Below are 141,108 nucleotides of genomic sequence, written 5' to 3'. Positions count from 1 at the left end.
AAAATACAAACTTCTTATTTCTTGTCCATCTCCCTTCCTAGAATATTTTTAAGCTCCAACAGGTAAGCTCTGTACGAGTATGTTTGCTACCCCAGTACCTAGAACAGTGGTACTAGAACAGGGTAGTTGCTTAAGAAACACTGGTTGAGTTAATAACAATAGCTTGAATTTATTAAGTACTTATTAAGTAGCATACACTGTTTTTTTTTTGTTGTTTTTTTTTTTGAGACAGAGTCTCGCTGTCGCCCAGGCTGGAGTGCAATGGCGCGATCTCGGCTCACTGCAGGCTCTGCCCCCCGGGGTTCACACCATTCTCCTGCCTCAGCCTCCAGAGTAGCTCGGACTACAGGCGCCCACCACCTCGCCCGGCTAATTTTTTTGTATTTTTTTTTGTTTGTTTAGTAGAGACGGGGTTTCACTGTGTTAGCCAGGATGGTCTCGATCTCCTGACCTCGTGATCCTCCCGCCTCGGCCTCCCAAAGTGCTGGGATTACAGGCGTGAGCCACCGCGCCCGGCCCTTTTTTTTTGGTATTTAAGTTTTAGGGTACATGTGCACAACGTGCAGGTTTGTTACATATGTATACATGTGCCATGTTGGTGTCCTGCACCCATTAACCTGTCATTTAGCATTAGGTATATCTCCTAATGCTATCCCTCCCCACTCCCCCACCCCACAACAGTCCCCGGAGTGTGATGTTCCCCTTCCTGTATCCACATGTTCTCATTGTTCAGTTCCCACCTATGAGCGAGAACATGGCTGTGTTTGGTTTTTTGTCCTTGCAATAGTTTGCTGAGAATGATGATTTCCAGTTTCATCCATGTCCCTACAAAGGACATGAACTCATCTTTTTTTTTTTTTTTTTTTTTTGAGACAGTCTGGCTCTGTCGCCCAGGCTGGAGTGCAGTGGCACAATCTCGACTCACTGCAAGCTCCGCCTCCAGGGTTCATGCCATTCTCCTGAGTCAGCCTCTCTGAGTAGCTGGGACTACAGGTGCCCGCCACCACGCCTGGCTAATTTTTTGTATTTTTAGTACAGACGGGGTTTCACCATGGTCTCAATCTCCTGACCTCGTGATCCACCCGCCTCGGCCTCCCAAAGTGCTGGGATTACAAGCGTGAGCCACCGTGCCCAGCCAACATGTAAGTCTTTAATCCACCTTGAATTAATTTTTGTATAAGGTGTAAGGAAGGGATCCAGTTTCAGCTTTCTACATATGGCTAGCCAGTTTTCCCAGCACCATTTATTAAATAGGGACTCCTTTCCCCATTGCTTGTTTTTGTCAGGTTTGTCAAATATCAGATGGTTGTAGATATGCGGCATTATTTCTGAGGCCTCTGTTCTGTTCCGTTGATCTATATCTCTGTTTTGGTACCAGTACCATGCTGTTTTGGTTACTGTAGCCTTGTAGTATAGTTTGAAGTCAGGTAGCGTGATGCCTCCAGCTTTGTTCTTTTGGCTTAGGATTCACTTGGCAACACGGGCTCTTTTTTGGTTCCATATGAACTTTAAAGTAGTTTTTACCAATTCTGTGAAGAAAGTCATTGACAGCTTGATGGGGATGGCATTGAATCTATAAATTACCTTGGGCAGTATGGCCATTTTCACGATATTGATTCTTCCTACCCATGAGCATGGAATGTTCTTCCATTTGTTTGTATCTTCTTTTATTTCATTGAGCAGTGGTTTGTAGTTCTCCTTGAAGAGGTCCTTCACATTCCTTGTAAGTTGGATTCCTAGGTATTTTATTCTCTTGGAAGCAATTATGAATGGGAGTTCACTCATGATTTGGCTCTCTCTTTGTCTGTTATTGGTGTATAAGAATGCTTGTGATTTTTGTACATTGATTTTGTATCCTGAGACTTTGCTGAAGTTGCTTATCAGCTTAAGGAGATTTTGGGCTGAGACAATGGGGTTTTCTAGATATACAATCATGTCATCTGCAAACAGGGACAATTTGACTTCCTCTTTTCCTAATTGAATACCCTTTAGTTCCTTCTTCTGCCTAATTGCCCTGGCCAGAACTTCCAACACTATATTGAATAGGAGTGTTGAGAGAGGGCATCCCTGTCTTGTGCCAGTTTTCAAAGGGAATGCTTCCAGTTTTTGCCCATTCAGTATGATATTGGCTGTGCGTTTGTCATAGGTAGCTCTTATTATTTTGAGATCTGTCCCATCAATACCTAATTTATTGAGAGTTTTTAGCATGAAGGGCTGTTGAATTTTGTCAAAGGCCTTTTCTGCATCTATTGAGATAATCATGTGGTTTTTGTCTTTGGTTCTGTTTATATGCTGGATTACATTCGTTGATTTGCATATGTTGAACCAGCCTTGCATCCCAGGGATGAAGCCCACTTGATCATGGTGGATAAGCTTTTTGATGTGCTGCTGGATTTGGTTTGCCAGTATTTTATTGAGGATTTTTGCATCAATGATCATCAAGGATGTTGGCCTAAAATTCTCTTTTTTGGTTGTGTCTCTGGCAGGCTTTGGTATCAGGATGATGCTGGCCTCATAAAATGAGTTAGGGAGGATTCCCTCTTTTTCTATTGATTGGAATAGTTTCAGAAGGAATGGTACCAGCTCCTCCTTGTACCTCTGGTAGAATTCGGCTGTGAATCCATCTGGTCCTGGACTCTTTTTAGTTGGTAAGCTATTGATTATTGCCACAATTTCAGAGCCTGTTATTGGTCTATTCAGAGATTCAACTTCTTCCTGGTTTAGTCTTGGGAGGGTGTATGTGTCAAGGAATTTATCCATTTCTTCTAGATTTTCTAGTTTATTTGCGTAGAGGTGTTTGTAGTATTCTCTGATGGTAGTTTGTATTTCTGTGGGATCGGTGGTGATATCCCCTTTATCATTTTTTATTGCATCTATTTGATTCTTCTCTCTTTTCTTCTTTATTAGTCTTGCTAGTGGTCTATCAATTTTGTTAATCTTTTCAAAAAACCAGCTCCTGGATTCATTAATTTTTTGAAGGTTTTTTTGTGTCTCTATTTCCTTCAGTTCTGCTCTGATTTTTGTTATTTCTTGCCTTCTGCTAGCTTTCGAATGTGTTTGCTCTTGCTTTTCTAGTTCTTTTAATTGTGATGTTAGGGTATCAATTTTGGATCTTTCCTGCTTTCTCTTGTGGGCATTTAGTGCTATAAATTTTCCTCTACACACTGCTTTGAATGTGTCCCAGAGATTCTGGTATGTTGTGTCTTTGTTCTCGTTGGTTTCAAAGAACATCTTTATTTCTACCTTCATTTTGTTATGTACCCAGTAGTCATTCAGGAGCAGGTTGTTCAGTTTCCATGTAGTTGAGCAGTTTTGAGTGAGTTTCTTAATCCTGAGTTCTAGTTTGATTGCACTGTGGTCTGAGAGACAGTTTGTTATAATTTCTGTTCTCTTACATTTGCTGAGGAGAGCTTTACTTCCAACTATGTGGTCAATTTTGGAATAGGTGTGGTGTGGTGCTGAAAAAAATGTATATTCTGTTGATTTGGGGTGGAGAGTTCTGTAGATGTCTATTAGGTCCACTTGGTGCAGAGCTGAGTTCAATTCCTGGGTATCCTTGTTAACTTTCTGTCTCGTTGATCTGTCTAATGTTGACAGTGGGGTGTTAAAGTCTCCCATTATTATTGTGTGGGAGTCTAAGTCTCTTTGTAGGTCACTAAGGACTTGCTTTATTAATCTGGATGCTCTTGTATTGGGTGCATATATATTTAGGGTAGTTAGCTCTTCTTGTTGAATTGATCCCTTTACCATTATGTAATGGCCTTCTTTGTCTCTTTTGATCTCTGTTGGTTTAAAGTCTGTTTTATCCGAGACTAGGATTGCAACCCCTGCCTTTTTTTGTTTTCCATTTGCTTGGTAGATCTTCCTCCATCCCTTTATTTTGAGCCTATGTGTGTCTCTGCACATGAGATGGGTTTCCTGAATACAGCACACTGATGGGTCTTGACTCTTTATCCAATTCGCCAGTCTGTGTCTTTTAATTGGAGCATTTAGCCCATTTACATTTAAAGTAATATTGTTATATGTGAATTTGGTCCTGTCATTATGATGTTAGCTGTTTATTTTGCTTGTTAGTTGATACAGTTTCTTCCTAGCCTTGAGGGTCTTTACATTTTGGCATGTTTTTGCAGTGGCTGGTACTGGTTGTTCCTTTCCGTGTTTAGTGCTTCCTTCAGGAGCTCTTTTAGGGCAGGCCTGGTGGTGACAAAATCTCTCAGCATTTGCTTGTCTGTAAAGTATTTTATTTCTCCTTCACTTATGAAGCTTAGTTTGGCTGGAAATGAAATTCTGGGTTGAAAATTCTTTTCTCTAAGAATGTTGAATATCGGCCCCCACTCTCTTCTGGCTTGTAGAGTTTCTGCTGAGAGATCCGCTGTTAGTCTGATGGGCTTCCCCTTGTGGGTAACCCGACCTTTCTCTCTGGCTGCCCTTCAACTTTGGTGAATCTGACAATTATGTGTCTTGGAGTTGCTCTTCTCGAGGAGTATCTTTGTGGCATTTTCTGTATTTCCTGAATCTGAATGTTGGCCTGCCTTGCTAGACTGGGGAAGTTCTCCTGGATAATATCCTGCAGAGTGTTTTCCAACTTGGTTCCATTCTCCCCGTCACTTTCAGGTACACCAATCAGACGTAGATTTGGTCTTTTCACATAGTCCCATATTTCTTGGAGGCTTTGTTCATTTCTTTTTATTCTTTTTTCTCTAAACTTCCCTTCTCACTTCATTTCATTCATTTTGTCTTCCATCACTGATACCCTTTCTTCCAGTTGATCACATCGGCTCCTGAGGCTTCTGCATTCTTCACGTAGTTCTCGAGCCTTGGCTTTCAGCTCCATCAGCTCCTTTAAGGACTTCTCTGCATTGGTTATTCTAGTTATCCATTTGTCTAATTTTTTTTTCAAAGTTTTTAACTTCTTTGCCATTGGTTTGAATTTCCTCCTGTAGCTCGGAGTAGTTTGATCATCTGAAGCCGCCTTCTCTCAACTTGTCAAAGTCATTCTCCATCCAGCTTTGTTCCATTGCTGGTGAGGAGCTGCATTCCTTTGGAGGAGGAGAGGTGCTCTGCTTTTTAGAGTTTCCAGTTTTTCTGCTCTGTTTTTCCCCATCTTTGTGGTCTTCGATGATGGTGATGTACAGATGGGTTTTTGGTGTGGATGTCCTTTCTGTTTGTTAGTTTTCCTTCTAATAGACAGGACCCTCAGCTGCAGGCCTGTTGGAGTTTGCTAGAGGTCCACTCCAGACCGTTTGCCTGGGTATCAGCAGTGGTGGCTGCAGAACAGCGGTGGCTGTAGAACAGTGGATATTGGTGAACCACAAATGCTGCTGCCTGATCATTCCTCTGGAAGTTTTGTCTCAGAGGAGTGCCTGGCCGTGTGAGGTGTCAGTCTGCCCCTACTGGGGGGTGCCTCCCAGTTAGGCTGCTCAGGGGTCAGGGATCCACTTGAGGAGGTAGTCTGCCTGTTCTCAGATCTCCAGCTGCATGCTGGGAGAACCACTACTCTCTTCAATGCTGTCAGACAGGGACATTTAAGTCTGCAGAAGTTACTGCTCTCTTTTTGTTTGTCTGTGCCCTGCCCCCAGAGGTGGAGCCTACAGAGGCAGGCAGGCCTCCTTGAGCTGTGGTGGGCTCCACCCAGTTTGAGCTTCCCTGCTGCTTTGTTTACCTAATCAAGCCTGGGCAATGGCAGGCCCCCCTCTCCCAGCCTTGCTGCCGCCTTGCAGTTTGATCTCAGACTGCTGTGCTAGCAATCAGTGAGACTCCGTGGGCGTAGGACCTTCCGAGCCAGGTGTGGGATATAATCTCCTGGTATGCCGTTTTTTAAGCCCATTGGAAAAGCGCAGTATTAGGGTGGGAGTGACCCGATTTTCCAGGTGCCGTCTGTTACCCTTTTCTTTGACTAGGAAAGGGAACTCCCTGACCCCTTGCACTTCCCGAGTGAGGCAATGCTTCACCCTACTTCGGCTCATGCACGGTGCGCTGCACCCACTTTCTGGCACTCCCTAGTGAGATGAACCCGGTACCTCAGATGGAAATGCAGAAATCACCCATCTTCTGCGTCGCTCGCGCTGGGAGCTGTAGACCGGAGCTGTTCCTATTCGGCCATCTTGGCTCCACTCTGCAACTTTCATTGCATACACTGTTCTAAACACTTTTTTTTGAGACGGAGTCTAGCTCTGTCACCCAGACTGGACTGCAGTGGTGCGATCTTGGTTCACTGCAAGCTCTGCCTCCCGGGTTCACGCCATTCTTCTGCCTCAGCCTCGCAAGTAGCTGGGACTACAGCCTCCAGCCACCACGCCTGGCTAATATTTTTGTATTTTTGGTATAGACGAGGTTTCACCGTGTTAGCCAGGATGGTCTCGATCTCCTGACCTAGTGATCCGCCCACCTCGGCCTCCCAAAATGCTGGGATTACAGGCGTGAGCCACCGCTCCTGGCCAAATTTTTTTAAAAAGGATGAAAGAAGAATAATTGATTTGTACCCACACCAGAAACCATGAGATTTGGAATCAGAAAAACCTAGGTTAACATTCCAGCTTTGCTATATACTGGAATATATGATTTGGACAACTTTCTTTCCTTTTTTTTTCTCTCTTTCTCTAATTTTTATTTTTTGACAAAAGGTCTTGCTCTGTTGCCCAGGATGGAGTGGGAGTGCAGTGGCATGATCTCGGCTCACTGCAGCCTCCACCTCCAGGGCTCAAGAGATCCTCCTGCCTCAGCCTCCTGAATAGCTGGGACTACAGGTGTGCACCAGCAGGCCTAGCTAATTTTGTTTATTTTTTTGGAGAGATGGGGTCTCCCTATGTTGCCCAGGCTGGTCTCAAATTTCTGGGCTCAAGCAATCCTCCCACCTCGGCCTCCCAAAGTGCTAAGATTACAGGCATGAGCCACCACACCTGTCCTGGACAAGTTTCTTAGATTCTTTTTTTTTTTTTTTTTGAGACAGTGTCTCACTCTATGGCCCAGGCTGGAGTGCAGTGGTGCAATCTCAGCTCACTGCAACCTCCGTCTTCCAGGTTCACGCCATTCTCCTGCGTTAGCCTCTAGAGTAGCTGGGACTACAGGCGCCTGCCACCACGCCCAGTTAATTTTTTTGTGTGTTTTTAGTAGAGATGGGGTTTCACCGTGTTAGCCAGGATGATCTTGATCTCCTGACCTTATGATCCGCCCACCTCGGCCTCCCAAAGTGCTGGAAATACAGGCGTGCGCCACCGTGCCCGACCAAGTTTCTTAGATTCTTGAAGTCTGAAGTTCCTAAGGACAGAGAAGGGGAGGGAATAAAAAAAGACCTTTTCTTTTCTTTTCTTTTCTTTTTTTTTTTTTTTTCATTTGAGACCGAGTCTTGCTCTGCCACCCAGGCTGGAGTGAAGGGGCGTGATCTTGGCTCACTGCAACCTTTGTCTCCTGGGTTCAAAAGGTTCTTCTGTCTCCGTCTCCCGAGTAGCGGCCCACCACCATGGCTGGGTAATTTTTGTATTTTTAATAGAGACGAGGTTTCGCCATGTTAGCCAGGCTGGTCTCGAACTCCTGAGCTCAGGTGATCTGCCCGCCTTGGCCTCCCAAAGTGCTGGGATTACAGGCATGAGTCACCACGCCCCGGCAAAAAAAAAATCTACCTTTTAATCCATCATAGGTTAGTTTCTTTAAAGCCCTTTTAGTATACTGGATCTGGTTTTATAAGCCATTACTGCCCTCTAGTGGTCAATTGAAATAACGGCATAACTGCTGGGATAAATACAAAATCCCCAAATGGTGTCGCCCAAAGGCTAGTAGTTTCTACAGATAAAACAGCCCATCATTTTTTAGTCTCCTGGATGCTGTTAGTCTTCAAGGACTAAGATCAGGGTTTCTCCAGAGGAGCCAGGGAGGATCATCCCATGTAGGCCCTTGTAGGAAAGAATAGCTCCAGGGGAATTATCCTGATGAAAAATACGTCATCCACACTTCCACACCCAAACAACTGAGCAAAGGATAACAGGCTTGTTGGGACTTACAGCTCAGTTGTCCAGACCTTCAAAGAATATATTCTCACTATGTGATTCATTTTATGTGTCAACCTGACTGAGTCATGGGCTGCCCGGTTTATTTGGTCAAACATTCGGAGTGTATCTGTGAGGCTATTTTTGGATGGGATTAACACTTGACTGAATAAAGCGGACTGCATGCCCCCATGTGGGTGGCCCTCATCCAATCAGACCTGAATAGAACAAAAAGGCCACCCCTCCCTCAAGTAAGAGGCAAGGTCTCCTGCCTGACCATATGAGCTGGGACATGGGTCTTTTCCATTCTATAGACTTGAACTGAAACATTTGCTTTTCTTGAATCTGAAGCCAGTGGACTTTCCGACTGGAACACGCATTGGCTCTCCTGGGTCTCCAGCTTGCTAACTGCAGATCTTGGGACTTCTCAACCTCCATAATGACATAAGCCAGTTTCTCAAAATAAATAAATGGGTCCTGGCCGGGTGCAGTGGCTCACCCCTGTAATCCCAGCACTTTGGGAGGCCGAGGTGGGCGGATGACAAGGTCACGAGTTCAAGACCAGCCTGGCCAATATGATGAAACCCAGTCTCTACTAAAAATACAAAAATTAGCTGGGTGTGGTGGCAGGCGCCTGTAGTCCCAGCTACTCGGGAGGCTGAGGCAGGAGAATTGCTTTAACACAGGAGGCATAGGTTGCAGTGAGCAGATATGAGGCCACTGCACTCCAGCCTAGGTGACAGAGCTAGACTCCATCTCAAAAAAAAAAAAAAAAAAAAAAGGTCCTGTTGGTTCTGTTTCTCTGGAGAGCCCTAATACATTTTTTTTTTTTTTTTTCGAGACAGGGTCTTGCTCTGTCACCCAGGCTGGAGTCCAGAGGCGCTATCTCGGCTCACTGCAACCTCCGCCTCCCGGGATCAAGAGAATTTCGTGCCTCAGCCTCCAAACTAGCTGGGACTACAGGCACATGCCATCACACCTAACTAGTTTTGTATTTTTATTAGTGATGGGGTTTCACCATGTTGGCCAGGCTGGTCTCAAATTCCTGACCTCAAATGATCTGCCCGACTCGGCCTCCCAAAATGCTGAGATTACAGGCATAAGCCACCATGCCCAGCCCTGACTGATACATTCGGTTTTATACAAACTGTTTTTACTGGGTGGAAAAAAAGGGAAAACTGCCTAACTTGTTTTGTAATACTAGTATGTCCTTGTCTCTCAGCCCAGGCCAGGGCAATTAAAGGTAAGAACATTTTAGAACAAGCTTAGTTATGGCTATGGATACAAACATCCTAAATAATAAAACAGAATCCATATGACATCTAAATTAGAAGCAAATATGTAGTAGAGTTTAGCCAAAAATGCAAGGATAGGTTAACAACAGGGAAAGAATTCCTGTTCTGAACCTTAATACATTAAAAGATAAAAAGTAAGGCCGGGCGCGGTGGCTCACGCTTGTAATCCCAGCACTTTGGGAGGCCGAGGCGGGCAGATCACGAGGTCAGGAGATCGAGACCACGGTGAAACCCCGTCTCTACTAAAAATACAAAAAAATTAGCCGGGCGTGGTGGCGGGCGCCTGTAGTCCCAGCTACTCGGAGAGGCTGAGGCAGGAGAATGGCGTGAACCCAGGAGGCGGAGCTTGCAGTGAGCCGAGATTGCGCCACTGCACTCCAGCCTGGGCGACAGAGCGAGACTCCGTCTCAAAAAAAAAAAAAAAAAAAAAAAAAGATGGCTAGATGTTTTCTCAAAAAACTATGAAACATTTTTAAATGTAAAGGAATACAAAACTAAACATACTCTTACCATACAACACAGCAGTCATGCTTTTTAATATTTAACCAAATGAGTTAAAAACATATCCACACAGAAAACCTGTGCATGGATGATTTATAGCAGCTTTATTCATAATTGTCAAAACTTAGAAGCAATTAAGATGTCCTTTAGTAGGTAAATGGAGAAACTGTGGTACATCCATACAATTGAATACTAATTCAACTCTAAAAATAAATGAGCTATCAAGCCACAGAAAGAAATGCAGGAAACAAATGCATGTTACTAAGTCAAAGAAGGCAATCTGAGGCTGGGCACAGTGGCTTATGTCTGTAATCCCAGCACTTTGGGAGGCCAAGGCGGGTGTGTCATCTGAGGTCAAGCGTTCGAGACCAGCCTGGACAAGATGCTGAAACCCTGTCTCTACTAAAAATACAAAAATTAGCTGGGTATGGTGGTGTGCGCCTGCAGCTACTTGGGAGGCTGAGGCGGGAGAATCGCTTGAACCCAGGAGTCAGAGGTCACAGTGAGCTGAGATCGTGCCATTGCTCTCCAGCCTGGGCAACAGAGCAAGACTCCATCTTAAGTAAAAAATAAAAATAAATAAGCCAATCTGAGAAGGCTACGTACTGCATGATTCCAACTAATTGACATTCTGGAAAAGGCAAAACTATGGAGACAGTAAAAAGGACTGTCCTGGTCATGGGTTAAGGGGAAGGGAGGGATGAATAGGCAGAGACAGATGTTTTTGTTGTTGTCCTTTTTTGTTTGTTTTTGCTTTTTTTTTTTTTGCAATGGCACGATCTCCTCTCACTGTAACCTCTGCCTCCCAGGTTCAAGCCATTCTCCTGCCTCACTTCTGAGTAGCTGGGACTACAGGCATGTGCCAGCACGCCTGGCTAATATTTAAATTTTTAGTAGAAACAGGGTTTTGCCATGTAGGCCAGGCTGTTATCAAACTCCTGACTTGAGAGGTGAAGCCAGCTGGACTTCCTGGGTGGAATGGGGACTTGGAGAACTTTTCTGTCTTAAAAGAGGATTGTAAAACTCACCAATCAACACTCGCAGCTAGGATTGTAAAAAGACCAATCAGTACTCTGTAACTAGCAAGGGGATTGTAAAATGCACCAATCAGCGCTCTGTAAAATGCACCAATCAGCAGGATCCTAAAAGTAGCCAATTGCAGGGAGGATTGAAAAAAGGGCATTTTGATAGGACAGAAACAGAACATGGGTGGGGACAAATAAGGGAATAAAAGCTGGCCACCCCAGCTGGCAGCGGCAACCTGCTGGCCTCCACTTCTATGCTGTGGGAGCTTTGTCTTTGTCCTTTTGCTTTTCACAATAAACCTTGCTACAGCTCACTCATTGGGTCAGTGCCATTTTTTTTTTTGAGACCCAGTCTCTCTGTCACCCAAGCTGGAGTGCAGTGGCGCCATCTCTGCAAGCTCCGCCTCCCAGGTTCACAGCATTCTCCTGCCTCTGCCTCCCGAGTAGCTGGGACTGCAGGCACCCGCCACCACGTCCTGCTAATTTTTTTGTATTTTTAGTAGAGATGGGGTTTCACTGTGTTAGCCAGGATGGTCTCGATCTCCTGACCTGGTGATCCACCCGCCTCAGCCTCCCAAAGTGCTGGGATTACAGGTGTGAGCCACTGCACCTGGCCAGGTCTGTGCCATCTTTAAGAGCTGTAATACACCCCGTGAAGGTCTGCAGCTCCATTGTTGAAGTCAGCGAGACCACCAACCCACCATCAGGAACCAACTCTGGACACGTGACCTCAGGTGATCCATCCTCCTCGGCCTCCCAAAGTGCTGGGATTACAGGCATGAGCCACGACGCCTGGCCCAGAGCACAGATTTTGAGGGCAGTGAAATCATTGTGTTATAATGGTGGATACATGTCATTTGCATTTGTCAAAACCCATAAAATGTACAACACAAAGAGTGAAATCTAATGTAAACCATAAACTTTGGATGACGATGTGTCATTGCAGGTCCATCATTTGCAACAAATGCATCACTCTGGTCGGGAATGCACCCCTTTTATGTGGGAAATAGGGGATGTGGATATTGGGGAGGCTCTATGTTGGTTGGCGGGGAGGCAAAGGATGTGTGGAAACTCAGATTTGCTGTGAACCCAAAACTTCTCTAAAAAATTAAGAAAAATCTAAATAAATGGAAATATTTAATTTGTTCATGGATAGAAATATTCAATATAGTAATGTGGCAGTAAACCTATAAGTAAATCTGTAATTCCAAAGCTATTCCAACAAAACAAACTTACCAGCGTTTTTCATGGAACTAGACAAACTGACTCCAGATCCATATGGATATAAAAAGGTCAGGCCAGACGTGGTGGCTCATGCTTGTAATCCCAGCACTTTGGGAGGCTGAGGCAGGCGGATCACGAGGTCAGGAGTTCGAGACCAGCCTGGCTAACGCAGTGAAACCCCGTCTCTACTAAAAATACAAAAATTAGCCGGGCGTGGTGGCAGGTGCCTGTAATTCCAGCTACTCGGGAGGCTGAGGCAGGAGAATTGCTTTAACGCGGGAGGCATAGGTTGCAGTGAGCAGATATGAGGCCACTGCACTCCAGCCTAGGCGACAGAGCTAGACTCCATCTAAAAAATAATAATAATAAAAATAAAGGTCCACGAATAGGCAAGAAAGGACCAAAAGGGAGGGAAGGGAAAGAAGGAAGAAAGGAAGAAGGAAGGGAAAGAAAAGAAAAAAACTAGAAATAAAGGAAAAGCAGTGCCAATTAAAACCACACAACCGGCTGAGCATGGTGGTTCACACCTGTAATCCCAGCACGTTGGGAGACAGAGACGGGCAGATCACCTGAGGTCAGAAGTTCGAGACCAGCCTCGCCAATTTGGCGAAACCCTGTCTCTACTAAAAATACAAAAATTAGCCAGGTGTGGTGGCGGGCGCCTGTAATCTCAGCTACTGGGGAGGCTGAGGCAGGAGAATCGCTTGAACCAGGGAGTCAGAGGTTGCAGTGAGCTGAGATCATGCCACTGCACTCCAGCCTGGGCAACAGAGAGAGACTCCGTCTCAAAAAAACACAAAATAAAATAAAGTAAAATAAATGAACCAGTTCTATATGTAGAAATATAATGTGACAAAACAAGCAGTAATGTATCTACAGAAAAATATTTTTAAATCACAGTTTGTAAAATTATTAAAATGATATAACTTCTTAGCCTTTGGGCTAAGATCAAGTGTAAAAATTATCAAAATAAAATCACTTCGGCCGGGCGCGGTGACTCACGCTTGTAATCCCAGCACTTTGGGAGGCCGAGGCGGGCGGATCACGAGGTCAGGAGATCGAGACCACGGTGAAACCCCGTCTCTACTAAAAATATAAAAAAATTAGCCGGGCGTGGTGGCGGGCGCCTGTAGTCCTAGCTACTCGGAGAGGCTGAGGCAGGAGAATGGCGTGAACCCGAGAGGCAGAGCTTGCAGTGAGCCGAGATCGCGCCACTGCACTCCAGCCTGGGTGACAGAGCGAGACTCCGTCTCAATAAAATAAAATAAAATAAAATAAAATAAAATAAAATCACACCCATTAAAATGGCCAGTATCACAAGAACAGGAAATAAGAAATCTTAATGAAGATGTGGAGCAATTGGAACCCTTATGCCCTGGGTTCCAATTCTCTGAACATTGGGTTGGTGGGAATGGGAAATGGTGCAGCTACTATGGAAAACGGTATGGAGGTTCCTCAAAAAATTAAAAATAGAATAACCATATGATCCAGCAAATATCATTTCTAAGTTTATGTCTGAAATAACTCAAAGCAGGATCTCAAAGAGATAGTTGCACACCCACATTCATTACAACATTATTCACAATAGCCAAGAGATAGAAGCAACCCAAAAACGGCCATTGATGATGCAACAATAAAGAAAATGTGGTTTATTCACACAGTGGAATATTATACGACCTTGAAAAAGAAAGGAAATCCAGTCACATGCTGCAACATGGATGAACCTCAAGAACATTATGCTAAGTAAAATAAGCCAGTCACAAAAGGACAAATACTACACGATTACACTCATGTGAACAAACTAAAGCAGTCAAAATTATAGAAGCAGAAAGTGGAAAGGTGGTTGCTGAGGGTGGAGGTGGGGGAGGGAGAATTCATGTTTAGTAGATACACAGTTTCAGTTTTGCAGCGAGAAAGAGTCCTAGATGTGTGTTTCACAAGCCTTTAAATACACTTAACGCTACTGAACCTGCACTTAAAATGGGTCAGAGGGTAAACAATGTTACGTGTTTGTTTAAGTACATTGAAGTCATCATTTTAACCATTTTAAAGTATACAATTCAGTGTTTTTTAGTATATGCAGATGTTTTGCAACCACCACCACTGCCTAATTCTAGAACATTTTTGTCACCCAAAAAGAAGCCCCACACCCATTAATCAGCCACTTGTATTCTGCTCATCCCCCTTGGCAACCACTAATCTGCTTTCTGTCTCTGGATTTGCCTATTCTGTATAAATGTAGTCACATAATATGTAGCCTTTTGCATCTAGCTTCTGTCACTTAAAATGTGTTCAAGGTTGATCACGCAGGGTGCAGTGGCTCACGCTTGTAATCCCAGCACCTTGGGAGGCCGAAGCAGGCAGATTGCTTGAGCCCAGGAGTTCGAGACCTGCCTGGGTGACATGGCAAAACCTCATCTCTACAAAAAATACAAAAATTAGCCAGGTGTGGTGGTGCGTGCCTGTAGTCCTAGCTACTTGCGGGGCTAAGGTGGGAGGATAGCTTGAGCCCAGGAGGTAGAGGTGGTAATGAGCAGAGATCACACCACTGCACTGCAGCCTGGGTGACAGACCCAGAGCCTGTCTCAAAAAAAAAAAAAAAAAAAAGGCCAATCCATGTTAGCATGGATTGGCACTTGATCTATTTTTATTGCTTAATATTTCATTATATGGATAGGCCACATTTTGTTTATCCATTTATCAGTTGATGGACGTTTGGATTGTTTCCATTTTTTTGGCTATGAAGAATAATGCTTCCATTAACACACATTCTGTTTTGCTCATCAAAATAGATTGGAAGGAAACACATCAGATTAGTAGTAACAACTGCTCCTGGGGAATGAAAGGAAGGGAGGAATTGGACTGGGCAGAGGAACAAAGGGAACTTCAGCTCTGTCTATGATGCTCTATTTGTTTCATATGAAAAAAACTGAAGCAAAAATGTTAACAGTTGCTTATTCTGAGTGGTAAGCACATGGGTGTTAGTTAAGTTCACCTCTGAGCTTTGTATATTTTAAATGTTTAAACTAAAACAATGCATACTCTGGACCTATGCCTTCCTATAGCATCAGGGGGTTGTGGGGCCCAGGATAAGCAAACATTGAAGTGTGAAGAGAGGCCAGGAGAAAGAGGCCAAGCCATGGCTAGGGGGCGAAGGCTAGAGGCCCTTTGAGACCCAAGGCAGAAACTCAGACCCCGCCTGCATGGCTTCCCTGGGACCCCTCCCCCCCAGGAAAAGGGCCTAGATCTAATCTCCATGACTCCTCAAAGAAAAACCAGGACAAGGTCCAAGTTGGGAGAGACTGTCCGTGACCCCATGTCTCCTGCCTTCTCTGCGTGCTCTGAAAGGGGTCATCCACCCCACTGTCCTTACTTTCCACCTTCCTCAATCTTCTGCTCAGGACCAGCTACATCATTTGTGAGGCCAGATGCAAAATGACAGTGTGGAGCCCCTTGTTCAAAGGCTGATGCCGAGGCAATTCCTAACTCCACACGGGCAGCCACAATCTGAGTGGTGTCAACATGCCAGGGACTGAGGCAGGAGCCACCAGGGTGAGTAACTGGGTGCATGCATCTGTTCGCACATGCTCCATTCAGACGAGTGCTTGGCACGTGCCTGGCCCAGCTAGGCCCTGAGCATAGAGGGTGAGCAAGACACAGTCCAGCTTTGAGAAGCTTTCATTCTAGAGGGGGCATAGATGTAATCACAGACACACGAGATCATCACAAATGGCAGTAAGTGCTATGAAGGAAAAGTAGAAGGACCATGAGATAACGACGGCAGGGTCCTCTGATCACGAGACTCCCAGGGAGGGACACTGGAGCCACGATCTGAGGGCTGTTATTTTAGCAAAAGATGGTGATATAGTGCAAGGGTGAGATTGGGAAGAGCATTCCAGAACGTTCCTGGCAGATGAGCATGTGACATCTTCAAGGACCTGCAAGGCCAGTATAGCTACAGCCAGGGAGGGAGGGACAGACAGCCCCCGATGAAACTGAAGAGAGGTCTAATTTCCTTAGCCTTGTTCTAGTACCATCGACGGTGTCTCCTCTTGTACTATCATTTCCTTAATATTTTTCTTTAAATTGGCTCCCTTTGTATCCTCCTAAGCAAGAATATTCATGAAATTAAAGAATGACATAACACTTCTATTTTTCTAATTCACAGGTGAAATTTTAAAATGTCCTTCCACATCCCACCTAAAATTGTCCACCTTATCACCTCAGTTTGGAAAAGACTTTTGCCAGCTCCTTTCTTAAGAGCCGTGGGAAGCCTCTAGCAGGATTTCAGCTGGGTGAGAGGCTGGCGACATGGTCTCATTTACATTTCTGAAAAAGGACTCTGTCTACCATGTGTAGAGTGGATTGCAGGGGAGACGGAGAAGGAGGCTGTTGCAGGTATCCGGGAGGAACCACTGGGGGATCAGATTTGGGTGTTCAGGAGGAGAGGGGAGCTGGCCTTTCCCACCAGTGCCCACACAAGCCCCGCTCTCCAAAACCAAAATCTTCTTTCTTTTGTGTCCTTGTGCTGACTCAAGGCCAGTTCAGTGGGTTCTCCTGTGATCCTCCTGTCTCAGTGTCAGCTCCAGGATTCAGGACGGTGTGTCCAGTGCCCCTGTGAGAGCCCAGATCCCTGGGCCAGTCAGGCTGACCACAGTCAGGACTTTGGGTCACACCCAGTCAGGCCCTGCGGTCTCCAGTACAGCAATGACAGCATCCACAGACAGGCCACTCTATGCGTGTTTCAGGAACTGAGTTAATATGATTTCTTTCTCTCTCTCTCTCTCTTTCTTTTTCTTTCTTTCTTTCTTTTGATATAGGCTGGCTCTGTCACCCAGACTGGGGTACAGTGGTGTGAACAGAGTTCACTGCAGCCTCAAACTCCTGAGCTCAAATGATCCTCCCACCTCAGCCTCCCGAGTAGGTAGGACTACAGGCGTGTGCCAGCATACCTGGCAAATTTTTTTTTTTTTAAGAGATAGGGTCTTACTATGTTGCCCAGGCTAGTGAATTCCTGGTTTCATGTGATCCTCCCAGCTCAGAAGTTATATGATGTCTATCACTCTATCACCTACATATTGATGACCCCTAAGTCTACATGGCCCAAAGTCCACATCCTTAACTACTGGGCCATACTGCTTTTTTTCCCTCATGACCCATCCCTCATAGCCTGCCTCACTCCCAGGCTTTCTACCTTCAGGAAGACTTGAGTCCCTCTGACATTGCTTCCCTGAAGGCTTCTGTCGGCTCTCCCAGCCTCCTCTGGGAAGGGCCCTTCCCCATTGCTGCTTCTAAACCATTGCTCTCCCAGTCTCCTGCAAAACAACAAAATCTCTCCACTTTTAAGACTCCTGCAAAACTGCCCTGTACTCCTCCAGTTCACAAGGTATATGATGAAGGATTTGGGGAAGGGGGTGCGCCAATGTGCCCACCATGAGCTAGATACCAGGGTGCAATGGTGACCAAGAGTGACACAACCTGGCACCCCCCATGCAGTGGAGAAAGGAAGCAATTCCAGGATGTCCACCCAAAGAAGGGGAGGAAGGCTTTCTAGAGCAGGCGATTTCTGAGCTGAAGATTTCAAAAAGACTGGAGCAATGCTGGAAGGTGGTAAGCACAGTCATGGATTGGATAAGGAGGGAGAGGAAAGCAGAGGCAAGGAAAGGACAGTTTTGGAAGATTTTGTTAAGACATTTAAAGTTTACTCTGGGCCTGGCATGATGGCTCACGCCTGCAATCCTAGCACTTTGGGAGGCCAAGGCGGGTGGATCACCTGAGGTCAGGAGTTTGAGACCAGCCTGACCAACATGGTGAAACCCCATCTCTAATAAAAATACAAAAATTACCCAGGTGTGGTGGTGGGCGCCTGTAATCCCAGCTACTTAGGAGCCTGAGGCAGGAGAATCGCTTGAACTCCGTGGGGGGGTGGGGGGGGCGCAGAGGTTGCAGTGAGCCAAGATCACACCACTTCCCTCCAGCCTGGGTGAAAGAATGAAACTCCATCTCAAGGAAAAAAAACCAAAGTTTACTCTGAAGGCAATGGAGAGTTACTGAAGCAATTGAGCAGGACTGGTTTTAGATTTGTTTATGTATGCATACATACATATGTATATAAACATACACACACACACACACACACACACACACACACACATATTAAGAGACGAGGTCTCACTGTGTTGCCCAGACTGGAGTGCAGTGGTGTGATCATAGCTCACTACAGCTTCTAATTCCTGGGCTCAAGCAATCCTCTCATGGGACTATAGGCAGGCGCCGTCATGCTCAGATAATTTTGTGTGTGTGTGTGTGTGTGTGTGTGTGTGTGTGTGTGTGTGTGTGGAGGCAGGGGTCTTGCTATGTTGCCCAGGCTGGTCTCAAACTCCTGGCTGCAAATGATCCTCCTGCCTTCAGCCTCGATTTGCATTTTAGAAAGATGCTGGCTGGGCGCAGTGGCTCACGCCTGTAATTCCAGCACATTGGGAGGCTGAGGCAGGCAGATCACCTGAGGTCACGAGTTTGAGACCACCCTGACCAACGTGGAGAAACCCTGTCTCTACTAAAAATACAAAATTACCTGGGTGTGGTGGTGCATGCCTGTAATTCCAGCTACTCGGGAGGCTGAGGCAGGAGACTTGCTTGAACCCAGGAGGCAGAGGTTGCAGTGAGCCGAGACTGGGCCATTGCACTCCAGCCTGGGCAACAAGAGCGAAACTCCATCTCAAAAAAGAAAAAAGAAAAGAAAGAAGAACAAAAAGAAAGAAAGATGCCTCTGGCTGCTGTGGGAGAATGGAAGGGGGTGGGGAGACCCAGGCTGAGAGACTTTTTGGAGTGGAAGGGAGAATTAGGACAGGTCTAGGGATCCCACGAGGTATGAGCAGGATGTGGCTGGATGGAGGAGTAGAGTGAAAACAGAAACAGGTTTATGCCCAGGCTCTTGTGATGTGGGCAATTGGGTGAATGGGAAGGACCAATTGAGTACCTGCCCTATGCTGGGAACTGAAGATGCTGGGAACTGAAGCACAAACAAGACCTACCAGACCCCTGCCCTCATAGAGCTTACCCTTCAAATAAATGAATATGTGACAGATTTCCATACGTCCTGGGAAGGTAATAAGCAGAGCACCACGATAGAGAAACATAGAGGCACCTACTAAGGAAGGGTGGCTTCCACGAGGAGGAGATGTGTGAGCTGAGACCTGGAGGATGAGAAAGGCTCCAGCCAGAGAAAGTGAGTCCTGGAATAAAGACACAGCTAATGCAAAGACCCAAAGGGCCAGGGTAGCTGGAGGGGATGTCATACACCAGGGAGGAGTGCTTGGAGGAGAGCCTGGAGACTAAAGGCCTGAGTGTCACCATCAGGGCCCAGAGGAAGTGCCTGCAGTGTTCAATATACCAGGCAGGGACAAAAGAAGAGGGGCGGGGAAAGACCCTCAGTTCAGCCTGAGGCTTCATGAATTTCGGGTGGCCCATGGTTCATCCAGGGAGCATGTTGGAGCTCGCTAGAGTGGAGCTGGGCTGTGGATGCACCTGTGGGGGTCACTGGCATGGATAGTAATCAAAGCCAGGCGATTAGAGGAAACCACCCAGGGACAGCAGCATAGAAAGTCAGGTCTAAACTTGAACTTGCAGCAGAGTGACCTGGAGGGATTGCTAAAGCACAGATTGCTGCCAGGCGTAGTAGCACGAGCCTGCAGTCCCAGCTACTCCAGAGGCTGAGGCAGGAGGATCGCTTAAGCCCAGGAGTTCAACACCAGCCTGGGCTACATAGTGAGACTCCCACCATCATGTATCTTAAAACAAACAAACACATATTGCTGAGCTGAGCTCCCACTGCTGAAGTTTCTGATTCAGTAAGTCTTTTTTTTTTTTTTTTTTGAAATGGGGTCTCGATCTGTTGCCCAGGCTGGAGTGCAGTGGCGCCATCTTGGCTCACTGCAAGCTCCACCTCCTGGGTTCACGCCATTCTCCTGCCTCAGCCTCCCAAGTAGCTGGGACTACAGGCGTCTACCACCACACCCGGCTGATTTTTTGTATTTTTAGTAGAGACAGGGTTTCACCGTCTTAGCCAGAATGGTCTCGATCTCCTGACCTCATGATCCACCCACCTCAGCCTCCCACAGTGCTGGGATTACAGGCGTGAGCCACCGTGCCTGGCCCTGATTCAGTAAGTCTTGGGTATTCCCGGGTGATTGTGAGTCTGCTAGCCCAGAGGCCCCACTTTAAGAACCATTGATATTACATGGGGAGAGAGGACCTAACAGTAAGAAACAGGACCATGTAAGGGATGATAGAGAAAGACCAACTTGTAAAGACACTGCTGAGAAGGGGCAACTGGAGAGGTAAAAGGAAGTTGTGTGAGTAATTGAATAATATGTCTCCCCACTAGGCCATCAGCTCTAGGAAGGCAGAAGTCAGGGCTGTTTTGGTCTCTATTGTATCCCGAGCACCTAGCACAGAGCCTGGTCCCAGAAGGCACCAATGTTTGTGAACTGGAATTGGGGAGATGTGAGTCAACTCACAGACGCCAAGGTAGGGAAACATTTCACAGGGGAGGCAGGCAATGGTGTCAAATGCTCCAGAAAGGCAAATAAGATGTGATCTGCACCCTTTGCCCACTTCAGCATCCCTCATTCTCAGCCAATTTTTCCAGAAAACAGGTCATCCACCAGGAGCTGCCTCCCCTTTCCAGAATCCTCCTCCCATCCTTTGTTTCTTTCCTCTCCTCCTTGGGAGGAACAGTGGAGGGCAACACACTCTTCTGTCCTGGCCGAATGCCTCCCCTAGAGCCCCAGGTCCCACCCCCTCCTTATTCCCTGGGGACTTCACCCCATGACTCTTCACTATCTCCGGGATCTTCCATCTTCTCCCTTCAACCAGCTTATCTTCAGCAACAAACACCCTCTAGTCACTGCTATCTTGAAAAGCCTCGCCGGTTGGATTTACAGTTGGAAATCCCACCTAGCTAGCACCACTGCCACCGTTGCCACCCCTCGGGCTACTCCTCAGCCCCCTCACTGGCCCTTCAGTGCAGGCATTCCAAAGGGTTCCAGTGTTTCACCTTCTCCCCTCCGCCGACTTCCGCCATCATGCAAATGCTGATGACTCACTAGCCTATGTGGTCATTTGTTCACTCAGCCAACGGTTCTGAAGCAACTGCTCCATTCCAGACATTGTGTTAGACAGTAGGGACACAATGGTGGAGAAGACATGGTCGCCTGACTCTGTGCGGTTTATAGTCTAGTAAGACAGGTGTGCTAGAATTGCTAGAGAACGACGGGCAGAGAAGGTAAGTAGCAAAGCAAAGTGGAGGCAGTGCTACCTTAGATGGGATTGGCATGAAAGGCCTTCGGTGGGAGGTGATATTGAGGGGGCACCTACAGAGTGAAAATGAGCCAGGCAGTAAAGAATCGGGCAAAGAGCCTTCCACGCAGAGGGAAGAGCAATTTGCAAAGGCCCTGAAATGCAAAGGGTTCAAGAAGCAGAAAAAAGAGCCGTGTGGCTGGAGCATCATAAAGAAGGCATGAAGTGGAATGAAACTGGGGAGGCAAGCATCAGTTAGCACATGCAGGGCCTGCAAGCCACAGTAAAGAGTCTGGATGCTCTTTTTATATTTATTTATTTATTTATTTTTGAGATGGAATCTCACTCTGTCGCCAGGCTAGAGTGCAGTGGCGAGATCTTGGCTTACTGCAGCCTCAGCCTCCTGGGTTCAAGCGATTCTCCTGCCTCAGCCTCCCGAGTAGCTGGGATTACAGGCACGCACCACCACGCATGGCTAATGTTTTGTATTTTAGTAGAGACGGGGTTTCACCGTGTTGGCCAGGATGGTCTTGATCTCCTGACCTTGTGATCTGCCTGCCTCGGCCTCCCAAAGTGCTGGGACTACAGGCATGATCCACCATGCCTGGCCTATTTTTGTTTTTTTTTAATTTTATTTTGTTTTATTTATTTACTTATTTATTTTTCTGAGACGGAGTCTTTTTCTGTCACCCAGGCTGGAGTGCAGTGGCGCCATCTCGGCTCACTGCAACCTCCACCTCCTGGGTTCAAGTGATTCTCTCACCTCAGCCTCCCAAGTAGCTGGGATTACAGGTGTGTGCCACCATGCCTGGCTAATTTTTGTATTTTTTGGTAGAGATGGGGTTTCACCATGTTGGTCAGGCTGGTCTCGAATTCCTGAGCTCAAATGATCCACCCGCCTCGGCTGGGATTACAGATGTGAGCCACTACACCAGGCCATTAATTTTTTTATTTTATTTATTTATTTATTTATTTATTTATTTATTTATTTATTTTGAGATGGAGTCTTGCTCTGTCGCCCAGGCTGGATGGAGTGCAGTGGCGCAATCTCAGCTCACTGCAAGCTCCTCCTCCCGGGCTGACGCTGTTCTCCTGCCTCAGCCTCCCGAGTAGCTGGGACTACAGGCGCCCACCACTATGCCCGGCTAATTGTTTGTATTTTTAGTAGAGACGGGGTTTCACCGTGTTAGCCAGGATGGTCTCGATCTCCTGACCTCGTGATCTGCCCGCCTCGGCCTCTCAAAGTGTAGTCCCAGCTACTCAGGAGTCCAAGGCAGGAGAATGGCGTGAACCTGGCAGGCGGAGCTTGCAGTGAGCCAAGATCGCGCCACTGCACTTCAGCCTGCGAGACAGAGCGAGACTCCGTCTCAAAAAAAAAAAAAAAAAAAAAAAAAAAAAAAAAAAAAAAAAGCAGATTGGAAAGCAACAGGAGCAAATTTAGGAAGCTATTGTATTGGTCCAGGTGAGAAATACAGCATGGGCAACAAGAGCGAAACTCCGTCTCAAAAAACAAACAAACAAAAAAAGGCCAGGCGCGGTGGCTCACGCCTGTAATCCCAGCACTTTGGGAGGCTGAGGGGGGCGGATCATAAGGTCAGGAGATCGAGATCATCCTGGCTAACACGGTGAAACCCCATCTCTACTAAAAAATACAAAAAAAGAGACTTGCAACCTCTCTTCTGAGAGCTGCCTTCAGATACCCAGCTTTTCTCTGGACATCTGCCCTCCCTCCTGAGTCCCCATCTTTAACCCAGTCCACATCTTTTCACTGTCACCTACTCGATGCCCTAAACTAAAAACCTAGGAGTGTCTTTTTCTCCCCCACTCTCTGTTGCATGCAATCACTAACTCCTGTTGACTTTATTCCTAAATTTCTCTGGGATAAATCCTTTTTTGTCTGTCCCTACTGCTATTGTCCTCATTTGAGCTCCATTAAGTAGCCTTCTCATGAGTACCCTCTTACGGGTTGAATTGAGCCTCCCCTCACCCCACCAAAAAACAAAAAGGATTTGCTTAAATCCTAATCCCCAGAACGGGACCTTGTTTGCGTAGGGGAGAAAAAGTAATGTCTTTTCCCCACCATTGCAAGGTTCATGGCTGACACCCCTATAACAAAAGACAGATGAACAAAAAGAGAAAAGCACAAAACATTTACTTCACCAAAGTTTTATATGACATGTGAGCCTTCTGAAGTGAAGACCCAAAGACCCAGGAAAAGGTAGAGTAAATTATATCAGGAAAAAGAGAATGGCCCACGTGTCTTTTCTGGAGAGAAGTTTTCTGGCTTCTTCAGTTAGTTGATTACTCTCCCCTTGGACTTACAGTGATGGAACTTATTTGTGAGATGCCTGCCTCCTGTGCTCTGTTCATCTCAACCTCCCCAGTATCCAGCATACAATCTATGTCAGATAATTGCTAGATGAGTGGGTGGACGGATGGATGGATGGATGGATGAGTGGATAGATGGATGAGTGGGTGGACAGATGGGTGGGTGGGTAAATGGGTAGATGGGTGGGTGGATGAATAAATAGTTAATTCTCCCTTATAACCTGCCCAACATGCTATCTGTACTTCATTCAGAGCTCACTGTTCTTTCATTTTTGGATTTTTTGTGCCTAATGCCTATGCCATTTCTTTCACTAGACTGTGAACTACTTGAGAGAAGGGTCTGTGTTTGCTCCGTGGTAGCTACTCTTTCAGAGCCAACACTTACAAAAGTGGTGTGTGGGGGGGTTGTTTTTTGGAGAGGGGGTCTTGCTCTGTCACTCAGGCTGGAGTGCAGTAGCACTATCACAGCTCACTGCAGCCTCAACCTCCCAGGCTCAAGTGATCTGCCCACCTTATCCTCCCAAGTAGCTGGAACCACAAGCATGAAACATTATGCCAAGCCAATTTTTTTTTTTTTTTGAGACAGATCTCACTATGTTGCTCAGGCTGGTCTCAAACTCCTAGACTCAAATGATCTTCCTACCTTGGCCTCCCAAAGTGCTGGGATTACAGGCATGAATGAACCACCACGCCTAGCTTACAAATGTGGTTTTATTGAGTCCGCACAATAGTTCTTTGAGGCAGACACTCATATATATCATTGAGATGTAATTCACATACAATTCACCTATCTGAAGTGTGCAGTTCAATTGTTTCTAGTATACTTACAGTTGTACAACCATTATCATAACTGATTTTCTCTTTCTTCTTTTTTTCTTTTCTTTTTTTTTTTTTTTTTTAAAGACACAGGGTCTAGCTCTGTGACCCAGGCTGGAGTGTAGTGGCGTAATCATAGCTTGCTGCAGCCTTGAACTCCTGGGCTCAAAGCAATCTTCCTGCCTCAGCCTCCTAAATAGCTGGGACTACAGGCATGTACCACAATGCCTGGCTATCATAATCAATTTCAGAACATTTTAATCATGCCCAAATGAACCCCCCCTATCCATTAGCGGTCATTTCCCATTTCCTTCTGAATCTCCCCAACCCCAGCCCTAGGAACCATCAGTCTCCTTCCTGTCTCTAAGGGTTTGCTTCTTCTAGACATTTCATAGAAATGGAATCATACAATATACAGTCTTTTATGACTGGCTTCTTTCACCTAGCATGGTGTTTTCATGGTTTCTTCATATTGTAGCATGTACCAATACTTTATTATTTATTGCTGAATAATCTTGCATTGTACAGATATCATAATTCCCTGGGGCTAGAGTGGGGCAGAGTGGGTGGTGGCAGGACATAATAGAGTGAAGCTTCTCAAACTATTTGGGATTGTGTGTGTGTGTGTGTGTGTGTGTGTGTGTGTGTGCGTGTGTGATAGAGTCTTGCTCTGTTGCCCAGGCAGGAGTGCAGTGGCGTGATCAGGGTTCACTGCAGCCTGGACCTCCAGGATCAAGTTATCTTCCCACCTCACCACCCCACCTCATCCCCCAGTGGCTGGGACCACAGGCGTGCGCCACCACACCCAAATAATTTTTCATGTTTTTTGTAGAGATGAGGTTTCACCATGTTGCTGGAGCTGGTCTCAAACTGCTGGGCTCAAGTGATCCACACACCTCGGCCTCCTAAAGTGCTGGGATTTAGAGGCCTGAGTCACTCGTGCCTGGCTGTATTTGGGATCTTGATAAAATGCATGTTCGAATTCCGAAAGTCCTGAGATTGTGCATTTCTCTCTCTTTTTTCCCTTCCCTTCCCTTACCTTACCTTACCTTTCGAGGTGGAGTCTCGCTCTGTCGCCAGGCTGGAGTGCAGCGGTGAGATCTCGGCTCACTGCAACCTCTGCCTCCCAGGTTCAACCAATTCTCCTGCCTCAGCTTCTTCAGTAGCTGGGACTACAGGCCAACGCCACCACGCCTAGCTAATTTTTGTATATTTAGTAGAGATGGGGTTTCACCATGTTGGCCAGGATGGTCTCAATCTCTTGACCTCATGATCTGCCCACCTCGGCCTCCCCAAGTGCTGGGATTACAGGCGTGAGCTACTGCGCTCAGCCCGAGATTCTGCATTTCTAAGAAGCTCCCAGGTGATGTTGAAGATGCAGAGGATTTCTACCAGAAGGGCAGGGGATTTGAGGCTCTTTCTTTTTTTGAGACAGAGTCTTGCTCTGTCACCCAGGCTGGAGTGCAGTGGCATGATCTTGACTCATTGCAACCTCTGCCTCCCGGGTTCAAGTGATTTTCCCGCCCCAGCCTCCTGAGTAGCTGGGATTACAGGTGTGCGCCACCATGCCTGGCTAATTTTTTTTTTTTTTTTTTTTTTTTTGAGACGGAGTCTCGCTCTGTCGCCCAGGCTGGAGTGCAGTGGCGGAATCTCGGCTCACTGCAAGCTCCGCCTCCCAGGTTCACGCCATTCTCCTGCCTCAGCCCCTCCGAGTAGCTGGGACTACAGGCGCCCACCACCACGCCCGGCTAATTTTTTTTGTATTTTTAATAGAGACGGGGTTTCACCGTGGTCTCGATCTCCTGACCTCGTGATCCGCCCGCCTCGGCCTCCCAAAGTGCTGGGATTACAAGCGTGAGCCACCGCGCCCAGGCTTTTTTTTTTTTTTTTTTTTTTTTTTTGTATTTTTAGTAGAGATGGGGTTTCACCGTGTTGGCCAGGCTAGTCTTGAACTCCTGACCTCAGGTGATCCACCCGCCTCAGCCTCCCAAAGTGCTGGGATTAGAGGCGTGAGCCACCGTGCCCAGCCAAGGCTCTTTCTTGTAGAAGGCATCCTTATGGTTTTAATCACACTGGTTGCCAAGGTCACTTCCTTCTGGGTGGGTCAGTTCTTTCTGGACATCAAATTGCAAATGAGAAGTCAACATGGTAAGTAGGAATTAGAGCAAGAGTAGCTGGTGATCTTTTTTTTTTTTTTTTTGATACGGAGTCTCGCTCTGTTGCCAGGCTGGAGTGCAGTGGCGCGATCTCTGCTTGCTGCAACCTCCAACTCCCCGGTTCAAGTGATTCTCCTGACTCAGCCTCCCAAGTAGCTGGGATTACAGGAATGCACCACCACGCCCAGCTAATTTTTGTATTTTTAGTAGAGACAGGGTTTCACCATGTTGGCCAGGCTGATCTTGATCTCCTGACCTCGTGATCCACCTACCTCAGCCTCCCAAAGTGCTGGGATTACAGGCGTGAGCCACCGTGCCCGGCCAGCTGGCTACTTTTAAGGGATGATTTGGTACAGCTGTAAATGGAGCCTGCTGAGGCATCCTTCTTTTCTCTAGATCTGTTTCTGGGTCAGAGCTAGATCATGGGTCAGGAAGCTGAGCCGCTTGCCTGCAGAGCTATCCTGGGCAGCATGCACGTCCCCTTCTCTCCTGAGCATCCCTCTTCCTGCTTTTGGTCACCAGACTTTCATGACAGGCTCCTGGTCCCAGGTGCTCAGGGACTGGGTTGCTGAACATGCTTCCTGTTGACATGCAATGAATTTGTGGGTATGAACTGCTTTGCTAGCAGGGCACTGTGGCTTATGCCTGTAATCCCAACATTTTGGGAGGCTGAGGCAGAAGGATTGCTTGAGCCCAGGAGTTCAAGACCAAGCTTGGCAATATAGGCAATATAGTGAGACCACATCTCTAAAAAAAAATAAAAAATTATTATTTTTTTGAGATGGCATGTCATTCTGTCACCCAGGCTGGAATGCAGTGGTGCAATCTTGGCTCACTGCAACCTCTGCCTCCTGGGTTCAAGCAATTTGCCTGCCTCAGCCTCTCAAGTAGCTGTGGCTACAGGTGCATGCCACCATGCCTGGCTAGTTTTTGTATTTTTAGTAGAGATGGGGTTTCACCATGTTGGCCAGGTTGGTCTCGAACTCCTGACTTCAGGTGATCCACCCGCCTCGGCCTCCCAAACTGCTGGGATTACAGTAGTGAGCCACCATACCAGGCCCCCCCAAAATTTTTTTAATTAGCTGGGCATGATGGCACACACCTGTAGTCCCAGCTACTCAAGAGGCTGAGGTGGGAGGGTCGCTTGAGCCCATGAGGTCGAGGCTGCAGTGAGCTGTGATTGTGCCACTGCACTCCAGCCTGGGCAACAGAGTGAGACCCCATAAAAAAAAATGAAGACCTGCGTGGAGGCTCAGGCCTGTAATCCCAGCACTCTGGGAGGCCGAGGCAGGCGGATCACGAGGTCAAGAGATCGAGACCATCCTGGCCAACATGGTGAAACCCCGTCTCTACTAAAAATACAAAAATTAGCTGGGCATGGTGGTGCACGCCTGTAATCCCAGCTACTCAGGAGTTGGAGGTAGGAGAATCACTTGAACCCGGGAGGTGGAGGTTGTAGTGAGCCGAGATCTCACCACTGCACTCCAGTCTGGCAACAGAGCAAGACTCTGTCTCAAAAAAAAAAAAAAAAAAAAAGAAATGCTTTGTCAACCTTAAGGGCCATCCACAAGAGGCACAATCGTTGAGAGTCTGTGTTAGTTTGGGTCCTCAGAAACAGACACCAAAATGGGGTAGGATGTGCAAGAAATTTATTTGGGAAATTCCTGTAAGGAAAAAGGGAGGGGAAGGGAGTAGAAGTAGTTGGGACAAGGCTTCATACCATGATGCAGGTCTGATAGTTGTGTTAAAGAACAAAATTGTTCAAGGATACTTGTTAAAACATGGTAAGGACGCTTGTAATCCCAGCACTTTGGGAGGCCGAGGCGGGCGGATCACGAGGTCAGGAGATGGAGACCACGGTGAAACCCCGTCTCTACTAAAAAATACAAAAAACTAGCCGGGCGCGGTGGCGGGCGCCTGTAGTCCCAGCTACTCGGAGGGGCTGAGGCAGGAGAATGGCGTGAACCCGGGAGGCGGAGCTTGCAGTGAGCCGAGATTGCGCCACCGCACTCCAGCCTGGGCGACAGAGCGAGACTCCGTCTCAAAAAAAAAAAAAAAAAAAAAAAAAAAAACAAACAAACAAAAAAAAACATGGTAAGGAAACTTTACTCAGGACCATCTTGCAGTGGGGGAGATCGGGCTCCAGTCTGAATACAGCATGGACAAGAGAGAATTTACTGCCAAGGAGCAGGGTGGGGGTCAGTGGATGGAAAATTTCTAAGAGGAAGTATCAGAAGTGAGGAGAATTCTGGCTAAACAGACCTAACAGGATTCTTGCTGAACGCAGGCCTGGGTGATCAGACATCACCTCGGGGATGGTGGAAGATGAGGAATCTGATATTACGGATTGGGGTCGGGGTGTCTGGCTAAACTGACTCAGCAGCGTTCTTTTGTTAAAGCTGGATTTTACAAGGAAGTGCACAGATTGGCCTAGGAGAAGTTTCAGAAGTCTGACTAGGCTGGGTGCAGTGGCTCACGCCTGTAATCCTAGCACTTTGGGAGGCCGAGGCGGGCGGATTGCTTGAGGTCAGGAGTTCAAGACCAGCCTGGCCAACATGGCGAAACCCCATCTCTACCAAAAAACACAAAAATTAGCCTGGCATGGTGACATGCACCTGTAATCCCAGCTACCTGGGAGGCTGAGGCACGAGAATTGCTTGAACCCGGGAAGCAGAGGTTGCAGTGAGCCGAGATCACGCCACTGCACTCCAGCCTGGATGACAGAGCGAGACTCCACCTCAAATAAAACAAACAAACAAAAAACCTAACTAAAGTTTGGCCAAGCAAAGAATCTTTGTCAGCTTTGCAAAAAAGTGGAAGAGAAGGTTGGGTACAAAGAGCTTCACACTGTAGCACAGTTTTGAGAAAATCTTGGCTTGGTAGATGAGGAGTTCTCAAGCAATGGATATGTATTAGAAGAGTCCTGTGCCAGGCAGGAACAGGCTGGCATTTATGCTTCCACTATGCTCACCGTTGGCTGGAGTGGCCTGGTGGAAGCATAGCCCCTACGTGAACGTGACAGGGGATCCAAAGGAACAATAGCTATCAATCAAGTACACACCCCACGGCAGCGTCTCTTGAAGGAGTTAATTTTGGCTAATTTTGTTTTTTTGGTAGAGATGGAGTTTCTCCATGTCGGTCAGTCTGGTATCGAACTCCTGATCTCAGGTGATCTGCCTGCCTCGGCCTCCCAAAGTGCTGGGATTACAGGCGTGAGCCACCGCGCCCGGCCTACCCCTCCTTTCTTAGTACAAATGTAGCTTGATAGTAATAGCTATTAACATTCATCCAAGGCTGGGCACATGGTGGCTTACACCTGTAATCCCAACACTTTGGGAGACTGAGGGTGGGCAGATTGCCTGAGCTCAGGAGTTCGCAACCAGCCTGGGCAACATGGTGAAAACCCGTCTCTACTAAAATACAAAAAATTAGCCCAGTGTGGCGGTGTGCGCCTGTAGTCCCAGCTACTAGGGAGGCTGAAGCAGGAGAATCGCTTCAACCTGAGAGGCAGAGGTTGCAGTGAGCTGAGATCGCGCCACTGCATTCCAGCCTGGGCAACAAAGTGAGACATCTCAAAAAAAAAAAAATTAATCCAAACAATTTATGTGTATTTATATGTATTCGTTTATTCTCACAATAACCCTTTTAAGTGTTAATAAGGTTTATTAATATAGTTCAGATGAGAAATTTGAGGGTCAGAGATGTGAACTAGCTTGCCCAAGGTAATATAGGTAATAAGCTCCCCCACTAGACAATAAGCTTCAGGAGGTCAGAGCTTGTGTGGGTTTTGCTCATCTGTGCCTAGTATTCATTTGTTTATTTAACAAATATTTAGGCCAGGTGCAGTGGCTTATGCCTGTAATCCCAACACTTTAAGAGGCCAAAGTGGATCGCTTGAGGTCAGGAGTTTGAGGCTGCAGTGAGCTATGATCATGCCACTGCACTCCAGCCTGGGCAACACGGTGAGACTTTGTTGCTTAAAAAAAATACATGCGGTGGCTCATGCCTGTAATCCCAGCACTTTGGGAGGCCAAGGCGGGTGGATCACGAGATCAGGAGATCAAGACTATCCTGGCTAGCACGGTGAAACCCCATCTCTACTAAAAAATAGAAAAAATTAGCCAGGCGTGGTAGCAGGCACCTGTGGTCCCAGCTACTCAGGAGGCTGAGGCAGGAGAATGGTGTGAACCTGGGAGGCAGAGCTTGCAGCGAGCCAAGATCGCACCACTGCACTCCAGCCTGGGCAACAGAGTGAGACTCCGTCTCAAAAACAAACAAACAAACAAAAAAACAAAAAAAAACCACACAGGCCGGGTGCGTGGCTCACGCCTGTAATCTCAGCACTTGGGGAAGCCGAGATGAATACATCACCTGAGGTCAGCAGTTGGAGACCAGCCTGGGCAACATGGTGAATTCCCATCTCTACTAAAAATACAAAAAGTAGACGGGCATAGTGGTGGGTGCCTGTATTTCCAGCTACCTGGGAGGCTGAGGCAGGAGAATCACTTGAATCCGGGAGGTGGCGGTTGCAGTGAGCCGAGATCACGCCACTGCACTCCAGCCTGGGTGACAGAGCAAGTCTCTGTGTCAAAAAAAAAAAAAAAAAAAAAGGCCAGGCATGGTGGCTCAGCACTTTGGGAGGCCGAGGCGGGCAGATCACGAGGTCAAGAGATCGAGACCATCCTGGCCAACATGGTGAAACCCCATCTCTACTAAAAATACAAAAATTAGCCAGGTGTGGTGGCACGCCTGTAATCCCAGCTACTAGGGAGGCTGAGCCAGGAGAATTGCTTGAATCCAGGAGGCGGAGGTTGCAGTGAGCCGAGATCGCACCACTGCACTCCAGCCTGCCAATAGAGCGAGAGTCCATTTCAAAAAAAAACCAAATAGCCAGGTGTGGTGGTGCATGCCTGCAATCCCAGCTACTTGGGAGGCTGAGGCATGAGAATTGCTTGAACCTGGGAGGCAGAGGGCGCAGTGAGCCGAGATTGCGCCACTGCACTCCAGCCTAGGTGACAGAGGAAGATTTCATCCCCCGCCAAAAAAACAAGAAAACACACACACACACACACACACACACACACACACACAAATATATATTGAATATTTATTTATTTATTTTTTAGTAACAGAGTCTCACTCTCTTGTTCAGGCTGGAGTGCAGCGACATGATCATAGCTCACTACAGCCTTCAACTCCTGGCCTCAAGCCATCCTCCTACCTCAGACTCCCAAGTAGCTGAGACCACAGGCATGTGTCCCCACACCCAGCTAATTAAAAGAAATTGTTTTTGTAGAGATGGGGTCTCACTCTGTTGCCCAGGCTGGTTTCAAATGTCTGGGATCAAGCAATCCTCCTGCCTCAGCCTCCCAAAGCACTGGGAGTATAGGCATGAGCCACTGGCCTGGCCAGTTACTGAACATTTAGTACATGCTATGTTAAGCACTCTTCTAGATCCCTGTTCTCATGAAGCTTATATACCAATGTGGAAAAGATAGATACTAAACAGGTAAACAGATACAGATAGGAACAACATAATTTTGGGTAGGAATAACAGGCTTGAAGACAAGAAGACAAGTTGGTGTGATAGTGATTAACGATGTTGATGGCTAGTTTAGACCACAGGGGGTCTAGGAGGATTTTCCTGAGGAGGGAATCTATAGAAGGAGCACTCCCATAAATGTTCCTTTTTTTTTTTTTTTTTTTTGAGACAGAGTCTCGCTCTGTCACCCAGGCTGGAGTGCAGTGGCATGATCTCAGCTCACTGCAACCGCTGCCTCCTGGGTTCCGGCGATTCTCTTGCCTCAGCCTTCCAAGTAGCTGGGACTATGGGCGTGTGCCACCATGCCCGGCTAATTTTGTATTTTTAGTAGAGATGAGGTTTCACCATGTTGGCTATGCTGGTCTCGAACTCCTGACCTCAGGCGATCTGCTCACCTCAGCCTCCCAAAGTGCTGGGATTACAGGCATGAGCCACCGCGCCCAGCCAGTGTTTCTTGATTTAATATACCTACTAGAATATAAACTCCATGAGAGAGGGAGTGACTTCTGGTCCACCATGGTATCTCCAGCCCCTGTATTGACATTGGCATAGAGTAGGCTCAGATTAACCATTTATTTGAATTAATTAATATGTAAATACACATATTTCTTCAGTCATTTACTTAAATCAGTGCTTTTGAAGGGGGATGTCTGTGTGTCTTTTGGCAATTTCTGTTTTTGGTTTTCACAGTGATGGCAAAGGTGGTTCCTGGCATTTATGGAAGAAGGGATGCTATATATCTTGCAATGCGTGTGGACAGTCCCATGTAACATAGTACCATAAAGTGATATGACTTTTTTTTTTGAGATGGAGTTTCGCTCTTGTTGCCCAAGCTAGAGTGCAATGGCACGATCTCAGGTCACCACAACCTCTGCCTGCTGGGTTCAAGCGATTCTCCTGCCTCAGCCTCCTGAGTAGCTGGGATTACAAGCATGCACCGCCACGCCTGGCTACTTTGTGTATTTTTAGCAGAGACGGGGGTTTCTTCACGTTGGTCAGGCTGGTCTCGAACTCTCAACCTCAGTGATCCGCCCGCCTCGGCCTCCCAAAGTGCTGGGATTACAGGCGTGAGCCACCACGCCTGGCCTGTGATATGGCTTTCAAATGACCTGCCGGACCCTCATGCAGATGAAAAGTCTTTTTATAATTATCCAAGCCTAGAAGAAACTTTAAACATAGGAACAGAAAGTATTTCTGTGCCCTTAAATACAAACTAAATGTCCGGGAATGCCACCAGCATGTCAACAGAGGGGATGCTTGTGTTTGGTTTCATTGAAGCTTTACCAAAATGTGCTCATCTTTTCAGAAAATCCCATCACCCATGGATACTGCTTGCATTTCTAGTTCATGATGATTCTACCTCTAGGTCAAGAGTATCCTGAAAACTTCTCAAATCTTTATTGTATTTGGACCCAGACATTTACCTATTGGACCACCTATTATTTTATTTTAACTTATTTTATGTCACCTTCATTTCACAATTTGGCATACCACTTAATTTTTTTTTTTTTTTGAGAGGGAGTCTCACTCTGTTGCCCAGGCTGGAGTGCAGTGGCGCGATCTTGACACACTGCAACCTCCGCCTCCCGGTTTCAAGCTATTTTCCTGCCTCAGTCTCCCGAGTAGCTGGGACTACAGGCGCATGCCACCACGCCCGGCTAATGTTTTGTATTTTTAGTAGAGACGGGGTTTCACCGTATTAGCCAGGATGGTCTCGATCTCCTGACCTCATGATCCATCCGCCTCGGCCTCCCAAAGTGCTGGGATTACAGGCGTGAGCCACCGCGCCCGGCCCCATACCATTTAATTTTAAACCTCATGCGTGTGCGGGTTAAATGGCTTCTAGGTTCCATTCCCGGGTGATGGGTGGGAGGGTGTTAAGATTTATTTGTTATAGAAAGGGGCCCTGGGGTATCCCGCAGCCGCGAGCTGGGCGGTCCTCCTCGCGCCAGGGGTCGCTGTGGCGCCGCGCGGCCGCGCCGGGTCGCTCTCGCGTGGCCGCCCCGCCTCGGGCCCCCGGGCCGAGTGGGCGGGCACGACTGCGCCCAGGTCGCGAGGCGCCCTTCGACCAGCAGCGCCCGGGGCGGGCGGGTATAAATGGAGCGGTGGCTCCCTCGGCCGCCTCTCTCCGCCCCGGGTCGCTGCCGCCTCCTCCGCTTTCGGGCTTCGCAGCCTGAGGAAAAAAAGAGAAAAAGATAAAAAAAAATCCGAAAACGCTTCAAAATCCTGAAAAAAAAAAAAAAGAAAAAAAGCGAATCCTCCTCGGAGAACCCGCGGGGAAGTCACTTTCGCACGCTTCCGGCCTGCCCCGCGCCCGCCGCCGCCGCGCTTGGCGTCCGTCGGTCTCCGTCCGTCGGCCTGGGGGTGAGCCGCCCGGCCCGCCGTGCCCTCCCCCAGCTCGGGCCCCGAGCCCCGCGCCCCGCGCCTGCCCCGGCGCACCACGTGTCCGCGCTGCCCTTCGCCGCCCGCCCGGGGCTCGCCGAGTCGGCGCCCACAAAGATTTGGTTTCCCTCTGCCCCGGCGGTTGTAATCTTAAACCGCCGGAGCTCGAGGCCTATATTTATAGAGAAACGCGTGTCCCCGAGGCCGCCGTGGGCAGCGTCCGGTCGCCTCTTAAAGGATTTTTACCCTTCGGAAGGGGATTCCCCGTTTAATTTTTTCCTACTTTGATTTTTTGAAATTTGGAGTTTCGCACCAGGACCGCGGAGAAGTGCAAAGTCGCGGGGAGGGCCGTATTGTGCGGAGAGCCTTTTGTCTGCGGTGCTGCGGCCGTGGGAGCCGGCCCCCGCCTCCCGTTTCCGTCCCGTCTCCGAGCCCGCCGACTCCAGCTCGTCCTCGCCGCGCCGGTGCCACCTGTGAGCCGCGGCGCGGGCCCGGGCTCCGAGGGCGCCCCTTTTGTCCTGCGGCGGGCCCGATAAGAAGTCCTCCTGGCGGGGCTCGGGGTGGTGGGGGGCGGGGAGATGAACGCTGCGGCCAGCAGCTACCCCATGGCCTCCCTGTACGTGGGCGATCTGCATTCGGACGTCACCGAGGCCATGCTGTACGAAAAGTTCAGCCCCGCGGGGCCTGTGCTGTCCATCCGGGTCTGCCGCGATATGATCACCCGCCGCTCCCTGGGCTATGCCTACGTCAACTTCCAGCAGCCGGCCGACGGTGAGTAGAAGCTGTGCCCACACGTGCGTGGGAGCCCGGCGGACCCCGGGAGTCGTCTTCTGGCAGGGCCCTCCTGCCGAGGAGGGCGGCATCACGACGGCATGTTGCCACCGAAGCTGGGAGCAGGGTGCAGAGATTGAGAACGTGGACCCGGCATCAGATGACTCGAATTTCAATCTTGTTTCTACCACTTGCTAACTGGGTGACCTTGGGCTACTTACTGGTGTTGCTGGTAGTGGGGTGGAAACCAAGGAGACTGTGAAACAGGATTAGAGTGAAGCCATTGGCATTCCACTGTGTGTGGTCCTTGTCAGTGGGGCTGGGCTGTTAAGAGACCCTTGCTTGTGCCCCTCACAGGCTGGCCAAAAAGGCGGGACGTTTGAAACACAATTCCCCGCAAAAGTTGTATATTGTAAAGCTCCTGCCCGCTCCGCCACCTTTACTAACCTTGACTACCTGATGTGCTGATAAAGGATCGGTCAGGGCAGGCAGGAGGCAGAGGGAAGGTTTCTGTGCGTTAAACTCTCGCAGAGACTTAGGTTAGTGCCACAAAAGCTGCGTGTGCCAGGCCAGCTCCTTGGTCTGTGTGTTTGCCACTGGAGTGGAGAAGTGCTTTACTCTGGACAAATGGTATCCAGGCTGTGTGCTGTAGAGAGTGTCGTGGAGGTAGTTTGGGGAAGCGTCACTTGAAAATCTGGTGGCATTTGTCACCTCAGCTGTAACAGTGCTTTGCACTCGTCAGAGCCCTTTTACTTCATCTAATCTGAAGAAAATGGGACTCCTGAGAAGGAAAAGGAATGCAAAAAGTTGGAAGCCAAGTTGGGACTCCCAGCACAGTGCTCTGCCACCTCAGATTGTGGCCTTAGCATGGAGCATGGAGAGAGGTATGCTGCAGGCGTGGCAGGAGTGAGGCCAGAGGAAACCTGATCAGAGGCTGCACGTGACTCCAGATTAAAAGGGAACAACTGCAGAGATCATTACTGGGAGAAACAAGCCATTCTATGGCAGAGGATCTCCAGGTCCCTAGTTTTGGGGTCCCCACTTTGTTTTCTGTCTGAGGCCCAGAGTTACTACTTGCCCAGGTTGCAGCTGAGACCAGAGAATTGGACATGTTGAGAGGGACTAGGTACTGCTACTGTCAATCCAGTGTGCTCCAAGCTGAGTTCTGTCCATGGCCATAGGAGCGCAAAGGTAGCTGAGTGTGGTCTTTTTAGGGGATAATGTACCACATTAGCTGTTGTCTGCCTTCTTGACTTTTGAACAAAAGTCGTGTCACTTAGAGATAGCAGAAGCCATTGGTCAGTGTGTCTGCCAACACATACTTCTGCAGGACTTCTCCCTGCTATAAATAAGTGCAGCCAGATTTGTCAGACTAAGCCGGCTTGCCTTGTGCAGTGTTGTCTGGAAATGAGGAGCTGTGTTGAAATGGGCTCCTTTACTGCTAATTAATGAAATAGTTTGCGATCCCAGCTATCTATCTCTGATAGCCATCACAAGCAAACTCCTTTCCCTGGCCTGTTCCTGACTTGGATCTGTCTTGTCATCTCCCCTTTTCCCAACTACCTGCCACACAGATGAGCCCACCTTCTGAAGGGGGTGGGGAAAGTTGTTGGAAATAATGAGTGAAAATAAATTCTCCTGGCTAATGAAACAGTTGAGCTTGTGGAGCGGCAGAGTTGGGGAATTTTGTCCCCCCCTTAAGTGAGATGTTGCCTTAAGGCAAGGAGCAGGTTCCGCTGCTCTGATCCTGTGTAAATTCTCTCATGGAGGAGGTTCTGGGTGATGTCACCGTTAGGAGATGCCATCATAGCCTTAAGGAAAAGTGGCCACCAGATCTGGGCATTCTTGTTGCGATTAGTGATGAGAAGTGTTTTGGCTGGCAGGTGGTGTTATATTTTAGCTTTTGGTTCTTTTTGTTGTTGTTTGTTGTGAGACGCTGTTTCACTCTTGTTGCCCAGGCTGGAGTACAATGGCGCGATCTCAGCTCACTGCAACCTCTGACTCCTGGGTTCAAACGATTTTCCGGCTTTAGCCTCCTGAGTAGCTGGGATTACAGGTGCCCGCCAGCACGCCCAGCTAATTTTGTATTTTTAGTAGAGATGGGGTTTCACCGTGTTGGTCAGGCTGGTCTTGAACTCCTGACCTCAGGTGATCCACCTGCCTTGGCCTCCCAAAGTGCTGGGATTACAGGAGTGAGCCACCGTACCGTACCCGGCCCAGCTTTTGGTTCTTTAAATTGTCTCTGGTGTACACATGGACTTGGTTGGGAAGCTAAGGAAGCATTCCAAGGCGCTGGATGGGGAAGTTGGTTGAGCACCCAGGGTAGCTGAAGTCCTAGAATTCTACAGAACTTGCATTAAGGCTTCAAAAGGTGGGTGCAGGGCCTACCATCTGTGCACTGTCTGCTTAGGCAGAAGGTATGGTGGTTTAATCCTTGTGATAGTACAGATAATTTTTCCATGTGTGATCAGTTGTATCCATTTTGATGATTGATGCTTTTTTGTTTAAATCAATGTCTGTTCTCAGAAATTGAAAATAAAAGAAACTGAACTGAATTCTGAATTCAGGGATAGCACGTTTTTTTTTTCCCCAGATCATTTGCTTATAGGTTTTGTCACTTGTCTCCATAGGTGGATTGCAGACTAAATGACTTGATAACTTTGATGCAATACCTCACTGAAAAATAAATCAGATAACCTAGTATTAGTTTCGTAATCACTAGCTAGCTGCACAGCTTAGTTACCCTAAACGTAAGTTTGTTCATTTTGTAAAATGTGTAATTTCAGCTGTCCCACCTGAGTCATGGTGGGTGGTAGTCTGCAAAGTCTCTTCTAAATGGTAAAGCTTAGTCAAATGTGAGGTATTATCATTGGATCTTGGTGTCATTAAAGCCATTTAGATTATCTTTACTTATGGCCTCTTTATCCAACAAGGGCACAGACCCAGAAGGGTGTTTAGACTTCTGTCATGAAGTAGAGTCATTAGCTGGAACTTACACTACCCTAACAGTGCAGGCTGGAGAAATCTGATGCCCTTTTATTTTAATAGAGTTGCCTTTTATCAAGAGTGATTACCTTGAAAAGTCCTGGAGTAATCTGTTCTTAGGCTGTTGGCCTGTGGGAGCTGATGTTTTCTGTCCTTATTGAAATGTGTTTCTCTCTTACAGCTGAGCGGGCTTTGGACACCATGAACTTTGATGTGATTAAGGGAAAGCCAATCCGCATCATGTGGTCTCAGAGGGATCCCTCTTTGAGAAAATCTGGTGTGGGAAACGTCTTCATCAAGAACCTGGACAAATCTATAGATAACAAGGCACTTTATGATACTTTTTCTGCTTTTGGCAACATACTATCCTGCAAGGTAAACATTGATTAAATGATTTCAGCAGAATAATTAATTGATTCTTGAAAACAAGATAAATACCAGACTGAGAACTATCTTGGAATTGGGCATCAGGGTATGGGAATTTTCAAAATGCTGGACATGGAATCCTAAAAGTTGCCATAGGTAATCTCGGGGCCACACCCAGCGTAACCAGCACACGCTTTCATACCCTTGTTCTTTCCTCAGCCTGAAATATTCTTCCTGTTCTTTACCTTTGGAAAGCCCACGTTTTTCTTTTGGGATGGGGGAAAGGAAAGGACCAGAGAAGTGTCTCTAGTCTTCAGGAAACTTAATCACTTTAGAAGCATAAATTCACTCTGTTCCTTCTACGTATCTGTTTTATGCTGAGCACTTTAAAACTTAAACGGTACTGCTTAAAAACATAGGGTAGTATGTTTAATGCCATACTACACTGAAAATCTGTTGTGGCGTTGGAAAATGTTTTGTTTTCTGCAGCACTGTGGTTTGCACCTAGATCTCTTAAAATGTGTTGTTGTGTTTTAAAGAGATAGGTCTTGCTCTGTCTGTCACCCAGGGTGGAGTGCAGTGGTCTAGTAACAGCTCATTGTAGCCTCGACCTCCTGGGCTCAAGCCATCCTCCCACCTCAGCCTCCCAAGTAGCTGGAACTACAGGCACGTGCCACCACACTCAGTTAATTTTTTTCTTTTTTGTAGAGACAGGGTCTCTCTCCATTGTCAGGCTGGTCTCCAGCTTCTGGCTCCAACGATCCTGCTGCTTTGGCCTCCCAAAGCATTGGGATTACAGGCGTGAGTCACAGCACCCAATTTTAAGTATTTTTTGTTTGTTTGTTTGTTTTTGATAAAAATGAAGAAAACATTTGGAATAGAAGCATCTTAGTAGTGGCTACCTTTGTAAATGGAACACTTACTAGGTACCTGGTGCTGTGCTAGGTGTTAGAAAAATTATACTGGTGTACTTGGCCATCTTTGGCCATGGATGGGCTAGAGTCTTCTCAGGCACAAGATGCCCTGAGGTTCTCATGTCTCAGGAGCTGGCCAGTGGTGCTAAAGTGGTCCACCTTGTCTTTGACAGGTGGTGTGTGATGAGAACGGCTCTAAGGGTTATGCCTTTGTCCACTTCGAGACCCAAGAGGCTGCCGACAAGGCCATCGAGAAGATGAATGGCATGCTCCTCAATGACCGCAAAGTGTGAGTGTCCCAGTCCGGAGCAACAACCATCGCATGAGCCAGCCGTGGCCCCACCTCGGTATTAACTGGCACACACAAGGCGGCTACTGGTTCTCGGCCCAAGTGTGGCCTGCTCCTACCTCTCCACTCCAGGGCTGGTGAGTCTCCCTGCCTGAGCCGTGGCAGCCCTTTTGACTCGCCAAGGTGGGCTTCCTGCCCAAGCCATGGCCTGCCTGCCGCCTCTCCCTTAAAGGCATCTGTCTGTGGGTTTTGTGAGCATCAACAACTGGGGCTGCCTGGAAAGCAGCTCTAAGCTCACTCTGAGTCGGGGTCTTGGCCAGCGGCAGAGTGGAGAGGGCCCTGGACTGACCAGGAGCTGTATACTAGCAGTGTGACCTTGGCTTTCCTGTGATGCAGGTCTGTCCATGGGTCCCTCGCTAGTGGTTGATGCCAAATTGTCCCCGCGGTTCTCCATTTTCTAACTTATGACTCAGTGACCTAATACAAGGCTGGCTCCATAGTAATACTTGGTGACAATGAAAAATCCCATCCCTTTGCAGAAAAACTTCATAACAGACCTTGTTGCTTTGGTGTGGTTGTTACTGTAGAATGCAGAGAGGGGGAACTTACCAAAGCCATATGGGGAGAAGAAGGGACAATAAAGTCTTGGCTATTACAAGCCAAAATAATTTTTGTCCTTTGTGTCAGTCAACATACCAGAGGAGGGGTTATGTTTATAATCTCTGTGTGTCCAGTGGTTGATCTACAGATATCACTAAAAAGAAATATAAAAATGCCAGTGTATGGATAAATTTTAAGTATAACAGTACCAAAATAAATAAATTTAAAAAGCAAAGGGTGCCCCTTCACTCCAACAATCTCATACCTAGGATTAACCACTGTTAACAGTTTGGTTTGTATCCTTCCAGACATTTTCTATGCATTTACCTAGTTGCACAGAAATGAACGTTTTTAAAACATGGCCATCAGGTTTCTTCATGAAGGCAGTGTGATGTGGTAGGAGTAGCCCTGGTCTAAGCCAGGAGCCCTGGGGCTGGTCCTCACAGGATAGTCCTGCCTTTTTCTCTTTCTGCTGGGGACTCGGGGTATCTCTGAGACTCCTTGGTGTGGTGGATGGGGATCTCGTGTTTTAACCTCTCCTGTCATTAACCTGTATTCCTGTGGGTCCCTGGACATCATGTTTTATTCCTCTGGGTAATTACTGTTCTTCATGGTTTCATTTTAGATTTGTGGGCAGATTTAAGTCTCGCAAAGAGCGGGAAGCTGAGCTTGGAGCCAAAGCCAAGGAATTCACCAATGTTTATATCAAAAACTTTGGGGAAGAGGTGGATGATGAGAGTCTGAAAGAGCTATTCAGTCAGTTTGGTAAGTTGGGGCTCGTTGTCCCCTTTCACAGTCTACCAGATCCAGCTGTTCTTTCTTAAGAGATGAGGGCACTGCTCCAGAGATTTGCTTCAAGTGAGTTTCCAGAGGGAAGCCTTCTCTCCTTGAGCTGTGCTCAAGATGTTGTTACTAATAGTTCTGTCCTTTGGTAATAGGTAAGACCCTAAGTGTCAAGGTGATGAGAGATCCCAGTGGGAAATCCAAAGGCTTTGGCTTTGTGAGTTACGAAAAACACGAGGATGCCAATAAGGTGAGTGTACCACAAAGATTGGGAAAAGCTTGTAAGAGGTTGCCCCAGAGTATGGGCAGGGTCTTGCTAGCACCTACCTGGACCTGGGATGGTCTGAGTATCTGGTAGTAGATGTAACATTACTATACTCTGGGATCATCTTCCTGGGTTCCACATGTTAACTTCATGTAGGTGTTTACAAAGCACTTGGCACATACCTGTCACCTCGGCTATCAGTTGTTGAAAGAATAGGACAGACGTTTGTTCTGCTGCAAAGGTGAGAGAATTAAAGCCCAGTGAGTGCTGATTTGATAACAGCACAGCAGCTACTTGTGGGCAAAGCATTGTGCCAGACCCTCAATATGTATCACTTAAATACCCACAAAAGCACCTGCAGAATTTACTGGCGCCGGAATATTATATCGCCCTAGGCTCATGTCAGCACACTTGTGTTTATACACCTGTACTATTTCTATATTATCTGGATCAATAACCCATTTAAATATTAACCTCACTTTACAGATGAGGAAGTTTGGATTTGTGTAAGGTGGAATGAATTTAGTTTTTAGTCCCATAGTAGAAAGAATATCTGGGACTTAGACCTCCAGAATAAGACCCCATTGCTGCAACTTTATTTTAAAGACATATTTTTCCTCTCTAGGCTGTGGAAGAGATGAATGGAAAAGAAATAAGTGGTAAAATCATATTTGTAGGCCGTGCACAAAAGAAAGTAGAACGGCAGGCAGAGTTAAAACGGAAATTTGAACAGTTGAAACAGGAGAGAATTAGTCGATATCAGGTAAGGTGGTCTTGGCCCAGCCTAGCAATGGGATTTGCTGTGAAATATTTGCAGAACACCCTTATGTTTAGGGGGCTTTCTTTTTGGGGACTTGGAGTGTGTTCTTCCCATTTTCCCCAAGAAGATCAGGTTTAAAAGGATATATACCTACTACATATGACTGATTATTATAGAACCAGAAACAAGAGATGAGTTTATTCATCAAGATGCTCTCTATTTTGGAAGCCTCAGCCTGTTGCTGAGGTTAGCCATGTAGGTTCCATTTACTTAAATGAGACTCCTTTGTTTGGCATAGCTTCAAGAAGACCCCTGCTGGGGTGGGTGAGTGGTCACCAGAGCAGCTGTGGGGAGAGGTGACAAAAGGTGACTGCACTGATGATCCTGTTTCAGGGCAGTAGTTTCACAACTTTGGGCTTGCATCAGATTCATCAGCAGAGCTTGTTAAAACAGATAGCTGGGCTCCAGCCCCAGAGTTTTTCAGATTCATTGGGTTTGGGGTCTGGCCTGAGAATTTCATTTCTTTTTTTTTTTTTTCTTGAGATGGAGTCTCGCTCTGTCGCCCAGGCTGGAGTGCAGTGGCACAGTCTCAGCTCACTGCAAGCTCTGCCTCCCGGGTTCACACCATTTTCCTGCCTCAGCCTCCTGAGTAGCTGGGACTACAGGTGCCCGCCACCATGCCCGGCTAATTTTTTGTATTTTTAGTAGAGATGGGGTTTCACTGTGTTAGCCAGGATGGTCTCGATCTCCTGACCTTGTGATTCGCCCGTCTTGTCCTCCCAAAGTGCTGGGATTACAGGCGTGAGCCACCGCGTCAGGCTGAGAATCTCATTTCTAACAAGTTCCCAAAGATGCTAGTGCTCCTGGTCTGGGGGCCACCCTTTGGGAACCACTTTCTTAGCGAATATTTGTGGTATAGAAGTGCAGTTAACAGTGATCTTTTTCCTTCAGGGGGTGAATCTCTACATTAAGAACTTGGATGACACTATTGATGATGAGAAATTAAGGAAAGAATTTTCTCCTTTTGGATCAATTACCAGTGCTAAGGTATTATACTGAGATCTGGGGATTGAAAGCAGTAGTATTCCATTATAGGCTTATTGGCATTTGTTCCATTGAAGGAACAGCATTTAAATTACGTTCATTTCTGAAAGTAGTTACTGCGTTTTTCTAGCAAAATTTCTGGATGCATTCTGGAGAATGACATTTCATTAGGTTAACATTACACTGTTTCCCAAGCACTGGAGTCTGGAGAGGAATTTGACCCAGCCCCTTCTTGCCAACCCAGAGCACCTGAATCTTTCCCATTCCTTGCTGCCTCGTGCTGGTGTGGGGACAGATGGTGCTACAGAATGAGCAGAGGAAATCCAGACAGGTTGTTTTCCATTTGTCTTGGGGCCTGTCTCTACAGCTCTGCCACATTTTCTCCTTGAGAATGAAGGTATTTTGAAGATTTTGGAGGTGGGCTTGGGAACTTCCACCCTGGTCTTAAAAAGAGAGGAAAGGGGAGTGGAAGGTTTTTCCATGTTTCGTAGTGTGCATCATTTGCTTGATTTTCTTTAATAATCATATCAACTGAGTTAGGGTAAGTAGGAACCTCATTTTAGAGATAAGGAATTTTAGTCCTTGAACAAGAGAATGCTGCCTACATGGGGATGGTGTCCTGCTTGTCCTTGGCACTTCGGGAGCAGGATGGAAACTGGTGTCATCTGAACATTTTGAGTTATGGCCGGATGCAGACTCCGTTCTTGCTAAACAGAGGTGTACCAGATGCCACAAAGTCCTTTAGTTGATGAGAAGGGAAGCCATGTGGGCTGGTAAGGGCTTAGTGGCCCTGCCCTGGCTCTTAGTGGACTTTGCTCCCAACCTGGGAATGTGGAAAGCAATGTTATCAGTTGTAGTAGGGAGTTGGCCAGAGGCCAACTGTGGGTTTGCCCAGTTCTTAACCCTTTCATTTTTGCTGTGACCCCCTTGACTGGCCCTCATCAGTGTAAGGAGTGATTTTCTATCCTTGCTTATCTGCCTAGTAGTCAAGTTGGCATTTGTTAAGAGAGCAAAAGAGCCATACCTTGAATTGTCACCATTTTCGTGATGATGGTGTGGCATTTTTTTTCACATACCTTACTGGCCCACCTCATTGGTAGAGAGTTATGGGGTGATGCACTTTTTTTTTTTTTTTTTTTTTGAGACGGAGTCTCGCCCTCTCACCCAGGCTGGAGTGCAGCGGCGCGATCTCGGCTCACTGCAAGCTCCGCCTCCCGGGTTCCCGCCATTCTCCTGCCTCAGCCTCTCCGAGTAGCTGGGACTACAGGCGCCCGCCACCACGCCCGGCTAATTTTTTGTATTTTTAGTAGAGACGGGGTTTCACCGTGGTCTCGATCTCCTGACCAAGTGATCCGCCTGCCTCGGCTTCCCAAAGTGCTGGGATTACAGGCGTGAGCCACCGCGCCCGGCCAATGCACTTCTTTACTTCCCTATCCTCCACTTCAGGAGGCTCTCTGGGCCATTAACTAAGACATAAAACAATGACAATCACACCAGAGAAGACAGTGAATAACCTTTTCTATTAGGAAAAATGCCATTTGTGAATGATGAACTTAATGTGGAAAAAGACTGCCTGAACCAGTACACCTGTGGTTTTGTAGCTGTTTGGAGTATTTCATGGAAATTGAGCCTCAAGAAGGCAAGTAAGATTAGAATCTAGGCTGCCTATCTCTGAGCTGGTCATCTCATTGAATTAATGGTGGCAGTCATTGGTTACCTGAACATTTTATGACTCCTGTCCACATGTGGTATTCCAAAAATGTTATCCTGACGTTGCTAAGAGCTTGTTAGAGTTTCGTCCACTGAGGCCTTGAAGCATAAGAGATCTGAAAATAAATTGCTCAATACTACTGTCAGGGTGTTTTGTGGTTACCCGGGGTAGCTATCCACCAGGTATCAGGAAACATCTTTGAGTTCCTGGTTTTATCATTAGCCATTTCATAGTGTTTCAGAACTTTAGCATCACCTGGGGACTCAAAGAAAACGCCTAGATGCCTTAGAGGTTGTGACTTAGTTGGTCTGGGGTAAATCCTATGCCAGAACCCTGACCTAGACTCAGTGACTGCAGCAGAACCCAGGCTTTCTGTTTCTTCTGAATAGTTCTGTGCCCACCCAGGGACATCCTTTTTTTTCCTATTTGTGGGTTTGTTTTGTTTTTTTTTGTTGTTTGGTTGGTTGGTTGGTGTTTTTGTTTTGTTTTGTTTTGGAGATGGAGTCTCACTCTGTCGCCCAGGCTGGAGTGCAGTGGCGCGATCTCGGCTCACTGCAATCTCTGCCTCCCAGGTTCAAGTGGTTCTCCTGCCTCAGCCTCCTGAGTAGCTAGGATTACAGGTGTGTGTCACCACGCCCAGCTAATTTTTGTATTTTTAGTAGAGACGGGGTTTCACCATGTTGGTTAGGATGGTCTTGAACTCCTGACCTCGTGATCCACCCACTTCGGCCTCCCAGAGTGCTGGGATTACAGGCATGAGCCACTGCGCCTGGCCCTTTGTGTTTCTGAGATGAGGTCTCACTACATTGCTCAAGCTGGTCTCAACCTCCTGAGCTCAAGCAGCCCTCCCACCTCAGCCTTCCAAAGTGCTGGGATTACAGGCACGAGCCACTACACCCAGCCAGGGACACCTAATTTCTTAAGTAGCTGGTCTCATTTTGTAGGTAATGCTGGAGGATGGAAGAAGCAAAGGGTTTGGCTTCGTCTGCTTCTCGTCTCCTGAAGAAGCAACCAAAGCAGTCACTGAGATGAATGGACGCATTGTGGGCTCCAAGCCACTATATGTTGCCCTGGCCCAGAGGAAGGAAGAGAGAAAGGCTCACCTGACCAACCAGTATATGCAACGAGTGGCTGGAATGAGAGCACTTCCTGCCAATGCCATCTTAAATCAGTTCCAGCCTGCAGCGGGTGGCTACTTTGTGCCAGCAGTCCCACAGGTGGGTGTGCTGTTTGGTCACAGTTCTTGGGAACCTGCCTGCTGGCAGTATTCTGCAGTGGTTGGGGAGAGGGATTTTTCGTTGTTAGAGTTCTAGAATGTCACAATAAGGACCCTTCAAGTAAAAATGAAGGACTTAGCCATGGTCACACACACACACCCACAGTGGCAGTGGTATCATAAAACAGTCCCCATTAGCTGACCCCTCAGCTTTTGAATAGAAAGAACATTTAAATAATTAGCTTAGGTCCTGGTTAGTGAGATGAGATACTTCTCTAGGATGGGTTCAGTCCTTAAGAGGGCGTTTGGGTATTCTTCTGTCTTACAGGCTCAGGGAAGGCCTCCATATTATACACCTAACCAGTTAGCACAGATGAGGCCTAATCCACGCTGGCAGCAAGGTGGGAGACCTCAAGGTAGGTGGTGGGGAACAGTAATTTGACGGCCCAGGATATACCTGTCCTGGTCTCCCCTGCCTTTCCTGCTTCCCTGCTCTGAGGCACAGCCTAGGTTCTGGTCCACATCACTTCTCAGTGATGTTCAATTTTTCTCTTCACCAGGCTTCCAAGGAATGCCAAGTGCTATACGCCAGTCTGGGCCTCGTCCAACTCTTCGCCATCTGGCTCCAACTGGTAATGCTCCGGCCTCTCGTGGCCTCCCTACTACCACTCAGAGAGTCGGTGAGCAAACTGGCCTTTAGAAGTGTGGCCTGGGGAGGAGGGAGTCAGGATGACTAGGCTCTGCCCTGGGTTGGTCAGTTTGTTGGGCTCGAATTTATCGAGTCCTGGTTCTGTAATCTTAGCTGTGTGCTTAGGTGGCCACTTCAGGAGCAGAGAAACAGTATGAGTTCTAGGTGTGTCAGTTGCTTTTAACATTCTTTGCTCATCGGTGAGTCACGTGAAAAAGGTTAGTTGTAGAAGTTTGCTAACTGGATGACCACAGAGGCAGCCTGTTCATTTGGGTGGGGTGAGGAATACAAGGAAACAGTGTGTACAGAATATGTCCTGTATTCCAAGATGTGGAAAGAGTTGTATGTTATCCTTTGGCTCATCCTCGAAAGTAGTAGTGGCCCCCTGTGCAATGTGTTGTGTAAACGTGCTTTGAAATTTCTCCTTCCGTGGGACGTGGCCAGTTGGACATCTGCTGCCAACACTGATGTGCATTTGCTGGTCTGTTGTAGGGTCTGAGTGCCCGGACCGCTTGGCTATGGACTTTGGTGGGGCTGGTGCCGCCCAGCAAGGGCTGACTGACAGCTGCCAGTCTGGAGGTGGTATTGGATGCACACAGAAGGGGGAAAGATGGGATTTGACGGGTCTTTGCCCAGACTGATGGGCTTTAATCATATTTGTTCTTTCCCTAAGGCGTTCCCACAGCTGTGCAGAACTTAGCGCCACGCGCTGCTGTTGCCGCTGCTGCTCCCCGGGCTGTTGCCCCCTACAAATACGCCTCCAGTGTCCGCAGCCCTCATCCTGCCATACAGCCTCTGCAGGTGAGGTCCACCAGACAGAATGCTTAAAAGGATTTCCCCCATTTCCACTTGATGTAAAAGAAGCTTTACTTTGATTCCTTCAACAGGTATTAAATGCCTGCTCTGTGTTATGATGCTATGTTCTGATTCACTGTCCCTGCCCTTCAGGGGCTCACTAGTGGGAGAGAAGGGGCTTAAAAGTGCTCTGCCTGATGCCAGTTCACTCAGAAATGCCTCAGAGCAGGCAGCCAGTGCTGCTTGCTCTCTTTGTACGAAATAATGTGCTCACTCAGCTCTTTGAGCCTCCAGGTCACTTCCACATCCAGTGACCTAATTGGATCCTTGGCTGCTCTGCAAGATGATTGGTACATTAATGCAGGAAATAACTTCAACTTACAGATCGGATGTTCAGCTTCAAAGATGTAATGTGTGTGTAGGAGGGGAAGGTGTTGAACCTAGAGCTTAGATTTTCTAAGCTGTAACTTGCTGTCTCTAGACCTGTGCTCTAGATGCAACTAGTTTGTTTCAGAGCTTAATAGCAATTTGCTGTGGAGGTGTCACCCTAAGCCTTCAGGCCCATAAGCTGCTTAGTAGATTACTCTTTAACTGCCCTGTCTCATACTCTCTTAAGTTGGGGATTTCTTAGAACTTGATGCTATGTAAAATACCTTTTCTTTGCAAGGCTTTGACTAGCATTGACATTGCATGTTGACAGTTTTTAAGCATTTGATACAAAAACATTTGGTACAATTAAGGTGATGTGGAATGTAATTATAAATGTGTTGATATTTACTCCCTTTGATCCGATCTGCACTGAGATTTACCCTAAAGGAAAACTGTAATTTTCAGAAAAAGGTTGTATACAAGTGTTTACCCTTATTTATATAACAAGGCTTTTCATTCTTGAGTAACTTTGGGTGTATTAAGGAAATGTCAGAAAATGCTTGCCTAGCACTATAGGTTTGTTTTATTATTTATGTTTCACTTCGCTTTCTGATAACATGCCATTTTCATTGTAATTGGTTGTGTTTACGTCCATACCACTCTGTTCCTCACCACACCCCTCAATCCTTCAAGGACTGAAATTAGTTCCTTTAGAGCAAGGACAGCCACCTCCTCTCCTCTTTCACATAGTCAGATGTTCAGATATTGAACAGGTGCTCAACCACCATCAGGTGTTGTCCTTTCCTCGGTGCTAACCCACTGCCTCTCCTGGTTCCCAGGCACCCCAGCCTGCGGTCCATGTGCAGGGGCAGGAGCCACTGACTGCCTCCATGCTGGCTGCAGCACCCCCCCAGGAACAGAAGCAGATGCTGGGTGAGTGACCCACTTGCTTGCAGAAGAATAGGGGCCCAGAGCCTGATGCCAGCTAGGACACCAGTGTCCATTGTTTATTGGGATTTGATTTGTTTTTTTATTAACTACCCTCCCCGTAGGAGAACGCTTGTTCCCACTCATCCAAACAATGCATTCAAACCTGGCTGGGAAGATCACGGGAATGTTGCTGGAGATAGACAACTCTGAGCTGCTGCACATGTTAGAGTCCCCCGAGTCTCTCCGCTCCAAGGTGAGCTGGGGCTCAGACCCTGCAGCTTCAGTTCTCAGCTTGGGAAGATTGGGGGCAAACTTGGATTCCCAGGTGCAGCAGAAAGTGGGATCTGCTGCCCCCAGGACCCCTCTCGTCATGCCTTGACTGTGACTGGAGGCTGCCGTGGGTATTTGGGAAAGTAGTTAGCACCAGAAGCCTAGGGATCATCTGTACAGTTGGCTTTGGTCCACCACTAGGTCTGGGCACTGGGGAGGAGTGGAGTAGCTCTCCTAGATTCACTGACCACCTGAAGATTTCTCACAGGTGGATGAAGCTGTAGCAGTTCTACAGGCTCATCATGCCAAGAAAGAAGCTGCCCAGAAGGTGGGCGCTGTTGCTGCTGCTACCTCTTAGACAAGGAAAAACCGTATGTGTGGCTATTTTCATTTTTGTTCCTATGAGCATTGTCTTCGTGGTTTGACCTGAGGTTGTATATGTGCTCACTGCTTAGCTCTGGGAATACAATAAGTACAGTTAGTTACACGGAGTGTGTTGCAGGTGACTTCTTGTCATGAGGACTGTGGACTTTGTCTGCAGGAGCTTGAGTGAATGATAAAACTAGTACTGGTTGATGGTGGTAGGTGTCTCCAGATAGGGAAAGGAGACAGTAAAATAAGCTAAGGAAAAAGCACGTGGTAAGGACCAGAGCTGGTGTGTTGGGAGGGTTGACTTGGCATAGTCATGACCCTCTTATCAAGGGCCTCAGGAGCCTTGTCATCTAGTGGTAAAGACCAGAGATGCTTCTAAACGTCGTACAGTACACAAGAGGACAGACCCAACAGAATGCCCAAAGTGTCAATAGTGCTGAGGTTGAGAAACCTCTTCTAGAATACCTTCCTTTATCCACTAGATGTTAATGAGTCTAAATTATTTGATTTTGCATTTATTTGTGTTGGTGCTTTTCTTTACAGGATTCAAAAGCCAAATAACCCCTTATGGAATTCAACTCAAGGTTTGAAGACTTCCTAGCTTGTCCTATGGACCTCAACACCAAGGATTACAAATTGCAAATTTAATAGGTCATTTTGTATCAAAAGGTCAATTATGAAGCACCTAGAATTTTTCAATTATACGAATATGTTCTTTGGGTTCTGCTGTGGCCCAGTGTTAACTTTTTTTTTTTTTTATTGTGGGTTTTGATTTTTTCCCCCAGAAATTGGTTTTATTTGATGTACCCAAGTCTTACGTTTCCCAATAAAGAAAAAAAATCTCCATAAAACTGCCTCTGTCTCTGACCACAGTTTTACGAGTTCCAGTTTTCACTGGAAGTAACTTTAGGATGTGAATTGGTTCCAGTGATAGGTTATTCTTTCTTGACTTGAAGCTGACAAAGATTAGCAAGATACACAGAACTGTTAAATATGATCCTGTCCCACAGCGTTCTGTTATAGTATGATTAGCCCCATTTAACTTAGGAACGGAGATCTGATGTGGTCAGAGCAGACCGTGGGTCTGGCCCAGGAAAATCTGGGGCAGAGTGGGGTTGGCACACACCCCGAGGACATAGGGTGAGATCTGCAGATGCCAGCTGGTTAGTTGAGCCCCGTCCTTCCCTTCCTGAACTCTGTTGGTTGGGGTTTGTCCTGTCCCCTCTTACCTCCTGCAGTCAGTTTATGCTGCATTCCAGTCAGCGGATCCAGTTCCCCAGATTCTGCAACCAAGGTTTCCCCCTAGCGGGGAAAATGTTTGGGAGGTCTGTGACTATAGCAAATGGTGCTGAAGTCCTCAGTGCTTGTGGTTTCTTTGATGTTCAAAGTGACAGTAAAGTGACGTCCTAAAGGCCAAGATGACATCCCTTTGCAGCCTACTTTCCCTGCGGCTCCAGCCTTGCTTGCTTTCCTTCCTGGGGCTTGGTTGGTGCTTCCTTAGTGCCCCTTCCAGGCAGTTCTTAGAATGCTCATCCCTCTTGGCAGGCTCTTTTTCCTTAAGATCTGGTGTCACCTTGGTGGGGCACGGTGGCTCACGCCTGTAATCCCAGCACTTTGGGATGCCGAGGCGGGCGGATCACGAGGTCAGGAGATAGAGACCATCCTGGCTAGCACGGTGAAATCCCGTCTCTACTAAAAATACAAAAAAAATTAGCCGGGCGTGGTGGCGGGCGCCTGTAGTTACAGCTACTCGGGAGGCTGAGGCAGGAGAATGGCGTGAACCCGGGAGGCGGAGCTTGCAGTGAGCCAAGATTGCGCCACTGCACTCCAGCCTGGGCGACAGAGCGAGACTCCGTCTCAAAAAAAAAAAAGATCTGGTGTCACCTTAACAGATCTAAAGGAGATGTCCTTGTTTCCTGACGGCCCCTTCTTTCCTTAATCCGGTGCCGGATGGGGCGGGGTATGGTGCGGGCTTCCGGCGGAAGCGCTGGAAGCAAGATGGCGGCCGCCGAGAGGTTCACAAAGGGTACGGTGGTGTGGAGCGAGGCAGGGTCCTCGCGGGCAGTGCCAAGACTGAGCAGAGTGGGCGGGGTACGGACCCATGGCCCTACGCATCCTGGGCCAGGTCTCCTGTGGTGCTTCACGCTCTCGACCTGTGAGTGGTGCCTGCTAGCGCTACCCAGATCCCTTTTCCCTACCCCTTCTGACCCTGGACCCAGAGTGGTGGTTGCGATCTGCTACCGTGACGTCAGCCCTCATTCCATTCGTTCCACAAACCCCACAGCTCTGGCCCGTTAGGGGAAGGAGGTCCCAGAATAGCTGGGAAATTACGAGAACGGCCTCACTGCATGAGTTGGTTGAATGCTGTGATGCGATTGTATGATGGACGGTGATGTTGAAACCAGACTGGGGAATGACCGCCCCATCCGGAGAGGGGAGGGTAAACTTTCGGGATGCTCTGAGTCCAGAGATGGGTTTGAAAGATGCAAAGTTAACCAAGCAGCCAAGGTGGGAGCCAGGCTGTTGCCTGAATGGAGACAAGCAGCAAGAGTCAAAACCCAGAGTTTGGCCATACTTAGTATATGGCATACTAAGAAATGTGGATTTTTCTCCGTTGGCCATTGGACTGCTTTTGAAGAATACCAACCAGAAGAGTAATATAATCGTATTTGTATTTTCTTGGGATAACGGAGGAGAGAAAAAGAAGGCGATCCCATTCAGGAAATTGTCACCATAAACCGGGGCAAAAATGTAGGTCAGAAGAGGGATAGGGAGAGGAGTGTACCTCACAAGTGGTTTTGTTATACCCAGAAGAGTATTGGGACCCCTCCCTTCCTCTCCTCCCTGTGCTCATGTTAACAAGGTGTTGGAGCAACTGCACCAGAAGTGTGGAGACATTGATTCAGAATGCTCTTGGTGTCTGCAGAGGGGGTGGAGGACAGTTCTTTGTGCTACTTTTATTCCTTTTGGAAACATTACAGATATTCTGATTCTGCTGTATTATGAAACAGGTGACACTGAAAAGTCCCTCTTAAGTCAGATTCCTGATGCCAGGAAAATAACTTAGTAAAAAATTTTAAGTCATGAGCATTCTGTGTATGTCTGGTATATAATGAATTTCAGGGGGATGTCTCTCTAGGTCAGCATGGTGGTGATCTTGGAAATGGAAAAGGAAGGTTCTGAGGACAGCAGGGCTAGGATGATGGTGTGGCTATGGGTTGAAATTTACAAAAATTAACAATCTGTTGGATTTGAGGGTAGACTTTAAGTTGGAACCATTTGGGGGCTTTGATTTCTCATCATTTAATATAAAAAGTGTATAGTAAAAAGGCCGGGCGCGGTGGCCCACGCCTGCAATCCCAGCACTTTGGGAGGCCGAGGCGGGCGGATCACGAGGTCAGGAGATCGAGACCATCCCGGCTGAGACGGTGAAACCCCGTCTCTACTAAAAATCCAAAAAATTAGCCGGGCGTGGTGGCAGGCTCCTGTAGTCCCAGCTACTCGGGAGGCTGAGGCAGGAGAATGGCGTGAACCCGGGAGGCGGAGCTTGCAGTGAGCCAAGATAGCGTCACTGCACTCCAGCCTGGGTGACAGAACGAGACTCCGTCTCCAAAAAAAAAAAAAAAACCAACAAAAAAAACCAAAGTGTATATAGTAAGAATCAGGAGGATAATCTTAGAAAAAAAATTTTTTTTTTTTTTTTTTTGAGACGGAGTCTCGTTCTGTCACCCAGGCTGGAGTGCAGTGGCTCGATCTCTGCTCACTGCAAGCTCCGCCTCCCCGGTTCACGCCATTCTCCTGCCTCAGCCTCCCGAGTAGCTGGGACTACAGGAGCCTGCCACCACGCCCGGCTAATTTTTTGGAGTTTTAGTAGAGACGGGGTTTCACCGTCTTAGCCGGGATGGTCTCGATCTCCTGACCTCGTGATCCGCCCGCCTCGGCCTCCCAAAGTGCTGGGATTGCAGGCGTGAGCCACCGCGCCTAGCTCTTAGAAAAAAAATTTTACGTTTGGTTCTTGTTTCACATCACCTGCTGGGTAGGTGTACTCTACCTCATCTGTGCACCTGAACTCCCTTCTTGGCGGCTGTGCTCTTAAGTAGCAGAGTGTAGCAGGGAAGCTCAGCCTCAGCAGTGAAGCCTTGGCCTCTGCTTACCTGGTTAAGTTTTTCTTCAATTGGTATCACAATTACAGTGCAAGTTTCTATTTGATCTTTTGTTTTTATTTTCTAGGTTAAGAATTTTAGACCCAGTTCTGCTACTAACTTTCTGTGTGGACGCAAACTCACTGAGCCTTCAGTTCTTCAAATCATTTTTTCTTTTTCTTTTTTTTTTTGAGATGGAGTCTCACTCTGTCACCCAGGCTGGAGTGCAGTGGAGCGATCTCGGCTCACTGCAACCTCCGCCTCCTGGATTCAAGCGATTCTCCTGCCTCAGCCTCCCAAGTAGCTGGGATTACAGGCGCCTGCCACCACCCCTGACTAGTTTTTTTTGTATTTTTAGTAGAGATGGGTTTCACTATGTTGGCTGGTGAAGCCAGGCTGGTCTTTAGTAGTCACCTGACCCAATGGTAAGGTCAGTGCTCTATACACAGTTAGAGCTTGGTAGGAATTAATGATTGTTAAACAACTTTTTCTATTTCTGTAAGTTTTATAAACAAAGGTCATCAAAATGCTTGGAAAGCAACTTCAGGTTTACATTCTATACTGGTACAACTGTATTTTATTTTAATTAGTTAATTAATTAATTTATTTTTGAGATAGAGTCTTGCTTTGTCACCCAGGCTGGAGTGCAAAGGCGCAATTGAGGCTCACTGCGGCCTCCACCTCCTGGGTTCAAGCGAGTCTCCTGTCTCAGCATTTCAAGTAGCTGGGCTACAGGTGTGTGCCACTGCGCCCAGCTAATTTTTGTATTTCTAGTAGAGACAGGGTCTTACCATGTTGGCCAGGCTGATCTCAAACTCCTGACCTCAGGTGATCTGCCTGCCTCAGCCTCCCAAAGTGCTGGGATTACAGATGTGAGCCACTGCAGTCAGCCTGAATTGTACAAAGTTTAAAGTTAGTTGATTGTTTATGTATATTTATTTACAATGAAATGACTAATATTTCTGGATGCATTGCTGAATAAGCCAAGAAAAATCTAAAAATTTGATTTTCATTTTGTAAATGACATCTGGATATGGCATGTTTCCTCCTATTGCTCACATATTAACAACCCATTTCTGCTTTTGCAGAAAAGCACCAAGGATTCTCTTTTGTTGAGTTTGAGTTGGCAGAGGTAAGTTTTCCTTTTAATGTTTGACTAGTGTCACTCTTGTCATTGATTACCAAAGGTGTCAGTCTGTTTGGATGCATGTGGTAGTTTCCTTGGGCTGTTGTAACAAATTACCATACATTTGGGTGGCTTAAAACAACAGAAATTTATTATCTCACAATTCTAGAGACTAGAAGTCCAAAATCAAGGTGTTGGCAGGGCCATGCTCCCTCTGAAGGCTCTCAGGAAGGCTCTTGACTTGCCTTCCTGGCATCTAGTGGCTCCTCACAATTCCTTGGCTTGTAGTATCACTCTGGTCTCTGCTTGTCTTCACATGGCTTTCTTCCTTGTATGTGTTTCTGTCTTCTCTTATAAAGATACCAGTCATTCAGTCATTGGATTTAGGGTCCATAACAATTCAGTATGACCTTTTCTTAAGTAATTACATCTGCGAAGGCCCTACTTTTTTTTTTTTTTTTTGAGACAAGGTCTCACTCTATCACCCAAGCTGGAGTGCAGTGGTGTGATTATAGCTCACTGCTGCCTGAAACTCCTGGGTTCAAATGATCCTGCTACCTGAGCCTCCCAAGTAGCTAGGACTATAGGTGCACATCACCATGCCTGCCTAATTTTTAAAATTTTTATAGAAATGGGGTCTCACTATATTGCTCAGGCTCATCTTCAACTCCTAGCCTCAAGTCATCCTCCCACCTCAGTTCCCCAAAGCACTGAAATTACGTGTGAGCTACTGCACCCAGCCCACCACCCCAAAGACCCTATTTCTAAATAAGGTCCGATTCTGAGGTTTAGGCAGACATGAATTTTGGGTGACACTATTCAACCCACTATAGTGGCTTGGTAGTGGCTTTTGCAGAGAAACAGGAAGTTCTGGCTGAAGGATGGCCCACCAGTTCCCCTCCTGTATTCAGAGTATAGAAGACAGGTCTTGGAGAGGCCTGAGCCCTCTGGCCTGGCATTGCTCATTCCTGTTTTACTGTGTGTATTCTCTCTCACTATCAACTGGGCACCCAGCTGTACACCACCAGCTCTAACAGGCAGTACACACTCTTAGTAAAATACAGTCTAGGCAAGTAGGAGGGGAGATTGTGTCTTTTTTTGTGTGCTTGTGCTACTGAGTTTTTATTTGAACACTGTAAGAAGAGTTGAACTATGGGCATGAACTTTTTCCTTGTTTACTTTTGGCAGGATGTTGCAGCAGCTGTCAACAACATGGTATGGCTGAGCATCTTTGTTTTTTACTGAAGCTGTTATTTGGTGCTACTTTTTGGTATAGGGAACGCCCATGTACCTATTGTGTTTCCAATTTCCATAGTTTCAAAGTTCTGTAGCAAGCACAGGTCATCATTATTTGAAATAATTCACCATGAACTGGCTACCAATAAAATTAATTTTTTTTTTTTTTTCTGAGACCGAGTCTGCTTTATCACCCAGGCTGGAGTGCAGTGGTGCAATCTCAGCTCACTGCAGCCTCTGCCTCCCCGGTTTGCATGATACTCCTACCTCAGCCTCCTGAATAGCTGGGATTACAGGCATCCGCCACCACACCCAGCTAATTTTTGTATTTTTAGTAGAGATGAGGTTTCACCATGTTGGCCAGTCTGGTCTTGAACTCCTGACCTCAAGTGACCCACCTGCCTTGGCCTCCCAAAGTGCTAGGATTACAAGTGTGAGCCACCACACCCGTCCTAAAATTAATTCTTAACCAGACATCCTTCTCATTTCACATTTGTTTTTTTTTTTTTTTCTTTTTTTTGAGACGGAGTCTCGCTCTGTCGCCCAGGCTGGAGTGCAGTGGCGCGATCTCGGCTCACTGCAAGCTCTGCCTCCCAGGTTCACGCCATTCTGCCTCAGCCTCTCTGAGTAGCTGGGACTACAGGCGCCCACCACCATGCCCGGCTGATTTTTTGTATTTTTAGTAGAGACGGGGTTTCACCATGGTCTCGATCTCCTGACCTCGTGATCTGCCCGCCTCGGCCTCCCAAAGTGCTGGGATTATAAGCTTGAGCCACCGCGCCCGGCCATCACATTTGTTAAATACCAACCACTTTTGTTGGCCAATCTCTTGACCATTTTGCAGGGACCAGCAAACTACAGCCTGTGGGCCAAATCATCCCACAGTCTGGTTTTTGTCTTTTTTTTTTTTTTTTTTTTTTTTTTGAGATACAGTCTCGCTGTATTACCCAAGCTGGAGTGGAATGCACGATCTCGACTCACTACAACCTCCACCTCCTGGGCTCAAGCAATCCTCCCACCTCTGCCTCCCAAGTAGCTGGGACTACAGGTGTGTGCTACCATGCCCAGCTAATTTTAGTATTTTTTTGTAGAGACGAGGTTTTGCCGTGTTGCCCAGGCTGGTCTTGAACTCCTGAGCTCAAGCGATCTACCACCTTAGGCTCCCAAATTGCCACAGTCTGTTTTTTGTGTCCTTTGAGCTAAATAATTGTTATCTTTTAAAGGGTGTGGGGGAAAAAACCCAATATGCAGGAGAGGCTGTATGTGGCCTACAAAACCAAAAATATTTACTATCTAGCCTTTTTCAGAAAATTTGCTAATCCCTAGGCTAGGACAGTGTACCGCAAATAAAATGTAACCTGATTGCAAAGTTTGTTTGTTTATTTATTTTTGACAGTCTCACTCTGTTGCCCAGGCTGGAGTGCATTGGCGCAATCTTGGCTCACTGCAGCCTCTGCCTTCTGGGTTCAAGCGATTTTCCTGCCTCAACCACCCAAGTAGCTTGGATTACAGGCGCACACCACTATGCCCAGCTAATTTTTGTCTTTTTAGTAGAGACAGGGTTTCACCATGTTGGCCAGGCTGGTCTTGAACTCTTGATTTCAAGTGATCTGCCCGCCTCAGCCTCCAAAAGTGCCGAGATTACAGGCATGAGCCACCACGCCCAGCTTGCAGGGTCAATTTGTGAATCTTATGTAAGAGCAGTGTTTCATGTAGTATATGAAAGTGATTATGGAGAACTGCTGTGATTAGCTGTAGTCAAAAACAGCCATTGAAGAGTTAGGCTCTCTTAAACCAATTAACATCTGAAGAAGAGAAAATCAGCAAGGATTATGACAAATTGAGTGCTTCAAAAGGAAATGATTTGAGGCTGAGTGTGGTGGCTCACATTTATAATCCCAGCACTTTGGGAGGTGGAGGCAGGAGGATCACTTGAGGCCAGGAGTTCAAGACCCAACCTGGGCAATAGTGAGGCCCTGTTTCTACAAAATAATAATTTTTTTATTTTTATTTATTTATTTTTTTGAGACAGAGTCTTGCTCTGTCACCCAGGCTGGAGTGCAGTGGCACAATCTCGGCTTGCTGCAGCCTCTGCCTCCTGGGTTCCAGTGATTCCCCTGCCTCAACCTCCTCGGTAGCTGGGATTACAGGCACATGCCACCATACCTGGCTGATTTTTGTATTTTTAGTAGACATGGGGTTTTGCCATGTTGGCCAGGCTGCTCTTGAACTCCTGACCTCAGGTGATCCACCAGCCTCAGCCTCCCAAAGTGCTGGGATTATAGATGTGAGTCACCGCGCCTGGCCAAATAATAATAATTTTTTAAAAAGAAAATGATTTGGCTGGGCGCGGTGGCTCACGCCTGTAATCCCAGCACTTTGGGAGGCCGAGGCGGGTGGATCACGAGGTCAGGAGATCAAGACCATCTTGGCTAACACGGTGAAACCCCGTCTCTACTAAAAAAATACAAAAAATTACCCGGGTGCAGTGGCAGGCGCCTGTAGTCCCAGCTACTTGGGAGGCTGAGGCAGGAGAATGGCGTCAACCCGGGAGGCGGAGCTTGCAGTGAGCCGAGATCGTGCCACTGCAGTCCGGCCTGGGCGACAGAGCAAGACTCCGTCTCAAAAAATAAAAAAGAGAATGATTTTAATTCTTATTGCCACTGTAACAAATTACTACAAATTTAGTGGCTTAAAACAACACAAATTTATCTTACACTTTTAGAGGTCAGAAACCTAAAAGGGGTCTCACTGGACTAAAATCAAGTTGTTGCCAGGGCTCTGTTGCTTCTGGGGGCTCCAAGGAGAATCTGTTTCCTTGCCTTTCCCAGCTTCTAGAGGCTACCCACATTTTTTGGCTCTTGGCCCCTTCCACTTCAAAACCAGCAATGGCCTCTTAAATCTTTCTCACACTGCATCACTTTGAAACTCTCTACTTCTCTTTTCCGTATTTAGATGACTCTTGTGATTACATTGGGTCCATCTGAATAATCCCGGATAATAATTTTATTTTAAGGTTAGCTAGCAACCTTAATTGTATCTGCAACCTTAATTCTTTCCTGTCATATAACATAACATAGTCACAGGTTCTGAGAAATAGGCTGTGGACATATTTGGAGAGCCATTCTGCCTACCACAAAACCCTTAAATGCCCCCGGCCCCCTGCTTTTTATTTTTGTGATTGATATTCATGACTATGAAACAAGGATGTCATTTAATGCTAGCATTCCATTTTTTAAAATTACTGGGAATAAAATTAGTACCTGATCCATCTTTTTTCTAAGAATAAAGGACATATCTGTAATTATAACCTCAGTCTTACTAAATTAGGGAATCTTTTTTTCATGTAACTTTTAGTTCTCATGAAAAGGCCCAAAACAAACTTCTTTTGAAGTATCAGTTGTTCTTGGCTAATGAAATATTCCTACACTTCATTCCATGTTCTTTGTTACGCCTTCATCAAACATGCCCCTCAACAGTCAACAATACCATTTTTCCTCCAGTTCAAAGCTGATCTTGACTTTCTAAGGTGGACTCAAGCACTTGGTAACTGCATTTACCCTTATAGTTTCAGAGTCCTGAGCTCAAATCCAAAGATCTTGCCAGCACAGACCTTCCTGTTTGTTGGTATTAAAGAAAGGAAGTGCATGGTGGCTCAAGGGCATTCTAGTGGTTAGTTTTGTGCTTAGCCTGCTTATGGGCTGCAGGCTCCCAGGCTTGGAATCAAGCAGGTCTCAGCCTCCTGGGAAGTAAATGGAAGACTGTCAGGTATTCTTTTAACCCAGCAGGTTTAAGCAGCTGAGTTGTATTTCAGTCTTTCCAGAATGAATCTGAGCTCATTTGGCCAAACCAATGAGAGTTAAGGAAGGCTCTTCCAGACCAGGTGAGTGGGAGCAACTCACAGATTCCCTGTCATGTCCACAACTCCACAACTTTGGCCTTGTGGCCTTGGCTGCTTTTTTTTGAGATAGTCTCATTCTGTCGCCCAGGCTGGAGTGCAGTGGCGCGATCACAGCTCACTGCCGTCTCTGCCTTCCAGGTTCAAGCGAGTCTTATGCCTCAGCCTACCAAGTAGCTGGGATTACAGGCATGTGCCATCATGCCTAGCTAATTTTTGTATTTTTAGTAGAGATGCGGTTTCACCCTGTTGGCCAGACTGTCTCGAATACTGGCCTCAAATGACCCCACCCACCTTGACCTCCCGAAGTGTTGAGGTTATAGGCGTAAGCCACTGCGCTTGGCCCTTGGCTGCATTTTTATCCCAGCCTTACTTCTCTTGTAGTGATGGTATAAACACAAGTAGAGTGGTTTATAGGGCAGAAGAGAATGTAGCACCTCCATGGAAGTAACCAGTTGGAGATTCTCAGCAAAGCTGGAGGCACTGCCCCGTGTCAAGGTCTAGCTTTTGGACATAGACTTAGACTATGCCATGGCAGCCTTGGCACAGGCTGGGACATTCCTTTTGGCTCGACTTAGTTCTCCCTCCTTATTCTCATTCACTTCTGTTAAGAGCTGGACTTAGGGCCTGACACTTACCAGTGACAACTTTTCTTGTCTTGGAGAGTTCCTAAGAGGGAACTTCTGACTGTGAAACCCTACATATTGAGTCCACTTTGCTGACCAAAGCAGTGAAGAACTGGACATAGCTAATTAGCTATTGGCTCATGGCTTGAATTTCTTAACATTCATTTGATTCCTTCCTTTCAGTCTGGTCAGATGAAGACTGGGTGGAGAAGTTTGCTGGGAAGAGGATAAAGAAGAAGGTGGTTGAGACTTCCCAAAGCAGAAAGCCAGGAGGTGAGAATGAAAGTTCATGCTTCCAGAGGAGAGGCTGCTGCTTTCCACATAGGGAATTTCTGAGGTGAGTGGTGGTGGGTGAATTTAAAGGAGAAGTTTTGGGTTTCTTATCTAGGTGAGAAATATCTTATGTGGGTTCAGGTATTTGTGATTGCTGCTGAGCAAGGCGGATATCTGAGGTGAGAAAGGATGGTGAGTACTCTGCATCACGAGCATCCACTATCCTCCTAGTCTTTGGCAGCAGGCTCACTGTCTTCCTGTTCTTGCCCTGATTCCAAGGGGGCAGAATCATGTAGAGGCCCCTTCCCCTCAGTCAGTACACAGGCACAAGGCTCTCCCTGCCCACTCCACTTGCTCCTGCTTCTCTGTCAGGCCATCCTGAGTGTTGCTTCCCAGGATAATTTAGGGGCTCCTCCTCCTCTGTCCACCCTTTGAGCAGTGATATTTCCCTGAATTCCTTCCTTAGCCCTCAGCTCCTCTCTCCACATTATCCTTATGCCATGTCAGCCACTTCTATCTCCTAAGGTTATAACGATCTTTCATTGTCGGAATGATACTCTGATCTCTGTCCCTAGCCCTGACCTTTCACATATTTCTGTCTGGGTGTCTTGTAGGCACCATAAATAAAGCATATCCCAAATGGGTTTCATCACCTTTCTGGTCTTCTTTTATGCCCAATCTTAGTTCACTTTGCCGTCTTCAACATAGTCACACCCAAACCAGATTCCTTGGTGCCAGTTTAGATCCCTCACTATATTTCATACCTAATGCATTGCCAGACCCTGCTAATTTTATCTTTTAAATCTTGCATTTCTCCTCTCCAGTTTTCTTCTGCCACTGTTGCCTTGGCTGAGGCCTTATCCTCTCTCCTGTGAATAATTGGAGTAGCTTCCTAACTGGTCTCCCTGCCCCAGGCCTGCTTTCCTCCTATCCTTAGCAGCCAGAGGGAGCTTTCTAAAGGGCAGACCTGACAATCTCACTCTCCTCAAACATTCTAGGGACTCCCTTGACTTACAGGATTGAGCCCAGCCTCCATCAAAAGGGACAGAAGGCCTCTCTGTGTTCTGATTCCTGCTTATGTCTCCATATTTTATCCCCATTTTATATTCTAGGAAACAACAGTTTCTAGATACCTGTAAATCTCTATGTTTTGGTGTAAGTCATTCCTCTGCCTGTAGTGTCCTTTCCAACTTATTTTATGTGGCTAATGCCTGCTCATTTCTCATAGTGCAGCCCATTTACTGCCTTCTCCAGGAAGCTTTTCTGAATCCTCCAGTGAGTGAGGCAAGTATCACTCTGGGCTCCCATGGCCTCTGGGTTCCTGTGGCATCCTCTGTCCTGGCATTATATTGAAATGTGATTATGTAGAAATGTGACTGCATTATATTGAAATTACTTATTTAACAAATGTCTAAATATTGCTTACTCTATGCTAGGCACTGTTCTAAGTGCTCTACTAATATTTAACCCTAATAACAATTACTTGAGATAAGTACTGTTATTATCCCCAGTTCTAGGTGAGGAAGCTGGGGCACAGTGAGGTCAGTACCTTGTTCAGTGTTACACAGTTCATAATGGTGGAACTGAGGTCTGAACTAAGGCTGTAGAGCTCCAGGATCTGTGTGCCTCTTACACTGTGGGTATCTCTCCCCTGCTGGCTAGCCAGTTCCTCAAGGGCAGGGGCCATATCTATCTTACTGCCTATCTATTTATTTTTTATTTTTTGAGTCAGGGTCTTGCTCTGTTGCCCAGGCTGGAGTGCAGTGGTACCATCTCAGCTCACTGCAGCCTTGACCTTCCAGGCTCAAGTGGTCTTCCTTCCCCAGCCTCCCAAGTAGCTGGAACTACAGGCACACAACCATACCCAGCTAAATTTTTCATTTTTTATTTTGTAGAGACAGGGTCGTACTGTGTTGCCCAGATTGATCTCAGAACTCCTGGGCTCAAGCAGTCCTCTTGCCTTGGCCTCCCAAAGTGCTGGGATTACAGAGTGAGACACCACATCCAACTATATCTGTTTATTTAGGAATCCCAGTACTTGGCCTGATAGCTCAATACCTGTATGTTGAACTATTAATCCAAAAAAGCAATAGAGTTGGCTGGGTGTAATGGCTCACGCCTGTAATCCCAGCATTTTGTGAGGCCAAGGCGGGCAGATCACGAGGTTAGGAGTTCGAGACCAGCCTGACCAACATGGTGAAACCCGTCTCTACTAAAAATACAAAAATTAGCCGAGCATGGTGGCATGTGCTTTTAATCCCAGCTACTCAGGAAGCCGAGGCAGGAGAATTGCTTGAACCCAGGGGGCGGAGGTTGCAGTGAGCTGAGATCGCGCCACTGCACTCCAGTCTGGGCGACAGAGCAAGACTCCATTTTAAAAAAACAAACAAACGAAAAAATAGAGTTTTCTCTATCACACAAATGGGAAGGTTTGTATTGAATGTTATATTTATCCTCTATCCAGTCTTGTCTTGGAGCACAAAGCAAAAAGGCCCAGCATCCTCCACTGTCTTCTGAAAACTTAGGCCTGAGCAAGAGGGCTGCCCGCTTGCTTCCAGGTAGCCAGCCAGCGTATGTGCAGGGCCAAGTATAGAGGGAGGAGGGGGTGGCACATGGATGGTTTTGTTTAATTGGAAGACAGTAGGTAGATTGGAGCTGGCATTTGAAGGTGTCGAAAGTTGTGGATCATGGGCAAGAAAAGCGCTGTTCTGTGACTGCGGGGCAGGAGAAGGAAACTGATGCTTCTGAGGGTGAGCCTGATGAGGTAACACGCCCGTGTGTGGGCCTCAGGTTAGACAGTGCTAAGGTCTCCTGTCACTGGGCGTCCAGCTGGGTGCTACGGCCGTGGCTCCTGCCTCCTGCAGCCCTGTCAGGGCCCAAGGCCTTCCCCATCAGCACTTGCTCCAGCCTACTCACTGGAGTTGTGTTCTGGGTGGGTGTGTAGAATACTCGCAGTCCTTGGGGCATCAGGGAGTTTTCTAGCAATGTCTTCTGCACCTAGGGAGAGCCCACTGCTAAAAAAGGCCTGGTCAAATCCTCAGGTGTACATGGACATCAAGATTGGGAACAAGCTGGCTGGCTGCATCCAAACCCTCCTGCGTTCCGACGTCGTGCCCATGACAGCAGGTGAGCAGGACGCCATGGTCAGGATGGCGGGACATTGGTGGCTGAACGAGATGGGGAGGAAGCTACCTGGAGTCCTGGGCCCTTAACACTATTTCCATCTGAGGCGTCTCAGATCCCAGCATCTAGTAACAAATGAGGCACAGCAGGCATTTTTAAAGCTCTATAAAGGCTTAGAGCCATTAGAAAGAGTAGGCAACTAAAAGTTCTAAACAGTTTTAATTATCCTCTGGTTTGGTTTTATTGTTGGGTTTTTTTTTTTCGTAATTTTATTTGGATATATTTTCAGACTTACAGATATATAGAATAAGAATTCTGTAAGAATATTTCAAGGGGCCAGGTGCAGTGGCTCACACCTGTAATCTCAGCACTTTGGGAGGCCATGGTGGGAGGATCACTTGAGTCCAGGAGTTTGAGATCAGCCTGGGCAACACAGCAAAAGACTCCATCTCTACAAAAAATACAAAATTAGACGGGTATAGTGCGATGTGCCTATAGTTCCAGCTATTTGGGAGGCTGAGACAGGAGGATTGCTTGAGCCCAGGAGGTTGAGGCTGCAGTGAGCCATAATTGCACCACCACACTCCAGTCTGGGCAACAGAGCAAGGCCTTGTCTTAAAAAAAAAGAAAAAAGAAAAAAAAGCAGTTAGAGGAACTCTCATATATTCTTTACCTTCTCATTAATTTCCTTTTTTTGCCCTGTATGCTTTATCATTTTCTTTACATACATTACACACAGATGCATATGTGTATTTTTCCCATTTCAGTTGAGAAGTTGAAGACCATGCACCTTTACTCCTAAATACTTCAGTATATATTTCCTAAGAACCAGAATATTCCCTTGCATAATCAGAGTACAACTATCAAAATTATAAAATGTAACATTGAGTGATCAGCCATATTCAAATTTTATCACTTGTCCCAATATTATCCTTTATAGTAATTTTTAGCAATTTTTCTTCCCTGACAAGGATTCCCACGTTGATTTAGTTGTCAAGTCTCTTTAGTCTCCTTTTATTTGAAACCATTTCTTAATTTTTCATTGTGTTTTTTGATCTTGACGTCTTTGAAGAGAATAGGCCAGTTGTGTTTAAGGGTGCCTCTCAGTTTGTATTTGCCTAGTACTTCCTCATGATTAGATTTAGGTTTTGTGTTTTGGCATCAATAGCACAGAAGCAGTGTTGTTAGTGCATTGTATGAGGAAGTACATGATGTCAGTTCAGATGTTTGCAATGTTAATTTTGTTGACTTGGTTAAGGAGTTCTTTGCCCAGTGTCTTCACTGGAAAAAATGCTTTTTTTTTTTTTCTTTGAGACAGGATCTAGTTCTGTTGCCCAGGCTGGAGTGCGGTGGTGTGATCATGGCTCACTGCAGCTTCCACCTTCCAGGCTCAAGTGATCCTCCCAGCTCAGCTTCCCAAGTAGCTGGGACCACAGGCATGCACCATCATGCCCAGCCAATTTTTTATTGTTTTTTGTACAGATGGAGATTTCACTATGTTTCCCAGCTAATTTTTTTTTTTTTTTTGAGACGGAGTCTTGCTCTGTTGCCCAGGCTGGAGTGCAGGGACGCAATCTTGGTTCACTGCAAGCACCGCCTCCTGGGTTCACGCCATTCTCCTGCCTCAGCCTCCTGACTAGCTGGGACTACAGGTGCCTACCACCATGCCCAGTTAATTTTTTTGTATTTTTAGTAGAGACAGGGTTTCACCGTGTTAGCCAGGATGGTCTCGATCTCCTGATCTTGTGATCCGCCCGTCTCAGCCTCCCAAAATGCAGGGATTACAGGCATGAGCCACTGCGCCCGGCCCTTTTGTATTTTTTTTGTAGAGATGGTGAGTTTTGCCATGTTGTCTAGTCTGGTCTTGGACTGGACTCAAGTGATCCTCTCACCTTGGCCTCCCAAAATGCTGGGATTACAGACATGAGCGACTGCACCCAGCCAGAAAGTACTATTTTTAAGGGTATTAATCAGAAACTAAAACTTTCTCTCCTTACTATTCAGCCCATCTCCCAGAGGTAGCTACAATTGACAGTTGTGTTTTCCTTTTTTTCTTAAATATTCATGATGACCTTTTTTTACCCATAATCTTTTTTGTCTTAATCTAGCTTTTAAAAATGTTTCTCAAAGTCATAATTGCACATAGTTTAAAGAAAATCAGCCGGGCGCGGTGGCTCACGCTTGTAATCCCAGCACTTTGGGAGGCCGAGGCGGGCGGATCACAAGGTCAGGAGATCAAGACCATGGTGAAACTCCGTCTCTACTAAAAATACAAAAAAAAATTAGCCGGGCGTGGTGGCGGGCGCCTGTAGTCCCAGCTACTCGGAGAGGCTGAGGCAGGAGAATGGCGTGAACCTGGGAGGCGGAGCTTGCAGTGAGCCGAGATCACGCCACTGCACTCCAGCCTGGGTGACAGAGCCAGACTCCGTCTCAAAAAAAAAAAGAAAAAGAAAAAAAAAGAAAATCATTCTATAATAAAATATTCTTCTGCTCCCCCAACATCATTTTTCTGCCCTGCCAGAGGCAACATGCATTTCTTTCTTCTTTTTTTTTTTTTTGAGACGAAGTCTCGCTCTGTCACCCAGGCTGGAGTGCAGTGATGCTATCTCGGCTCACTGCAAGCTCCGCCTCCTGGGTTCACGCCATTCTCCTGCCTCAGCCTCTCCGAGTAGCTGGGACTACAGGCGCCCTCCACCACGCCCGGCTAATTTTTTTTTTTGTATTTTTAGTAGAGACAGGGTTTCACCGTGGTCTCGATCTCCTGACCTCACGATCCGCCCGCCTCAGCCTCCCAAAGTGCTGGGATTACAAGCGTGAGCCACCGCGCCTGGCCTAACATTCATTTCTTTTTTTTTTTTTTTTTTTTTTTTTTTTTTTTTGAGACGGAGTCTCGCTCTGTCGCCCAGGCTGGAGTGCAGTGGCACAATCTCGGCTCACTGCAAGCTCCACCTCCCGGGTTCACGCCATTCTCCTGCCTCAGCCTCTCCGAGTAGCTGGGACTACAGGCGCCCGCCTCCACACTGGGCTAATTTTTTGTATTTTTTAGTAGAGACGGGGTTTCACCGTGGTCTTGATCTCCTGACCTCATGATCCACCCACCTCAGCCTCCCAAAGTGCTGGGATTACAAGTGTGAGCCACCACGCCCAGCCACATTCATTTCTTTTAACTATTTTAATTATTTGGCCTTTTATTGCTATGTCTCTGAAAAATATACTCCTATTACTGTTGGTAATCCTAGGCTGGAGTGCAATGGCATGATCTCGGCTCACTGCAACCTCCGCCTCCCGGGTTCAAGTGATTCTCCTGCTTCAGCCTCCCGAGTAGCTGGGATTACAGGCGCCCGCCACCACGCCCAGCTGGTTTTTGTATTTTTAGTAGAGACAGGGCTTCACCATGTTGGCCAAGCTGGTCTTGAACTCCTGACCTCAGGTGATCCACCCACCTCTGCCTCCCAAAACGCTGGGATTACAGGTGTGAGCCACAGCACCTGGCTTCCCTCCTCTGCTATCCATTTTAGATACCTCTCATCCTCACCTCAGCTGGCTCCTCTGCTAATCTAAATGGCTTATCTGGTGGGGTGACCTAGACCTTTGTCTGTGGGGATTTGAGCTCCTGGTCATTATATACCTTCTCAGGTCATGGCTGCCTAGCATAATTGGGTAGGGGAGTCCAAATGTTTTTTCATTTGTCCTAAGACCAGTTTATAGAAAGTCCATCTTTGCCCCAGTGATTTAAGATGCCAAGCTTTATGAAATACTTAATTCCTTTATATATATATATATATATACACACACACACATATACACATATATATACATATATACACACATATATACATATATACACACACATATATACATACATACACATATATATACATTTTTGTGTATATATGTGTGTGTGTGTGTGTGTGTGTATGTGTGTGTGTATATATATATTTTTCGAGACAGAATTTCACTCTTGTTGCCCAGGCTGGAGTAAAATGGCATGATCTCAGCTTACTGCAACCTTCACCTCCCGGGTTCAAGTGATTCTTCTGCCTCAGCCTCCCGAGTAGCTGGGATTACAGGTGCACGCCACCACGCCGAGCTAATTTTCTGTATTTTTATTAGAGATAGAATTTTACCATGTTGGTCAGGCTGGTCTTGAACTCTGACCTCAGGTGGTCCACGCATCTCGGCCTCCCAAAGTGCTGGGATTACAGACCTGAGCCACCACACCCAGCCTATGTATATATTTTAATAGAGATGAGGTCTTGCCATGTTGCCCAGGCTGGTCTCCAACTCCTCTGCTCAGGCAATCCTCCTGCCTTGGCCTCCCCAAGTACTGAGATTACAGATGTGAGCCACCATGCCCAGCTGAAATCCTGAATTTTCATACGGATCTGGGTCTATTCTGGACTTTCTCTTCTTTTCACCTAGTCTGTTCAATCTATTTGTGTGCCACTTCCACACTTAAGCATTTAGTTTAAATAAAGGTACTATGTACTTTTTTAGATTTGGAGAGCTGGAGTTTGGGGGGGTGTGTGTATTTTATTTTAGAGACAGGGTCTCACTTTGTCACCTAGGAGTGTGCCACCATGCCTAGCTAGTTTCTGTATTTTTAGTAGAGATGGGGTTTTGCCATGTTAGGCTGGTCTCGAACTCCTGATCGCAGGTGATCCACCCACCTCAGCCTCCCAAAGTGCTGGGATTACAGGCATGAGCCACCGTGGCTGGGACCCAACTGATTATTTTTGTAGAGATGGCATGTTACAGAGAGCTGGAGTTTTAATTATCTAGTTAGGTATTCTTACCTCAGCACTTTTCCCTTTCTCAATCCCAGAGAATTTTCGCTACCTGTGCACCCATTTAAAGGACTCGGCTTCAAGGGAAGCAGCTTCCGCCGCATTATCCCCCAGTTCATGTGCCAGGGCAGTGATTTCACAAACCACGGCGGCACCAGGGGCAAGTGCATCTACAAGAAGAAATTTGATGATGAAAACTTTATCTTCAAACACACAGGACCAGGTAGGAACCACTCATCATGTGGTGACAAGGGAGGCTGGGCGAGGGCAGCTGGCCGTGCAGGATGGAAGGATGAGCCGTGGTTCTGGCTGAGAAACAGGGAATCTGGAGGAGACCCAGCCACCAGACATAGGAGGACCGTTGAGCCTTGCTAGGGTGGAGTTAGCTTTGGGCTTTGAAAAGCTTTTTTGTTGTTTATTTTGGCTTATTTCAGTTCCCATTTGCCTCCTTTCATTAAAAGAGGAAGAAGCATAGACGCCTGGGTCTGCTCCTACCGTGGTGTCTTGTTTTTGTAACTTTTTATTTTATGTAATGTCAAGCTCACGGAAGAGTTACAAGAATAGTGCGATGAACCCCATACACCTTTGCTGGCATTTACTCAAGTTCACCAGTTGTTTATATTGGTGAACATCATTTCCTATTTATTTTCCTTCTGTGTATTTTTATAGACAGTGCGTATTTTTTTAGAGCCATTTGAAAGTAAGTTGGAGAGTTCATGTTCCTCTACCACTAAATACTTCAGCATGTATTTCATGAGAAACAGGGTATTTTTAATATTACCAGGACATAGTTCTCAAAATCAGAAAACAAACACTGCTACAATACTATTCTCTCAGCTGCAGTGCATATTGAGATTTCCTCATGTGACAGCACGTCATCCTTTTGGGGGTTTTCATGGTTGGCACGTGTCCTAGACTCATAGATGTGCTGCCCATCCACCCGCGCCACACTGCCCTGTTGCCTCACTCACATCTCACGTGCCATCGCTGGATGCACTCTCCTTCCTCTTGCCAAGGAGCCCGCTGCCTCTCTTGTGCTCCTTCTTACCTAGTGCAGAACTCTGTGTGCTGGAGAAAAGCACAGCCCTGAGCTATCTGGTCCCTCTTGAGTTGAGGAGCTCAGGTCTTAAGGGCACCTTGAGCAATGCCCAGTGGTCCTCCCAGATTGCTGGAGGTATTTGTCATCCATGGTCTGACTGGAAAACACGCCTTTTCTTCACTCCTCAGCCCTCCAGCATTGCTTCATACACTCTCCCTCTCAGCTGATGGTGTCGCTTATTTATAGAAACAATCAGAAGAGAACTATTTAGTCTTCCTGCAGCCAGATCTACTCCCCTGCCTGCATCATTCTCTCCTGCCTGGCCTGCTTGCCTTCCTGTGACAATGGTGGCCTCCCTCTTCTCCTACCTTTCGCCCCATGGTGTCTTCCCTTAGTCTCTTCCCTTGTCTCTTCCTCCTCCTAGTCTCTAAATTTTTGGAGGGACCGAGTACTCACCATGGCTTTTCTTTATCTGTATTCACTCTTTACCTTAATAGTTCTCACCCTTCTACCCTAGCACCTGCCTCTTACAGCTCATGCTCTAGTGTGCTGAGATGGCAGTCACAGCTCTGCACCCTTCCAGTGAATGCCTAATTAAAAACACAGTATTGGCTGGGTGCAGTGGCTCACGCCTATAATCCCAGCACTTTGGGAGGCCAAGGTGGGAGGATTGCTTGAGCCCAGGAGTTTGAGACCAGCCTGGGCAACATGGCGAGACCCCATCTCTGCAAAAAATACAAAAATCAGCCAGGCATCGTGGCGAACACCTGTAGTCCCAGCTTTTCAGGAGGCTGAGGTGGGAGGATGGCTTGAGCTGGGGAGGCAGAGGTTGCAGTGAGCCAAGATTGCACCATTTGGACTCCAGCCTGGGTAACAAAGTGAGACTCTGCCTCAAACAAAAAACAAAACTATTTCATAGTTGTAATATAAAGGGAAATTAAAAGAAAACAGTTTGTAATAACATATTATGCATTTCAGTATTCAAATGCTTGGAAACAACTACGTGTATGAAGTACTCGAACATGTGTACTTCTGCCTAGAGCTGCACTTAGTAGTGTGGACTGATTCAGGTGTGTTGTTTTGGCAGAATCAAAGTTAACGTGATGTTTTGACATAGTAAAAATCTCTTGGTAAAATTCTGAGCAAAAAGAAATGAAATGTGACAGGATGGGTTGATTTCTGGAAAAATTTGATACAAAAAAATAATTCTTTGGATTTATATGGAACATGGAGTTAGGGTGTAGGCTCAGATCATTATAAATAGATTTTTCTTATCTACATGAATGTTATTCAGGGCTTTTGAAAGTCCAGGATTTAGAATAACTCTCCATTACGTAGGAGACTGCAGGACATCTAGAGTCCCTCCCTGATCCCTTCCTTCTAATGCCAGTAGCACCCTATTACCACCAAAAATAGACTGCAGTTTCTGGTAGCCCCTAGGGGGCAGTATGATATCACTGAGAACCCATGCCCTGGGCAGTCAGGCCGCCCAGTCCCAGGACTTTCAGTGAAATCACTGAGTTAAGCTTGTCCACATGGGTCTCCATGCTGATGGCTCCCTGAGCTCCAGACTCCTGTCCAACCACCTACCTGTCACCTTTGCTGGATATCCCACGAGCATCTCACACTTCACATGTCCAAAATATGGCCTTGGCCTTCTCCCCCACACCCTTCCTCCCCCTTTTCCCTGTTTCAGTAAATGGCTCCACCATCCACTTAGCTGCTTGGTCAGAAACATAGGCGTCATCGTGGACTCCTGCGTCCCCTGCAGGTTACATCTATCTGACTTCAGGTCATCTCCTGGCCCAGCCACTCTTCACGCTTCCCCCACGACCACCAAGTCCTGTTTCCAGCCTGGCTTCTTCGCCCTTATAGTCTGATCTTCACCTGGCAGTCAGAGTGATTGTTTTTAATCATAAATCTGATCACATCATCCTCCTGCTGACCCATCCTGCGCTGTGCGTGGGGACCCTGTCCTACAGGGTTAACGCAACTTGAGTCCTGGCACCTCTCTGTGCCCCTAGGATGTGCTGCCCTTCGCCCTCTGCATCCATAGGCAGTCTTGCTGTTCCTCAGATGTGCTGAGCTCAGTCCTGCCTCAGGGCCTTTGCACATGCCCTTTTCTCTCATGGAGTGTTCTTCCTCCACTGTCCAGATGGTTCACACCCACTTCCTTCAGATGCCACACATGTGTCCCCTCGGCTGAGAGGCCTACCCTGACCTCTCCCTAAAATAGGCTTTCCTGCCATCTCACTCTTCTTTTTAATCAGCTTCAGTTTTCTTCTTACGCTTATTACCTGAAATTGTGTTATACATTTATTATTTTACTTATTTATTTTCTGTCTCCCTTTCTCCCGTGTCAGCCTCGTGAGGGCAGGACTTAGGCTTTCTTGTTCACCATTATATTCTGGAACAGTGTCTGGCACACAGCAAGCATGCAATAAATATTTGAATATTTATTTTAAAAAGCTATTGGTTGTGCGTGGTGGCTCATGCCTATTATCCCAGCACTTTGGGAGGCCGAGGCCAGCAGATCACCTGAGGTCAGGAGTTAGAAACCAGCCTGGCCAACATGGTGAAACCCCGTCTCTGCTAAAAATACAAAAAAATTAGCCAGGCGTGGTGGCAGGTGCCTGTAGTCTCAGCTACTTGGGAGGCTGAGGCAGGAGAATTACTTGAACCCAGGAGGCAGAGGTTACAGTGAGCCAAGATTGCGCCACTGCACTCCAGCCTGGGTGACAGAGCAAGACTCCATCTCAAAAAAAAAAAAAGCTATTGACAGGCTGCTTTTTTATGTGCCAGGCTCCCTGAATGACTCTGGGAATCGAGTGGAATGGGGCCAGGTGCGGTGGCTCGTGCCCGCAATCCCAGCACTTTAGGCCTAGGCAGGCAGATTGCTTGAGCCCTGGAGTTTGACACCAGCCTGGGCAACATGGCAAAACCCTGTCTCTACAAAAAATACAAAATTAGCTGGGCATGGTGGTGTGTGCCTGGTCACAGCTACTCGAGAGGCTGAGGTGGGAGAATCGCTTGAGCCTGGGAGGTTGAGGCTGCAGTGAGCTATGATTGGGCCACAGCACTCCAACCTGGATGACAGAGTGAGATCATGTCTCAAAAAACGAACAAAAAGAGTAGAATGGGACATGGTCCCCATATGAAGGGCATACCCAGTCTAGAGGCCCAGCCATGAAGAGGGGGTTTCTTATTGCCACAACGAGATGTAGCTCCTTATCCTACGCCCCCTAGTCCCCTGGCAAACCCAGGCTTTTTGTTTGTTTTGTTGTTGTTGAGGTAGAGTCTTGCTGTGTCTCCCAAGCTGGAGTGCTGTGGCATGATCTTGGCTCACTTGCAGCCTCAACCTCCTGGGCTGAAGCGATCCTCCTGCCTCAGCCTCCCAAGTAGCTGGGACTAATAGGTACATGCCACCACACCTGGCTAGTTTTAAATTTTTTGTAGAGATGGGATTTTTCTCTGTTGCCCAGGCTGGTCTTGTATTCCTGGACTCAAGCGATCCTCCTGCCTTGGCCTGCCAAAGTGGTGGGATTACAGGCGTAAGCCACGGTGCCTGGCCCCAGGCCTTTTAGACTGAACTCAGACATCACCTCCTTCAGAAAACCTTCATGATGAGTGTTTGTGTGAGTATCTCTTTCTCTTTTTCTTTTCTTTTTTTTTTTTTTTGAGACAGAGTCTCGCTGTCGCCCAGGCTGGAGTGCAGTGGCGCGATTTCGGCTCACTGCAGGCTCCGCCCCCCAGGGTTCACGCCATTCTCCTGCCTCAGCCTCCCGAGTAGCTGGGACTACAGGCGCCTGCCACCTCGCCCGGCTAATTTTTTTGTATTCTTAGTAGAGACGGGGTTTCACCGTGTTAGCCAGGATGGTCTCGATCTCCTGACCTCATGATCCGCCCGCCTCGGCCTCCCAAAGTGCTGGGATTACAGGCGTGAGCCACCGCGCCCGGCCCTCTTTCTCTTTTTCACAAACACTTAGGTGACTCTAGTGCTCCCATTCTATGCACACATGTCTCTGTCACTGGGCTTTGCCATTTTGTAGTGTAATTATCTTTTTTTTTTTAACAGCTTTAGTAGGATATTATTTACATACCATCCAGTTTGCCCATTTAAAGTACACATTTTAATGGTTTTTAATGTATTCACAGAGTTGTGCAACCATCACCACAAATAATTTTAGAACATTTTATCCCCCAAAAGGAAACTTCATACCCTTTAGCAGTTGCTACCTATCCTGTTGGTCCCCTGCCCGAATTTACTTTCTGTCTTTATGGATTTTCCCATTCTAGGCATTTAATATAAGTGGAATCATACAATATGTAGGCTTTTGTGAGTGTCTTCTTTCACTTAGCATAATATTTTCAAGGTTCATCCATGATGTAGCATGTATCAGTACATCATTCCTTGTTTTTCTTTTTGTTTTATTTTTTGTTTTTGTTTTTGTTTTTTGAGACGGAGTCTCCCTCTGTCGCCCAGGCTGGAGTGCAGTGGCGCGATCTCGGTTCACTGCAGACTCCGCCCCCTGGGTTCACGCCATTCTCCTGCCTCAGCCTCCCGAGTAGCTGGGAGTACAGGCGCCCACCACCACGCCCGGCTGATTTTTTGTATTTTTTAATAGAGACGGGGTTTCACCATGTTAGCCAGGATGGTCTCGATCTCCTGACCTCATGATCCACCTGCCTTGGCCTCCCAAAGTGCTGGGATTACAGGTGTGAGCCACCGTGCCCAGCCTCTTTTTGTTTTTGTTTTTGTTTTTTTTGAGATGGAGTCTCGCTCTGTCGCCCAGGCTGGAGTGCAGTGGTGCAGTCTTGGCTCACTGCAAGCTCCGCCTCCTGGGTTCACACCATTCCCCTGCCTCAGCCTCCCAGCTGGGACTACAGGTGCCCGCCACCACGCCCGGCTAATTTTTTGTATTTTTAGTAGAGACTGGGTTTCACCGTGTTAGCCAGGATGGTCTCGATCTCCTGACCTCGTGATCTGCCCACCTTGGCCTCCCAAAATGCTGGGATTACAGGTGGGAGCCACCGCGCCCAGCCCCATCATTCCTTTTTATTGCCAATTAATACCCACTGTCGGCACCCCACATTTGTTTATCCATTCATAAGTTGATAGATTGTTTCAACTTTCTGGCTATTACAAATAATGCCACTGTGAACATTCACGTACAAATTTTTGTGTAGACAAATGTTTTCATTTCTCTTAGATATAGCCATAGAATTGGAAATGCTAGGTTATATAAGTATTTAATTTTTTTTGAGACAGAGTTTCACTCTAGAGTGCAGTGGCACAATCTCGGCTCACTGCAACCTCCACCTCCCCGGTTCAAGAGATTCTCCTGCCTCAGCCTCCCCCAGCTAGTATTACAGGCATGCACCTCCATACTTGGCTAATTTTTGCATTTTTAGTAGAGACGGAGCTTTGCCATGATGGCCAGCTGGTCTCAAAGTCCTGGCCTCAAGTGATCTGCCCAAAGTGCTGAGATGACAGGCGTGAGCCACTGTGGCTGGCTGATAACTATTTTTAATGTTTTGAGAAACGACCAGACTGTTCGAAGTGGCTGTACCATTTTGCGTTCTTTTTTTTTTTTTTTTTTTTGAGATGGGGTCTCACTCTTTTGCCCAGGCTGGAGTGCAGTGGCGCAATCTCAGCCCACTGCAAGCTCCACCTCCCGGGTTCATGCCATTCTCCTGCCTCAGCCTCCCGAGTAGCTGGGACTACAGGTGCCCGCCACCACGCCTGGCTAATTTTTTAGTATTTTTAGTAGAGACATGGTTTCACCGTGTTAGCTAGGATGGTCTCGATCTCCTGACCTCGTGATTCGCCCGGCTTGGCCTCCCAAAGTGCTGGGATTACAGGCATGAGCCACCACACCATTTTGCATTCTTAACGGCAGTGTATGATGTTTCTGATTCCTCTGTACCCTCACCAACACTTGTGATTATCCTTCTTTTTTTATTAGACCTATCCTAGTGATGTGAAGTGGTATTTCATTGTGGTTTTGATTGGCATTTCCCTGCTAGTTAATGATGTTGAGCATCTTTTTATGTGTTTATTGGCCTTCTCTATATCTTCTTTGGAAAAATGTCTATTCAGACCCTTTACCAATTTTTAATTGGATTGTCTTTCTATTGTTGAGTAAGAATTCTTTTGTTTTTTGTTTTTTGAGACAGGTTTTCACTCTGTCACCCAGGCTGGAGTGCAGTGATGTGATCACAGCTCACTGCAGCCTTGACCCTCTGGGCCCAAGTGATCCTCCTGTCTCAGCCTTTCGAGTAGCTGGGACTACAGGTGCATGCCAGCAGGCCCAGTGAATTTTATTTTTTGTAGAGACAGGGTCTCCCTGTGTTGCCCAGGCTTGCCTCCAGTGATCCGCCTGCCTTCACTTCTCAAAGTGCTGGGATTACAGGCATGAGTCACCACACCTGACCAAATAAAGTCATGATTCCTTCTTTTTTTATTTTTATAGTGACAGGGTCTTACTCTGTTGACCAGACTGGAGTGCAGTGGCACAGTCACGGCTTGCTGTGGCCTCAAATTCCTGGGCTCAAGTGATCCCTCTGTCTCAGACTCCTAAGTAGCTAGAACTACAGGCATGCACCACAAGGCCCGGCTAATTTTTTCTTAGTTTTTGTAGAGATAGGGCTCTCACTTCGTTCCCCAGGCTGGTCCCAAACTCCTAGCCTCAAGTGATCCACCCGCCTCAGCCTCCCAAAGTGCTGGGATTACAGGCGTGAGCCACTGTGCCCGGCCTTTTCTCTCATTCTGTGGGTTGTCTTTTCACTTTTTTGATGGTGTCGTTTGAAGCACAAAATATTTTAATTTTGATAAAGTCTAATTTATCTTTTTTTGTCACTTGTACTTTTGGTGTAGTGATTATGAAGATTTATTCCTACACTTTCTATTAAGTATTTTATGGTTTTCTCTCTTACACTGAAGTCTTTGCTCCATTTGGAGTTAGTTTTTGTGTATAGTGTGAGGAAAGTGGTCCAGCGTTACTCTTTTACATGTGGATTTTCAGTCGTCCTAGCACCATTTGTTGAAAAGGCTAGTTTTTTTCCTGTTTAATTGTCTCGGTATCCTTGGTGAATATAGTTGACCATAAATGTAAGGGTTTCTTCTGGATTCTAAATTATATTTTGTTGATCTGTATGTCTGTCATTAGGCCATTACTACTGTGTCTTAAATTCCATAGCTTTGTAGTAAATTTTTAATTCTGGAAATGCGAGTCCTCCAACTTTGTTTTTCCTTTCAAGATTGTGTTGGTTATCCTGAGTCTCTTAACATTTCTTAAGAATTTTAGGATAAGCTTGTCAACTTGTATGAAAAAAGCCAGCTAGGATTTTAATACAGATTGCACTGAATGTGAAGAATTTAGGAGTATCATCATCTTAACAATGTTAAGTCTTCTAATCCATGAACACAGGATATCTTTTCATTTGTTTAGGTCTTCTTCAGTGTTTTTCAGTAATGTTCTTTGGTTTTCTTTTTTTTTTTTTTTTTAATTGGGATGGGGTCTTGCTATGTTATCTAGGCTGGTCTCCAACTCCGGGGCTCAAGCAATCCTCCCACCTTGTCCTCCCAAAATGCTGGGATTATAGGTGTAAGCCACCATGCCTAGCGAGTCAGAATTCTTTAAATATTCTAGATACAGGTCTCTTATATGTATAATTTGCAAATAGTTTCTTTCTTTTTTTTTAGACAGGGTCTCGCTGTATTGCCCAGGCTGGAGTTGCAGTGGTGCAGTCACAGCTCACCACAGTCTCGGAACTCCTGTACTCAAGTGGTCCTTACGTTTCAGCTTTACAACTAGCTGGAACTGCCGGGCGCGGTGGCTCACGCTTGTAATCCCAGCACTTTGGGAGGCTGAGGCGGGCGGATCACGAGGTCAGGAGATCGAGACCACGGTGAAACCCTGTCTCTACTAAAAATACAAAAAAAAATTAGCCAGGCGTGGTGGCGGGCGCCTGTAGTCCCAGCTACTCGGAGAGGCTGAGGCAGGAGAATGGCGTGAACCCGGGAGGCGGAGCTTGCAGTGAGCCGAGATCACGCCACTGCACTCCAGCCTGGGCAACAGAGCGAGACTGTCTCAAAAAAAAAAAAAAAAAAAATACTAGCTGGAACTATAGGCACACACCACCACACCTGGCTAATTTTTAAAAATTTTTCTGTAGACAGCTGTGACTGCACCATTGCACTCCAGCCTGGACAACAGAGCAAGACTCTTCTAAAAAAAAAAAATATATATATATATATATATAGCAATTATATTTCTTTTCTTTTTTTTTTTTTTTTTTTTTTTTTTGAGACAGAGTCTCGCCATGTCACCCAGGCTGGAGTGCAGTGGCATCATTGCAGCTCACTGCAAGCTCTGTCTCCCGGGTTCACTCCATTCTCCTGCCTCAGCCTCCTGAGTAGGTGGGACTACAGGTGCCCGCCACCACGCCCAGCTAATTTTTTGTATTTTTAGTAGAGATAGGGTTTCACCATGTTAGCCAGGATGGTCTCGATCTTCTGACCTCATGATTTGCCCACCTCGGCCTCCCAAGGTGTTGGGATTATGGGTGTGAGCCACCGTGCCTGGCTGTAAATACAGCAATTGTATTTCTACACATTAGCAATGAACAACCTGAAAACAGAATAAAAAGAAAAACAATTATACTTACAATAGCATAAAAAAGAATAAAATATTTAGGAATAAGTTTAAAAGATGTATACAGCTTATACTTTGAAAACCATAAAACAGGCCAGGCATGGCAGTTCACACTCATAACCCCAGCATGTTGGGAGACTGAGGTGGGAAAATCACTTGAGTCCAGGAGTCTGAGACCAGTCTGAGGCAACATAATGAGACCTCATCTCTACAAAAATATATATAATCAATTGTATATTGATCTTATATTCTGCAACATTGCTAAATTTATTAGTTGTTTTTTTTTTCCTTGTTTTGAGATGGAGTCTCACTCTGTCGCCCAGGCTGGAGTGTGGTGGCACGATCTCAGCTTACTGCAACCTCTGCCTCCCAGGTTCACGCCATTTTCCTGCCTCAGCCTCCTGAGTAGCTGGGACTATAGGCACCCGCCACCACGCCTGGCTAATTTTTTGTATTTTTAGTAGAGCTGGGGTTTCACCTTGTTAGCCAGGATGGTCTCAATTTCCTGACCTTGTGATCCGCCCACGTTGTCCTCCCAAAGTGCTGGGGTTACAGGCGTGAGCCACCATGCCTGGCCTGTTTATTAGTTCTAATAGTTTTTTTTGTGGATTTTTTAGGATTTTCTATATGCAAGAGCGTGTCATCTGCAAATAGAAATCGCTTTACATTTTCCTTGCCGATTGGATGCCTTTCATTTCATTTTTTTTCACCTAATTACCCTGGCTAGAACCTTCAGTACAATGTTGAATAGAAATGTTGAGGGCAGATATCCTCGTCTTGTTCCTGAACTTAGGGGGAAAGCATCTTGTCTTTCACATGTAGTTTTCTGTTGATACCTTTTATCCGATTGAGAAAGTTCCCCCTTCCACTCTTAGTTTATTGAGTTTTCATTATGAAAAGGTGTTGGATTTTGTCTACTGCTTTTTCTGTATCTGAGATGATTATGTGGTTTTTGTCCTTTATACTATTGATAATTGTCTATTACATTGATTGATTTTTAGATGTTAAACCAACTTTGCATTCCTGAGATGAATCCACATCTTTTTTGGGTGGCTCTATTTCACTAGACTGTGAGCTCCACTACTGTTAGGGCCAGTGTCCCCAGGGGGCAGGTAGGGGTGGATGTCCCTAAAGTCTGTCTTTATTCTGCTTCTTCACTCCCGTGAGTGTCCCCTCTTCTATTCTGTCTGCAAAGGCAAGGATGGGAAGCCAAGGCAGAAGGTGATCATTGGCAACTGTGGGGAGTATGTGTGAGGCGGCACTCTCTCTGCTTTCCACTCTGCTCTTGCCCCTGCACATCCAGGAAGGAGCTGCCGGCCTCAGAGGAGGCAGCACCGAGGGTGCCCTGTTTGAAGCAAGCAGGATTTGTGGCATGAGGCCTGCCTTAGGGTCAGCTTGGAGCACCTTTGTAGGCACAGCCTGGACTGTTCCCAAGTGCAGCTGTGGGCCCACGAACCAGCACAGGTGTTCCTTCACCAACCACCACTTTTCCCGGCATTTGCTGCTGGGTCTGCTGTGGGCCCACCAGTGTGGCTCCTGGATGTTTTGTTCTGTTTGGCTTGCTAAAATAAATCCTAGTTCTTATACTGCTGCCTGCTAGCCAGGTCCTAGGTGTTTTCAGAGGTTGCTGCTGGGACAGGCCATAGCATCTCTGCTGCTGCAGGCTCTTCTCTCTTAGGCCAAGTCCCTTAGGAGATGCCCTCCTCAGCCCATTGTGGGGCAGTAGAAGTCAAAGCCACGTAAAAGTGCCTCTGTCTTCTCTTTTTGGTTGGTTACCATTCCTGCTCTCACACCAGCTGGTCTTGTGCCTGATGGACATTTGTAATCAGTCTCACTGACCTGGCACTCATTATGCACTTCCTAACCAACAGAACTATATTACCGAGGAGCACCCAGGGCGCTTCTTTAGTCAGCGGATGTGCTTGGTGCTGGGGAGAAACAAGCCAGGGGTGGCTCCTACTTCCTCCTCCCCAACCCCAGGCCTACCTGGAAACTGCAGTGTGGTGTCATGGTACGCAGCCTGTGCAGGATGGCCTCTTACCCTGCACCAGTTTTGGGCCAGCCAGGCCACCTCATGGCCTCTTTCAGGTGTTGAAGCTGAGCCCTATCAGTCTCCAGAAACCTCCCCCAGGGCTGCCCACTGGCTCCCATGACCTGTCCTAGGAGCTCTGTCTGAATCAAGTCTTTTTTTTTGTGTGTGTGTGATGGAGTTTCGCTTTTGTCACTCAGGCTGGAATGTAATGGCATGATCTCAGCTCACTACAACCTCTGCCTCCCAGGTTCAAGCAATTCTGCCTCAGCCTCCCAAGTAGCTGGGATTACAGGCACCCGCTACCATGCCCAGCTAATTTTTGTATTTTCAGTAGAGACAGGGGTTTCGCCATATTGGCCAGGCTGGTCTTAAACTCCTGACCTCAGGTGATCCACCTGCCTCAGCCTCCCAGAGTGCTGGCTGAATCAAGTCTTGATGTTGAGTATCCACCAGGGTGAGGGTGGTGGGGAAAGAGGAAGCCTATTGCCCTGGCCCCAGTGACCCCAAGCCAGCTCCACCTCTGGCACCCTGGGTGGGGCTCCTCCCCCCTTGATCAGCTTGGGCCTGCAGCTTTCCCAGCAGGCACTCTCACTCCTCAATGTCGATGTCATTACTGGTGGTCAGTCATGGCCGTCAGGACAGGCAGCATTGAGGCCAGGATAAGGCAGCTACTCAGGGCTGCCATGAAGCCCAGGAGAGAAGAGGATATGTGTGAAGTGCTCAACACTGGGTTCTGGGGGTGACAGGCAGGCTGGCCCAAGGCCCCGGGAGGGAGAACTGGTCCCACAACCCTGTGAAACAAGGGAGGACCTTAGTGCTGTGCTTGCCTGATTACCCTGGGAAGGAGGGACCAAGGGACCAGCCAGAGGCCAGTGGGAGAGGAACCATCAGGGTTTCCTGGGAAGTTATCCCAGTGGGTCCAGCTGTGACCCTTGTACTGTGAGGTCACCTAAGCCTCAGAGGTGAGGCACCTGCCCCTGCTTGGGCCAACTGCTGCACAGAGGAGGAGTGGAGGTTCTTGCCCCGGGTATTCCAGACCCGTGGCCAGCCTCATGGCCATGCGATCTCAGCACTGGGCTGCCTGCCACCCTGGTCACGGGAGCCCCACCCCGGCCTCTGAGGAAGGGAACGCAAGACCAGACATACAAGGGAGAAGCTAAAGCAGAACTGAAGGGATGGAAGGCTGCTAACAAACAGTTATGTTTTCAAAGAACATTTAATCACAGAAACTTTCAAAATGTTTCATACATTGAATAGATCCGATCACCAAGCAGTGCATATAGTAGGATCCTAACTTTGTAAAATATCCATATGTCATATATAAAGACAAATGTGTATGTGCCAAGAAAAAAGACTGGAAGGAATTATGAACAGTGGTTATCTCTGTGATTGATTATGGGTGTTTGTATTCTGGTTTTTGTTATTTTCAAAATTTTCCCCAGCACACAGATAACATTTTCTTTCGTGAGAAAAAAATTTTTTTAAAAAGCAGGGGGTGGAGAGCGGCAACTGTTTGCTCAAGACTTCTCAGTAAGGAAAGGAACCTGGGGTAGAAAGCTCCCCCTTCAGCTGCCCATGAGGGCACAGGTGGGCCCCACACTCACTACAGGGCCAGGGCAGGGCCGCACACCTGCCACTTCCTTAGCAGAGACCCTAGCGTGGGGGTCACTGCTGGCCCAGACTCCTTCCACGAGCAGGCGAGGGTGCAGGGTCACACCTCATCCAAGAGATGATCACGTTTAGGTTTTTGAGGAAAAGTACAGCTCTCAGGTAAATACAGCAGCACCTCCAAGCATATTCTGGGGGGAGTGGGTTTTATGAGGAAGGCACGCAAGGAAGGCCCAAATTTGCAAGTCCCTTTAAAATGAGCCTGCTCAGAATTGCTGTTTATTCCACAGGTCTGCGCAGGCATGGCACTAAGTGTCCCATGGCACATTTGGTCCTCATGGAGGCCTCAAAAGGGCAGGACCAGCACCCTCTTCTACAGAGGAAGGAACAGGCGCAGCAGGTACATGATGTGGTCAAATTAACAAGAGGCAGAGGCCAGGTAAGTGACTCACGCCTGTAATCCTAGCACTTTGGGAGGCTGAGGCAGGAGGATTGCTTGAGCTCAGGAGTTCAAGACTGGCCTGGGCAGAGTTTAAGACCAGCCTGGGCAACATAGTGAGACCTGGTTTCTATAAAAAATATAAAAATTAGCGGGGTATGGTGGCATGTGCCTGTCATCCCAGCAACTCAGGCTGAGGTGGGAGGATTGCTTGAGCCCAGCAGGTTGAGGCTGCAGTGAGCCATGACACTGCCACTGCACTGCAGCCTGGGCGACAAAGCAAGACCATGTCTTAAAAAAAAAAAAAAAAAAAGGCAGCCAGGACCTGATGCCAGGTCGACTTGGCTCCAAAACCTGCCCTCTCCTTTCACAGCCTCCTTTCCTGTGAAATAATAGGGAATTTCTCTAAAGCACATCGCCCGGTCCCTATGCAAAGACAAAGAAACAGGACTTTGCACACTCATCTGGCATTAGGGCCAGCACTGTGCTGCAGTTGTGAAGATGGCCACTGGGTTGGGGGGTTGTTCTGCACCGAATGGCCCCAGACTCCCTGTCAGTGGCTACTTGTTGCAGCCAGTGGGCCTGAATTGACCACCCTTATTTATGCTCCTGATGTGCAGCCTTGAATGCATCCTGGGCTGTGGGAGGCAACCAGGCCAGAATATGACCTTGATAGCTGAGCACTGACCCCTCATCAGCTGTGTGTCCATACGACCTCCTGCCTTTCTGAGGCCTTCTCTATGTGATGTCATTTGGTGGGTGGCTAAAGTTGCTAGAAGTCTGGCCACCAGGAAGGCCACGACTGTCACACTTTGTGCTTTGCTGCATAAAAAGGGAGTCTCATCATGATCCTCAGGCCTGCTGTGCATACCTGATGGGCACAGCAGCGTTTGCATCTTGAAAACATTAATTTCACAAACTCCTAGCACACCCAAACCATGCCAGGTTACACGCTGGGCACTGAAGAGACCACACATTTGTCAGTTTCCAAAACTCTACTGCCCAGTATTGGAAGAAGAGAGCTGTTCAATCAGGTCCTGCAATGGCAGATAGGCCCCAAGTCCTATGGCAGCTGGGGGCTCAGGCCATGTCTCAAGCTCTGGGAGAAGGTCATGGGGGCAGACGGGTTCTCTGGGTTGGAAGAGCCTTTGGAATTAAAAAGTCCTATGTCCTCAAGTCACAGATGAGAAACTGAAGCGTGAATAAGAAAGGGGACTTGTCCTGACACCAAGTCAGTGGCCGAGTTGGAACCAGAATACCTGTCTCCTAACACTCAGGCCATTGCCTCTTCCAGTCCCTGCTAGCTGAGCTTGAAGCCTTAGACTAGTGGGGAACTCACCATCTTCCAGACAGCCTGGGGCCACCCTTTGTGTACATGAGAGGGTCTCTTTCTCTGCGCTTGCACACAGAGGCCCTCCCTGGTCCAGGTGGAGGGGCTGCTGTCCCCCAGCGTGGCCCCAGCCTCCATCCCTGCTGCCAGACCAGCTCTCCCCAGGCCCCTCCCTGGGGGTGCAGCACGTGAACTCCAGAGAGGCGCATCCTCGGGCCCATAGGGAGGTAGAACCACCCTGCCAGGGTGTGCCTGTGGATGGGGCGGGCCCAGGATCTGCTTTTAATGACACGGTTTGGGCAGCTGGATTCTGTCTGTTCCAGCAGGTAAATTACAGGCTTAGCAAGTCAGAAATCAAATAAACACTCCAACTTCCAGTGGCTGCTCCAGGGAGAACAGCGGTTTCCGGGAACAGTGGAGGCTGAGACAAACCTCCCCACCCAACTCAGCCTAATTACTACTTGTCACTCCCTGAAAAGGACCTTTTCTTTGACTCACAGACCCAAGACACAGGACAGCGCTGGTAGGCACCCAGGGTGACGCTGATTTTGGTGGCCAGCTTGTTCATAACTCCTAGACACAAGCAAACACTGGCAGTCCCCACCCTTGCCCCAGGCCTGGCTGGAGACCGCCAGTCACCCTGCTTTAGATGGAATGGATTGCTCCACAGTGGGGCAGGAGGGGGAACTGAGGTCTTATTGACAATGCCTGGTGGTGGCTGTCTGCAGTTCTGTGCTGAGGCCCGGAGGCCCTGTCCCAGTTCAGTGGGAAAGGTACGTAGGTTGATTATTACTGACATAAGCCATGGGCAAGGGGAGTAGGCTGTGGGGGCATTTGCTTTGTGCCAGCCTACACATGTTGGAGCTGCTGGTCTTGCCTCTGTCTCAGTGCTGAGCCCCAAATGGGTCAGCGTGGTAGAAATGGTGGAGGGAACTGGAAGCCCCCAGGATTCTTTGCTCCTCTGGGAGTCATACCTCTTTCCCAGGCAGAAGGGGCAGGCCCAGGGCAAGGGAATACACATGACATAAAATATCCCCAGTGGCCAGGCATGGTGGCTAACGCCTGTAATCCCAACACTTTGGGAGGCCGGGCGGGTGGATCACCTGAGGTCAGGAGTTCGAGACCAGCCTGGCCAATATGGTGAAACCCCATCTCTACTGCAAATACAAAAATGAGCCGAGCGTGGTGGCGGGCCCCTGTAATCCCAGCTACTCAGGAGGCTGAGGCACGAGAATTGCTTGAACCTGGGAGGCGGAGGTTGCAGTGAGCCGGGATTGCACCACTGTACTCTAGCCTGGGCAACAGAGTGAGACTCCGTCTAAAAAAAAAAAAAAATACAAATCCCCAGTGGCTTCATGGGGATGTCCAGCTTATCCTTTTTCTAATATGCTAACTGCACCCCGGACCAAATGAGAAGAATCCCAGAACACACCGTGCTGAGAACATGAGCGTGTCCAATTATGCCCAGAAATGGCCAGTGTTGTACCTGGGAAGAGGCAGAGCCCTTCTCCCCACACCTAAACTGTCTGGTGAATGGAGAAAAGCTCGGGTCAGCCAACCTCAGACCATCCAGGGCCAGCCAGTCTGACAGGTCCCAAGATAGATAGGACTTCTGTGCTGACTCCAGACAGTGCAGTCAGCACAGGCTCTGAGGCTGCTGTGTGCCTTAGGCCACCAAAGTGTCGGGCAGGGTGACAGCTACCAACCCCAGGGGAGGGGCACAGAGGGACCTAGAAAGGACCAGAAGGCTGACAGGAAGTAGGCACAGAGTGAGGGCCCCTGACACTCCTTCTTGAGCTGTGACAGCATTTAAGGCTTTTCTGCCTCTGCGGGGCCCGATCCAGATGAGAAGGGCAGCTGCAGCTGGGCCGGGCGGGCGGACTCAGTGGCAGCCGCAGGCCTTGACCACCATGTTGCGATGCTTGCGCAGGATGACGTTGTTGCTGCTGTCATAGTAGAGCACAGAGGTGGCGCTCAGCTTGGTGGGTGCACAGCATGCCTTGGGGACTGCGTCTGGCTTCATCAGGTGCACCTGGCCAGGAAGGGGGCACAGGCAGGGGCATGAGCCCAGTGGCCTCCTCTGAGGACCCACCCAGCCCCCCCGCCCCCAGCTCCACCTGCTCCCCGCCCTGGCCATCTCCAGGCCACATGGGAGCAGCACACTAATAATAATTATTAACAGGAATAAGAGCAGCCCTGATTGCTCTGGGAGCAGGAGCCATGGTGACCCACAGTGCCCAGGGAGGGACAAATGGCAGCCCCAGGGCAGGTGGGCAGGGCACTAATGAGGGGCCTCCAGTCCCAGGCCAAGGGCTCAGACTTCTTCCTGGGGATAATGGGAAGGAGAACCCCATGGCCAGATTTGTGCCCTTAGTGAGGTCCCCGAGGGGGAGCCTGGAAGGACCACTTTCTTCTTTTGGCCCTTCGGACCCCTAGAGGCCCTGCCTCCCCACACCCTGGCTTCCCTCCCCAGGCTCTGGGAGGCCAGGCCTCGGCCCCTCTCTTGTGCTGCTCCTTCTCCCAGAGGACTGCATCCGCCCTCAGCACTTCAAGGCCCTGCACGTGCCCCTGCCTCTCCACTCCCCAGGCTCAGCTTGGATCTCTCTTCTGAACTCCAGACTTGCAGATCCTGCTCCCCTCCCCACTTCTGCACTTGGGGTCTAATGAGGCCTTAGTGGAACACAGAATTCTTCCCACCCTGACATCATAGCTCCCGCCTGGGAGGCCTCCTGGATGACTCCTCTCGCCTCCTCCCTTCCCTGAGAGCAGCCCCTGGCTCAACCTCCACCTCTGTGCTGCCTCGGACCACCTGCCCAGTCGAGCTGCCGTCACCTGCCAGGTGACCACAGCAGCCCTCTCATCCCCTGCTCCTCTGCCTTCCACTCCCCCCACCATCAGCCTCCCCAAGCCAGAAAGGTCCTTCTGGAGGGTGACGCAGACCAGGACACTGCTTTGCTAAAGACCTCTGACAGCCTCTCGGGTTGCTTGGAATAAAATCCACCCTCCTTCCCAGGGAACCCCAGACCCTAGGGGAGCCAGCCCTGCTCACCCCGGCGTCACCTCCCTCCACTCACCTCCCCTTCACTGCACCCAGCCCCTCCTCCCTGCTGGCCCTGAACTTAGGGCCAGCTTGCTCCTGTCTTAGGGCCTTGCACTTGCTCCTTCTGCTGGAACATTCCTCCTCCAGCTGCTGACGTGCCCCTCCTTCTGTGGAGAGTTCGGGCCCAGTCTCACTCCACTGACTGCGCGGCTGCTCTGCTCTTCCTCACAGGAGGCGTCAGCTCCACGGTTGGTTTGCTTCCGTGCCCACCGACAGCCTCCCCTAGAGCACAGCGCCTGTTTGCTGCCCTGCAGGCTGTGAGTGCTCACTTTAGTTGAGCCCCTGAGGGGCAGGGGCAGAGGGGATGGAGTCCGGGAGCTACAGGTGCAGTCACCTTCCCGTGTGCCTCCCACACATGCAGCCATGAGAACCACACGGCATAAAGGGTGGCTGGGCCGGGCCACCCCACGCGTCCTCATCATCCCTGGGCCTTTCCAAGGAGGCGGTTCCAGGTGTCCAGCAAATGCCACTTGACTGCCCAGAAAGGAAGCATTATCATAGGCTCAGAGCAGCTTTTGGTAATTTCTTTCCTCTCACACCAAGGCATTGCGTGTGCACGTGTGTGTGTGTGTGTGTGTGTGTGTGTTTGTGTTTATTTTAGAGACAGGGTTTTGCTGTGTTGCCCAGGCTTGTCTCGAACTTCTGGGCTCGTGTGCTGCGATTACAGGGTGAGCCACCACGCCTGATCAAGGCATCACCGTTGAACCTCCTAAGAGGAAAACAAGGCTGTGCGATACCAGGAACTGGGATTCTAGGTAAAAAGTTCTAGAAGGAAGCCTCGGTGCCAGAATCCGCAAACACACAGAGCACTCAGCGGTGAGCAGCACCAGTGATCCCATCAGAAGCCTGTTTTCGTCATTTAAGGTTGCCCCAGACACCGAGGCATCAAAAGCCAGGGGATCCAGAGAAAACACAGACGGCCAAGAGAGAAACTGGGGGAAAAGCCAAAAGGTTGAGAGCCACACCATCTAGAAGCTTCCTGCCTGCGGTGCGGCACAGGTGGGTGAGTGCACACGCACATCCCGCACACTGTGCACGCATATCATGGGTGGTCGGACTTGCCAGCGTACTCGGGGGCCCGTGTGTTAAGATCGCACAGCCCCACACAGTGTACACATCTATTTCATGTGCTGTGCCTCTGAGCGCCGCACGCAGGTGCGTAAGTGTCCCACAGGAGTTTGTTCGGTGTATAGAACAGGCACATATACACGACTGTTCACGTGTGTCCGTGTTTTGGGTGGGAGTCTCCGTGTAGTAGTGTGGCTGTATGAGGACCAGCTCCTGCAGAGCTGTGGGAAGTTAGTGACGTTACTGACTCTGTGCAAAGCCCCCTGAGACGCAGAGCAGGTGGCCTCACTGCCCCTCCGGCCGGCTGGACCAGACCCCTCTCCGCAGGGCCCCCCACCCCAGGGGGCTGGGCAGGATGGGCATGGTACTGACCAGGGACTGCAGGATGGCGTGGTTGGTGGCGTTCATGCAGGAGTCCAGCGGGAAGGAGCACTCCCCCTCACAGTAATAGGCCGAGTAGCCTTGGGGGGCGATGACCCAGTCCTGGGGGGCAAGGGAGAAGGTGAGTCCCATCCATGTGCCCGTCCCTGAGCCTCAGGGCCCAAACCCATCCTCCACCCCTGCAGGGCCGTCTCCCCCAGGAGGCTTGAATCCACCCAGGAACCCCCAGCAGACAAGGGTGGGCAGGAGCTCAGGCCCAACATCCCCCATCTTCACTTTGCGTCCCCTCCCCAGCCGGCCCTCCCCTGCCCACGCCTCCCAGAGCTGCAGTCGCAGCCGATGCAGGGAGGTCTCAGTTACCCTGCAGCAATAATGACAGCTTAGTTGGTTGATTCAGTCTTCATTTTCATGGTTTAAAAAAAAACAACAAAACAAAAACAAAAAAAAACCCTTTCCCACCATATTCTCACTTTAGAAAACTTGGAAAACACAAGAAAAAAATACATAAGAAAATTGAAGTCACCCATGATTCTATGTCCTCCCTACAGATTCACTTCTGATCTACAGGTGGTGATTGTCATTTCAGAAACAAGGAGAGTCAGCAATTACCAGCCAGCCGAGGTCCTGGAAGCTGACGTAGAGCTCGTGCCGCCGGCAGACCTGCCGGCCATGGGAGCCGTGGATGTCATCTGCAGGGACAGAAGAGGGGCAAGGTCTTTTCTGGGGTTCCTGCTCTGTGCGGCTACTACAGGGTACCAGGGTGGGGGATGCCCCGATGAGCACATTTGTCAAATAAATGAATGACAGGAAACCATTTGGTCTCATAAAGCCCATCCCTGGAACTCTGCTTGTGCCATGACCCAGCTCAAGAGCCTGCCATGGCTCCCAATGGCTAGAGTGACACTGTGCCCAGTCCTCCCCTGTCCTTCAGCCTATGAGCGTCTTTATGCTCCAGTAAACAGCCCAGCAGGACCCTCAGCCATCCTGTGCCTCCTCCTCTCTGGAGACCCCTGTGACTCCAGCCCACCCTCTCCTGCCACACCCATTCCCAAGGTTCAAGTGGCTCACGACCAGGCCAGTCAAGGGCCGACTCCCTGGGAAGGAGGGTATGGGGTTGGGTCAGGCCTGTCCCTGATCCTGAAGGGCTTGGCCCAGTTGGGGAGAAAACTTTGCATAAGCAACCGAGGATCCTGCAGGGTGCCCAGGCACAACCACAGGTCACGAGGGGCTGCGGCTCCCAGGGAAGGGGCAGCTGATTCTGATGGAGGCTCCTGAGAAAGACCTGGAGGAGCCAGGGGGAGAGAGGGGGCCTTCTGGGCAGCAGGGACAGCCAGAACAGGCCTCTGGAGTGCCGGTCACCAGGGTGCATCAGGGCAAAGATGGTGTCAGGAAAGGTGGCTGGAGAGTGGCCGTCAGCTTGAACCGACCTGAGCCTGAGGGCTCTGGGCCACCACTTGGTTCTCGCCCTGCCTCAGCCAGAAGCCCACAGGGCCTCGGCCCCAGCCTGCCCGACCCTCACCAAAGATCCCTGGGAGTCGGTTGGCCTGCGGCAGCTCGTTGGTTTTCTTCGGCTGCCTCCTCCTCAGTGGCCTCACTGCCCGAGGGGTGCGGATGGGACTCGGACTGGCCCTGAAGAAAGTGACCACAAAAGGCTGTTGGGAACGTGGGGCCCGTTGACCCAGCAGGCCGGCCAGGCCAGGATCCACGCTGTGCCCTGAGACAGAAAGGAAAGAAGGGTCACTCACGGGCAGCGGCCCTGCAGCAGACACAGCAGGGGTCTCTCTGCCGGGGACTGGGCAGGTCCAGGAGCGTGGAGGCTGAGTACCCAAGGGGTCCTGCTGAGACTCAGTTTCCACATCTGAAGCCTGGAGTCCTTGGTCCAGCCCCAGCCAGTCCACATCTCTCCTGGGGGCAGATTTGGAGGAGGTGGGGGGGTGGAGGGCCTCAGTGAGCCGCAGGTGGTGTTATTAGTGACAGCTGTGTCAGGCATTTGTGAAGTGTTTTACAAGTTGGAAGATTTTTCCCACGGATCACCTCATTGGGTCTTTACAGTAACCCTGCAGCTCCTACTTCACAGGAAACCCAGAGTCCTACTGCCAGTGACTCTGAGAACCAGCGCTCCCACCTTGGTCCGAGGACCCCGAGGCCTGTGTTCTGTCTTCTGTCCTGCACTTTCTGGGGTGTGAATGTCAAATTTATCAGCGAGACAGCTCATGGCAGCATCTGCCAGGTTTAGCGAGTGCTTGTTCTGCTGGGCACAGCCCAAGAGCAGGGCACTAACTGTCCCCCTGATGCCCACAAGGGAGATGCCAGGCAGAGCAGAGACATTGGAACCAAGTCCCAGAGCCCAGGTTTCAGCCTGCGGCAGTCTCATTCCAGAGCCCAAGTTCTTATGCACGAGCTGGGTTTATGGACAGGAAAGAAAAAAAGCGCTGGTTCTCAGTCACTGGCAGTAGGACTCTGGGTCTCCTGTGAAGTAGGAGCTGCAGGGTTACTGTAAAGACCCAATGAGGTGATCCGTGGGAAAAATCTTCCAACTTGTAAGACACCTCACAAATGCCTGTGACACAGCTGTCATTAATACCACCTGCGGCTCACCGAGGCCCTCCACCCCCCCCCCACCTCCTCCAGGAAGAGTGACGCCTGTAAACAGGAGATTGTCCCCCACAGCTGCTTCCAGACTGAGGATGCCGCTGAAAACATGATAACTAACCCTGGAGATGCCAAGCCTCACCAATAAAACTGTGTATCCTGTACTTGTTTGGATTTCAATAACCTTTCTATTGTAAAAGCATTTAACCATGATAAAGTTTTGAGAAAAAAATACCATATTAAAGCCTCTCCAACTTCCATACATTTTCATTTTTCTGGGCTATTCTGTCCATTTAAGTTTTACACAGTTGTCAGCTCAGCAAAGAAGTCCTCGTTTTTTTTTTTTTTTTCAACTTTCAAGTAGCCAGGTATGGTGGCTTACACCTGTAATCCCAGCACTTTGGGAAGGTGAGGCTTGAGGATGGCTTTAGCCCTGGAGTTCAAGACTAGCTTGGGAAACATAGTGAGACCCCATCTCTACTAAAAATAAAAAAATTAGCTGGGTGTGGTGGCACATGCCTGTGGTCTCAGCTACTTGGGAGGCTGAGGCAGGAGGATTGTTTGGGCCTGGGAGGCTGAAGTGAGCCATGTTTGTACCACTGCACTCCAGCTTGGGTGACAGAGCATGATCCTGTTTCAAATAAAAAAATAGAAATGTCTGCTGTTTAAAAAAGTCTCGGCACCGTGGCTCACGCCTGTAATCCCAGCACTTTGGGAGCCCGAGGCGGGCAGATCACTTGAGGTCAGGAGTTCAAGCAGGAGTTTGAGACCAGCCTGACCGACATGGTACAGAAATTAGCCAGGCATGGTGGCGTGTGCTTGTAATTCCAGCTACCCGGGAGGCTGAGGCAAGAGAATCGCTTGAACCCAGGAGGCAGAGGTTGCAGTGAGCTGAGATTGCGCTACTGCACTCCAGCCTTGGGGACAAGAGCGAAACTCCATCTCAAAAAAAAAAAAAAAGTCTCTAAAATAAACATTTCAAATGTATAAAATCCCTTGGAGCAGTACACCATAATTTACTTGATATTGGCTCATCATCAGACACGTAGGTTACTTCCTGGTTTTCACGACAAAGATGGGAGTGCAACAGAGCCTCTTCACTCTGTGCATGGGTGAAATTTCCTGATACTGAATTGCAGAAGCATGATTACCAGCTCACTGTCTTGTCTCTTTAAACAGTGCCAGTTGTTCAGTTTACACGAAAGTACATTTCACCTCCACTTTACAAGCACAGACGTACACACGTATGTACACACATGCATATACGTAGGTCTGTATAAACAGATGCACATACGCTTAGACACACATTATACATACAGATGTATTTACTCCTATGCAGTTCTCCAGTACACTCTACAGGTCAAGGACACTGCCTGCCCCACCCGCAGTCCCAATCAAAGGTCAGCCCTTAAGCAGCTGTGCCTCAGTCCCGGTGTCCGCTGGCCACTTGACTGAACAACCAGTGAATCCAGAGACCAAACTTTGACCAGTGACATCACCTGCCACAAAGGAGCATGGACAAGAGCTGCTGAGACAGGGAGGCTGTGAGCTGCAGGCGCTGACAGGAAGGAAGCCCAGAGAGAAGCCACTGGGCAGAGCTTGGTTCACGGTGAGTCAAGGTTATGGGGAAGCAACAGAAATAACAAGGAACAGAGCCGGGGTGTAGAGGAAAAGGCAAGTGAGGTCACAACGGGGAGAGAACAGAGCAGCCTGTGTGGGGTGATGATGGTTACCAACCCGGCACTGGAGTGGCACTCTATGGACTGGCTGACACGTGGGGATGGCCTGGGGTCCAGGGCAGCCCTCCAGGCTGCATGTGTGGCTCTGTCCTGTGATTCTCTGGTGAGCCCCGGAAGCCTTGGGGCCAGAAGGGCCATCAGTCCTGCAGGCTTTGCTCACTATTCTGTGCAGATGTGTTCAAGGGTATTATGGGGGCTCTCCCAGACACAGGATAGAATGTCGCATTAGTTACACCACAGACCCTCACAGAGCCCCTCTGAGCCAGGCCTGCCTTGGGTGCTGGGAACTCCTCAGTAGGTCTCAGAGGCCAGGCGAGCCTGACTGGGGAAAGCAGCTAATCCCGGGTTCCCATTTTACAGAAGCAGAAACTAAGACCCAGAGAGAGCAGCAACTGTCCAGGATCCCAGAGCGAGGTGGGTCAGGGCCAGGATTGTCATATACTTTCCAGCAAATTGCAGGGGCCTGGCTGGGTATGGCTGGGGGAGATGGGGGTGGTGAAAGAGGACTAACAGCCAGTCTGGGTTCAGAGCCCTGCATCTGGCAGGCCTGAAGAAGCTCCCCCACCCTACTCCTCTCCTTCCTTGCAGTGCTCAAGGAACACAGAAAGGAGCTGATCTGTTTTCCTTTTGTTTTTAATTAAAGTCGCAGCTCTCTAGAGGAGCACAGTCCACCTAGTCCACCTAGGGAGGAAAGTCGGAGGCCAGCAGCAAACCCCTCCCAGCGCTGGGGAAATGTATTCCCGCGGTAACCAACGTCCCCTGGGGAACCCGGTGGGATCCCCTAAGGAGCGCACCTCCCCGCCCAGATCCGGGTCCCGCCAGGGTGCTACCTGCTACATGGGCCTGAGGTTCGGGGACACAGCAAAGGCACACCCCGTGCTCTTTCTGACGTCGTCCACCGTCAGGCCCTCCCAGAGCTCCGTCAGCGTCAGCCCTCTCTTCCTGTGCACGTCGAACACGGCCTTCTCGGTGATGATGCGGTCCACGCACCCCTTCCCGGTCAGCGGCATGCTGCATTTCTCCAGGATCTTGGGGGTGTTGTCGTTTGTGCAGTGCTGCATGGTGACCACCACTCTGGTCTTCTGACTGGACACCAAGTCCATGGCACCGCCCATGCCTTTCACCTTCTTGCCAGGGATCATCCAGTTCGCCAGGTCGCCGTATTTGGAAACCTGCATGGCTCCGAGCATGGTTAGTTGGATGTGTCCCCCTCGGATCACGGCGAAGGAGTCGTCGCTGGCGAAGAAGCAGCCCCCGGGAAGCACCGTGACCGTCTGCTTGCCTGCATTGATGAGGTCGGCATCCACCTCGTCTTCCGTGGGAAACGGGCCCAGGCCCAGGATCCCGTTCTCACTGTGAAGATGGACGGTCATGCTGGGGTTGATGAAGTTGCTGGCCAGCAGGGGGATGCCTATGCCCAGATTGGCGTACATGCCGTCCTCAAATTCCAGAGCTGCGCGTCTGACGATGCGCGTCCTGGGGTCCTTTCTTTTCGGCGTTTTCATCTTCCTCTTTCCGGATCCTTAAGCGCTCGATTAGTTTCTCGTATTTCTGCCCCTTTATCACGCGATCTACGTAAATGTTAGGAACGTGGATATCTTCTGGGGGGAAAGCCCCCACGTCCACGATCTCTTCCACCTCCACCGCCGTGACGTCTGCAGCTTTGCACATGGGCACGTTGAAATTGCGGGCGCTTCTCCTGAAGACCACGTTTCCTGCCCGGTCGGCCTTCCACCCTTTCACCAGGGCGAAGTCCGCCCGGATGGCGCGCTCCAAAAGGAAGTGGTCGCCGTTGAACTCCCTCACCTCTCGGGGCTGGCTCATGAGCGCCAGGTGGCCGTCCGGGGTGTAGCGGATGGGGGCACCCCCTTCCTGGACCAGGGTCCCGTAGCCCGTGGGGGTGTAGAAGGCGGGCACCCCGGCGCCCCCCGCGCGGATGCGCTCGGCCAGGGTGCCCTGGGGCGTGAGCTCCAGCTCCAGCTCTCCTGCCAGGTACTGGCTCTCGCACAGCGTGTTCTCGCCCACGTAGGAACAGACGATGCGGCGGACCTGCCTGGCGGCCAGCAGGAGGCCCAGGCCGAAGTCCTCCATGCCCACGTTGCTGCTGACCACCTGCAGGTCTTTCACGCGGGTCCTGAGCAGCGCGGCGATCAGGTTCTCGGGGATCCCGCAGAGCCCGAAGCCCCTGACCATGACGGTCGCCCCGTCAGAGATGTCCTTCACCATCTCCACCGGGTCCGTGTAGAACTTGGCGCGGGGCCAGGGGCTGGTGGCAAAGCAGCAGGCGCAGCCCTGGGACAACGCGAGCCCTGAGCCGCCGGCGGGGACCCCGCGCCCGAGCGCCGATGCCAGGAGCCGCAGCGCCGCCATAGTCGGCCCGGGTCGGAGGCCAGGACAGGCGGTGTGAGCCCCGCGTGCGCCTCGGGCCGCGCGTCACAGAGCAGGGAGGACGCCCGCGCTGACGCACTCCCTCCCAGCAGGTCTCCAGGGCCAGGCGCAGGCTCTAAGCCAAGCCTGCGACCCGCGACAGGGAGGGGCTGTTCCCCTGCTCCGCCCTGGGCTGGGGGCCCCAGAGTCAGTCCTCCGTGTCCAGCGCACAGGCCCAGGCGCAGGACAGAGCTGAGGTCAGGCTCCGCGTGAAGGGCACAGGCCAGATCCCCTCGCCCCAGTGGAGCCTCAGACACAAACTCCAACCGCCCCGCCCAAGCTTCCCCGCAGCTTCCCCAGCTCATTAGAGATACCAAGTGTCTAATGAGCAGGCGCCACTGAGTGACACCGACGCTCATGAACACCTTCACTGGGCATCACTCTGTGCCAAGCACCCTCCTTTAATCCTGTGACAACCCAGACAGTCAGTGCCTGCCCCACTACAGCCCCCCAGAGCTCAGGTTCACCCCTCACTGCGACAGTGGGGACACTATCCCTCACCTCCATCAGGAAGGGTCCCTGCTCTGAAGAGGCCCCTGTCTGGTCCTCTGCATCCCCCCGCCCTCTCCACCTCCCCCACTCCAGCTCCCTGCTCCAACTTGTGTGGAATTTTGCAGTTTTCTTCCCTCTGCACAGAATCACTCCATCACAGCAGTGTGCAGGCGTCTCCTCACCTGTAAAGGACCTGCCTTGTCCCAGGTTCTCTCCAGCCCCAGCCCATGTCTCTGCTCCCCTTCCCCAGCAAAGGTTCTGGAAAGAGCTGTCTCCTGCCTCCACTGCCTGTCTCCCTCCACCTCCTCAGTCAGACCCACACTCCACAGATATCTGGGCCATCAACAACCTCTGTGATGGCAAAACCCTTGGTCACTTCTCTGTTCTTGCCTTCAGCGCCCACAGCAGGACACAAATGACAAACCCTTGCTTCTGGAAACACTTTACTCTGGCGTCTGGGTCACCTCATCCTCCAGGTGTCCTGCTCCCTCTCTGGCTGGTCTCTGTGGGCTCTCTGTGGCCCCTCCTTGTGAGGTCTCTGGATGTTGGAGGTCCCAGGGCTCTGGGCCAGGCCCTCTTTCTTCTCCATCACTACCCTCCTTCCCTAGATGACCTGGTCCCATCCCATGCTTTAAACCCACTTACATGCCAGCACTTCTCTTGCCTGGGTCTTCACGCTCACCTGTCCCTGGAATGGCATTTCCATGAGGACCAGTAATCTCAGTAACATCCCAGGGGCTCAGTAATATTCCAGCCAAAAGAGAACCCTTGGCCACCCACCTCAAACCTGCCCTTCATCTATCTTTCCCCAACTCAGGCCAAAAGAAAGATCTATTGAAAAAAATCCACTGGTTCCATCCACACATCATTCAGGCTTCCTCCCATTCCCTCACCTCCTCACCACCTATAAGCGTGTCCTGACACTGAAATCGACTCATCTTTCTCCATCTCCACTGCTACCAACAAGCCACTCACAGTGCCCACCTGGACCATTGTGGGGCCCCCACACGTCTCTCTGACTTCACTCTTGTCCATCTCAGTCTCCTCTCTCCACTGAAGTCAGGGGGTTCTTTACTTTATGCATATATTAAGTTCGAATTTTACAACAGTTGATAGTTACATAAAACTTTGCAAAGACGGTACAGAGGCTAAGGTGGGAGGATCGCTCGAGCCCAGGAGTTGGAGGTTACCGTGAGCTGTGATTGCTCCACTGTACTCCATCCAGCCTGAGCAACAGAGTGAAACCCTGTCTCAAAGAAAAAAAAACTACACAAGGAGTTCCCATATACCTGGACCCAGTTTCCTCTGGGGAATGTTAACATTTTACACTAGTAGGGTACCTTTCTCATAACTAATGAACCAGTACTGATATCTTATTATTAAGTAAACATCATGATTGATCTGGATTTCATAACTTTTCCCTAATGCTCTTTTGCTGGCCCAGGACTCCACCCAGGACCCCACATGCTCTGAGCTGGTCTCCGTAGGTGCCTCTGGGCTCCTCCAATTTCCCAACCTTCCCTTTTTTTGATGAGCTTGGCGGTTTTGAGAAGCGCTTGTCAGGTATTCTGCGGAAAGCCCTTCTCTTTGGGTTTGACGGTTTTCTCATGGCTGGACTGGGGTTTCGGGTTCACGGAGGGGGCCCTCTGAGGCTCAGTGGCCTTCTCCTTCCCTTACACCCAGGGCACATGCTGGCGCCGTGCCTGTCACTGCAGTGAGCCTTCCTCACCTGGCTGAGGCGCTGCGCGTCAGGTCCCCCACGCCCTGTCCACACCGCACTTTCGGGAAGCAAGTCATTGGGTGCAGCCCACGGAAGGGGTGGGGAGCTCTGCTCCACCCCGAGAAGGGGTATCTCAGAGGGTTCTCTTTTAAAACCTGAATCAGATCCTGTCATCCTCCACTGCTATTAAATAAAATAAACGACGCTAAGAACCCCAGCACTTGGCCCTGGTTTACTCTGACTCAGAATGGCCCCTGGGACCCCCGCCCTCACCACTGCTCCATGGCGCCCCCTTGCAGGGCCTCAAACACACCCATCTCGTGCCCACTTTGGCCTTTGTATTCCTCCTGCCTGGCATAAAAGAGGCTCTCCCCAGTGTCACTTGTGGAATGAACAAGGGCGTGAATCCCCATCCTGCGGAAGAGAAGACGGGGTCTGGAAAGGTAAGTCCCAGCCAAGGTCACTGAGGCAGGGCACTGCCGAGCTGGGCCTCAAACCCAGCCTCCTGGCCTCAGTGCCTGAGGGTACAGCCACTTCCCCTCCTTCCCTTCCCAGGACAGAAACTCCCAAGGTGGAGGCTGCTCCGTGGGAAGAACTGCCTGCTTCCTGGGAAGCAGACGGAGAGGAGGGAGCAACCCCACTGGGCCAGACCTTGTGCCCTGGACCTCAGTGACCCTTGCAGCGGGCACAGCTGGTGAGGCCGGGCACCCAGGGCCACAGGAAGCCACTACCACTGCCTGTGCTGGCACAGAGAAGCCCCAGGGGCTGCTCCCACAGAGCCCCCAGCCTCACCATCCTCAGTCTCCACATAGAGGCGGAGTCCCAGGTCCTTGTGACGCTTCAGCAGCCAGCGGTCACTGGCTGCTGTGACATCCAGCACCAGCCAGCCCTCGTCTCCAGCTCGGATCGTCTGAAGATCCAAAAAGAACAAGTCAGACTCCCTGTGGACATGAAAGAACAATTAACTGGCGGCCGGCACTGCTGCCTCCATGTCTCCAGGGCCCACTGGGGGCTGTCACCGGAGTGTCTCCTACCTGACTCTGGCTGCACCCGTTCTGAGCCTCATCTCATTGCCTCAGCCCACAGAGGTGTACACATGGGGAAACTGAGGCTCAGTGGCTCAGTGACTCATCCAAGTCCCCACAGCCAGGATGGCAGAGCAGGGACTTGAAGGCAGGACTGTCGCTGGGGCTCTTCCCGCAGTGCAGGAGGCTCGGGCCAAGCATCTTTCCCGTCTTTGAGGGTCTCTTTCGGGTCCTCTGGGAAGTGCTCCACCCACCCCCACTCCCTGCTGGGCTGCCTTGACCATGAGACTGTGAGGCGGGCAGGGGCAGGGGGCACCTGGGCCAAGGGGAAGGCACCTGTTGGACTGCTCCTGGACCACCTGGAACATGCTGATGTGGAGGGTCCTGTTGAGCAGGTGGATGCTGGGCACCTTGTAGATCCGGAACTCTGCAGCTGTGACCGCCTCCCCAGCCGGGATCTGGGTCAGGTCAAAGCGGAACTCCTTCCAATGGGGCTCCTGGTGGCCCAGGGCACGGTCTCGCTCCACTAGAAGACACAGCAGAGCTGGGCTGGCACTTGGAATGTCAGAATGGCTCAGGCTCTGGAGTGGGCAGAGCTGGTGTGAGCCACCGCCCCCAGCCACCCACCACTCAAGGTGGAGGGGACCCAGGGAGGCCTGGGTGGGGCCGGCTTCCTTTTGTGCAAACGTTTGTTCCAGGCTTGGTCCCGGGGTGTAGACAGGGCCGAGAGGCCCTGCAGCCAGGCTCACCCTGAGCCCTGCATCTGGCTGGTGCTCAGCAGGCCCCAGGCTCCAAACCTCGAACTCCCGTTGCGCCCCTTCTCAGCCTGGCTGGTCCTGGGACTCATAGATGAGACAGAGGAGGGAGCCTCCTCTGGGAACTTCCAGGCTAAAGGGAAGATGGACATTGGACCCAAGGCAGAAAAGGGCCCCGGCCCTGCAGGGAAACCTGGTAGACAGGGACATAACCGACATAACCGATGGCATCTCAGGGGACACAAGCCATCCAGAGCCTGCCCACTGCCTGGATGGGAGGTGCGGCAGGGGAGGGCTCAGGGCTGACAGCTGAGCTGGGCGGAGGCATGAGTGCAAATCTGCCATGGTGTCAGGAAGATGGGCCCTGCAGGGGCCGGCCAGCCAGGGCAGAGGGCCAGGGCAGAGGGCCAGAGCAGAGGGGCCTGAGGGCAGGGCAGGGAAAGCAAGCACCAGGAAACAGCAGAGGGCAGGACACCCACGTTTCCTTTCTGGAACAAGGTGGAAGAGGAAGGAGAGAAACATGGAAAGGAACAAGAAAAACCAGGGCAGGAGTGACAACTCCTGGAGAGGCCAGTCAGGTGCTGGGGAAGTCAGAGGGTCTCACTGAGGCGAATCCCGGGCCAGGAGCCTGGGCTGCGCCTCTGGCCAGTGGGAAGCACAGGGGACGGGCGCAGCAGGGAGGCGGTGTGGGTGGAGGGGAATTAGAAGACACGGTGGAGGCGAGGGTGGAGGCCGGGCTGGAAGTGAGATGGGCAGCAGGGCCCCGTGGCGGGGGCTGGGCTGCCAATCAAACAAAGGCTGCAGTTGCGGAATAAAGCCCACATCTCCCCAGGTGTCCGGAAATATCCGGAAATACCCAGGACGCTATATTTAGGGCAGTCTCACTTTAGCCTCCCATCCCTTTCAAACTCTAGAAATCTGTGTTTCCGGAAAGCAGGGGTGGGAGCCGCCCAGTGCCTTCCCCAAAACCCAACACTGAGATTTCAATGATATGTTTGAGAGTCTTTTTAAAAATTCTCTCTGGTTACTGGGCTCAGTGACCACAGTCAGGTTTGGAAAAGCACCAGGCTGTGCGGGCCGAGGCGGATGTGGGGAGCACTTCCTGTCCTCGCGGTGGGGACCTGGTCCAGCCACGGGCAGGCGAACAGCTGTGCGGGGCAGGGGACGGGGCCAGACGTGTGTGGGCAGGAGGAGGTGGCCGCTCATCCCAGCCCAGGGCGGAGAAGAAATGAACTTGCCTTGTCCCACAGCACCCGAGGGTGCTGGGCACGCAGCAAAAGCTCGCCTGAGAGCTGGGCTGCTCAGATGCCGTGACGCAGGCGATGATCTCTTCCCATAGGCAGAGATCACTGATGGCAGAGCTCTGGACCTCCTCCCATGAATATCTACACACGTGTGCTCTCTTCCCTAACACACTCACACAACACGACTTGGGTGACGATTTCAGTGGGTTCAGGAACTGCAGACGCCCCTGTGTTACATGGCTGTGTAAGAATCCCCCATTTGCAAGATGAAATCAGTCCATGCTGTTGGCTGTCACAGGGCATGCGACAGTGATGGAGCAGCTCAGTCCCGGCTTCTCCTGTCCGCTTTCAAAGCGTGGCTCTATGTGCTTGTGCCCCAGGGCACAGCAGGGCTGCTGGGTAGGTCCTGGGGCTCAGTGGTATCCCTGTCGGCAGACCACATGCTGACTTCATGTGGGATCCGAGGACTGAGGGAACAGCCCACAAACCCATCAGCTCTGTGGGGACGCCCATGCTCTGTGGCCTCCCTCCCCGCCTGACCTGGGGGTCTACCCAGGCTGACTCAACAGTTTTGCTCAACTGAACCGACCTGAGTTCCAAACTTCCCCGCTGTGGGCTTGTGAAATCGATAAACCACCCAGGAATTCCAGCACAGGAAGCTGCCTCCCCTGGCTGTTCCAGGCAAGCCTGGAAGTTGGGAATTTTTTAGGAAAATGATGATTTTTATCAGAAACTGATAAAACTTCCTGGGGTGTGGCACTGAAATAGGCATTACTGTGACGGGCGAAAGGAGTGCCCTTTGTTTGCTGGAGCCGTGTGGGTCTGGAGCTGGCCAGTGGTTGTGCCTTTGGATAGAAAAGATATTTCTCAAAAGCTGGGGCTGAGGAAGAGCATTTGTTGGGACCCAGATTTTACCCTGTGAAGGTTCGTGGGCAGACAGCCCCTGCTTTAGCCGCTAAGAGAGCATTGAAAAGGGTAGATTCTCTGGCCAGTAGCTGGGCTCCTGGTCCCAGCCCTGACTCTGTGAGCAACCTGTGTGACATCAGTCTCCTTGTCTGCGAAGTGGGGATTCTGTCCTTCCCACCCAGGGCTGTGAAAGGGCAGGGGCCATGGGATAGGAGTGGCAGCCATGGCTCTGGAGGTTAACAGCTGCTTTTCCAACTTAAAGTATCAAAGTGACAATATCCAGCCAGGACCATCAGGAGGCCACGTCTGAAACTCAGCAGCCATGGTGGGGAAAGGGAGATGTTCAGTTTTCTTTTTTTTTTTTTCTTTTTCTTTTCCTTTTTTTTTTTTTTTGAGACGGAGTCTTGCTCTGTCTCCCAGGCTGCAGTGCAGTGTCACAATTTCAGCTCACTGCAAGCTCCGCCTCCCTGGTTCACACCATTCTCCTGCCTCAGCCTCCCCAGGAGCTGGGACTACAGGCGCCAGCAACCACACCTGGCTAATTTTTTGTATTTTTAGTAGAGACGGGGTTTCACCGTGTTAGCCAGGATGATCTCGATCTCCTGATCTTGTGATCTGCCCGCCTCAGCCTCCCAAAGTGCTGGGATTACAGGCGTGAGCCACTGCACCTGGCCAGTTTTCTTTTTTTCTAAATAAAAGTATAGAATGAGAGAAAATACACCATGGAAATCTATCAGTTCAACTTCTGGGTGCCTCCTTTTCACCTGCCTGATCTTTGTCAAGGCACTTAACCTTCTGGGCTCAGTGTCCACGCCTGCAAAATAACATTTTGAAACAGGGTCAAATTAAACCTGTGAAGAGCCAGGTTTGTTGACGGTAATCAGTACTTGGTTACGGTCCAGCGAATGCTTCTCCCACCCTATTCGGGAGCATTTCCTTGTCAGTGAATGCCCAGCCCCCACCTTCCCATAGAACCAAGGTCTGGAATCTCCCAAAGATGCCTGGCTGAGCGGCAGCACCTCAGCAATGCCACTGGGACGGTCCCCCAGTTCTGGCTCAGACAGAAAGTACCAAATACAATCTCCTCCCATGTTCCCACATGTGGAAACAGAACCCTGACTCCTCGCTGGACTTCTTCTGCTACCGTGGACCTCCGTCTGATGCTGGGAAATGGGGCATAAAAACCAGGCTGGAACTGGCCAAAAGCGCTCGAGGCCTCTAGATAGGTCCTCAATACACAGCATGCGATGCCTGCTGCTGCCTCCCAGTGGCTGCTGATTTGAGGGTCCATGGAGGGAATTCATGGGAAAGGCCTAGGTTTGCACAGCGTGATTTCTTGGGTTTTCCCAGTAAAATTCTGCTGCCAGTTGTAAGGTTGGGAAGTTCATTCCAGGGCTCCCTGTCAGATTCAGATAGGCTGGGGGGCCCATGCAGGAGATATTCTCTGTCCGGCCAATGTCCTGATCCCAATCATCTGAGATACATCCTGCCAGGAATCCTCTCTCTATGATGGCCCTGGAAGGAGCCATTGATGTTTGGAGCAAGGTTTCTGGGCAGTACATTTATTTCCCTCATCTGCAAAATCTGGGACAGTGATCCTATTTTTGAGGGTCCCATAATTTCACTTTTGGGCATGAAGGAGGAACTTCCTGACTGTTACCTTCTCATGATCTGAAGGCTTTATAAGAATATTGACTTTTCCTCATTCATTTTTCCTGGTCACAGCCAGGAATATGAATTAATTCATTATTCAGTACATTTTAAAGCAGTACTAATGGTGCACAAGTCATTATTTAGGTGCAGGAGACACTGAGGTAAGCAAGATGGGGCAGCTCCTGCCCCCGTGGGGTTTACAGGCTTGCAGGGAAGTCAGATAACAAACATGAAAGTTAACAAACAAGATTAGCCTATGTGCTAAGTGCTAGGAAGTACACAAAGACAGGGGGACTGGCAATAATGCAGGGAGTGTGGGGGCTGCCTTATTTATGTTTTTAACTTGATTTTGAAATACTTTAGGATTATTTAGATCTAAAGACAGGTGGCATGAACAGTGCAGAGACTTCCCATACATTCTTTCCCTGATAGCTTCCCCTAATGACAGCTACTTACATAACCAATCTGTAGTATAAGAAAACCAGGAAATTGGGGGGGCGTGGTGGCTCACGCCTGTAATCCCAGCACTTTGGGAGGCTGAGGCGGGTGGATCATGAGGTCAGGAGTTCAAGACCAGCCCGGCCAAGATGGTGAAACGCTGTCTCTACTAAAAATACAAAAATTAGCTGGGCGTGGTAGTAGGTGCCTGTAATCCCAGCTACTCGGGAGGCTGAGGCACAGAACTGCTTGAACCTGGGAGGCGGAGGTTGCAGTGAGCCAAGATCGTGCCACTGCACTCTAGCCTCGGTGACAGAGTGAGACTCCGTTTCAAAAAACAAAAACAAAAACAAAAAAACAGGAAATTGATACTGTTAACTAAATCCAGACTTTTCTCTAATTTTACTAACTGTCCTACTAATATCCTTTTTCTGTCAAGGATTCAATCTAGGACCCCATGTTATTAAAACATGAATACATGTAGTGTCATTTCCCTTGGGGCCCCACTGATCTGACTATTCCTCAGTCTTTCCTTCCCTTTCAACCTTGACACTTTTTTTTTTTGAGACAGGGTCTTGCCTTGTCACCCAGGCTGGAGTGCAGTGGCACAGTCACAGCTCACTGCAGCCTCAACCACTTGGGCTCAGGTGATCCTCCCACTTCAGCCTCTGAGGTAGCAGGGACCACAGGTACACCCCACCATGCCCAGCTAATTTTTTAAAAAATTGTTTATTGAACAAGGGCTCATTATGTTTGAGTGGCCGAGGCGAGTGGATCACAAGGTCAGGAGATCAAGACCATCCTGGCCAACATGGTGAAACCTCATCTCTACTAAAAAACAAAAAATTAGTCAGGCATAGTGGTGTGTGCCTGTAGTCTCAGCTACTCGGGAGACTGAGGCAGGGGAATCACTTGAACCTGGGAGGTAGAGGTTGCAGTGACCCAAGATTGCACCACTGCACTCCAGCCTGGGAGAGAGAGCAAGACTCCATCTCAAAAAAAAAAAAAAAAAAAAGACTGTAAGCATAGTGCCACTATGCCTGGCTAATTTATTTTTTGTAGAGATGAAATCTCACTATGTTGGCCATGCTGGTCTTGAACTCTTGGCTCACTTTGCTGGGATCATAGACATGAGCCAATAGTGATTTTCTTTTTCATTTTTTGAGACAGGGTCTCACTTGGTCACCTAGGCTGCAGTGCAGTGACGCAACCTCAACCTCCCAGGGCTCAAGGGATCCTCCCACCTCAGCCTGTCAAGTAGCTGGGACTACAGTCATGTCCCACCACACCTGGCTATTTTTTTTTTTTTTGTATTTTTTGTAGAGATGGGGTCTTGCCATCTTGTCCAGGCTGGAATAGTGATTTTCTATTTCCTTCTTTCTTTCTACATTTATTAACTGGAATTCTTTTGAAAGAAGACTTGTCCTTTCTTCTACAGTTATTTATTTATTTAAATATTTATTTTAAGACAGAGTCTTGCTCTGTTGCCCAGGCTGGAGTGCAATGGCATGATCTTGGCTCACTGCAACCTCTGCTTCCTGGGTTCAAGTTATTCTCCTGCCTCAGCCTCCTGAGTAGTTGGGACTACAGGTGTGTACCACTATGCATGGCTAATTTTGTATTTTTTTTCAATAGACAACAAGGTTTCACCATATTGGTCAGGCTGGTCTCGAACTCCTGACCTCAGATGATCTGCCTGCCTTGGCCTCCCAAAGTGCTGGGATTACAGGTGTGAGCCACTGTGCCCAGCCTAATTATTTATTTATATCATATGGATTCAAGGGTATTTATCTTATTCTATCGGCTATATCCAATACTATTGTTATTTATTTCATTGCTCAAATTGTTCCAGTTTTGGCCACTGGCAGCTCCTTCAGGTTGGCTCCTGTGTCCTTCTGACCATCCCCATCATCCTTTTCTGAGCACTTCTAACTGGCACGGCAAGATGCTCTAGGTGCATCCTGGGAGTTTCCATCCCCATCCCTAGAATCAGCCATTTCTGCAAGGAGTTCTGTTTTGTTTTGTTTTGCTTTTTGGAGAGATATTTAGAAACCAAGATTTGGGCACTGTGTTGCTCACTGTCCTGGAGTGTCAATACTTTTAGGCCCTTTCAGTGGACAGAGCTAGGAAATATATGTGTGTACATTAATGTGTGCAAAAACACACATCTGTATGTATTGGTATATATATATATATTTTTTATTTTAAATATCTGAGGTCATATTGGCACCTCCAATTCCAGTCCAGTGTGGGGTTTTCTTTTCTTTTCTTTTTTTTTTTTTTTTTTTTTTTGAGACAGTCTCACTCTGTCAGCCAGGCTAGAGTGCAGTGGCGTGATCTCAGCTCACTGCAACCTCTGCTGCCTGGGTTCAAGCAATTCTCCTGCCTCAGCCTCCCAAGTAACTGGGATTACAAGTGCCTGCCACTGAGCCCAGCTAACTTTTGTATTTTCAGTAGAGACAGGGTTTCACCACCTTGGCCAGGCTGGTCTTGAACTCCTGACCTCATGATCCACCCGCCTCGGCCTCCCAAAGTGCTGGGATTATAGGCATGAGCCATCGCGCCCGGCCCAGTGTGGGGTTTCTTTAGATGTGATGTTTGAGAAGGCCTCGTGAGTAAGATACTCTAAGATCAGACCTGAACACTTTTGGGCATTGCTGGCAGGAATGCAAAATGGCACAATCCCTAGGGTAGGAAATCTGGCAGTAATCTAGCAAAATGATACATGCTGTGACTCAGAAACTGTACTTCCAAGAAAATGTCCCAGCTGGCTGTGATGGCTCACATCTGTAACCCCATCACTTTGGGAGGCCAAGGCAGGAGGACCACTTGAGGCCATGAGTTCAAGATCAGCCTGGGCAACATAGGGAGGCTCTGTCTCTAGAAAAATTTTTTAAATTAGCCAGGCATCAGAGGTTGTAGTGAGGTGAGATCACATCACTGCACTTTAGCTCTTTGTTTTGAGGCAGAGTGAGACCCTGTCTCAAAACAAAACAAACAAACAAACAAACAAACAAAATTAGCCAGACATGATGGCACTTTGCTTATAGTCTATTCAGGAGGCTGAGGTAGGATGGCTTGAGCCTGGGGGGTAGAGACTGCAGTGAGCTGTCACTGTGCCATGGCACTCCAGGGTGAGACTCTGACTCAAAAAAAGAAAAAGAAAAAAGCAAGGTGAACAGTACAGATAATATACCCCTTGCTACAGTTTGGATGTGTTTTAACCCTGACAAAACTCAGGTTGAAATTTGACCCCCAATGTGGCTGTGATGGGAGGTGGGACCTAGTGGGAGGTGTCTGGGTCATGGGGATGAACCCCTCATAGACTAATGCCATGGAGGAGGGGGCCAGTGGGTGGGTTTCCCTCTCAGGGGAATGGATTAGTTCCCTAGACGGGGGAGGCTGCTAAAAAGTCTGGCTTGCTCTCTTACTTCCTCTCACCACATGCTCTCTTTGCACTGTCCTTCCACTTTCTGCCATGAGTTGAAGTAACCTGAGGCTCTCACCAGATGCAGCTGCCCAGCCTTGAGCCTTTCAGCCACTAGAATTGCATGCCAAATAAACCTGTTTTCGGCTGGGCGCGGTGACTTACGCCTGTAATCTCAGCACTTTGGGAGGCTGAGGTGGGTGGATCAGCTGAGGTCAGGAGGTTGAGACCAGCCTGGCCAACATGGTGAAACCCCATCTCTACTAAAAATACAAAAAATTAGCCAGGTGTGGTGGCGGGTGCCTGTAGTCTCAGCTACTTGGGAGGCTGAGGCAGGAGAATCTCTTGAACCCAGGAGGTAGAGGTTGCAGTGAGCTGAAACTGTACCATTGCACCCCAGCCAGGGTGACAGAGCAAGACTCCATCTCAAAAATAAAATAAAATAAAATAAACCTCTTTTTTTTTTTGGTAAATTACTCAGCCTTAGGGAGTCTGTTACAGCAACACAAGACAGAATAAGACAACCTTGTATCTAATAAAGGGTGAGCCCATCATCATCCTCACCATCAAACACGGGTCACCTTGAACAGGTTTCTCAACTGTGGCACCACTGACATTTTGGCCAGATAATTCTTTGTTGTAGGGGCTGTTCTGTGTACTGCAGGACGTTGAGCAGCATCCCCGGCCTCTGCCCCTTAGCCGACAGCAGCACTCCCTTCCCCTCCCCATTTGCAACAACTAAAAAGGACTCCAGATATTGCCAAATGTTTCCTGGGAGGCAAGATTGTCAGTAGTGGAGAAACACTGCGTTTCAAAAATGCTAGGGATCCATTCATTAGTCTAAAACATGGAAAGTAAGGGGAAAAAATACCCTCGACTGTAGGAGAAGGAACCAGTTGTGTGAAGATGTGGACAGCCTTCTAGGCAGAGGGAACAGTGGATACAAAGGCTCTGCATGTTTGAGAAACATCAAGGAGGCTGGTGTGGTTGGAATCTAGTGGTCAGGGGGCTGAGGTGTATGAGGAGGTTAGAGTGACAGGCAAGGCCAGTTCATCTCCAAGAAATCCTGTTTCTCAGCCTCCAAGAACTCAGCACAGTGATTCAAAGAAGCCCTGTGACTTGGGAAGAACTTTAAAACTTCAATTGTTGCCAACCAATATTGTGACAGTCCATGACCCTGGGAGGTGAGAAGTCACTTGGGCCACAGTGCGCCTGTAGAGCTTTCTGCAGCCAACAGGGACTGGTGACAGCCAGTTCCACTGAGACACACCGGCTGGGGGGCTTGGCTCAGAATCCAGGACAGACAATGCCACCCACGCAGAGCTGCACATGGGAGGCAGAAAAGGTTACTTTCTGAACCACCTCACTGTGGCTCTGGGAAAATAAACAATCAGAGAGCCCTCAGCCTCCTCCTCCAGCCTTGGATAAAGCAATCTCCGGACCCTGCTCTTCCAGGAAAGGCCACTGTGGGCAGGAGGTGGCCTTCACCAGGCATGGCCACCAGCTAGGCCTCCAGATGCCAAACCCTGCGACCCTCAGCCCGACATCAACAAGGGCTCTGGCTATTTTTGTGCCCTGGGCAATTTAGTCTCACCCAGACAACCTAAATCTGTCTTATTTCTGACCAAAAAATGAGACTTCAAAAGACACCCTCATCTTCCAGCTCAGAACAGAATCCTGTGGCCTGTGACCCGTCCCACCTCCCCTCAGACCCTCCCCAGCCCCGAAGGGCCCACAGGAAGAGTGTCCCAGGGCCCTCCCTGCGCTGGCCCTGCCATCTGTCCCTCGGGCCTCTGTGCCGTCTGCCTGCAGACGCCTCCGCCAGAGTCCCTCCTGGAAGCTGCTCTCCCCGGGTGGCCCCGTCCCTCTCAGTCCGGCTGAGAAGCCTCCCAGTCCTCAGACCCCAGGCAGGTCAGGCTTTCAGCCTCTCCCGGCCCCCATGCCAGGGCTTGCTGTCTCTGGTTCGGCTGTTCCTCTGGACAGCGAGCCCTTGGAGGGCCGGGAAGGAGCCACGTGGGTGGACATGGGAGGCTCGCGTGTCAGCTCATCGGCCGCCGTGCTCCAGGGCCCCAGAGCGGGGGTGCCCCGGCCCCTTCTTCCCAAGGGCCTCTTGTCCCCAGGACAGCGGCTCAGTGTCCGGCACTCAGAGCCCTTTGGGCTGCATATCACTGCCAGTCTGGGTGTGGCTACCATGTCCCCGTGTGGCTCCATCAGAAGCCACCGACATTCCCATTGCTGTGGACCTGCCTCCTCTCCCGGCCTGGCCCCTGAGGGTGGACAGCGGCTCCCCCAGAGCCCGGGGCGCATGGGCCGGGCCTGCCTGGCTGGTTCCACAGGCAGCAACGGCAGGGGGCAGGGGCACTTCAGACCCAAAAGAAGGCTTGGGCCCCACAGCCTCTGCAGGCCAAGGGAGGGCGGGACTCATGACCTGTGGGTCCTGAAGGGGCTCCTCCCACCCAGAAATCTCAGCACCGCCTCGAGGCGGGCCCAGGGCTCCATGCTGAGGTATTTCCAGCCGGGTCTCATCACTGGCTTGCTTCGAGGGCTGTTTCCATAAATGGTGCTGCTCTCATAATTACCGGCCCAGGCCTCAGACAGCTCTGGACCCCAAATTAAAAGGGAACACCCACACACGCCACCACATCAAGCCTGCCAAGGCCAAGAATAGATCCCAGGAGATGTGAGCAAGAAAGACGCAATTCCTCCAGTGAAATCCCGGGAAAGAACTGAACTGTGGGAATTTTCCAGAAACAAGTGGTCACGGTGACACATCCTCTCTTGCCTGTGGGAAAGAGGTTCCGGGAGGAGGGGGGCTGGGTGCACCTCCCCACCCTGTGCCTCAGCCTGGAGGAGCCCCCATCAGCAGGCAGGGGGTGGGCACATTCTTTGGTCAGAGCTGGAAAGGCCTTCAGGCAACCCTGCAGAGATGGGGAAACTGAGGCCAAGGAGGGGCAGAGGGTTTCCAGGGTTAGATTAGAGGCCCGTGTCAGATTAGAGGCCTGTGATGTGGATGTTCACATTTGGGGCCAGTGTGAAATGAGTGGCCCTGGAGTTCAATGGGACATATTGGGATGGGGGTCACCCGTCCACAAGGCCCTCCTATCAACAGACGCCCGAGAACGCCAGTGAAGCCACCTTCCTCCAGGCAGGGCTCTGTGGGGACGTGGGGTCCCAGGGGAGGGCCCAGGGAGCTATAGCACCCATTGTCGGCCCCCACACAGACAGGGAGGGCTGGCCCCACTCTGTCCCACCCGACCAGACCCAGGCTCCTCCTGGCTCCCTCTGCCTCCTGCTGGGCTCCTCTTTCCCTCAACTTCCTGCCACAGGGTGGAGGGCAGGGGCGGGGAAGAGTCAGAATTGGTCCTGTTCTCAGGTTGTTCAGGGGTTGCTGGGGAGTAGGAGAAAGAGGCGCTAGGTGAGCCCCTGGGTCACACAGGCAGAAAGCGACTGGAATCCTAAGAGAAGTGCACGCAATGCAGGTGGGGCTTCTGCCTGGAAAGAGCCTGTCCCTGTGGGATTGTCGGGTAGGGGCAGAGAGATTTATGGAAACCCTGACCCACCTTCATTTAAAAGTGGGTGGAGTTTTCACAAGCAAAAATGGAGGTAAGTGTATTCTATGAAGGAGCTACCCAACGAGCAATGGCACAGAAGTGGGGCACAATCGATCAGCCCCCATCTGTAAAGTTCCTACTGTGTGTCGGCCTCCAGCTGGCCACACTGCATGCAACCCCAGGAGGCTGGCTCACTGAACTAGTCTCAAAGGTGTGGAAACTGAGTTTCAGGACTTTCAGCAAGCTGCTCAACATCACACAGCTCCCAAATGGCACACGCAAGATTAAAACCCCTGCTTTAATACATCCACAGAGGGATGTGGATAAAAGTGCTCGGAACAACGCGAATGTCCGTAACGATGGATGGACTGTGGTATGTATATTCATGCAATGGAATACAACTCAGTTACGAAAAAAAGAACTACAGATACAACAACATGGAGGAGAATGGAAAAAGGAGTATGCTGGGCCAAAGACTAGACTCAAGAGTATGCCCTGTAAGATTCCATTTATGTGAAGTTCAAAGAACAGGCCATGGCAATGACAATCAGAAAGTAGTTGCTGGAGGGATTGTCTGGTAGGAAGGGGGCTCCCTAGGGGCACCCAAGTTACATGCTTCTGCAGAATCTGAATTTTGTAGAATGAGCATTTATTATTTTTATAAATCCCCCCCAAATAAAAATACTTTAACAACAGGCTTCTCAGCTTACAATACACATTCACATTTCGTTCAATTCGACAGCACTTACTGCATCTAATGATAGGCGGGGACCTGGCCTGGGGTGGAGGCAGCTGCTGTGTCTGACTTGGAGGCAGGGAGACAACCTGCTATGTGGCCTTGGGAAAACCACCTAACTGCTCTGAGCCTCATTCTCCTCTCTTTTAAACACAGATGTGACAGCAATTGTGAGATACCAATGAAGGAAGAGATGCGGAGGTTCTGGGCACGTGGGCATCGCTGGGTATCATCTCACACAAGCCCGCAACAGCCCCATAAGATGAGTATCTCCATTTTACAGAGGAGGAAACTGAGGCTTGGGGAGGGTGACTGGAAAGCCCAGATCACACTGAGATCAGGTGTCAGTGTCAGGATGCAAATTCCGTGTGTGTGGGTCTCAGGTTAGAAACCCCCAATCTAGCCCTGTCTGTCCTGCCATTGTTCAGCCCCTCCTGTTTCCAGATGGGGCGTTGCTGTCTAGCACACTCGACAGTTACCTTTAGGGCTCATGTATGTATTATGTGCCTCTCACACTAGAAAGCCATCTCCCTGAGGGCAGGGACTTTACTTTTCTCATTGTTGTATCCCCAGCAACTAAAACTGTGCCTGGTCCGTGGTAGGTGCTACAGAACTATTTGCTGAATGAATGAATGGGAAAATGAAAGAGGTCCCTAGAAAAGAACCAAAGGAAGTGGCCCTGGGGCCCACGGAGATGGTGCCACCCTTCCAGGTCACACGGCTGGCAAGGGCAGAGCAGGACCCAGGCCAGGTCCTGAATTCCCACTCAGTCCTGCTTCTCCCAAATCCAGACGGCTCTGTTCATCAACACCCCTGTCCATGGCCACCGGAGACCACAGGAGCAAATCTGTCTGGTTCAGGAAGGGATCAGGACAAAAACGAAGCTGCCTGCATTCTGATCCTGGCTGGACTTCTGCCTGCTAGTCCTGCTTATGCCTCAGTTTCTCAATCTGGAACATGGGCACCTGCCTCTCTGCTGACGTGGGTGGAGAAGGATTCAGAAGGAGTGTGCAGAGGTGGTCCTTCCTGCCATCCTTCCTCCCTCACGAGGGGCCGGGCCGGCCTGAGGCACTGGGGCCAAGGCATGGCGGTGTTGTGGGAAGGCGCCTCTGCCACAGAGCCACAGGGTCAGGGCTGGGAGGCACCTTGCTTTTCTGATGCCATCACCGTAGAATGGACGAGAAAGCAGAGGTCTAGGGAAGGGAAGGGCCGTGGCTCAGGACATGCAGGAGTTAATGGTGGGCCCAGGCAGCACAAGAACCTGGGTCCTGCCTCCCAGCTCAGGGCTCTCCCCTCCCTGAGCACAGAGAGACCAGGGACAGAATCCAGCCGCTCCATCACTGTCCTGCCCAAGAGAGCCCAGGTCTACAGGCTGATATGGATGACAGGCCAGGCAGGGCCCCGGCTCTGACCCCAGCCCTGGCCTCCCAGTGCAGGCTCTGAACATCACGACACAGGCTTGGCTTCCTAAAGCACCTGCTCTGCACAGAGGCCTGAGCCATGGTGGGAGGCCTGTGACAGCCCCGCCCCCTGGGTCCCACAGGCTGCCATCAAGAGTTGGGCCCTAGGGGTACCAGGCCTGGCTATTCAGGAGTCAGATGAAGCTGATAGGAGAGGTGGAGCTGGCGGGAGCAGGTGTGGGAGCCTGGGTGTGGGCGGTGACACCACAGCGACCCTGCTATTAGATCCCTTGGTGGCCTCTGCCTGCATGCCTATAATCTCAGCTACTAGGGAGGTTGAGGCAGGAGAAGGGCCACCAACCTCCAGGGGCCTCCAAACATGCAGAGCATCCTGGTATGTGTCTAATCCATGCCCCCCCGCCGCCCCACCCGGCCTCAGTAATTACCAGTTAAAGCTACTCTGAGAGAGTTCTACTAGTGCAGTTAGCACAGCAGAATAAAGAAGGCCTTTCTGACAGCTGGCTGCGCCCACCCGCAGCCTGGGCTTCCACTAACAACGATCTGCTTGTTAATCCCACAGCGCTGGACGCCCCGAGTCTTCATGAAGTGCTCAGAGCTGGTGCGGGAAGAAGCTGGGATTTGGAATCCACAGCCGTGGATGCACCTTGGATGTGCTGTGTGGCCCTGGGCTGGCCATTTAATCTCTCTGAGCGCATGAAACGGGGCTGGCAAAACAGTCTCACATGAATTAAATGAGGAATTGTAAGGCTGTGAAAGTTCACATGTGGCCAGGCATGGTGGTTCATGCCTGTAATCCCAGCGCCTTGGGAGGCTGAGGTGGGAGGATCGCTTGAGTTCAGGAGTTCAAGACCAGCCTGGGCAATATAGTGAGACTCTCCGTCTCTACAAGAAATATTTAAAAATTCTCTGGGTGTGGTGGTGTGCAACTGTAGCCCTAGCTACTGGGGAGGCTGAGGGAGGAAGATTGCTGGAGGCCGGGAATTAGAGGTTGCAGTGAGCTATAATTGCACCACTACACTCCAGCCTGAGGAATGCAGTGAAATCCTGCCTCTTAAAAAAAAAAAAAAAAAAAAAAAAAAGAAAGAAAAGAAAAAGTTCACACGCTACTTTTCATTTTAAAAATGAGTACAAACACCTTTGATTGGCTTTTAGAATTCATTTCTGGGTTTCATGTGTATAAGACATGTGGAGATGTTCCTGTCACCTCCACACTAAGGCTGGGCCACAGCTGGGAGGCCAACAGTGCCCAGGTCCAGGTTCACCCTCTGAGGGGAGCAGCACAGACTTTCTACTCCTGCCCCTCTACCAATCACACAACAACCCTGAGGACAGATCACCAGGTGCCTCATTTTATAAGGAGCGACCAAGGCTGAGAGGGTGAGGAACTTCCCTAAGGTCACACAGAGGGGTAGGCCCTGCCCAATTCACAGCAACAGCGCTACCAGGCTGTGCATGCCTTGACCCAGGAGATGCCAGGGGAGGTAGGATGTGGGCTGGGTGGTGGTGACTCATTCTGATGGGCGGCTCCCCCAGGGACATTCTTGGACAACTCTTCTTGGTCCTGAGCCCAGTGTCAGCCTGTCCTGATGACAGAGCCCCAGCCCCAGCTTCACAGATGGTCTCCTCTGTCCCACATCCCCACCCTGTCCTCTAACTACAAAAGCAGCATCCAGATCCCACCGGCCAGAGTCCTGTGCCTGACACTGGGCGTTCAGCGATGGTGAACGGCTGCCTCCTGCTGCTCACCCCCACCACCAGCTCTGGGTTGCGGGAGGCAGAGGCTTGGCCATGCCCTCTTCTACCCTAGTGTAGAAAGCAAATGGCTGATGGCCCCACAAAACCTGCTGTGGCTCAGTCCCCTGTGTTCCTCAGCCCAGACTCCTCAGAAAGCTCTCTGCACCCTGAAAGCCTGACCTGACAACAGAAATGTCATCTCATGGAGCCCTGGATGGACAGTCAGGCTTCCTGGGCCTGTCCTGGCTCAGCGGCGTAGAGGCTGCGCTGTCGTAGGCATGGCGCTGCCTCTCTGAGCCTCACTGTCCTCATCTGGGAGATAGGGATGAAGACCGTGGCTGCTATCAGGGTTGTCGGGAGGATGAAGAATTAATGATGCTGTCTGTGGAGGGAGGCTAGCGGCTGGGGAGGTACCCACTCCCTGCTCTCAGCTCCACAGCTCCCCGACTTCGGGCTGAGCTATGGTCCTTGGCTCCCAGACCCCGGCCCGGCACTAGCCACAGACAGGAGGCAAAGCAGATGGGGGACCTGACCAACAGTAACTACACGACCATAGACCAAAGAGTTTAGTACTGGAAAAAAAAAAAAAATCTGAGATCTTAAGGAATAAATAGCTCCAGGGTTTGATACAAGATGTTTGCAGACAGGAAAAGCCGGGCTTTGCCTGGGAGAACACAGTGGGTCCACCTGCCCACTGGGCCATTCCACAGGACCGGACACTCACCCTATACCAAGCCACATGCCAGGTGCAGGGCCCAGGGTGACAAGGCCACAGTCCTTGCCCCACGGAGCTGAGTCTGCTCCTTCCCCAGCCGCTCCCCTGACAGCCGCACCCCACCCAGGCTCCGCACAGGGAAGAGCCTGCTGTGGACTCAGGGCACGCGACTCAGCTCTGGTCACTCTGATGATGACCACAGGTTTCCACGCTGAACTTTGTCCCTCTCCTCAGTACTGCCCTTATCACAGTGACAGCATCCTGGCCTCTGTTTACTCACCTGTCTCCCCAGGACCAGGATGTCTTCCCCGGGCAGCCCAGGTGGGCAAAGACATCACTTGATTCTTACTCCTGGGTGTGTTTGGGGCAGGGTGAAGGCAGCGCCTGGGAGTCCACAGTCTCCCACACCCTGCTCCTGACCACCCCGCAGCCCAGGGGGCCCCATGACCCTTAGACCTTCCCTAACCACGGCGGTCCCACTCCCCTGTGGTTCGCGTCCACCGTCTGTAATTTCCCGTTCGGCCAGGGCCCGGCACCGCCCGCGGAGGCGCGCCCCTCCCCTGCAGCCAGTTTACTCCGAGGGTCTCCGCGCTGGCGGCCGCACTCACCCATGTTGACGAAGCTCATGACCAGGTCGGCGCGGCCCAGGCGCCGCTCCGCGAGCGCGCCGTCCTCGTCGTCGTCGCCGGCCATGGCGTGGTACAGGTCCAGCATGAAGAGCGGCGCGGACGCGGGCAGCCGGGAGGCGGCGGGTGGCGCGCGGGGCCGGGGCCGCCCAGGCAGCCCGAGCACCGCCAGAATCTCGCGCTGCACGTCCCGGCGCTCGCGCGCGCCCAGACGTCGCTGGGGACAGCCGGGCGGGGGTCGCGGGCCGGGGCCGCCCCCGCCCAGCGCGCACAACGCCAGGCCCAGGAGCCAGAGCGGGCCCGGGAGCGCGGCCATGGCGGGCCGGGGGCGCTCAGCGGGCGCGCATCAGCTCCGCGGCCGCCCCTGGGCCCGGGGACGCCCCGACGGCGAACAGGGAGCTGAGTTCGGCGAGCAGGGGGCGGGGCTCGGCGGGCGGCGTCTGCGGCCTCAGCGCTGGCCCTGGGGCGCCCTCCGCGCGGCACCTGCCCAGGCTCCGGGACAAGCGGACGCTGACGCGGACGCGGACGCCAACGCTTCGAGGCTGCTCTGACGCCTGGGACTGTCAGTCAATCCGTCTGTCGCCGCCGTTCCCACCAGTCCGGCTGTGGCTGCGGTCTGCGCAGAGCAGGGGCGACGAGCGAGCTCCCAGCGACCCGGGCGGCGCGATTCCCGCGAGTCCCTGCTCCCGCTCAGCCGTCGGTGCCGCCCGCCCACCCCCAGGACTGACCAATGGGGGCGCGGGGGCGGAGCCTGGGCGCAAGGCCACGAGGCCGCGCCCGCGAGGGGCGCGGGGCGGCGGCAGGTGTTGCGGGTGAGGCGACCCCGAAGTGCGACCTCGGCGTGGCTGGCGGGTGGTCCGGGCGAGGAGCCTGTAGCCTGGGCGTCAGCGTGGTCAGGGCCGTCGTGGCTCCCGCCGCGGGCCTCGGCGCAGAGATCCTAAGGCCGCGGCGCCGTCCCGGTCCCGCCAGTGGTGCCACCCGGCCGCCCCGCCGTGGTATGCCGGGGTCGCCACCGGGCCCGACACGCGGCCGTAGCCCCGTCTGGAGAGCCGGGTGGTACCAGCCAAGCCCCGCGGGTGGGGCACGTTCCTCTGCCCGCAGCAGCCTGCCCGGGTTCTGGCCACCGCGGCCCTTCACCGCCTCCTGGCGCCTTCCCCGTGGCCCCTGCATGCGCTTCTGCGGGCGCCTCCTTCCTGGCACCTGCTCGGCTGCTTCTCCCTGCGTCCCCCACCTGGCTCCCGCGTGAGCCCGGGCAGCGCCCCAGTCGGGCCGCACCCGCCAGCCCTCGCTGTGCGCCCTGCGTCCCCGGTACTGATCCAGCTTGGCGGAGGAGGCTCCGCCTCCTGCCTCCAGCCGGGCCAGAAGCTCTGGGGCCCTTCCCGAGCACTCGGGAGCCACCTGTGCACATCTTCTCAGTCCCCACGGCCCCGGTGCAGGCTTGGCAAGAGAAGGATCCCAGCGGAAACGTCTCGACTGACTCAGTCCCTTTCTGCACACCCTGCTCTTCCCTGGGCGCGCTCTCACCTTACATAATTATTCCTGTGTGGTTCAGGCGCTGCGGAAGGAGAAGGCACATAGACTGCGCTGGGAAGGCTCCTGGAGTTGACCTGGAGCGCCAAGAAAGGTCAGTGGAGGAAAGTGCTCCAGACGGAGGGAATAGCTTGTGCCAAGGCCCTGAGACCCCAGCTGGGGAGCCTAATAATGGTAACAGTCAGCACTTGCCACGCGCAAGGCATGTTCTGAGTGTGTGTCTCGTGTCATTTCTGTGATGCTCGCACATCGTTAGGGGGTACATACCACTGGAACCTCCTCTCTTAATAAATGAGGAAACTGAGGCACACGGCGGTTAAGGGAATTACGCCAGGTCACACAGCAGTGGAGCTGGGCTGGGGCAGGGGGGCAGTGGAACCTGGAGAGCCCAGGGGGCAAATGGCGGAGGCTGGAGGGGCTGGCAAGGGAGGGACCGCAAAGGGCCTCAACAGGGGCTAGACGAGGGCCCTGGGCACCAGAGATTATGGTGCCCCGCCATGTGGATTGAAGATTAAACCTCGAAGCAACTGTATAATGCCCTCAAAATCACATTTTGAAGTCATCACTTAAATAAAATTTTCTACATCAATTTCTTAATCCAAATAGTCATTTGCTGGTGCCTTAAACACGTGCCTAGTTTGTCTTTTACCCAACAGGTATATTTCCACACTGCTCGTAAATTTTCTGCGCGGTCCCCAGAGCGCCCCACATGAGGCACCTGCACCAACTCCGGGCGGAGCAGATGAGGACTGGTAGCCGGGGCTACTCTGTGGACTGGGACTGTCCCGCAAGGATACTGAGCTAAGGATAATGCAGAATAACTGTTGCAAGTACCCAAGACCAGAGCATGGAAGCAGAGCGGAATATGGATCAGAGGGAGACAGGAGTCAGGGCCCTGCAGTTGGAGGCAGGTACAGTAATCAGATGTGGGGGTGGGTACAATGAGTCTCTAATGGTGATGGGGTGGACGGGCAGAGGAGAAAGCTGTTTAGGAGGCTGAATCCACAAGGCTTTGTCCCCATGTCATCTTGGTCAGTCTTGGAATCTCCTGCCCATGCCCCCTTCACTGTCCTCTCTGCACGCCCCTTTTGAATCCACTGCACATCACTTGAGGCCCTAGATCCAGCCTGTACAATTCTCAGGTTTGTTTTGTGCAATTCTGGGCTCCCAGCTAGACTGCAAGCTGCCCAGTGCTGGGCTGATTCTTGTAACAGAAATCATTTTTCAATTTAGGATGTGGAGATAGAGCTGTGTTCTCTCAACAACGGGCTTCACATTCCCATAAACCTAAACAGCAGATTTTAGCCATTCCAAGGGCCTCTGCCCACGATTTAGTTCAGCAACAACCATCGTGAGCTGCTTTATGCTGTGCCCTGAACCAGAGATGGAGCAGACAAGCCCCCTGCCCCTTAGCAGCCCCACAGCAACAGGGGTGACAGCTGGTGAACACGGCAATTTCCCAAGGCAAAATGAAAGCTGTGCTCCCACAGAGGAGCCAGCAAAGTGGCTGGAAGGGCAGAGGAGCGGGGAAGTGGGAGCAGAACACGTGTGAGTGGAATCCCAGAACATTAGGAATGGAAGGGAACTGAGGTGGGGTAGGTTTCTTGTAGAAAGTAGTGTCAAAACAAGGGCTTTCCCTAGCCACCTCGCAACTCTGTGATCTTTTTTTTTTTTTTTTTGTATTTTTAGTAGAGACGGGGTTTCACCGTGGTCTCGATCTCCTGACCTCGTGATCCGCCTGCCTCGGCCTCCCAAAGTGCTGGGATTACAAGCGTGAGCCACCGCGCCCGGCCAACTCTGTGATCTTAACCTCTCTCAGGCTCAGTGTCTCATCAAGAAAAGGGGGCTAATGATCATAGAACTGTTAAGGGTATTCAGTGAGAATGTATACAGAGCACTTAGCACAATCACTGGCTTACAGTAAGCAGTCAATAAACATGAGCTAGTTATTGCATCATTCAAGGCCCCAGCAGACACCAAATTTTCCTTCCTCATTTAGCATTTCTATCACAGGACTGTGATATTATATATATATATATATATATATATATATATATAATTTTTTTTTTTTTTTTTTGAGACGGAGTTTCTCTTTTCTTGCAGGCTGGAATGCAATGGCGCAATCTTGGCTCACTGCAACCTCCGCCTCCCAGGTTTAAGCAATTCTCCTGCCTCAGCCTCCCGAGAAGCTGGGATTACAGGTGCCCACCACCACACCTGGCTAATTTTTCTATTTTTAGTAGAGCCGGGGTTTCACCACGTTGACCAAGCTGGTCTTGAACTCCTGACCTCAGGTGATGCACCCGCCTCAGCCTCCCATAGTGCTGGGATTACAGGCATGAGCCACCGCACCCGGCCTAGGACTGTGATTATACTTTAACCCTTTTCCTATCATCTCATTATTTCCTACATGGTCTTCCCTGCAGGCATTTGTTGAATGGAAATGCACTTTTTTTTTAGCCAGGCATGATAGTGTGCACCTGTAACTCCAGCTACTCGGGAGGCCAAGGCAGGAGAATCGTTTGAGCCTGGGAGGTGGAGGTTGCGGTCAGCCCAGATTGCGCCACTGCACTCCAGTGGGCGACAGACTGAGTCCCTATCTCAAAAAAAAAAGATAAAAAAAAGAAATGCACTTTTCGTTGGTGCCGCTGGCAGCTGAACTTTGCCACAAAACCCCAAAAACCTAAATTACTTGGTAAGATTCTGGACCATAATCCACAATCTGGGAAGATGGAGGTCAGGCTGGTCTCGCATGCTTCTGCTGCCAAGAGGCCTAGAAGGGGAAGCAAATTAGGGTGAAAACACTATCCTATACAAAGTCCTGGCAGCTTGAAGTTCCCCAGTTCCATGGAGAACAGAGTAAGCACTTCCTTCAGAATCCAGTAGGCTCCAAATTCCTTTTAATCTGGATATTTGGCCTTAACAGCTTTGGCAAACATGGATCGATCTCACCAAATGCCTATGTCCTAAGGAATGCGGCCTAATGACCAAGAACGCAGGTGGCATGAGTTTCAGCCCCTTTACCTCCGAAGCCTCTAGCCCTTTTCTTCTTGTTACTAAGTTAACATTTGGCTGCTCTATTATAAAGCCAACTGACTAGAGGCTGGAGGAAATAGAAGTGCCAGACTTGAATAGGGAGTCGAGGACTGGATTCAAGGTTCACTTCTGTCATTTATTTATTTTGTGAGCTCAGGGAAATCACTTTCTCTTCTACTTTCCCATCGCAGTTTCTCCATCTGTAAAACAAAAGAGCTAGATATGATGACCGATTTTGCTTCCACCTCTGAAATTCTACCATTTAACCAGAAATTTCAGCATACTGTGACAGTGTGAAAAACTGGTCCCATTCTGAGAACCCAGGATCTCCATGATTTCTAGTATCTTTTTACATAATACTATTTGTTTAATCATGTAAGTAGGACAGATACCCTACATGTTCATGTTAATATCCTGTCTTTTTTTTGAGACAGGGTCTTGCTGTGTCACCCAGGCTGGGGTGCAGTGGTGCAATCGTGGCTCACTGTAGCCTCGACTCCCAGGCTCAAGTGATCCGTGCACCTTAACCTCCCTAGTAGTTGCGGCTACAGGCATGTGCCACCATGCCTGTTTCTTTAGTTTTAGTAGATAGAAGGTCTTACTATATTTCCCAGGCTGGTCTCCAACTCCTGAACTCAAGTGATCCTCCTGCCTTGGCCTCCCATAGTGCTGGGATTATGGGCGTGAGCCACCATGCCCAGCCATATTAAACAAAATTAACAAGGATGAAATAAAACAAAATCTATTAATCTCTATAATTTATCCATCAATATATTTTGATTTGCATAATGCATTTAAGTACCTACAACATGATTATACCCCAGGGTAACATTTATAGATAAGGTAATGGTTGAAAAGAAAATCAGGAAATACAAAATATTTGTTACGGCAAGCAATTTTAATACAAAAGTGTGTCTTGTTTCTAAACAGTTCATTGGTAGAGCTTCAGTTTCTGCCTCAATTAAAACCAATTGAGATAATCACACAGCAACATGGTCGGAGCTGAAGAACAGCAGCTAAAAAACAGGAGCCCCAGACAGCCCCTTTTCATGGTCACTTGGTCAGTTGACTTTATTACGCACAAAAAAAGACGAAAGCAAACGGGACTGGTTAACAAGTGTGCTGGTGAACTCCATTAAAGGACGAGCACGTGTTTGTCTTACGTCAACATTTTCAGAACAGGCTCGTGGAATTCATTCCTCAGTTTGTGGGAAGTTGATCGACCATTTAAATAAATAGCAAAAAAAGTGGATAAAACAAATCTGAAATTCACAATGTCACCAACGAGCCTATCCCTTGCCAAGGGTCTGGGTCCTGGTGAACACAAGAGTTACTGGTGTCTAGGCTGGATAGGGAGCAACCAATCAGTTTAAAACCCCAAATGTTCTGACGTTTTCTGAACACTTACATTTACCCCTGAATTCTAGCAGCTATTTGTCCTTTAAACACCCAGTACTGAAACAATATCCAAAGACAGTATTGCAATGAACTCCTTTTGCTGTATCATGTGCAAATGTTACTTAGATGAGGTTCCCTCTCTTTAGCTAAAAATCACAAAACATTAAACAATGGAAAAAGCCCTCCCCTCAGTTCTTGCTAATTGAGGTGTCTGTGATTTACAAAAAAAAAGAGTTCCTTAAACACTGCAGGATTCTTATTTTTTTTTAATATAATTTATCTTGCTGAGATAGCAAGTCAAGTTTATAAAGAAGATGCATTTAGGAATAATCCTAAAAGATAAAGCAGGTTTACAACCCTGCACCGCGCAGAAACCCTATTAATAGGCTTTTTTTTTTTTTAATACACATTTGTATCTTGACCTTTTCACTTGTTTTTCTCAAATATTTCATTTCTGGGCCCCATCCATTACAGGGTTACCAGGAGGCAAATTTTATCTACATAAATATTCACATGAAAATAGTAACTTACAAAAAGAAAAAAAATAAGGCAGCTTCATAACACAATTATTCTTTTACACTTTTAACAATATAACTTCTCCCGTTCAGAATAAATATACACCCAATGTATGGAGCAGGATTCAAAGTGGATAGTGGCTTGAGGGTGCTTAGACAGTGTTATCGCTTGGGACCTGGAGTCCTGGGGGAGGCAGTGGTGGTCTTCTTAGACATGGTTGGGATTTTGGAAGGTTTGTTTAACCCTCTCCTGGAGTTGCCTTGGCCCCCTGCAGCGCTGCTTTCTGAAGTGTCGGAACAAGCAGACTGCGTCTCTAAGAGGTCAAAGTCAGAGGCGTCACTTCCTCGCCGGCTGCTGGCTCGACTCCCGGCTCGACTCCCAGCCCGACTCCCAGGGCGACTGGCTGACTTTTTAGGGTCTGGAATTCAAGAATAAAACAGTAGACTTAATAGAGATGGCTTGGGGTGGAAGAACAAGTGAGCAGAAGCTAGGGTTCTGATCCTGTGTGATCTTAAGCAAATCTCACAGCCTTTCTGCACCCCAGTTTCCTCATCTATACAGAAGTTGCTGAAGCCTTTTCTGGCTTTGTGATTCTACTTGAGAAGCTGCCTCCTGGGGATTAGAAAGCCACTTCTATCAGCAGCACTGTCACCTTCCATGGCCCCAACGTGGAGGCAAGCAAGGTTGCTCAACCACCTCAGTACAGGTGGGTGAGCCTGCCAGCTGGGCTAATCCATGGGCAGGATGGATAGAGGCAAAATGAGGGGAAGCAGCCAGCCAGGAAATGAAGGCAGATTCCTAGGTTCCCATGAGGAACAGTAGCAGGAGAACAGATGTGATCTTCCCCTGCCTTTCTTGGTTCAACAGCAGCCATAATAAGTATGACGTGATGGAAAAATTACTAGCAAGCTGCTCATCCCAACACTGGACTGGTGTCTGAGGAAGACCCACATTTCCTTTAACATTCTCTCAAATGTGATCATTTCTGATGAGAACGCATGGCCCAGCTTTGGCTGTGGAAGCATCTCGTCTCAGAAGGAAAGCTTAAAGCTAATTGTAATGACAGAAAAAGTAAAGGTCACTTGAGCATCTGCAGGTCTGTCTTTGTGGGCATCACACTAAGTACCACTCTCATTACCGGCTCCTTGGGAGCAGTGAAACATTCCACATAGGCTGTTGTTTCCAAATTATCAGCCTGGCTTGTAGGTCATGGGGCAGGTACTTACCTGCCCGATTAGTTTTGGCACCTGTGGAGGCTGGGGAAGAACTATTGCTAGTATCACCAGCAAGGGATGTCCGACTAGAATGAAAAGTTGGTGTTGGTCGTTTCAACTTGCTACCTGATGATGGGATAACCTTAAAAAAATAATAATAAAAAGGTCACATTTTACTTGGTAAAATCTTTGCCAGAAATTCAACTTTAAAAGGTCTCCTTACACCTCCTTATATTTGCTCAGTTGAAAAGCAAATTAAAAGTCCAGGAAAACAAAGATTTCTCTTAAAGTATCCTAGGTCATATATTTTGAAAATTCCCAAAATAAAAGTTTTATGTTCCAATTAAAAATTTCAAAATGTCCTCAAATACCTTTTGTTTTACTAATTTCCCCTAGAAATGGAAAAAAAAAATCCTCAGTAAGAATACAATAGTTACAACAAACAATTATGGTGAATGAGTACAGGAAAAAGAAATTCAAATAATACTAGGTATCAAGATTTTGGGGTTAAAAATTTGAAATGAGTTTTAGCCCAGCTATTTGATATGGAGATTCAAGTATTACTCCAATCTTTTTTTATTTTTATTTTTTTGAGACGGAGTCTCGCTCTGTCACCCAGGCTGGAGTGCAGTGGTGCAATCTCGGATCACTGCAAGCTCCGCCTCCTGGGTTCACACCATTCTCCTGCCTCAGCCTCTGAAGTAGCTGGGACTACAGGCACCCGCCACCACGTCAATTTTTTTGTATTTTTTAGTGGAGACGGGGTTTCACTGTGTTAGCCAGGATGGTCTCGATCTCCTGACCTTGTGATCCGCCCGCCTCGGCCTCCCAAAGTGCTGGGATTACAGGCGTGAGCCACCGCACCTGGCCCCAATCTCTTAACAATAAGTAGGTGCAGTAACTTTAGTAAGATCTTTTAGTCAGTATCCTTACTGGTAAAATGCAGATAAAATTACTTAACTCGTGGATCAAATAAACTATGAGAAGCACACGACTGTGGGACTGAGACATCAGGAACAAGTCTGTGCATGAAGAACCAGGAGACCTGGGTTTGAGTCTGGGTTCCAGGACTGATTGAAATTAACACCTGTGTCTTTGCTTCTCTCTTGGGAAATCAGGGATTAAATCCTGCCTCTTTGACTTCATTTCTGCCACACTCCTCATCAGTCCATTCCAGCCACACTAGCTTCCTTGCTGTTCCACCAATGGCCCGGTGAGGGTCCACCAGTCTTGTCCCCTTGCTGTTCATTTTGCCTGGACTGTTGTTGCACAATCACCACCCCCCAAGCCTACCCCAGATACACGTGTGGCTCACCCCCTCATTCCCTGCAGGGGCTCTATGGAAAGGATGACCTTAGTAGAGGTCTTGTCTCACTACTCAGAACACTGCTTGTACACTTCTATTCTCTCCCCTGCTTCCTGTGTTCTGCACAGTACTCATCACTGCCTTACATATGATATTACTTGTTTGTTGCCTGTCTCTCCTGCATTAAAGTATCAACTCCATAAAAGCAGGGACTTTGTTTTGTTCACTCTCACATCCTCAGCATGTAAAATTGTCTGGCACAGAAGAGGAACTCAATAAAAACTTGAATGATTAAATGATGTATAGAAGCATTTCCCAAACTGGAAAAGAGCTATATATTATTATCACTGCTACCAATAGGTGCTATGTTTCCTATTTGAGTGATTTTTTTTGGTTTTTTAGGTAGTAGGCTTAACTGGAGGAAAAAGAATATTTTAAATGTGTGGGTTTTTTGTTTTTTTTGAGACAGAGTCTTGCTCCATCACCCAGACTGGAGTGCAGTGGCATACTTCATGGCTCATTGCAGCCTCGACCTCCCAGGCTCAAGCAATCCTCCCACCTCAGCCTCCCTAGTGGCTGGTTTATTTTTGTATTTTTTGTAGAGACAAGGTTTCTCCATGTTGCCCAGGCTGGTCTTGAACTCCTGGGCTCAAGTGATCCGCCCACCTCGGCCTCACAAAGTGTTGGGATTACAGGGGTGAGCCACCATGTCCAGCCTTAAATCTGTGTGAGTTTTTTTTTTTTTTTTTTTTTTTTTGAGGCAGTCTCGCTCTGTTGCCCAGGCTGGAGTGCAGTAGCACAATCTTGGCTCACTGCAACCTCTGCCTCCCAGGTTCAAGTGATCTCCTGCCTCAGCCTCCCGTGTAGCTGGGACAACAGGTGCCTGCCACCACACCCAGCTAATTTTTGTATTTTTAGTAGAGATGGGGTTTTGCCATGTTGACCAGGCTGATCCTTAAATGTTTTAAACATCCATTATTTGACCTTGTCTCTACTTCGCTTTTTAAAAAACGAAAAAAAAGAAACAAGAAAAAAAAAAAAAACCCAAACTATTACTTATGCCACATGCTACAGCATACCAATTTTTTTTTTGAAATCAATTATGTAAATTGTTTTCCAGGACCTTTAAGATGTTTATGCAAACAGAAGAGAAAAGCAATCCATCTCATTGTGTTTGCTGTACTTCTTAAATTTATAAAGAAAAAGCATAAGCGATAGAAAGTGGTTAACACTCAAGCACAAACTTTCCTGGCCACATAGGAGGAAGAACACCAGTTTCAGAAGCTAAGGTTCCTGCACACTGCTGCTGGAAGACCAAGCTAGACCCCGCGCTAGAATTCTAAGTCAGGAGATGGCCTGGCTACAGAACACCAATAAGTTAAGGAAAGATGAAGCCTCAAAATGAAATGAAACAGAAAATAAAACCTTAAGACAGAACAAAAGCCCTGATTTATCAGAACTGTATGAGAATTTGTACATCATTAAACATCTAAAATTTAAAATAGAACTGAGATTTTTATGAAACTGGAGCCATTAAGGAAAGAAGAAAAGCAAGATAAGCAGGGTGAGTCTAGGAGCTTAGTGGCAGTAGGTCCCCAGATCATATTCTAAACCAGATATATTTCTGAACTGGAGTTTTAGCTTGGAGTGAAATGAACCTCAAAACAGCAGCTCATTCATAGCCATTGACTTCTTGTGCATCCCCTGTTTCCCTGGCTACGGCTTTCCAAGACTGAAGGCAACACTGTCTCGAGGCACAAGAATCCAATGTTTCTTGGTAGGAGCTAGAATGCAAACTGCACTGCTATCAGGCAAGCCACTAGTCCATGTTTTATTTCTAAAACACTGCTCTTCCAAAAGCGTTCAGGCACTTTAATGGCTGCACTTGAACATGCTTAATTGCTGGCATGTGTATTCAAATCAAGGCTACAGAAACTCAGGTGCCTAGGCCAAGAAATTGAGAAGCTAGAATGTAAGCCTCAGGGCAGTGTTCACTGGTGCTGTGCTTGGCTGAAGGAGACAGCACCCACGCCTCGGACTAGTGTGGTGTGGCAATACCAACCACCCTGGACATGTGTCTCAGGGCGGGTGGCACCAACCACTCTTCTGTTCTAAGCGAAGATAGAACATTGTAGAACATGCGCCATAGTTGAATTTCAAGTGTTCATAACTCGTCTGAGTATCTGACATTTGGAGATTCCAAGAGGCCTGATTATAAATGACATCAATAAACAAATCTCCAGCAATGACCATCATTTACCATTCTGAACAAATATCATTCTCAAGATTGTTATAAAGTTATTAAGTTATTAATCTAGTTTCAGGCATCTCTTAATTTCTCTCCAATTTTGGTGAATCCGAGTTAGAAACCCCTGAAAACACTGGACTAGATGAATCAGCTGTGACAGCAAGCACCACAGAGATGAAAGTGCAGGGATTCGTGTCGGGAAGAAGAGCTGGTCGAGTCCAGTAGCGAGGGCCTCGTCTTGACTGCGTGGTCAGTCAGCAAAGCCATACTCTACCTCGGGGGTGGGCAGCTGGAGGTCAGGAGAATGGCTGTCCCTGATAGGGGTGCCAGCTTTACTGTTTACCAACCAGGGTTTGTCATAACAGCGAGAGAAATGAAGTGAAGTCTGTGAAACGGAAATCCAAAGGGAAGGACGGGAACAATTGAAAAAGGAACAAAAAGGGTGCACATTGGGAACAGAAAAAAATAAATAGAAGATACTAAATTTTAAAGAAACAGAAAACAAAATAAAATGCACGTCGGTCCATCAGGATGAGAAGGACCAGGGAGGCACTAACATCATTCATACATAACCCATCATAACATCAAACTTAGCTGTTAGCTCCACTGCACAGCCAGTGCCTGGATTTTCTTTCCTTTTTCCTTAAAAAATTTTTTTTTTAATTTTTATTTTTTAGAGACAGTCTCACTCTGTTGCCCAGGCTGGAGTGCAGTGGTGCAATTCATAGCTCACTGCAGCCTTGTATTCCTGGGCTCAAGCAATCCTCTTCTCTCAGCCTCCTGAGTAGCTGGGACTATAGGTGCTCACCACCATGCTAGGCTAAATTTAAAAATTAGAGATGATAAATTTAGAAATTTGTAGAGATGGTCTTGCTATGTTGCCCACGCTGGTCTTCAACTTCTGGTCTCAAGGGATCCTCCCACCACAGCTTCCCAAAGGCTAGGATTACAGGCATGAGCCACTGTGTCCAGCCTGGATTTTCAAAAGTAGTAACACTGGACGGGCTCAAACTTAAACTGAGAACATGAGGAAATAAACATTTCTGACATAACCAAGCTGAGTGCATATTTTAATAAATGTCCTTTGGAGTCATCTTAAAGGCCATATATCTGTGTACTGCTAGGAACAGGGCAGCCTTGGTCTGTGTGTTTTCATGTTTTATTTCTAAAATAAAACATGTTTTCATTTTTATTTCTTCTCCTCACTAGAGTCTTTCAGAGGCTACCGTGAACAATGAACATCTGTGAGGGTGGGAGTGGGGACAAAGGGCATAATGGAGATCAGTACATACCTTGGTTCCACTGGCTGGGGTGGCTGGAGAAGATGGCATGGATGTACAGCTGTGGTTACTCTGACTAGCACTGGAGCTGGAACGAGTAGGGGAAGCTGCCCGGGAAGATGGTTTGGACCTTCGACCCCGTGAGCGGAAGGGGGTCATTCCCTGGGATGCTCCCTCTGGTAGGATGAATTTCTCTCTAAGTTCAATGTTAGTTCTGCCTCGTGCTAAAAAGGAAATAAACACACACACAACGTCAGTTCTTCTAAAAAATATATCTTTGACGCTTATACAGCAGCTTGACCCCATAACAGTTATATAAGTTATATGGGTTTAGTACCATCTGTGGGTTCTTCAAAAATAGAGATAAATTCATGACACATCAGCCTTGTCAAGGTTCCTACCCACAGCAGATATGTTAACTGTATAATAAGTCTCTGTGTATAAAGGACCAGTCCACTCTGCTGTTAGCATCTTGCTTTGCCACTGTCCCTGGGGTAAGCACACTGTGACTGCTCGAGATAAAGCAGATCCAACAGTTCGTAAACCTCTGAAGTTAAATCAAAACCCCTCTTTTCTCTCTCTTAGTACATGTGTACTTTTTGCTTAATTTTTGCAGGATATGTGGTAATGAAAGAGTAGAGAAAAACATTACTGAAATCGACATTGTCTAGACTCTTCTATTTGAATTCAGTCAGTAACAATCCTAAAGAAAGGAGTCCAGGAACTCAGGACAGTAAAAAGATCAGGAGAGAATCATTAAGAAGCAAACATGTCGGTGGGGAGAGAGAGAGAGATCAAGACCATGCACAAAACTTGCCAGTGAGAAACTGTTAAGTGAAAAACTGAAAGCAGTAAAAGGCCAAAGGAGTAACTGCAAATAGGAGGAACATCAAGATGCAAAGAACGTGGAGACGGCATGGGAAGCCAATTAGCGCTGTCTTATGGCTTTCTGGGGCTGCACAACCAGAACTCAAAATGTGGATTCCACTGGAAGATCTCACGCACAGCCAACAAAAATGTTAAATGTGAAAGATGCTACTAATTTAAAAGACATAATCCCTCTGGAATATGTTCTTAGATTATTTCTCACTGTAAGATGTAATCCTGCAGAAACCCTCTACCTCCTCATCCACCCTAAACTGTGCACTCTTTACGAAGTACTAGACACAGCTAAACAAATGGGACTGCTAGAGAAAAGGGAATCATTATGAACAAAATATTTGTCACTCTTTTCTATAACAGATGTTTAACTGGTCAGAAACCGTAAATCTAGAAGGTGGTAGGAAATTTTGTCCACTTTCTCTTCTGTCCCACCCCATATGTCCCTCAAGGAATTTGAGGAATTTTGGTAGAATCAGGTTTTAAATCAGGTTGCATAAGTGTCCAAGCAGCATGGTTCCAAATTCCTAAATCAAATCCAAATTCTTCTCAATATATTATATGTTGACAGAACATATCAAAGTATCTGGTTAAAAGCACTCACTTGGATACCAAAACCTCTGAGTTATAGTCCAAGCTCTGCTGCCAACTGTGATTTTTTTCCTGCTCTGGCCTCAGTTTCCTCAGGCTCACCAGAGGCAATCAGGTCAACCGGTCTCTAAGAGCCCTGTTGTCTGGATGATCTATGACTTAATGGTCCCTGAAATGCTAAGCTGTTTCCTTCCATGATCCAGTGTTTCCTTCCTCCTCAAGCCTCAACAATACATGACCCTTGGCCGGGCGAAGTGGCTCATGTCTGTAATCCCAGCACTTTGGGAGGCCAAGGCAGGTAGATCACTTGAGGCCAGGAGTTCAAGACCAGCTTGGCCAACATGGCAAAACCCCGTCTCTACTAAAAATACAAAAATTAGCTGGGCATGGTGGTGCATGCCTGTAGTCCCAGCTACTCAGGAGGCTGAGGCAGGAGAATCACTTGAACCCAGGAGGCGGAGGCTGCAGTGAGCCGAGATCACGCCACTGCACTCCAGCCTGGGTGACAGAGTAAGACCCCATCTCAAAAAAAAAAAAAAAAAAAAAAAATTCACTTCTGAGCAAACTCTGCCAGAAAAAAAAAAAAGATATAAGAGGAAAACTTTGAAATTGTACTGCAGTTGAAGGAAGTGACATTTTAAATGTTTTAGGAAGGGCATTCTCTAATACCATAATGGTGATATGTTGTTCCCTATGCACTGCACAGTTCACAGAATATGCAATAATGCAGCTAACTGTAATTAGCATCCCTATGTTACAGAGAAACTGAAGTACTCACAGAGGCTGAGGTCAAGCAAAGTGGCAGTAGAGGTTGACCTAGAACCCACGTCTTCCACTTGAGTTGTCCTCTTTGTCCCCCGACCCCCAAGCCATTCCCAGCCTAGCTCTCTGCATCACCACCTACACTCGCTGTCTCCACTCCTCCCCTCAGACCACTCACGCTTCCATCCCCACCACTCATGGAAATTGCTCTGGCAAAGGTCACTGACAACCTCTATCTCAGGAGGGCAATGAAAATTGCTTAATGGCTGGGTGTGGTGGCTCATGCCTGTAATCGCAGCACTTTGGGAAGCTGAGGAAGGCAGATTGCTCGAGCCCAGGTTGGAGACCAGCCTGGACAACATGGCGAAACTCCATCTCTGCAAAAAATTAAAAAATTAGCTAGGCATGGTGGCATGTGCCCGTGGATCCAGCTACTGTGGAGGCTGAGGTGGGAGGATTGCTTGAGCCTAGGAAGTCAAGGCTGCAGTGAGCTGTGATCACACCATTGCATTCTAACCTGGGTGAGAGAGTAAGACGCTGTCTCAAAAACCAAAACAACAACAAAAGTCGCTTAATCTCACAACCCAAGGGACATCACTATTATAATGTTGGTGTGTCTTATTCCTTTGCACATCTGTGTGTGTATATATATACACTAAGTGTATATATGTGTGTGTATATATACCTAAGAGGGAGAACGGGACTGTGGACAGACCCAGTGGACATCCATGTTTTAGAAATGGGCAGGGAGGAGTGGTCAGCAAGGGAGCAGGCGTCCTTGAAGCCAGGGGAGGACAGTGTTTCAAAAACACTGACCTGACCCCAGGTGATCCACCCGCCTCAGCCTCCCAAAGTGCTAGGATTATAGGCGTGAGCCACCGTGCCCAGCTTGTATATATTTAATTTAAAAAATCAGAAACTTTCCTCCATGCCCTACATGTCTCACGCAAAACTTTAACTAGCTGCTAAGTATTATTTCATCATATGGATGTGAATTTATTTAACCAGTCCAATATTGCATTTTTGTTTAAATATTTTAAACATTGTAGCCAATGCTGTAACAATTTGTAAAACATTTTGCATGTATCCACCATATTTCCTTAGGATAAATTTTTTTTTTTTTTTTTTTTTTTTTGAGACAGAGTCTTGTTCTATTGCCCAGGCTGGAGTGCAGTGGCCCAATCTTGGCTCACTGTAACCTCCGCCTCCTGGGTTCAAGCGATTCTCCTGCCTCAGCCTCCCGGGTAGCTGGGACTACAGGCGCGTGCCACCACGCTTGGCTAATTTTTTGTATTTTTAGTAGAGACAGGGTTTCACCATGTTAGCCAGGATGGTCTCCATCTCCTGACCTCGTGATCTGCCCACCTCGGCCTCCCAAAGTGCTGGGATTACAGGCATGAGCCACTGCTCCCAGCCTAGGATAAATTTCTACATGTAGATTTTCTGGGGAGAAAGGATGCATACCTAAGGTAAAAACATCAACTGATGAATGTCAACCATGTGTCAAGGTTGATAGATGCCAGCTGATTCCAAAATGTTTTACTAGCATACACTCTCCAAAATAATATGAGTATATTAAATTTACTTCATTCTGGCCAATTATTGTGCTATGAGCATGAGCACATACAGGAAAAAAGTCTGACAATTTGTTAGGTAAAAACATCTCTCTGCTGTTGTAACTTGCGTGTGGAGGGTTGCTATACACTGCTCTCTTGTTTTTGAAACCCTGTCCCCCGCTGGCTTCAAGGACGTCTGCTCCCTTGCTGACCACTCCTCCCTGCCCACTTCTAAAACATGGATGTCTGCTGGGTCTGTCCACAGTCCCGTCCTCCCTCTTAGACTTGACCTGGTGATGAGTCAAGCCTCAGGATGACCACTGAGGCTTCAGTGCCACCATTATAGTCACATCCAACTCCAAATATATTAGCAGGGCAGGCCTTCCTGCTGGATGCCAGAAGTTATATCCAACAACTGATTAGACATGACCAGAGCCGGGAACCAAAACCCTGGCACCAACGTAGGTCCCTCCCTCCCAAGGGCAGTTCAGTCTGTTGATTCTACCTTCAAATGCCTCTTGAATCCCTGAGCCTGTGCACGCCCCCTTGTACTCAGGTGTTTCAGGGAGCACCTCCTCCCCACTGGGTAACTGTAGCAGCTTTCCCACTGGTCTCATCTCACCACCCACCCAGCCCTCACTCATTTTCTCATTCTGCAGAATGCATTTTTTTTTTTTTTTTTTTTTTTGAGACAGGGTCTCACTGTCGCCCAGGCTGGAGTGCAGTGACGCAAACATGGCTCACTGTAGCCTTGACCTCCCAGGCTCAAGTGATCCCCCGACTTCAGCCTCCTAAGTAGCTGGGACTACAGGCATGTACCACCTTGCCTGGCTAATTTTTGTATTTTGCAGAATGAATTTCTAAATGAAAATCTGTTATCAACAGCTCAGAATCCTTCCATGGTGTTTCACTGCTTATAGCAGAATTCCTCAAGTGAGGTTTTCTAGGGTTTTCCTATAAAAGGGGTTTGGTCCTCTGTATTTCCCTGCTTGGGAGAGTTTTAACTTGGCATCTCCCAAATTCATTTGACCGTGACTTTTCGTTTTCTTGAGGACCACATCTTGGGGATTAGGAAGGCACAATGTGGTAAGTACCCAGGACCCAGTGGCCTGGCATCCATCATCTGGCCCCTGCTGCTGACCCCTGTCCAGAGTCTTATCTGGTTGCTAACCTTGTACATTTGGCTGCAGTCCCATGGGACTACTTGTCCCCTTACTTTTTCAGCTGTTGACACTTCTGTTCATATGAACTTGTGGTTTCTGTACCAAGAACGTCCAGATCCCTTTTCCTTCTGGTCAAGTGTTACCTCCTTTAAGATGTAGCTGAAGCAACACCTCCTTTTCCTTTTTCAAAACCTTTTTTCTTGAGATAGGGTCTCACTCTGTCGCTCAGGCTGGAGCGTAGTATATACACACATACACTTACACACCCACACACATTTATTTTTATTTATTTTTTGAGATGGAGTCTTGTTCTGTTGCCCAGGCTGGAGTGCAGTGGCACAATCTCAGCTCACCACAACCTCCACCTCCCCGGTTCAAGTGATTCTCCTGCCTCAGTCGCTTGAGTAGCTGGGGTTACATGTGTACACCACCAGGCCCAGTTAATTTTTGTATTTTTAGTAGAGACAGGGTTTCACCATGTGGGCCAGCCTTGTCTTGAACTCCTGACCTTGGGTGATTTGCCTGGCTCAGCCTCCCAGAGTGCTAGGATTACAGGTGTGAGCCACTGTGCCTGGCCATATATTTATTTATTATTATTATTTTTTGAGACAGAGTCTCCCTCTATTGCCTAGGATGGAGTGCAGTGGCGTAGACTCGGCTCACTGCAACCTCTGCCTCCTGGGTTCAAGCAATTCTCCTGCCTCAGCCTTTTGAGTAGCTGGGACAACAGGCTCATGGCACCATGCCTGGCTAGTTTTTTTGTAATTTTTAGTAGAAACAGGGTTTCACCATATTGGCCTGGCTGGTCTTGAACTCCTGACCTCATGATCTGCCCACCTCAGCCTCCCAAAGTGCTGGGATTACAGGCATGAGCTGCTGCACCCGGCCTATATTTTATTTTAAAACAGAGATGGGGTCTTGCTATGTTGCCCAGGCTGGTCTTAAATTTTTGGCCTGAAGTGATCCTCCCCACTAGGCCTCCCAAAGTGTTGGGATTATACGCGTGAGCCACTATGCCCAGCCCAATATGTCCTTTTCCTGATACCTTCTCCATCTTCATGGGCAGAGTCATCTCTTCCCCTCTTTGCTCTCTCAACCATTCATTTTATCAAATACAAGGGCATGTATTCACATGTTTGTTCCCTGCACTAGGCTGAGAGCTTCTGCAGGCAGGGACCATCATCTTAATTTACGTTTGGATCCCAGTGCAAGGCTTGCATTTAGGGTTTCTGTAAATATCTGTGAAACAGAGTAGCCTCTGTTTCTCTGAAATGGCCTCTGAAAACAATAGTCTCTCAACAGTTCCAAGGAATGGATCTCGCAACCTTCATGAACTCACTAAGAAGTGCTTCCATTAAGAAGTGTTCATTATTTCATGGGGATGAAGAACAGAAGCACCAAGCTGTGTTAAAGTGAGGAGTCAGTGGCCAGTGAGGCGCACTCTCTCGCTGTGTGACCAGCTCTCTTGCACACCAGCCACAAATGCAAATCCATGAATTTTCATGACTGAAACCACAAAGTTAAATTTGTGACTGCCAACACCTACTACATATAGAATATTAAAGCAATTTAAAAGAGCAGATAGAATAGCTTTCCATAAGAAAGATACTAGAAGAAGGAAGATTATCCCATGTTAACAGCAACACATTTAACCTTTGCATTTTGTGATCTGAGGACCTGTTTAATTCTATCACACGATCCTATGCTGATCTCCTATGTCATGACCCTGTTAGCCCCAGAGGCCACCATGAGGTAGGTACATTGTAACGCCTCATTAAATGACTGCTGAGGGCCCAAAGGGTGTCTCACTTGCTTTCCTAGCTGGGTGCATGCAGGATGCTGGGAAAATACAGTTCATCATTTTCTCAGGGTACGCTTACACGTCATAACGAAACGAACATAATGAGACAGTCCCTGTTTTCACAAGGAAATCTCCAGCCAATGGTCACCTCTTGGGATAGTATTTCACTGGCTAGAGATGCAAAGACGTGTCAACAATTCCCTATCGTCATCCTTCCAGGTTACTGCAGCCATGCCAAAGACACGCAATATAGGCATTAAGGCAATCTGAGACTGTAAACAGTGGTTAGCTAGCTCCTGCACGCTTCCATGAGGCCTGATTTAGAAGGTCTAAACTCAGGTGAAACATAATGGCTTACTTTAATTGGGGCTTTAGAGGCTTGTCTTCTCCCTTTTATTTTCCCTCCTCTCTGTAATTTCCATCTTCTTGGTCCTTATGCTCTTAAGCTCACAATAGTAAAATTCCCATATTTCTGGTGCTCTCATCTTGGTCAAGAGACCAATGAATAATTAATTTATCCCAAGCCATGCCTCGCTAATATTAGCTTAATATGCTACAACTCCCATGGATATTTGCATTTTAAAAGAAAATATTTGAAGATGCAAGGCAATGAAACAATTCTTGGTAAGGAACATTTTATATACATATCACTTGGAAGAAATGAAAGCTCTTTCTTCAGAAATAAACTTAAAGCGGCCAATTTTAAGAATTAAAAAAGGTGTCAAGGGGGCAATTAATACTTTGATAAGCTAGAAAAGGTTGGGATGGGAAGAGGCGACAACAAACAATAAACAGTTGGAAGCTGTGAAAATTGATTTCTGGAGCAATCCCACAAGTAAAAAGTAAACATTTTTCTCGAACTAGAAGGAAACACCAAATTCTGATTAAGCAAAATGTATGTACTAGCACTTGAATTTAGTAGTAAAGATACTTTTAATATTTACATTGATTCAAATATTTCCCAAAATTGGTTATTATAGTCCTAAAGTTAAAAAAAAAAGAGAAGATTCCTAGTACTTGGTTGACTACTGTGATAGGATTTTCCCCCTCACCATTCCTTTCACTGGAGAAAAGATCTACCGTTGAACCTACAGAACCAGACATGACGGCAGCCAACTCAAGTTCCGTTCATCGACCACCAAAGAGGCTGTCTTTGCTAAGGGAGTTATGCTGGCCACCTGAAACTGGCTGACGCGGGCATGTTAAAATTCAGTTCTAAGCGATTGTTTAACGGGTATAGAGTTTCAGTTTTACAAGATGAAGAGAGTTCTGTGGATGGACGGTGGTGACGGTAGTATGACACAAATATACTTAGTCCTGTACTTAAAAATGGTTAGGATGGTAAATTTTGTGTTATCTGTATAACAATCTGAAAAAAAAAAATCAGTTCTATGCCAAAATGTGTCTTTTAAATCTTCATAAATGAAATTTCCTAGATCTTCACTTATCTGGGGGAGCTAATATGTCTAATGATCAAAAACATATATAGTACCTTAGGTACAGGTATACCCATTATTTAGGCAGAAGCACTGTTTTTCTCTCCATCCAAAACATCATAATTTCCTGTGCCACGGATAAATTCAGAAACTGAAATATCTGATTTTGGCAGTACCAGGAGACTGGCAAATCTAGCTAGTAAAATATTTTCATTTTTTTACACATGACTAAAAGCGACATGCAGTTTGAGATATCTTCTACCTTTTAAAATAGCTGTGTAAAAGGAGGTAAGAAATGATAGTGCACACTGGTGTTAAGAACCTTGTCATACATCTTGTACTGTCCTCAGTATAGCATTCTCTACGGTCCAGAGACCCAAGGAAATATGCAACATAAATGAGTACAAAACCTACTGTAAGCAGTGTTTCCAGAAGCCATATTAATCCTTATAGAACTTCCAATATAGTTTTGAGTAACTTTGTTCTCTTCTCATCCTTCACACCCTTCTAACTTATTATAATCCATCCTAGTCCTTAGGTGTTCATCGCCTAGCACCATTTTTTATTTGATTAAAAATAGCTCATCCTGCCCATCACTGATAGAGTTATGAAATTTAAAACTTCTGGAGAGTTCTCTCCACAGTCAATGGATTATTACTGAGTTCCAGGAGAGCACTCCTGGAGAGACACAGGAAAGTCTTACCTTGTTTGCTCCAAGGGATGCTAAAAAAGGTTACTAGCTTTCATAGAAAATAGCTTCTAGATGGCCCTCCCCAATTTCCTTGGGGTTCCAAATTTTAGATACTAAGATAAGGACAAAGCAAGCAGTGTTCTCCTTGGCCAGCAGCATGATGTTATCATAAATAGAGCAGGCAGCAAATAAACAGGCAATCAAGGATTCCAAAATGCCACATGCAATATCTCTTTTATTTAGTCTGATCATACATGACAGGGAAAATAGGACCTTATTCATAGATTTGGAAAGGAATAAAGTTGTTTTACTGAGTTAAAGTTAAAATGGCATATATTGTTTCTCATTAAAGCAATAAAAGACGCCTTTTAAATTAAATTCTAAAACTAAATACTTTCAAGTTTTTAAGTGTTTTCAAAATTACTTTTTTGTAGACAAGTCTTGCCCTGTTGCCCAGGCTGGAGTGCATGATCATGGCTCACTGTAGCTCTGAACTCCTGGGCTCAAGCAATACTCCCACCTCAGCCTCCAGAGTAGCTAGGACTACACATGTGTGTACCACCATGCTTAGCTAATTTTTAAATTTTTTTTGTGGAGACGGAGTTTCACTATGTTGCCAAAGGTGGTCTTGAACTTCTGAGCTTCAACAATCCTCCTGTCTTGGGCTCCCAATGTACTGGGATTCCACTGTACCTGGCCCCAGTTTTTTAAAAAAAAGGAACCTCTAATGAAAATTATTACTGCTGAACTTTTACTTTGGTTTACTGTAGTAAACACAGAATGAGTTAAAATAAGAGGAACTACTTATGGGCATATCTGAATTCATGTGAAAACTGCTGTCTTTAGCTCTGTCCTCACTAAATGCTTCAGAATATGACTATAAATCATTTCCAAAGAAGTTATGTACTGTACAGCAAACATTTCTGCTAGGTTTATAAATAAACCTTAATAATTATGCAGGCTGATCCAATAATAAACATACACAAAGGTGTGTCGGCCTCTGAAAGATATAACATGCTGACTAGGGGCACATACTCTAGACCCAGATTGCCCTGAATTTGAATCTCATCTCTGCCATTTACTAGTTGTTTGTCTTTGGGCAAATTATTTACGTTTTCTATGCCTCAATTTCCTATTCTGTAAAACAGACATTAAGAGCATCTACACCTCATATGAGGCATAAATGTGTTACTTGTAAAGTACTTATAATAGTGTGTGGCACATAAAACTATACAAACAAGTATTTGTTAAATAGAAACTCAAAACAAATTCCATGGACATTGTTTCAACAGTATTTTATGCACCATCAACTTGAGTAGTTAGAAAAGCTATGGTTTGGCCATTTCAAGCATTCATGAATGCAGCAGATACACAGAACCAAGAGATGTTACAGTTTAAGAAGCAAAGCCATTCTCAATGGGCTAGGGTGTGAGGAAGAGGGACAAAGCTTAAAAGCCAACCTATGGGAGACTGACTGGAAATCGAAGAGCTGGAATCAGAGCGCTTTATTTTACTCCCAGGATGGTGAACTAGAATAAAAAATACGTAAACACAAAGAAACAGAGACAGGGCAGGAAACGCAGAAACTAGTCAAGAAAGACAAACTGGCACACAGTTGGGGAGCCTCCTGTGCACCCACATGCAGCTCTGCTAATAGGAAAAAGGCAAGGACACAGCTGAAGAGGATTTAGCAATTGGAACTGGTCATCTCTTCCCTGTTGCAGTCCCCACACACCCCCTAGCTACAGGTGCCACCACTCATGCTCATATTAAATTGACAGTCTCCTTATGCTTCTGGGCTGGTGGGCCAGCCTTTTCATATTTAGCAGAAAGACAGCCCATGGTCTTGCTTAGGTGGCCACCTGTCTTAGAAGTGAATGGGCTCACATGTAGGTGTCTTTATCCTCCCTCCTGGTCCAGGGGGATCACCAGTTCTTTCCTGTATGAGAAGGGCCTAACACTCTCCCAGAGTGTCAGTCACAGGAATTATAGGCAAAGGGATCTGAGGCACTAAGAGGGAACCTAAAGGGCTTCACCAGGCTCCTTTCTAGGATAGTGTTAATACCCCAAACTGAAACATTCGAGTAACACCAATACACTCTTAATTCTCATTACTGCATTCCTCTAGACCTACCTCCCCAAACAGCATCAACCTCTTCAGCTTTTTCTCCCTGACCTATGCTGGCACCCCTGAGTTCTAATCTGTGCTAGTGGGATGACACCCGGGCAGCTTAACAAAATAAAAAACAGACAGACCCCACCATCAATGCTTCCTGTAAGCATAAAAGATCACTGCTGGGGGCATACCTAACACGTAATTCATGCTCAGAATGGTTCCTTACCTCGGCAGGGATCATTTTTCACTAAAAATTCATCCAAGGCCATCCATCCTCCACCAACGCGGACCATCACGGTGCTGCGCAGAATACGGACCAGCCGCAACTGCTGAGAATCCCCAAACTGTAGAATCAAAAGGAAATTTAATTAATATATATGTCTTAAAGCAGATCTATGTTTTTCTCCCAAAGCAGACTGTATTCAGACTGGAATGACAATTTGATAGCTACGGGAGAATTGTTAACTCTCACAATTTTGCATTTTTATATATTTCACAAAAGGATTTTAAAAATAGAAAAGCAGAAATATCAAGCTAAAGACTGGTGTTGTGATATACTTTTTTCTTTGTGAGACAGAGTTTCACTCTTGTTGCCCAGGCTGGAGTACAACGGTGTGATCTTGGCTTACTGTAACCTCTGCCTCCCAGGTTCAAGCAATTCTCCTGCTTCAGCCTCCCGAGTAGCTGGGTTTATTAGGCATGTGCCACCACGCCAAGCTAATTTTTGTATTATTAGTAGAGACGCAGTTTCAACATGTTTGCCAGGCTGTCTCGAACTCCTGACCTCGTGATCCGCCAGCCTCGGCCTCCCAAAGGGCTGGGAATACAGGCATGAGACACCGCGCCGGGCCCATATACTTTCTATTGGGATAAAAATAACTTTTAATGGTCACACCACTGCCTCTGCACCAAAAGGAGAGGTAGGAAAACAGACAAAGTGTTAGGTCATTTTATTTTTTTAAAAGAGATTCTGCCCAATTAAAAAGTCATATTCTTGGTATGCTAATTTGTTTTCCTAAAAGAAAGATGGTGGATGTCAACTTCTGAATACAGTATGCTTTAAAGCTAAATGGGAAATAGCAAATACTATCTCAAGCCTTAAGGAAACCTTTGCAAAGCATCATTATTACAAGCTTAGAAGAAAATTTCATTTTCTGCATCAGGTTTTCCGAAATAAACCCGAAGTATTTGCTAATTGCAGTGTCACCAGCAGAAAAGTTTCTTCAGTTGAACAAATGATTAGGTCATATTTATACTAAAATTGAGTTGAAGCAATTAAAAATTGCAGCTCCCATGATGATTATGAACAGTATCCAATAATCATTTTAGATGCTAAAACAAGCATATTTTTGATTATTTATGTTTTCCCTTTTTTCTTGCCCAAACATTCCTACTTCCCAGCTCTAAACATTTGGAGTTTCTCATGGCATAAATTACCCTCTTTCCAAAATGAAGTAAGAAGCAACAAAAGAGAAGCATGCAGAGTTTCCAAAACAAACAAACATTTGGTTGGAGAAATGGAATTCCTAAAATTACTGAATTCAAGGGTTCCTCGGGTATGGAGTTGGTAGGATTTTCTTTTGTTTTTTTTTTTTTTTTTTTTTGAGGCGGAGTCTTGTTCTGTCGCCTAGGCTAGAGTGCAGTGGCGCGATCTTGGCTCACTGCAAGCTCCGCCTCCTGGGTTCACGCCATTCTCCTGCCTCAGCCTTCCGAGTAGCTGGGACTACAGGTGCCCGCCACCAGGCCAGCTGATTTTTTGTATTTTTAGTAGAGACGGTGTTTCACCGTGTTAGCCAGGATGGTCTCGATCTCCTGACCTCGTGATCTGCCCACCTCGGCC

General features: G+C 48.6%; 4 protein-coding genes, 1 long non-coding RNA gene, 1 other non-coding gene and 1 pseudogene across 43 annotated transcripts in view; 3 read left to right on the top strand and 4 right to left on the bottom strand.

The window, feature by feature from the left end:
• Positions 1–34,221: 34,221 nt before the first annotated feature.
• PABPC4 (poly(A) binding protein cytoplasmic 4) lies at positions 34,222–50,530 on the top strand. Of its 5 annotated transcripts, none has more exons than XM_003273311.4 (16): positions 34,222–35,322; positions 38,489–38,682; positions 39,761–39,876; positions 41,102–41,241; positions 41,415–41,509; positions 42,150–42,287; positions 43,236–43,331; positions 45,984–46,256; positions 46,584–46,671; positions 46,816–46,887; positions 47,436–47,522; positions 47,617–47,744; positions 48,947–49,040; positions 49,160–49,290; positions 49,576–49,678; positions 50,223–50,530. In XM_003273311.4, the coding sequence occupies exons 1-15, from the start codon at positions 35,130–35,132 to the stop codon at positions 49,663–49,665; spliced, it is 1,935 nt and encodes a 644-aa protein (XP_003273359.1). In that variant the 5' UTR covers positions 34,222–35,129; the 3' UTR covers positions 49,666–49,678; positions 50,223–50,530. The 5 variants fall into 5 exon arrangements, with proteins under 5 accessions (XP_003273359.1, XP_012366916.1, XP_030679380.1 ...); XM_012511462.2 differs by having other exon boundaries at positions 46,816–46,935; positions 49,576–49,635; XM_030823520.1 differs by having other exon boundaries at positions 46,816–46,935.
• Positions 37,756–46,292, bottom strand: LOC105740634. The gene is made up of 4 exons (XR_001116709.2): positions 46,143–46,292; positions 40,486–40,630; positions 38,397–38,620; positions 37,756–37,998 (listed from the first exon to the last, which is right to left on the bottom strand). It is a non-coding gene; the product is annotated as an uncharacterized LOC105740634 (long non-coding RNA).
• LOC115837789 lies at positions 43,574–43,708 on the top strand. Its single transcript, XR_004032841.1, has one exon. It is a non-coding gene; the product is annotated as a small nucleolar RNA SNORA55 (small nucleolar RNA).
• A 1,017-nt stretch (positions 50,531–51,547) lies between the features above and the next one.
• On the top strand, positions 51,548–88,040 carry LOC115837552 (annotated as a pseudogene).
• On the bottom strand, positions 81,816–116,421 carry BMP8A (bone morphogenetic protein 8a). The gene is made up of 7 exons (XM_030823519.1): positions 115,728–116,421; positions 98,876–99,065; positions 98,307–98,455; positions 90,064–90,258; positions 89,154–89,233; positions 88,536–88,646; positions 81,816–86,027 (listed from the first exon to the last, which is right to left on the bottom strand). The coding sequence occupies exons 1-7, from the start codon at positions 116,059–116,061 to the stop codon at positions 85,878–85,880; spliced, it is 1,209 nt and encodes a 402-aa protein (XP_030679379.1). The 5' UTR covers positions 116,062–116,421; the 3' UTR covers positions 81,816–85,877.
• Positions 90,286–95,245, bottom strand: LOC115837500 (succinyl-CoA:3-ketoacid coenzyme A transferase 2, mitochondrial-like). Its single transcript, XM_030823171.1, is given in 4 exon segments — positions 90,286–90,449; positions 90,639–90,795; positions 93,670–94,354; positions 94,356–95,245. Coding segments are annotated over 4 exon segments (1,896 nt in total).
• A 4,769-nt stretch (positions 116,422–121,190) lies between the features above and the next one.
• Positions 121,191–141,108, bottom strand: part of MACF1 (microtubule actin crosslinking factor 1) — a 406,463-nt gene continuing 386,545 nt past the window's right edge. For 19 of the 34 annotated variants that reach the window (XM_030823503.1, XM_030823500.1, XM_030823502.1 and 16 more), the window contains 6 exons: positions 139,495–139,612; positions 138,613–138,681; positions 128,286–128,497; positions 127,268–127,378; positions 123,452–123,581; positions 121,191–122,643 (listed from right to left, as the gene is read on the bottom strand). In XM_030823503.1, the coding sequence (XP_030679363.1) occupies positions 122,387–122,643; positions 123,452–123,581; positions 127,268–127,378; positions 128,286–128,497; positions 138,613–138,681; positions 139,495–139,612 (897 nt within the window). In that variant the 3' untranslated portion in view covers positions 121,191–122,386. The remainder of the gene's footprint in view (positions 122,644–123,451; positions 123,582–127,267; positions 127,379–128,285; positions 128,498–138,612; positions 138,682–139,494; positions 139,613–141,108) is intronic. The other 15 variants (XM_030823509.1, XM_030823508.1, XM_030823513.1 and 12 more) reach the window with 3 other exon arrangements.

Source organism: Nomascus leucogenys, chromosome 12, assembly GCF_006542625.1.
Source record: "Nomascus leucogenys isolate Asia chromosome 12, Asia_NLE_v1, whole genome shotgun sequence".
Classification (NCBI taxonomy): Eukaryota; Metazoa; Chordata; class Mammalia; order Primates; family Hylobatidae; genus Nomascus; species Nomascus leucogenys.
Note: the sequence above shows the minus strand (reverse complement) of the source record. Positions and strands in the feature narration are given on the sequence as shown.

Bases quoted from the DNA above. Each gene is read 5' to 3' on its own strand.
- PABPC4 (XM_030823520.1), top strand. From the start codon at position 35,130: ATGAACGCTGCGGCCAGCAGCTACCCCATGGCCTCCCTGTACGTGGGC. The intron at 41,242-41,414 runs GTAAGTTGGGGC...CTTTGGTAATAG, and splicing joins AGAGCTATTCAGTCAGTTTG to GTAAGACCCTAAGTGTCAAG. The intron at 49,291-49,575 runs GTGAGCTGGGGC...GATTTCTCACAG, and splicing joins CCGAGTCTCTCCGCTCCAAG to GTGGATGAAGCTGTAGCAGT.
- BMP8A (XM_030823519.1), bottom strand. From the start codon at position 116,061: ATGGCCGCGCTCCCGGGCCCGCTCTGGCTCCTGGGCCTGGCGTTGTGC. The intron at 99,066-115,727 runs GTGAGTGCGGCC...TGTGTCTTCTAG, and splicing joins CATGAGCTTCGTCAACATGG to TGGAGCGAGACCGTGCCCTG. The intron at 89,234-90,063 runs GTGAGGGTCGGG...CTGTCCCTGCAG, and splicing joins CCGACTCCCAGGGATCTTTG to ATGACATCCACGGCTCCCAT.